We start from the raw sequence: 143,151 nt of genomic DNA on the forward strand, positions 1-143,151 counted from the left end.
TAAATACCCCTTACCTCACATTGACACTCTGGTGGATGCAGCAGCAGGTTCGGAGATGCTGAGTATGTTGGATTGCTTTTCGAGTTATCACCAGATTTTCATGAAAAAATCTAACAAAGAGAAGACTAGCTTCACTACACCCTTTAGCACATATTGTTACATCAGAATGCTAGAGGGACTTCGCAATGCGGGATGCACTTTTAACAGAACCATCGGGGCAGTTCTTGGGACTCAACTGGATAGAAACATTTCAGCATATGCCGCCGACGTCGTTGTGCGGAGTAAGAAGTGCGAAGATCACATCTCAGACCTCCGCGAGACCTTCGCCACCCTGCGCAAACATGGACTCAAACTGAACCCGGAGAAATGTGTCTTCGGTGTAAGGCATGGTAAGCTGCTGGGATGCATGATCATAGAAAGGGGCATCGAGGCCAACCCCGTAAAAATCGAAGTCATAAGAAGAATGTAGTCGCCAATGACGAAGAGGGGGGGGGGTCCAAAAGTTGACAGACCGGCTGGCTTCGCTGAACAGATTTATCTCACGATCAGCAGAGAAGTCGCTCCCTTTCTTCAAGGTACTCAATGTAGGAATATGGGGTAGCAAAAACAAAAATTTTCTACCGCATAAACCAGGAATACTATAGTTATAGATCACGGGGTTACTACTAGACGCGCGGTTGCGGAACTTCTGTAGCGCGTCGGTGTAGTGTAGATGGAAGCCGGCAGTGTAGTTGCGTGAACCTCCTCACGAATGGCTCGTTCTTGTGCAGCAAGTGCAGCACCTCCACGAAGTCCACACGTACGGGAAGAAGCTTCGCTCTCCGATTGCTAGATCCGCGAGAACGAACTAGAGCTTGATGCGCGGGAGGAGGAGCAGCAGAGAGAGAGGGAAGAGGGTGCCACCTAGAGGGGCGGCTAGGGCCGCTAGAGATGGAGGCGCCCGCTCCCCCCTCCCCTCCTTTTATAGCCCTAGTGGGCGCCCCTAGATGGGCCCTAGTGGGCCCCACCATGGGCGCCCCATTCAGGTGGGCTGCTCTAAACCCCCACCATGATTCCAACCCTATGGGCCTCTCAAGGCCCTTTAGTGCATCAAAACCCGGTTTAATTTGGATCTCATCCTTATTAGGCTTCTGGCCCTTAAGTGTGTGACCCTATGGGCTCACACGTGAATAGATATGGCCCTTAAGTATCTTAGCTTAATCCTATAAGCCTCTTTGATCTATCTCTATAGATTTTGATGCCCAGTATGTATGTTGCTTCTCCTAAATCCTTTATCAAAAAACTATTTTTCAGTGAAATCTTTACGGACTCAAGCATAGGAATATTATTTTCAATCAGTAGTATGTCATCTACATACAGGATTAGAAATGCAACAGAGCTCCCTCTTTCCTTCTTGTAAACACAAGCTTCTTCTTCGTTTTTAATGAAGCCGAAGAGGATTATCTGTAGTTGTGGGCCCGTCTGAGCTGTAGCGCACTGAGCTTGTATTAGGAAAATTATGTGTACGTCCAAGAATATTCCAAGAATATGGCCGTTGTAAGGGTGTAGAAGAGTAAATGTACGTGGGAGGTGTAACACCACCTATAAATACCCCATGTAATGTTCATTGATGGGACATTAAATAGAGAGAGAGAATATTTACTACTTGAATCGTGTGCTTGTCCCTTACTGTTGTAGTGTCCGTCCGTTCTGGAGACACTCTCCACCAACAATTTGGCGCCCACCCGTCGGTTCGATACACCACATGGCGGCGACGAAGAAGAAGGGAACCAACGGAGCCACTTCGGAGGACATGACGACGATGGCCACGGCAACACCTTCGCAGGGCGAAGCAGCGGCAACATAGGCAAATGGAACTAGCAGCGACGGCGTCTCCTTCGATTCTAAAGCAGGTAAGATTCACATTCTTACTAGTTACTATGTCGATTATGATATTACTTGTTGAACCAACTAATATAGTTGTCTTAAAATATTTTAGAAAGCAACTATAAATTAGAAACAAATATTCCAACTCCGAGATGCTTGCTTTAATCCATAAATAGATTTTTGAAGCTTGCATATCTTTCCAGCATTGGTCAGATCGACAAAACCCTCGGGCTGCATCATATACACGTCCTCGGTCAGATTTCCATTAAAGAACGCTGTTTTGACATCCATCTGCCATATTTCGTAATCGAAATTTGCAGCAATAGCTAGAATAATCCGAACAGATTTAAGCATCGCTACGGGCGAGAAAGTCTCGTCGTAGTCAACTCCTTGAACTTGTCAAAAACCTTTTGCGACAAGTCGAGCTTTATAGATGTGAACATTTCCATCCATATCTTTCTTCTTCTAATAGATCCATTTGCACTCTATGGTTCTCACACCATCAGGCGGGTCTATTAAGTTCCAAACTTGATTTTCCTTCATCGATTCTATTTCGGATTTCATGGCATCTTGCCATCTCTCGGAGTCAGGGTCTGCCATCGCCTCTGCATATGTCGCATGCTCATCATTGTCTAACAATAATAATTCCCGCGCTGCGCGGAACCTTGCTGACCTTCGTGGTTGCGGAGGTGCTTTTGTTGCCATAGACATCTCAACTTGTTCAGCTACATTAGCATCACTTGTAGAGTCTTGTCCTATTGGCTCATCTCGAAATTCTTCGAGTTGCATCGATCTTCCACTTTTCTCTCCTTTGAGAAACTCTTTCTCTAAGAAAACTCCGTTCCGAGTGACAAACACTTTGCCCTCAGATCGGTTGTAGAAGTAATACCCCAAGGTCTCCTTTGGGTATCCCACGAATATGCACTGGAGTTGTTTGACAAATGCTTCACAACCCCAAATTTTTTAGAAAAGACAAACTGGGAGTCTTGCCAGTCCATATCTCATATGGTGTCTTGTCTACGGAATTTGACGGCACCCTGTTCAGTGTGAAACCTGCTATTTCTAGAGCGTAACCCCACAATGACAATGGTAAGTCCGATTGGCTCATCATTGATTGAATCATGTCCAATAGAGTTCGATTATGTCGCTCGAAAACCCTGTTCCTTTGAGGCGTTCCAGGCGGCGTAAGTTGTTGAACAATTTCGCAACTCTTCAAATGATCGCTAAATTCGTGACTCAGATATTCGCCCCCACGATCAGATCGCAAAGGCTTTAATCTTCTTGCCACGATGATTTTCAACTTCATTCTGAAATTCCTTGAACTTTTCAAAGGTTTCAGACTTATGCCTCATCAAGTAGACATAGCTATATCTACTTAAGTCATCAATAAAAGTAATGAAGTATTGGAATCCTCCTCTAGCAGTCGAGCTCATTGGTCCATACACATCAGTATGTATGAGTCCCAGCAAATCCGATGCTCTCTCAGGAAAACATGTGAACGGCATCTTGGTCATCTTGCCCAGCAAACAAGCTTCACATGTCTCGTATGATTCAAAATCAAGCGAACTTAGAAGTCCATCCTCATGGAGCTTCTTCATGTGTTTCTCGCTTATATGACCGAGACGACAATGCCACATGTAGGTAGGATTCAAATTATCTAGCCGATGACTTTTAGCACTTATATTACAGACAGGAGAATCATCAAGATTTAAAATGAATAGCCCATTCTTAATGGACCCCAAAGCCACAAACATATTATTCTTAGAGATCACACAACCATTGTTTTCACTCGCAAAACAGTAACCATCCTTCATCAAACATGAAGGAGACACAATGTTTCGACTCAAACTAGGAACAAAATAACAATTATTAGGCTCCAAGACAAATCCTGATGGTAGGTGTAGTTGCATTGTCCCGACGGCCAAAGCAGCAACTCTTGCATTATTGCCGACGCGGAAGTCAACTTCTCCTCTTTCAACGCTTCTACTCTTTGTCATTCTCTGCATCGAATTACATATATGAGCAACCGATCCGGTATCTAATACCCAAGAATTAACATAAGAGTCAGCGAGAAATATTTCTATAATATGAACGATAAGCGTACCCGAGATGGAAGAACGATTCTTCTGTGTGGCTAGGTACAGCTTGCAGTTCCTCTTCCAGTGTCCAGGCTAGTGACAATGAAAGCACTCCTTGTCTGCGGCTGGTCCAGGTTTCGCCTTGTGTGTAGGGTTTGGTTTGGGGTTCACAACCTTAGCTTTGCCATTCTTCTTCTTCCAAGAAGAACCTTTCTTCTTGAAAGTAGGGTTATTTTGGACAGCCATCACATGGCCGCCACCTATGCTTTTCTTGATGTCACTCTCTGCCGTTTTGAGCATGCCACACAGCTCATTCGAGCCCTTCTCAGCCCCGTGCATGTGGTAGTTTGAAACAAAGTTTCCACAGCTCGGAGGTAAAGAGGCAAGAATGAAATCAGTGGCCAATTCTTGGCCAAGTGGGAAGCCCAGCTTCTCCAACCTCTATGTGTAACCAACCATCTTGATTACGTGCGGCCATACTGGTGCTCCTTCCTCTAGCTTAGTTTCAGCAAAGGCCTTGGACACATTGAACCTTTCAGTCCTGGCCTGAGTCTGGAACATGTCCCATAGCGCCATGATCATATTGTGCGCCGCATGGTTATTCTCAAACTGCATCTGCAGCTCAGGTTCCATGCAAGCTAGCATGAGACAGCTCACTTCACAGTCTTTATCAACCGCTCTCCTGTAAGCATTCCTCTCGGTAGCAGGGGCATCTGTAGCAGGCTCCTCTGGCAGTGGGTTATCTAGAACATCTTTCTTGTTAGCTGCCCTGAGAACAATTCTTAGGTTGCGGATCCAATCCGCGTAGTTTGTCTCATTCAATTTGTTGCTCTCAAGTACGGAACATAAAGCAAATGGTTGGTTTTGAGCCATTGATCTACAACAAAATGCAAAATACTATGATAAAAGTATTCATGATGGAGTAAATGACATTAAACAATTTAATAGAATGTACTCCCACTAAAATCAATATCCCTCTTTTGATTCCTAGTGATTCAAGACCCACAACTAACACGTCTACTAGTGAGCTTTTGCATCACCGCTAGAAGACGAGGTAGATCGGTAAGCAACTCTTGCTAATCATATCTCATATGACTCTTGTTGTTGGGTGACATCTCCATGTCTCGCTCCCAACCTTTATGCCCCAAGGTCCTTAATTGTTAAGATGACCTTGTCAAGCTAACCAACCCTTTATGCGTGCATGTATCCGATACAACCTGTCTAGTCAAGGAAAACCAGTGGCGCCCTAATTTCATAGACCCACCACCAATCGTACAAGATATGGGACAGTGCAAGGTTTAGATGGTAGGGCATGATAGCTCGAAATTTGTGAGGGATCATTCTACTTCTACTATGACGCACGTAGTAGTAAAACGTCAAGAACGGCAAGCACATAATTATGAATCAGTATGGCCCTTGTTCTCATGGTGATCTCCATCTCCATAGAACTTGTTCGCCATGTAGATCTCCATCTTCATGGAACTTGTTCACCATGTTGATCTCCATCTCCATGTTCATGTGCACCATCCTTCATGTGATGAAAACTCCAAGAACTAGAACTTGCTATTACACCTAATAGCTAGCAAATAAAATTACATTCAAACTTGGATCATCACAGGTTGCCACGCAGGCCCTTACATCAAATGCAATAATTCATATGGCTCCGGCCGAATTGTCATAATCACGACACATAGGTCATGAAACAATTACACACATGCATCACATATACATAGGGGCCATACCGATCACAAAACCTGCAAAACAGAGTTATGCGATTCCGACGTCCAAACTTAAATCGCCGAAAACTCTATCTTCTGGGCCGGCCGTCGAGCCTATTCTCGGCCATCCCATACGCCGCATTGAAGGCGAGCACATCCTCTCCACCCACCCGCGCCCACTCTCTCTCTCACTCTCTCTCTCTCTCTCGGTTCACTCCCCCTCCTTCCTGACGCCATGGGCGACGCCGGCCGAATCCGTGCGTTTCCCTCCATGGATTTCAAATCCACCGCACCCAAAGCTCAACCACCTCCCTAGCTACCTCCTCAACCCCTCAAACCACAGCCACAACCCCCACCACGCCGGGAATCCCGGATTCCCCGGCCGCCAGTTCGAGTTTCGCCCAAACTCGACCTCACCGTGGAACTCCATCGCCCGACCACCATTTCTTTTGTCCAAGAGTTCGAATCGACTGTAAGTAAGCCGCTAATGCTCGTGCTCTCCTCGTTCCTCCACGTTCTAGTTGTTTCCACGCACATTCTTGAAGAAGTCATTTTTACCGCCACGGGCCGCACGTCGCTGACTAGGTTAGGATTGATTTCTTCGCGTGCATCACCCATGCCCGTGTGCGTCTCGTCTAGTAGATGGTGTAGTGCTAGCCTCGTCGTTGGTTGGGTCACCGTCGGCGGGAACGGCGCATCGCGCTGCCGCGCCGACCTCACTGGTGGCGGCGCGCGGTGTTAAAAGACAGGAATCGCGGACGGTCCGCCTAGGAGGGCCGGACAGTCCGCAAGTCAGGTTAGACGTTGTCCGGAGAAGTTGTTGTCTCTGATGGTTTCACAGAGTTGAACTGCGGACGGTCTGCTATTGGAGAGCGGAATGTCCGCCGTAGAGTTCAAAATTTGTCTAGAGACGATGTTGTCTCTGGAGGGCTTCGCAGGGTTGAACTGCGGACGATCCGCTATTGGAGAGCGGACAGTCCGCCGTAGAGTCTAGAATTTTGTCCAGAGACGTTGTCGTCTCTGGTGGATTGGCAGACTGAACTGCGGACGGTCCGCAATGGGGGGGCCGGACGGTCCATCGGTAGGATTAGAAATTTGTCCAGAGACATCGTTGTCTCTGGTGGATTGGCGTAGGTGTATTGTAGACAGTCCGCTAAGGGTGAGCGGACAGTCCGCCAGCAGGTATAGAAATTCTCTAGAAACATTGGTGGTTCTGGTGGGTCTACCGAGTTGAACCGCGGACGGTCCGCCACTTGGGCGCGGACAGTCCGCTGTACATTTCATTTCGAAGTATAGTAGTTATATAGTTGGGTTGCACTCTATTATTTCATATGCATTCGTGTAGTATCCGCAGTTGAGAACGTTGTGTATGAGGTGATTACGGCACCACAGGAGTAGCCGGAGCAAGCCCAGGAGGAGAGGCGTGAGAAACCGGCCCAAGCCCCGTCTGACCCCAGCTCTGAGCAGTAGCCCGAAGGCAAGCCCCGGTGCATAACCCCTATTTCAAATTATGCAATATTAATTATAAATATATGTCTATTTATTGTGCATTAAAGTCATAGGAGTTGAATGGAATCTTAGATGCATAACCCTTAGTTACCATGAGTTCTATACTAGTATAGGTCCGACGATAGATGTGCTTTGCTAAATAGGATTCGGTAGAAGTCGAGTAAATTCAAGTTACTCGCGAGATATAGGTTATTTTATGTTTCCATATATGAGTAACTAATCTTGAAAGGAAAGGGAAAATGGAATTTGATACCGGACGGGGAAAAGTGTAGCTCCGTCTGTGTCGGTTAAGGACCATACCGTTGATGGCCCTGCTGATCATGTTCGAATTGTACTAACTGCATGCCGGGAGTAGGAGGTAGTCGAAACCGGTAAGCCTAGTACTGCCTCGTGTCGAAAGTACAGAACTTCATCACCACCCCTTAGGGCGAGTCGGGTAGTTGCGGAGAATTGGGTTGCATGTATTTACTTTTGGTGGTCTCTCGTTGAGCCCGGCTGACTATATGTAGGTGGGGCGGTTCTGTAGTTTGAGGCGGGGAGGGGAATGGTTGGCTCGTAACGTCCGACGGGGCTTTTGCGTGCCGTGTTGGTTAGGTCCACCTTGCAAGGTTAAATCGAATCGATTCGCCGTCAGTCGCTCTCGGACATGGGCACCTTGATCAACTGCGTCACATCGTAGAAATGAGATGAAATATGAATGATATATGGTTATGATTACTTGTAATGTTATTATATGCTTTACCATGTTTGCTCTAGGTATGCCAATATTAGATGATGGTTAAGATATATAGAATCATGAGCTAAAATATGGAAATAAGGATTCACTTTAGTCGCTTTTTCCCGCAAAATTAGCTACCAGCCAAAAAGGTTTGCATGTCTAGGTATGTGGGCTAAGTTATACCCACTGGTCGGGTAAGTCTTGCTGAGTGTTAGTTGCTTAGGGCTTTTGTTGAAATATTATTTTTCAGGGCACTCAGACATAGACTTCTATCCCTGCTGTGTCAAATTCATTCGACGGGACGCAGAGGGATGGGAGGTTGTGGACCCAGATGTTTAGATAGGGATATACCTGGTGTACACTTGTGGTAGTTGCCGGCCCTTTTCTCTACTCGAACCTTAGTTTCGGTAATGTAAGGTTTGTAAATTATGTATGTATTAAAACTTGGTTTGTAAAACTTATGGCAGAGTCATGTGTATACCGTTTCATTTTCAAGTATTTGTCGAGCTTGTACCATCTGCGCTCACATTCGCGTGAGACTATCGGTGTTGTTTCGATCGGGACGTGGGCTGAGAAAGAACTGTCAAATTAAACCATTAAGCTAATGCGCCCGATGTGTTCAAATGACGACCATTACGCTTAATTGAGAGTTTTAATTTGGCGGTTCTGTCACATGAACATCCTCACGAACGGCTCGTCCTTGTGCAATAAGTGCAGCACCTCCACGAAGTCCACACGTACAGGAAGAAGCTTCGCTCTCTGATTGCTAGATCCGTGAGAACGAACTAGAGCTTGATGCGCGGGAAGAGGAGCAGCAGAGAGAGAGGGAGGAGGGCGCCACCTGGAGGGGCAGCTAGGGCTACCAGAGATGGGGCGCCCCCTCCCCCTCCCCTCCTTTTATAGCCCTGGTGGGCGCCCCTAGATGGGCCCTAGTGGGCCCCACCTTGGGCGCCCCCTTCAGGTGGGCTGCTCTAAGCCCCCACCATGATTCCAACCCTATGGGCCTCTCAAGGCCCATTAGTGCATCAAAGCCCGGTCTAATTTAGATCTCATCCTCATTAGGCTTCTGGCCCTTTAGTGTGTGACCCTATGAGCTCACGCGTGAATAAACATGGCTCAGTACTCCTACTGGCCAATAGTTGATAGCGGTCTCTAGTAAGATGTGTCAACTCCTAAGCACGCGCGATTTATATCTGTCGAGCCGTCACAATCTTATACATATTGTTCCCTTTGCCTCACGATATTTGGTCTAGCATGAAGCCGACCACTCTTTCTCGATCCTGTGATTCAGAATTCTTGGTTAACTCTTAACCCTAGCATGGCCATGCATTTTCTGATCCGAATCACTCGAGGGGCCCAGAAATCTCTCTCTCTCTCTTGTAGAGAGGGGCAAATCCCATCTTGACCGACTATGTCTTACAGCATGCTTCTTGACAGACCCGAAAGCCACCTTTATGACTACCCTGTTACGGTGCAGCATTTGATGGCCCCTAAGTAAGTCGGTTCACATTTTGAGTACATACGACGATCTAAGGCCTTAGGACACAGCGTACATATTGTGTAATGAGAAGTCATTATCTCGTGTTGGGTAAGTTCTGTCTCATGTCTCACATGAACCCACATTATTAGTTTGCCATTCCCATGTCCATGACTTGTGAAACATAGTCAATCAAATAATACATGTGCTAGTCTAATATTCATGTGTGTCCTCACATTAACTCCGACTAGGAACATTTTAGAATATCCATACAAGTAAAGAGTTTCACAAATACTTCACATAAGTATTAATCAATACAAGTAGTCACCCATGATTATTCAAGGAACACTTTATAAATCATAAATACAATGAAATATGATTACCTCTAGGGCATATTTCCAACACTCAAGGGCTCCGAAAATTTTAATTGGGGGCCAGAGGAAGATAGAGTTTTCCAAGACCTTAAGCAATATTTGGAGAACCTCGCAGTCATGCCAAGCCCTTCGCCGGAGGCAGAGTTGTTGCTGCACATCACAACTTCGAACTCTACGGTGAGCGAAGCACTGGTGGAAGAGAGGCTGGCCAAAGGAACATTGAAGCAGTTCCCAATCTACTTCGTATCTGAAGCCCTCAGCGGGTCAAAGTTATTGTACTCAGAGATGGAGAAGTTGGCATACGCAGTGGTAATGGCGGCCCGCAAGCTCCGCCACTATTTCCAAAGCTTCAAGATTAAAGTCCCGACCTCGTACCCTCTTCGGAATATGTTCAAGAACAAGGAGGCCTCTGGAAGAATCGGGAAGTGGGCAACTCAACTGGCAGCACATACTATTGACTTCGTTCCACGCAGTGCCATCAAATCGCAGGTTCTAGCTGACTTCGTCGATGATTGGACACCAGCAGCACCTTCGCAAAACTCTCCGATGGTCGAAGCCATATGACAATTGGAATGTGATGGAGCATATTGCAAGAACGGCTCCAGAGCTTCGGCAGTTCTCACAGCACCTTTGGGCACTCAGCTCAAATATGCAACCAGGCTCGACTTCGCAGGATGCACAAACAATGTGGCCGAATACGAAGGCCTCTTATTAGGTCTTCGCAAAGCTCGCACACTTGGAGCAAGGAGGCTGTCCATCACATCCAATTCGGAGCTCATCACGAACCACATTGGCAAAACCTATCGAGCGCTTAAACCTGAGATCGCGAAGTATCTAGTAGCAGTCCGAAGCATGGAGAAATATTTTTTGGGTTTTAGCGTCCGAAGCTTCCCCATATTGCAAAACAAGCAGGCAGATGTACTAGCGAAGGCTGCAACAGATGTGTTCTTTGAAACACTCAGGCTCGGCTCAGCCAATTGTGCTGATGAGCCAGCGAAGTTCTTCAATGCCATCTTTAGCGAAGACTGGAGGTCCACCATAATGGCTTACCTTCGGGGACACTTCGTCCTAGAGGATGAAAAGGAGGAAAAGCAATTGTCCCTCTGGGCGCGCAACTACTCAATCATCTACGAAGTATTGTACCGAAGGAAGGCAGCTGCTACAGGAGATCGACGTAGGCATGTGCTCTTCGCACATCGACACAAGGGCCCTGGTAGGCAAAGCTTTTCGCGAAGGTTTTTACTGGCCTTCGGCGGTGGTAGACGCTCACGAAGTTGCTCGCACATGCTCTAATTGCGAAAACCATGCCCACTACAACAAGTTTCCCCCTGACGAAGTTCACCTCATACCTCCGGTGTGGCCCCTTGCCCGATGGGGTATCGACATCGTCGGTCCCTTGCCCACAGCTCCGAGCAACTACAAGTACGCAGCAGTAGCAGTGGAGTACTTCTCAAAATAGATCTAAGCCAAGGCACTTCGAGACATTACATCCGCATTGTATATTGTATGCCGATTCGGCGTCCCGAAGTAGATCACTATCATCAACAATGGCAAGCAGTTCGGCTGCTCCACATTCAGAGAATTCTGTTCTCAGCTGGGAAGCAAGCTGTGCTTCGCCTCGGTGTACCACTCGCAACCCAACGAAGCCGTGGAAAGGACCAATGGCATCATCTTCGCAGGAATCAAGAACAATATCACAGAACAACTGAAGGGCAAATAGGTGGATGAACTGCTGAAGGCATTTGGTCACATAATACAACAGAGTTAAGGGCAACAAAGTTTACACCCTTCAAACTCCTCTATGGCGAAGAGCGATGACCCCAGAAGACCTTCGGCATGGGTCCTACAAAACAGAGAATTTTGAGGAAGACATGAAGCCAACTATTAACACAATCGAAGCCGTCAAAACCCAAGCAGCCATTAACCTTGGCAGAAACCAGGAGGAGACCCGAAGGTGTCACAACAAGAAAGTAAGGCCGGGGGAGATCAAAGAGGGTGACCTCGTGCTTCGCTGCATCCCGAAGAGCAAGCTGAATGGGAAGATGCACAGCAAGTGGGAAATGCCATTCTTGGTCACTTCAATGGCAAGACCCAAAGCCTACAGGCTTCGCACCCTTGATGGGATCGAAGACCCGTACTCTTGGAACAAATATATGCTTCAACGTTATTATGTTTAGGTTTTTCTCATTTTTTGTAATAAATTATAAACTCTTCTTTCACAACAAGTTTGCATCATGTACCGAAGGGCTCGTATTCTTTTCCTCACAGGGGAAGCCTTCGCGCAATCTCTTTGGTTGCCGAAGGTGTGAGGTTTTTAACGAGGCAGCAACCCTGTGTAACCCCTTGTAAAATATAAACAAGGTGCGGTGCAAGTGATTAACACTTGAAGAAGTAAGCCCGGGGCTCGCGAGCTGAACGGCCCGCATCACCCCTTGGCTTTACTTCACAATTTTTTTGAATTATAAAAAGTCCTTTCGCGCCAAGGGCCGAAGGCATGGAAAGTCCTATTGAGCGAAAGCCGAAGGCTAGGGCCCACCTAAGTGCGCTAAAGAGCCGAAGGTCCCCCTAAAGGAAAGTCCTATCGCGCCAAGGGCCGAAGGCATGTAAAGTCCTATCGAGCGAAAGCTGAAGACTAGGGCCCACCTAAGCGTGCTAAAGAGCCGAAGGTCCCCTAAAGAAAAGTCCCTCTGAGCGAAAAGCCGAAAACGCATTACCTTTGTTTTGCCAAGACGACGGTTTTTGGTGCGCCCCACCCTCCAAGCACACAAAGCAGAGGGCGGGGGGGGGGGGGGGTGCTTCGTAAATATAAGCATTGCGTACTTGCAGAGTTGGGCACCGCCAAAACATCGGCAAACACAGGGTGTAAGGAAGGGGTGGCGCTTCGCAAACAACTCAAATGCACAGGCAAGTCGTCACACTTCGGAAATGAAAAACTCGATTACAAAGGGCTTTGCCCAGTTCGTGACGTACAAGACAAAAGTTTTAAATGACAAATACATCTTCGCCAAGGCTGGCGAAGTCACAATTATATAAGGGGCTTTGCCTGTCAATTCACTACTTTGTTACATCGAAAGCTTCTTCCTCGAACACTATGCAGTCCACATCTTCGATGACTTCGCGGACCGCGCGGTCTAGAATTTCTTTGGCCGTCCTTCGCAGATAACCTTCAAATGTTGGCCCTGCAACGAACGAAGCATGCCATCAGGCCCCTTCGGACATGGTGCCGCCTCAAAATCGGTCCGAGAAGTGCCCATTATTGGGAGCTTTGTCAATGGGCTCTAGCTTGGGTTCAAGAAGCCGCCGCAGTAGTATAAGGACGACCGCTGTCTAAAATGCGTTTAATTTTGTGTCGAAACGAGCGATCAGCAAAAATCTTCGCTTGTTTCTCTTTGTCATGGGAAAATTTGGCCCAGAAGCGTTTGGCCTTCACAATGCCCACTTCGTAATTTCGTTCCCTATGCTTCCACCAATTCTTGAAGGTACCCCACGGGTGCTCAATTGAATACTTCTCCCATAACCCACTGGCAACATAAAAAGTACCCCGATTCATCCACAATGGCAAAAATACCTTCGGTAATCCGCGCAGGTTCCAACGCAGGTTCCTGCGCAGACACCGAAGGTGTTAGTTTCTTACAAAATACTTGTCTTTTACAAAATGACGAGTAACTCTCAAAATCTTCACCCCTCGATATTTACACCTTCGTCGCCGTTGGCTCGAGGGCCTTCGGGACCACCTTCGCCGCTGGCAGGAGCCTCCCCTTCGCCCGCATCCGCGTCCTGGAGGTTCCTAGCGTTAGCAGGGCCAAGGAAGGTGCGCGCATAGGCCTCGGCGTTAGCTTGAAGCTGCAAGCAAACGAAGTTAGCATCCCAACCAAACAAAAATACTGTAGAGCCAAAACTACTAAGTACCTGCTTCTTCAGCCGCTCAGCTTTGGCCCGAACGAGGTCGCTGTGAAGTTCTTGGCAATATTCTTCGGCCGCAGAGGCAGAGCGTCGGGGCGGACCTCTTCTGGCGAAGGCCGATCGAACGTTGCATCGCGCATCAACCAAAGTTGGGCCTTCATGACGGCGGCATCAGCACCGCCACCAGCAGGAAGAAGCCTGCAGATGGCGGCGCTAAGGGAGCGGACTGCCACCGCAGCGCTCAGGTCACCCATCGCCTGGCTGTCGGAATCCGCCATGGCAACGCACGTCCAAAGCCACTGAAACAATTCGGAGATGGTGATGGTGGTGGCGTTCGGCAAGAGATCGGGGGCCTCCAAGCCAAGCTTCTATAGTAGCTCACCGACTTCTGTTTGGAGGGGTTCAGTGCTGGCACAAACGGCATTGCGGTATACGGAGATGGTCTGACGCGCTGCTTGATGCTTGGATTTGGTCTCCTCCAGTTCTTTCTTCTTCGCATCAACTTGGCGGCGAGCTTCAACCTTCTCCGCCTTCGCGACCTCCTTTTCCAGGCGAGTTGCCTTCTGTGCGGTCTCCGCGTCGGCCCGAGAGGTGGAGCGCATGGACTCCAGAGCAGTCTTCTCCCGCTCAAGCTGAGCAATCCTTTGCTCCAAGCCCGCGATTCACGAGGGTTCGCCGCGCTTGACGCCCAGCTGCCGACGGGCACATCGTGCCGCTACATACGACTTTAGGGTGAGGTCTTCCTCGCAGCGAAGGGCATGGCCTGCCCATGCCCTCATCAGCCTCTGCTCCATCAGAGGGAAGCAGAAGGAGTCGCCCGCCTCGGATAGAAAACCCCGTTCGTGCTCCCTGCTTTCAAAGCGAAGGCTACCGATGACTTGGCCGCCAATTAGCTTCGCGTTCGACACGTCGAGAGCTTCGGTGACATCAACGGGATTGGAGGGGCTCAGCACATATCCACTGCTCTCCGAGGAACTTCAGCTGCCGCTGCTTGTCCCACCGCTGGCTCCCTTCCCCTTTGTCGCGCCGCCCAAGAATGGGGCAAGCCCTGACTCTTCCTGGTCTTCGCCATCCTCTTCGCAAGGCAACGTCGCCATCTTCTCTGGCGCTTCCTCGCCGCTGCAGCTGATGCATATGCAGCATGGGGCTGCGGCCGCACCTCGTCGTCACTCTCCGGCTTGGGGTGTCTCAACTGTAGCGAGAAGGCAGGCTTCGCGTGTACTGCCATGGAGATGGGAGCAGCGAGGGTCTTCCCCGCCGCAACATTGTCCTCACTTGAGGCAACCTCCGCCTCGGAGTCCCCCTTACTGCGGAGTGGGGACTCCGAGAAGAGCGCATCCACTAGCCGGGAGCGCTTCGCCGGCCGTGCTCCGCCACCGCCGCCCCTTCGTTTCTTCTTCTCAAGGGCACCGGTGGTCTTGCCGCCTCGTGGAGCGGCAGCCTCCTTGGCGACCTTCTTGGCCTTGCCTCCAGCTTCCCCCGCGGCCTCAGCCTTAGCCTTCTTCTCATCGGCTTCGATGAGCCGAGCTTTGGCGACACGCGGGGGAACCTTGAATTCGAAAAAGGCGAACACCCGGTTGTTTCGAGTGCCGCCCAATTTGTCACTGAGCAGCTTGTGCTCTTTGTGTGCCTCGGCCCCGAGGACCTCTTCTGCCAGTACTTCGACCGCCACGAGATCCACATTTGCGAAGGCAGCGGCTAGTTAAAAAAAGTTGAGAAGTCTTGTGGGGCGAAGGAAAGAAAAACAGCCCACCATCCTTTGTGATACCAAAGGACGTCGAGAAGTTGGGCATCGGGAGGCCACCCACCCGTTTCTCCTCGGCCGCCCATGAGGAGATCGACCACCCCTTGCGGACCGAAGAGCATTTGCATGCCACATATTCTTCGATGATGTCTCGGGTCTCGAAGACCTTCGACACTTCACGAAGCATCGCGATGAGGGCCTGCTGCTCTGGCGTCCTCTCGTACACCTCCACCACCGGGGGCTCCCCGAGGGGGCCAATCTCCTTCACCACCAGAGGGTGGCTCTTCGTCGTGGCATCGAGGGTGACTTTGTGGTAGAACCACATCGAAGTCTAGTCCCCCAACTTGTTCCTGTAAGCGGTCAAGGGCTTGGCACCGTGCCCTTAAAGGTGAAGATGTAGACGCTGAACTGTGGCTCCGCCTTCGAACCTTCTCATCGCCGGCGTGCACGAGCACGGTCTTCGGCAGGAAGTGGCAACAGAAGACGTGAGCGAATCCATCGGCGCTTGGGGTCAGTCGGCATGTCTTCATCAACCACATGTACAAGTTGAGGCGGACGAAGGACGTTGGTGTCATTTGGTGCAGGAAGACTCTGGAGAGCTTGAACACCGCCACGATCGCTGGGTCGAGGGGGAGGCGAAGACCGGCAGCGAAGAAGTCGCGGAAGACAATCACTTCGTTCGGTTTAGGCTTCGCGGAGGTCTCATCGGACGGAGGAGCACGCGCGAGGCTAGCCTCCAGGACACCTCGCCTCTCTATCTCTCGGATCATGCCCGAGGTCACTCCACTCTTCCTGAGCTGCGTAGTAGGCGGATAGCGGGTTCGTTCCCGCGGAGCCATCTCTTCGGGAGAGGCCTTCGCAAAATCAGAAGGAAATGCTGCCGCCAGCGCGACGTTGACAACGGACGAAGCGACAAAGCAGGAGTGTTGGTGCGAAGGGAGCTAGGGGTTGAGGTGCTGAAAGCGTAAGGCCCTAGCGTCCCCCGGCCCCAGCTTATATAGTGCTGGCCGCCATACCTTCATGCCTCGAGACGCATGCCACTAGAAGTGCAAAGTCACTTTTGCCCCCACACGCACGAAGGAAGTCGAAGCGCTCCGGGGGCACCATTGTCTTTTTCAACAGGAAGTTTAATCGACTCGTCTTTAAATTATCTTTTTGTTTAAATCTTTAATCAAATTCTTTGGCCGAAATCCGAAGTATAACCCCGCCCACAGCGAAACTTGGGGTATCTCCTTTACTTTTGGCGTTGTAGGTGTTCCGGCCGCCCGCACACGCTCGCCCGCCCGGAGGGTAGCGCTTGAGGCGGCGTTTCACACGCTGGATTGTCGAGCCTCCGAATCCTCCGAGCAGCACCCGTAGCCTCGAGGGGCTACTGTTGGGGGATCCACCTTCGGCAAACGAGCGAAGGTGAGGCGCCTGAAGGTCCTAAGCCCGAAGTCCATGCGACCGCGCGGCGCCACGGCATGAAGGATGCGGAGCGAAGCCTCCTGGCGAAGCCAGCCACCTTCGGCAAACGAGCGAAGCTGCGGCGCACGAAGGTCCGGAGCCCGAAGTCTATACGACCGCGCGGTGCCGCGTTGTGTAGGTTGCGGGGCGAAGCCTCCTGGCGAAGCCCTCGAGTGAAGCCCCGGTGATCGGAAGGAGGAGCTTCCGCGGCGAAGGCCTGAGGGCGAAGGCGCAAGACCGAAGGGCGGACGGACGACGGAAGCACTAGCAACCGAGCCCTGGCACGAAGTCTAATAGTGAAGGTCGCAGGGATCCGCAGAGGGCCTACTTGCCAGTCCAGCTGTAATCCACTACCACAGTTGTTATTGTAAGGTTACCCAAATACCCGCAGAATATTCCCAAAATCTTGTAGTTAGGGGTATTACGGGAAATGTACATCGACGGGTAGTTGATCCGCTGGCTATAAATATCTGTGTAACTGTGGTTGATGGGACACATTGAATACTGAGAGTTATTACTCATGCTTTGATTTTCGTGCCACTGTCTCGGTCGCCGTTTTTCCTTGAGGCTTCACCCTCGTTTGTTTGAGCTGTTATGATACTCCTTTGCTCCGAAGGGTATTGTGAGGATCACTGGGGTGTCCGACCCTAGAGGGGGAGGGGGTGAATAGGGTCGCTAATCGCTTTTTAACCTAGGGCTCAATCTAATTGCATAAGATAAACCTAACACGTCCTACACATGCTAGTTATGACTAAGATTTATCTATGCTCCTCTCTACTTACCCCTAAAAGACTTGCAATCTAGCCAATCCTAACTAAACTAACTAGGAAAGTAAAGGAATGCAAGATAGAGTAAATGTGGGAATGTAATACGGTAAGTAAAGAGGTAAGTGCGAGAGGGATGCAAACTCCCGAGTAGACACGATCATGTAACGTGGTTCGGCACAAACGCCTACATCCACGGGACACCGAGGCTCTTCCGATCACCGTCTTGCACTACGCCACCAAGGCGATGCCGGCAAGCAAAGGCAAGTGCCCCTAAGACACTAAGTCTCGTGCACCGCCACCGTCTCTCTCGGTCACCCGGCCGAAAATCTACTACGGAGCTTCTCCACCAAGGAGGGGGTCTCCTCTTCCCCCGCACAAAGTGTCGTTGCCACTCCACACCAAGTCGGAGGGTCACACGACGGATCACAAGTTGCTTGCCGCAGCAAGGCTTTCTCTCAAGCTAGTTCTCTCAAGAACTAAGCCTAATCAAGCACTAAGCACTCTCACAAGTGTGCTTAAGCCTATATGATGTACAATGAAGCACTATGGTGGTTGGAGATGATCTTTGGCTCTTGTATGCTTCCTTGGTCTCCAGCACTCTCAAATGAGCCGTGGGGTGGCATATATATAGCCCCAACCCCTCAAACTAGCCGTTGGAAAAAAGGCTGACAAAAACCCTTAACACCGGTTAATCTGATGCTCTAGCTTTTGTCATCACCGGTTTAACCGGTGAGTGCATTCTCCAACTAGCCGTTATACTTCAACGGCTACCTGATCAATCGACCGACGCTCTCAAAACTGACGTCGGTTTAACCGGTGCATGTAATCTTCAATCGACCGACGCTCTCAAAACTAACGTCGGTTCAACCGGTGCAAGTAATCTCAGGAAACCCCAAAAATGGAGTCTCTGGACAATTGCACCGACGCTCTCAAAAACCAACGTCGGTTCAACTGGTGTACTCTGCTGATCTGTCTTCACTTCAAGTCATTGCACCGACGAGTTGTCTTCATGCATCATCGGTTCATCCGGCGCAAAACACCATTGCACCGATGAGTACAATTGACTCATCATCGGTTTAACCGGTGATAGCAAATTGTCTCTATCTTGTTTGCTTTGACTTGATTTCTTTACGGTCACTTCAATCTTCGAACCCCCGTAGGGGCGGCCCTTCGGGCCTAGCTACGCATATCTTCTCTTTGTCATCACTTGAACCTAAAAGCCTGGGAATATTCATCTTAACAATCGTATTAGTCCAAGTGTTGTGTGTGTCATCAATCGCCAAAACATTATTGTAACACCCCTGTGTTAATCGTCTCGCTAAGCATGAGTTAACTCGCTAATCGTGGACTCAAATTCGTCGTTAACGCTAATCGCGTTCGCGTATTAAACCTACTTAGCTGTGTTCGATCTCGTTTTTGTCCTTGTTCCGAGCTCCAAATCAACTTTCGCCCAAAACGAAAGTTGTAGATCTTCTTTTCCTCTACAACTTTTGTTTTGGCCAAATTTCATGTTCCCATATGAAATTTGGAGTTTCAACTGTTCAAATTCGAGCCAAAATCATTAAACGAAGAAACAGTGCAGCTCCAGTGCTCAGCACTGTGCACGCCGGCGAGCGTGTCCACGCGTCGGCAATCGCGCCCGACGCCGCTCTTCTCCTCTCACGGTCGCCTCGAAGCTTCCCGTGCCGTCCCAATCCTCCTTCCTCCTTCCTCTGAGCTAGGTCGAGCTCGAGCGAGCGAGCAGAACCGAGCGACATCGCCATCGTTCGTCGCTCCGGCCAACCCTCGCCGCCCCACCTCAATCCGTCGCACTCCGAGCTGCGCGACCCCGCCCCGAAGCTCCTCCATCCCTCCACGAGCGCGGCCGTGCCCTACCCCGGCCAAAGTCGAGCTCCAGACCGTGGCCACCATTGCCGTCGCCCCGAGCTTCGCCACCCCCACGTCGAGCACCACCTTCCGGCCATCCTCCGCCCCAAATCGACCCCCGGTGAGCTCAATCGCGCCCTCCTCTATCTTCCCGAGCTTTTCCCCATCCGAATCGGCGCCGCCGCCGTCGAATCGGAGCCGCGCCACCGCGGAACGCGCTGAGCGCCGCCCGCGCATGCCGCCGGGCCTCCCTGCCCCCGCCCGCGGGCCAATACCGCGCGCCCCGCCGCCGTTTGACCCCCCTGGTGCTCGCCCCGCCTCGCCTTGCCGCCGCTTGGCCCTGCCGCCGCCGGAACGCAGCCGCCGCCGCCGCCCGTGGCCATGCGCCGCCGTGAGCCGCCGGCACACGCCGCGGGGGCCCCCTGCGCACGCTCGCGCGGCGCCGCCGCGAGCCGCACGGCCGCCTGGGGCCACTGGCCCTCATCCGCCCCTCCCCGCGCGCCGCCTGGCCTTGCCCTGGCCGGCCCGGCCGCGCCGCCACCGCGCCGCCCCTACCGCCGCCGCTCCAAGCCGCGCGCCGCCCCTGCGCCCCACGCCTGTTCCGCGCCCCGCACTCCGGGCGCCCTGGCCTCGGTTCCGCCGAGCCACGCCGCCGGCAAGCCGCCGCCGGCGGGAGCCAGGGCCGCCGCGGGCCGCCTGCCCCTGGCCGTGCACCGGCCGGCCGGCCGCCCGTGCGGGCAAAACAGAGGAAGGAGGGGAGCAGGCCTGGGCTCCCTTGCATGTGGGGCCCGGCTGTCAGCCGCCCCCCCCCCTTTTTATTGTTTTCCATTTCTTAATTTAACTGAAACTTTAAAAATCCGTGTAAATTTGTAGAAAAAATCCAAAAATTGCAAACCTAATTTTGTTAGGTTTCTAAAATCACAAGCTTCTGAGGAAAAATACTTGTGCCTGTATTTTGTTACTTTTTCTCTGATGAAAAATTCAGTTTGCGTTAAACCTAGTTTAATTATTGTAGGTAGTTCCATGGCTCTAAAAATTATGAAAAATTTGCAGTAGCTTACTCTTGGTATGTGTTGTTCACTGAAAAAGTTTCAGGTGCTTGTTCTATATGCAAGTGTGTGGATCTAATTGTTGTTTAATTGCTTTTCTAGGGTTAAGACAAATGCTTTCGATCGTCGTTCATTGTCGGAAAAATTCCGTGGCATGCTTTACTGTCTTCGTGTTACGCTGTTTAATTGTGTTGCTAGATCATGTTTGCAAGTTAGGGTTTTGCTTGTAGTTTGCCCTCGCCATGCTCTTTTATTTATTTTAAAGTTAGTAGCTGTTTTGGGAAGAATCACTGCATGCTAAATGTTGAACTTTGGTTTCGCATCGTAAACACTTATGCATTGCTCTGTGTCCTATCTGTTGCATGACATATTTTATTCGTGTAGACGCCACGACCGACGCTGTCCACGAGCTAGTTGCTGAGCCGGTCCAGGAGCCACGAGCAGGAGCGCAGCAGGAGGACGCCGTTGAGCACGCCCCCGGAGACCTAGTTAACCCCGCTGACCTGCAAGGCAAGCCCCGGAGCATAACCATAATTTAAATTATTCAATGTTTATTTAAGTATTGTGCATTTATGTTCTAGGAGTTGAATGGAACCATAGCATGCATGTTCCCTAGGTACCGTGGGCCTATACTAGTATGCAGGTGTCGATAGAAATGCTTTGCTAAATAGGATTTCGGTAGAAGCCGAGTGATTGCTGTCACTCGCAAGTTTAGGATCTTGATCCCTTAGTTTTGGCTTGAAATGAATTGTGGAGTAAAGAGAAATGGAGACCGGGCGGAAATGAGTTGGTTTTGGAATGGATGGAAAGTTAGCTCCGCCTGTGTCGATTGAGGACCGTTCCGTTGTTGGCAGTGCTGATCGAGGATTGAACAGTACTAACCACATACCGGAAGTAGGAGGTAGTCGAAACCGGTAAGCTGTGTACCACCTTACAGCGGTGATTTGAATTTCGCCATGCTACGCTGGGCGTGGGAGTTGGTGGGTGTTGGATAGGATGCCGCCTCCGGGTTCTCCGGGAGTTCACTGCGAGGGGCCCATCACCTGGGTTTTAGCAGGCGTAGTTCAGATGCCGTGGTAATGTGGAAACAGTTGACGCGAGTGGCCCGACGGGGCTTACATGTGTCGTGTGAGTTAGGTCCACCTTGCAAGGTTAAATCGGATCGATTCGCCGTGACTCGCGGTTATGAGAGCCTTGATCTCTTTGTCACATCGTAGTAAGAAAGTGGAATGAAAATGGAATGGAAAAGACTGGTTTGGAAGTTACTAAAAGATAATCTGTTCCACCATGTGTGTTTTAGATGAATAGGCGAACTTAGTAATACTTGGTATACTAAATGGAGCTAAAATATTGAAAGTAAGGATTCACTTATAGCAGCTTTTCAGCAAAAGAACTCCAGAGCCAAAAAGCTTTGCATGTCTAGGTAATGGGCTAAGTATACCCAAGGTCGGGTAAGCCTTGCTGAGTATTAGTATACTCAGGGTTGTTGTTATACCCTTTTAAGCAGGTTGTGTCCCGGCGGACTTTGAGGAGATCTGTGCGTCCTGGATTGGACAGCCACTTCCTCCAGGTTGGACCGTCGAGTGGGCCCCGTCTTCCCCGTGAAGATTGGGCAGGGTGGCGTCACATCGGTGGGCAGGATGTGGAGCTCACCTTTTATCGTCGTCGTAGCTATCGTGTTGTTTTTCGAACTCAGTTTTAAACTTCCGCTGTGCGTTTGAACTCTGTTGTTTGTATTTAAGACTTTTATGTAAAACCGGTGTTGTAAATTAATTTGAAGATTTCTGTATGCTGGTAACACCTGTGCTCGTCTTCGTACGGGTCTAAGTGCAATTGTGATCCTGGAGTACAGTAGTTTAATCGGGATTTTACCCGACAGTCTGTCAGGTTACACCGTTTTAAGTGCACAGTAACTTGATTAAGTATTAAGATGATGGTTAGTGCATTTAAGCCGGTTTAATTTGGACGGTGCTGCTACAATTATATTGAAATATGGTATGAGAGGCCATTTTCGCTACAGGTATCCTACACCAACATGCAATAGTTGTGTAATTAATCTTCCATGACTCAACAAAGACCGGTCTCAGTGAGGAGTGTCATTCTCGTATCATGATTTGGCAACCGTGCCATGAGAGGGTCATGGTGATGACTCATGTCATCTCTCTCCTCTTAACTCTGTTGCCACATCAGCAATTGTACTAATGTGTCATAGTATGTAATACTTATGACACTTTTATGACACTAGCACTGAGACTGGCTTTTGTCTTCTTCTTTTTTGAACTCGACTAGCTTTTGTCTTGTTTGGAGATAGCCAAGAGTTATTTTGAGAGCAATTTTTAGTTCATGCAAATAGCTCTCCAATGAAATAACCCTTACTGTTTGGATCCCTAGCTATTTTAATTTTAATGCACTTTTCCAATTATTGGGATCCCCTACATCCGGATCTAGCAAAATATGCCTGCCATGACCTTGGTGTAGCCACCCTCCACGGAGAAGAAATCGAAAGGCTGGTCATGCTCCTTTCTATCCTCTTCCTTCCCCCATCTCTCACTCCTACCTAGTCTCCCGACACATCCAGCAGTCGACGCCCCTGCGCCCCAACCCGCCTACTGTAGCAGCCTCGACGACGCGCTCCCCGTAGCAGCGCCGGCTCCTGCGTGGTGCGGCACCAGCTGCTGTTGCTGCGTGGGGGCGGGGAGCGGGGGCGACAACGCCGTGGCACGATCGCGGGGGCGCGACACGCCCGACAACAACCGCGGCCAGGGACGGGGGCAGCGGGGACGGGCGGCGTCCAGGGGCTGGATCCATGGAGTGGCCGACCTCGCCGTTGCCGTCGCGTGCGAGGGCTCCGGCTGCTACGTTCTCGCGTTCCTCCGTCGTGCGTGCCGCGAGCACCGGTGCGGCCATACGCGCTGCTACAAGCACAAGGTCTCCACCGTGAGCGCTACTCCCCCATCCAAGAACACCATCATCAAGGACCTCCCGCCTACGAATCTGGCGTCCCTGGCGCCCCCGCCGCCATGTTCGATAGACTTCATAAATATATGCCAAAAAAGATTATGACGATTTTTGTGACATATATGCTAAAACATCATTGTTTTGCGGGTTGGATTGTGATGAAATTAATAAAATATTACTAAGTTTTGGACCTAGTATCTATACCTTTAAATCCATGTCGAAAATTAGAAATTTATCATGAACAATGTACGTTTGTGACTTTTTTCAAGTATCATACTAAATTCGTCATTAAATCACCATATTTCTTGCAGTGCCAACACAATGCAAGGTTGGTTTTAGACCGAGTTTGCGCCCATGACTACTAAGAATGTAAAAAGGATCACATACGTGCACACGTGTTCTCACAACACAAATAAAACTAAATAATTAGCAACCATTTATTCCTTAAATGCTTCTTTTTTGTGGGGGGGGGGGGCTGGGCTCGAGGCCCATCCTTTGTGGCCATGCAAGCCTAAGTTGAAATCTGGTAGTCCTTAGAATAGCCCACGTGTTTCATACGTGCGCGGGTCCCGTATGTTGAGCATACGAGGAGGTGATAAGGCTCAATTCAAATAAGCCTGTCGCTATCTGCCGCCTGATATGGAGTGCGGATTTCATGTCGTGTGATTGTGATCACGGCCATTTCGTAAGGCAATGTTACGAGATGTAAACCTGTCATGCGGTTGGCCATGACCGTGACCCTTGGGACACGTCTACCCTTGGATGTCCCGTAAGGCGAGTGTACGGGAAGTGAATACGTTGTTATGACGTATGCAGCGCTGCCCATTCAGCGTCGAACGTCTGGGTGCCATCTCTATAGTGGGTGGTAATGTATGTGTGAATATGTGGGAAACTACATATGCGTTACCCGTGTGGCGTAGGACACATGGGGGCCGTTCGTGTGTGCTGGCACGAAGGGTCCAGAAATGGATAGTTATATCTGTCTCTGTGTTCTTCTGCAGGAAACTAACTCCGTAAGCGCGTTAAAAAAAAAATCCTTGATCGTAGGAACGACTAGTCTATATATAGGGAGAGAACGTAATTGTGCCACCGATTGCTCTCGTATACCATATTTTGGTACTTGTTTGAGTGAGAAACGCTAGAACGTGGCATGCATCTTGCATCTTGCATTCCTGAGTTGTTGTTTATTTTTGGTTACCTTCGGTTGCGCTTCACAAAAATTTATTTGGATCACCATGTTTTTACTATGTGTTCTTAAAAATTTATTTGTGTTGCGTTGCCAAGTTTAAACCTGTTTCTTTTGAAAACTGTCACTTACGTCAGCGCTATGTGTTCTTACAGATGGCTAGCTTCACGCACGTTATCGTGGACGCTGAGGGTTGGGCGCACTCCAATGCCCTCCACACCGGCCACTTTCCTCGTCTGCTGTGGCAGATGCTCAGGGCGTTTGACTACACTGAGCCCCCACAGTACTCCGGACACAAGTCTAGCTTGCTGGGCACCGAGCGCTGTCAGATGATTGTGAAGATTCCTGCTTGCCCCGCTCGCTTGGATTGGGACTCGTGGCAGCTCACTGTTTATGGTAGGAAGCTGGCAGACTCCTGGGAGATTGCAGCTAGGAGGGCCATTGAGGAGTTCTCAGAGAAGCATAATGCAGAGGTGATAGATACTCCTTACAGTGTGTTTCCTCTGAAGGATGAGACCACTCAGGCCTATGCAGATCGGGTTAACCGCAACCTGAACATCATGATGCCTGACTACAGCGTCAGGACAGCACTCTCGTTCAGCTACTCCTCAGCTTTGAGCAACATGTATGAGCAGCTTCGTGAGGAGAATGCGATATGCAGGAGCAAGGCTCGAGAGGCTCACCTCCATGAGCAGCACATGATTGGTACCCAGGACAAGATCAAGACCCTGAAGGCCAAATCCAGAGCGAGGAAGATCAGGATTCAGGAGTTGCAGGAGGAGCTGGAGAACAGGACTCAGATGGTGCAGCACCTTGAGGGGCAGCTTCAGCAGGCCCAGGAGTGGATTGAGGACGCCCAGGCTCAGGTGCAGGCAGCAGCAGAGATGGAGGCTGATGCAGCAGAGGAGGAGCCAGAAGAAGAAGAAGAGGAAGAGGACCCTGAGGAGATCGAGGGAGTGTCTGGGGTCGAGTCGGGACCTGGGACTCCGTGAGGACGTGGATGGATAGTGTTGATTCTCCCCTTGCAGTGTAGCCTTACTGTAGGATAGTTGGGTAGGATGACCAACATAGAGCTTTAGGCTAACCTTGGTTTGAGAATTCTTTTGTGGCTCAGTAGTTCGAGTCATGTAGGATAACCCTCCTAGTGTGGTGTGTAGCCGGGTCGTGTAAGACCCCGTAGTGGTGTGTTGTAGGGTCGTTTGTGAACCCTTCTCCCATGTTAGTTTGTTGCCGTAGCACGGCTTGGGTTGTACTGAACCTTGTTCCAGCTTAAGCAGCGTGGCTGCTTAATGTAAATTTCACTACCATGATGATCTTTTCTGTCAGTGTGTGAAATTTCAGATTTGAGTTGTGTTTTGATCGTCTTCGAATCTGAAAGCTTTGTTGAGCGAGGTTCAGTTTTGCATACGTTAGAGCTACTCTGGACGAAAACTTGTTGTGTTGATACATTTTCAACCAAAGCAAGCTAGTTTATCTTCCCTCGGTGAACCATATCGTGAGGGGAAGGATTCATGCTGTGTGTTCATATTATATATGCACATTCTTTGTATTGCATGAATTAGTCCTGATAGCGAAATGGCTAACCAGGGGAATGATTATTTTGCAGATGGGTGATAATCATGACAATGACAATCACGAGGCACTGCCCCAGCAACCTCCCTCTTTGGCTCAAGCTGTTGCAGCTCTTATCGCCGACCGCAACGAGCAGACGGAGTTGATAAGGCAACTGGTCCAAGCCCAGGTCAATGCCGGCAGAGGTCGACATGCTCCCCCGCTAGCACCAGCAGAAACTGACTATGTCGGATTTCTGGCCACCCAGCCACCTCTGTTCCATAAGGCCGATGATCCCCTTGAGGCTGATGCCTGGATTCGCACCATTGAGGATAAGTTCAGCATCCTCAATTGCACAGAGATGGACAAAGCCGCCTTTGCAGCGCAACAGCTGCGAGGACCTGCGAAAATATGGTGGGTAAATCACAAGGCTCTACTTCCCGCTGGTACACGTCTCACCTGGGAGGAGTTTGTGGTAGCTTTTAAAGCACACCACATCCCTACCAGTTTGATGAGGAGAAAGATGGCAGAGTTCCTAGCTCTGAAGCAAGGGACTAACACCGTGCTGCAATATGCTCAAACCTTCAATCAGCTATCTCAGTACGGCGGTTTTCATGTGGATACTGATGAGAAGAAGCAGGATTGCTTCAGAAGGGGACTTAGTACAAAGCTCCAGGACAAACTGGCTCTCACTACTTGCAACAACTTTACTGATCTGGTTAATAAGGCCATCACGCAGGAAGATGCCACACTGGCACACAAAGCTGATAAGAAGAGAAAAGCACCTGCTGGATCCTCCAGCAATGCACCCCAGAGGTACAAGCTGGTTCAGACAGGGAATCAGCAGGCTTCAAACCGTCCTCCACAGCAGGGCCGTTGGGTCGCTAGGCCACCCCAGCAACAGCAGCCGTGGGTACCTCGTTTCCCGACACAGCAGCAGAGGCCGCTAATGCTACAAGCTCCACGCCCCAACAACTACCCTTGTTACAATTGTGGTAATCTGGGGCACTTTGCACGAGACTGCCGTCTGCCACCTCGGCAGAACATCTACAAGACTCCAGCACTGAGTCAAGGTTCCAGCCAGAAAGATCAGAAAAAGAAGGTTGTACCTGCCAAGACTGGTCGTGTGAACTACACCACTCTGGAGGAAGTTCCGGAGGGCGCCCAAGTGATGGCAGGTACGTTCTCCATTAATCACTGCCCTGTTATTGTGCTATTTGATTCTGGAGCATCTCATAACTTTATGAGTGAAGCATGTGTGGCACGACTTCACTTACAAGTAACATGCCTACAGAAACCCTACATTATTCAGACACCTGGCACCCGATTAAATGCTGGCCAAGTAGTTCGAAATATTTCCCTTACCTTGGGTGGGAAAAATTTTCCACTCACTCCCATTGTTCTTCCAAGTCAAGGGATAGATATCATACTTGGAATGAATTGGATGAAGAAGCATGGCGTTATCATCAATACCTCTTCTCGTATCCTTCAGTTCAACTCTTCCATGTATGGTTCTATGGAAATTCATCTTTCCCAGCATGCAATTCCAGCCACTGTCATATACCATTTTGAGGGGAAAATCCTAGAGGTAATTCCAGTGGTTTGTGAATACCCCGATGTGTTTCCGGAGGACTTGCCAGGTATGCCTCCCGATCGGGATATTGAGTTTGTCATTGAGCTACAGCCTGGCACAGCGCCCATATCTCGAAGGCCATATAGAATGACTCCCAGTGAGTTAGCTGAATTAAAAATCCAGTTACAAGAGTTGCTAGATAAAGGCTATATCCGACCGAGCACCTCACCTTGGGGTTGCCCGGCTCTGTTCGTAAAGAAGAAAGATCACGGGCTGAGGCTATGTGTGGATTACCGACCTCTGAATGCAGTCACCATCAAAAACAAATATCCACTTCCTCGTATCGATATTCTTTTTGATCAACTAGCCGGAGCTAAGGTATTCTCAAAAATAGATCTCCGATCTGGCTATCATCAGATAAAAATCAGACCGGTGGATATACCAAAAACAGCCTTCTCTACTCGTTATGGGTTATACGAGTATTTGGTGATGTCCTTTGGATTAACAAATGCTCCAGCCTATTTCATGTACCTCATGAATTCGGTATTCATGCCGGAGTTAGACAAGTTTATCGTGGTATTCATTGATGACATCTTGATCTATTCGAAGAATGAGGAAGAACATGCTCATCATCTTCGCATAGTACTTCAGCGTCTGAGAGAGCACCAGCTTTATGCCAAACTCAGCAAGTGTGACTTCTGGCTGAGGGAAGTGCCATTCCTCGGTCATGTCATATCTGTTGAAGGTATCTCTGTGGATCCCAGTAAAGTACAGGATGTACTCGATTGGGAAGCCCCCACTTCAGTTCCTGAAATCCGCAGTTTCTTGGGTTTAGCTGGGTATTATCGTCGGTTCATTCCAGAATTCTCCAGAATTGCGAAGCCAATGACTGAACTTCTGAAAAAGGGTGTTAAATTCTATTGGAGTATTCAATGTGAGGAAGCTTTCCAGAAATTGAAGACACTTCTCACTTCTGCTCCAATCTTGGCCCAACCAGACACTACAAAACCATTTGATGTGTACTGTGATGCCTCAGGCACAGGACTCGGCTGTGTCCTGATGCAAGAAAACAGAGTGATTGCTTATGCTTCTCGATCACTCAAGAGACATGAAGAAAATTATCCCACTCATGATCTTGAATTAGCAGCTGTGGTCCATTCACTGAAGATCTGGCGACACTATCTTTTAGGTTCATTGTGCAACATCTATACCGATCACAAGAGCCTCAAATATCTGTTCACTCAAGCTGATTTGAACATGCGTCAAAGAAGATGGCTTGAGTTGATTAAAGATTATGAGCTCGAAGTGCATTATCATCCTGGCAAGGCAAATGTAGTTGCCGATGCGCTGAGTCGCAAAGCTCACTGTCATTGCATCTCAGCTATACCATTAAGCGAATCTCTTTGCTTTGAAATGGAAAAGCTGAATTTGAGTATCGTACCACATGGCACATTGGCTCATCTAGAGCTTACTCCTACTCTTCGCGATCTCATCATAGTGGCACAAAAGCAAGATAAGGGGGTTAAGGAAATTCAGAGAAGACTATCAGAAGGAGACCCTAAAGTGAATTGCTTCCACCAGGATAATGAGAATGTATTATGGTTCAAGAACCGATTAGTGGTGCCTAAGAATTTTGGACTCAGAAAACAGATCCTTGATGAAGCTCATACGTCACGATTATCAATTCATCCGGGTAGCAACAAGATGTACCAAGACCTGAAGCAACGATTTTGGTGGACTCGGATGAAAAGGGAAATAGCCAAGTATGTGTCGGAGTGTGATATCTGTCGGAGGGTTAAAGCCAGTCATCTCAGACCAGCTGGGACTCTTCAACCCTTGAATATTCCAGAATGGAAATGGGAAGATATAAGTATGGATTTCATCGTCGGCTTACCTCGAACTCAAAAGGGTTACGACTCTATTTGGGTTATAGTGGATAGATTAACCAAGTCGGCACATTTCCTCCCAGTTAAGACGACGTACTTGACCAAACAATATGCGGAATTGTACATGGATCGCATACTATGTTCACATGGTGTGCCAAAGACTATCATTTCCGATCGAGGAACTCAGTTCGTTGCTCGTTTTTGGGAGCAATTACATGCTTGCTTGGGAACGCATCTTATTCGTAGCTCTGCATATCACCCTCAAACAGACGGCCAAACGGAGAGGATAAATCAAATTTTGGAGGATATGCTTCGTGCATGTGTTTTGACCTATCCATAGAAATGGGATCAATGTTTGCCGTTAGCTGAATTCTCTTATAACAATAGTTATCAAGAGAGCATCAAAATGGCACCATTCGAAGCCCTGTATGGTCGTCGATGCCGTACACCTCTCAATTGGTCTGAAACCGGAGAAAGAACAATCTTTGGGCCCGACATGGTTCAAGAGGCCGAAGAACAAGTCCGCCTTATCCAAGCCAACTTAAAGATTGCACAGTCCCGACAGAAGAGCTATGCGGATAAAAGAAGAGATCCACTCGTCTTTAAAGTCGGTGACTATGTCTATTTAAAAGTATCACCTTGGAAAGGCGTGCAAAGATTTGGAATAAAAGGGAAGTTAGCTCCCCGCTACATCGGTCCATATCCAATTGTGGAACGATGCGGTCCGGTGGCTTATCGGTTGGATCTTCCAGCAAATCTTTCTGCAGTTCATAACATCTTTCATGTATCGCAACTCAGAATGTGCCTTAGAATTCCGACTGAAGCTGTGGCAAGTGACTCGATTCAATTAGAGTCTGATCTCTCTTATCCTGAGCATCCTATCAAGATTATCGATCGCAAGGATCGAGTTACTCGTCGCACAACCAACCGATTCTACAAAGTTCAATGGAGTAATCACTCCGAAGATGAAGCGACTTGGGAGAAGGAGGAATTTCTGAAATCCAAGTATCCGGAATTTTTGAACACTCATCCAGGTACTACAACTTCGAACCCCTTCTGCCTGTCTTTATTCCTTTGTGCCTGAATCTCGGGACGAGATTCCTTTAAGGGGGGAAGGCTGTAACACCCCTGTGTTAATCGTCTCGCTAAGCATGAGTTAACTCGCTAATCGTGGACTCAAATTCGTCGTTAACGCTAATCGCGTTCGCGTATTAAACCTACTTAGCTGTGTTCGATCTCGTTTTTGTCCTTGTTCCGAGCTCCAAATCAACTTTCGCCCAAAACGAAAGTTGTAGATCTTCTTTTCCTCTACAACTTTTGTTTTGGCCAAATTTCATGTTCCCATATGAAATTTGGAGTTTCAACTGTTCAAATTCGAGCCAAAATCATTAAACGAAGAAACAGTGCAGCTCCAGTGCTCAGCACTGTGCACGCCCGCGCCCATACCGGCGACTGAACGCCGGCGAGCGCGTCCACGCGTCGGCAATCGCGCCCGACGCCGCTCTTCTCCTCTCACGGTCGCCTCGAAGCTTCCCGTGCCGTCCCAATCCTCCTTCCTCCTTCCTCTGAGCTAGGTCGAGCTCGAGCGAGCGAGCAGAACCGAGCGACATCGCCATCGTTCGTCGCTCCGGCCAACCCTCGCCGCCCCACCTCAATCCGTCGCACTCCGAGCTGCGCGACCCCGCCCCGAAGCTCCTCCATCCCTCCACGAGCGCGGCCGTGCCCTACCCCGGCCAAAGTCGAGCTCCAGACCGTGGCCACCATTGCCGTCGCCCCGAGCTTCGCCACCCCCACGTCGAGCACCACCTTCCGGCCATCCTCCGCCCCAAATCGACCCCCGGTGAGCTCAATCGCGCCCTCCTCTATCTTCCCGAGCTTTTCCCCATCCGAATCGGCGCCGCCGCCGTCGAATCGGAGCCGCGCCGCCGCGGAACGCGCTGAGCGCCGCCCGCGCATGCCGCCGGGCCTCCCTGCCCCCGCCCGCGGGCCAATACCGCGCGCCCCACCGCCGTTTGACCCCCCTGGTGCTCGCCCCGCCTCGCCTTGCCGCCGCTTGGCCCTGCCGCCGCCGGAACGCAGCCGCCGCCGCCGCCCGTGGCCATGCGCCGCCGTGAGCCGCCGGCACACGCCGCGGGGGCCCCCTGCGCACGCTCGCGCGGCGCCGCCGCGAGCCGCACGGCCGCCTGGGGCCACTGGCCCTCATCCGCCCCTCCCCGCGCGCCGCCTGGCCTTGCCCTGGCCGGCCCGGCCGCGCCGCCACCGCGCCGCCCCTACCGCCGCCGCTCCAAGCCGCGCGCCGCCCCTGCGCCCCACGCCTGTTCCGCGCCCCGCACTCCGGGCGCCCTGGCCTCGGTTCCGCCGAGCCACGCCGCCGGCAAGCCGCCGCCGGCGGGAGCCAGGGCCGCCGCGGGCCGCCTGCCCCTGGCCGTGCACCGGCCGGCCGGCCGCCCGTGCGGGCAAAACAGAGGAAGGGGGGGAGCAGGCCTGGGCTCCCTTGCATGTGGGGCCCGGCTGTCAGCCGCCCCCCCCCCCCTTTTTATTGTTTTCCATTTCTTAATTTAACTGAAACTTTAAAAATCCGTGTAAATTTGTAGAAAAAATCCAAAAATTGCAAACCTAATTTTGTTAGGTTTCTAAAATCACAAGCTTCTGAGGAAATATACTTGTGCCTGTATTTTGTTACTTTTTCTCTGATGAAAAATTCAGTTTGCGTTAAACCTAGTTTAATTATTGTAGGTAGCTCCATGGCTCTAAAAATTATGAAAAATTTGCAGTAGCTTACTCTTGGTATGTGTTGTTCACTGAAAAAGTTTCAGGTGCTTGTTCTATATGCAAGTGTGTGGATCTAATTGTTGTTTAATTGCTTTTCTAGGGTTAAGACAAATGCTTTCGATCGTCGTTCATTGTCGGAAAAATTCCGTGGCATGCTTTACTGTCTTCGTGTTACGCTGTTTAATTGTGTTGCTAGATCATGTTTGCAAGTTAGGGTTTTGCTTGTAGTTTGCCCTCGCCATGCTCTTTTATTTATTTTAAAGTTAGTAGCTGTTTTGGGAAGAATCACTGCATGCTAAATGTTGAACTTTGGTTTCGCATCGTAAACACTTATGCATTGCTCTGTGTCCTATCTGTTGCATGACATATTTTATTCGTGTAGACGCCACGACCGACGCTGTCCACGAGCTAGTTGCTGAGCCGGTCCAGGAGCCACGAGCAGGAGCGCAGCAGGAGGACGCCGTTGAGCACGCCCCCGGAGACCTAGTTAACCCCGCTGACCTGCAAGGCAAGCCCCGGAGCATAACCATAATTTAAATTATTCAATGTTTATTTAAGTATTGTGCATTTATGTTCTAGGAGTTGAATGGAACCATAGCATGCATGTTCCCTAGGTACCGTGGGCCTATACTAGTATGCAGGTGTCGATAGAAATGCTTTGCTAAATAGGATTTCGGTAGAAGCCGAGTGATTGCTGTCACTCGCAAGTTTAGGATCTTGATCCCTTAGTTTTGGCTTGAAATGAATTGTGGAGTAAAGAGAAATGGAGACCGGGCGGAAATGAGTTGGTTTTGGAATGGATGGAAAGTTAGCTCCGCCTGTGTCGATTGAGGACCGTTCCGTTGTTGGCAGTGCTGATCGAGGATTGAACAGTACTAACCACATACCGGAAGTAGGAGGTAGTCGAAACCGGTAAGCTGTGTACCACCTTACAGCGGTGATTTGAATTTCGCCATGCTACGCTGGGCGTGGGAGTTGGTGGGTGTTGGATAGGATGCCGCCTCCGGGTTCTCCGGGAGTTCACTGCGAGGGGCCCATCACCTGGGTTTTAGCAGGCGTAGTTCAGATGCCGTGGTAATGTGGAAACAGTTGACGCGAGTGGCCCGACGGGGCTTACATGTGTCGTGTGAGTTAGGTCCACCTTGCAAGGTTAAATCGGATCGATTCGCCGTGACTCGCGGTTATGAGAGCCTTGATCTCTTTGTCACATCGTAGTAAGAAAGTGGAATGAAAATGGAATGGAAAAGACTGGTTTGGAAGTTACTAAAAGATAATCTGTTCCACCATGTGTGTTTTAGATGAATAGGCGAACTTAGTAATACTTGGTATACTAAATGGAGCTAAAATATTGAAAGTAAGGATTCACTTATAGCAGCTTTTCAGCAAAAGAACTCCAGAGCCAAAAAGCTTTGCATGTCTAGGTAATGGGCTAAGTATACCCAAGGTCGGGTAAGCCTTGCTGAGTATTAGTATACTCAGGGTTGTTGTTATACCCTTTTAAGCAGGTTGTGTCCCGGCGGACTTCGAGGAGATCTGTGCGTCCTGGATTGGACAGCCACTTCCTCCAGGTTGGACCGTCGAGTGGGCCCCGTCTTCCCCGTGAAGATTGGGCAGGGTGGCGTCACATCGGTGGGCAGGATGTGGAGCTCACCTTTTATCGTCGTCGTAGCTATCGTGTTGTTTTTCGAACTCAGTTTTAAACTTCCGCTGTGCGTTTGAACTCTGTTGTTTGTATTTAAGACTTTTATGTAAAACCGGTGTTGTAAATTAATTTGAAGATTTCTGTATGCTGGTAACACCTGTGCTCGTCTTCGTACGGGTCTAAGTGCAATTGTGATCCTGGAGTACAGTAGTTTAATCGGGATTTTACCCGACAGTCTGTCAGGTTACACCGTTTTAAGTGCACAGTAACTTGATTAAGTATTAAGATGATGGTTAGTGCATTTAAGCCGGTTTAATTTGGACGGTGCTGCTACAATTATATTGAAATATGGTATGAGAGGCCATTTTCGCTACAGGTATCCTACACCAACATGCAATAGTTGTGTAATTAATCTTCCATGACTCAACAAAGACCGGTCTCAGTGAGGAGTGTCATTCTCGTATCATGATTTGGCAACCGTGCCATGAGAGGGTCATGGTGATGACTCATGTCATCTCTCTCCTCTTAACTCTGTTGCCACATCAGCAATTGTACTAATGTGTCATAGTATGTAATACTTATGACACTTTTATGACACTAGCACTGAGACTGGCTTTTGTCTTCTTCTTTTTTGAACTCGACTAGCTTTTGTCTTGTTTGGAGATAGCCAAGAGTTATTTTGAGAGCAATTTTTAGTTCATGCAAATAGCTCTCCAATGAAATAACCCTTACTGTTTGGATCCCTAGCTATTTTAATTTTAATGCACTTTTCCAATTATTGGGATCCCCTACATCCGGATCTAGCAAAATATGCCTGCCATGACCTTGGTGTAGCCACCCTCCACGGAGAAGAAATCGAAAGGCTGGTCATGCTCCTTTCTATCCTCTTCCTTCCCCCATCTCTCACTCCTACCTAGTCTCCCGACACATCCAGCAGTCGACGCCCCTGCGCCCCAACCCGCCTACTGTAGCAGCCTCGACGACGCGCTCCCCGTAGCAGCGCCGGCTCCTGCGTGGTGCGGCACCAGCTGCTGTTGCTGCGTGGGGGCGGGGAGCGGGGGCGACAACGCCGTGGCACGATCGCGGGGGCGCGACACGCCCGACAACAACCGCGGCCAGGGACGGGGGCAGCGGGGACGGGCGGCGTCCAGGGGCTGGATCCATGGAGTGGCCGACCTCGCCGTTGCCGTCGAGTGCGAGGGCTCCGGCTGCTACGTTCTCGCGTTCCTCCGTCGTGCGTGCCGCGAGCACCGGTGCGGCCATACGCGCTGCTACAAGCACAAGGTCTCCACCGTGAGCGCTACTCCCCCATCCAAGAACACCATCATCAAGGACCTCCCGCCTACGAATCTGGCGTCCCTGGCGCCCCCGCCGCCATGTTCGATAGACTTCATAAATATATGCCAAAAAAGATTATGACGATTTTTGTGACATATATGCTAAAACATCATTGTTTTGCGGGTTGGATTGTGATGAAATTAATAAAATATTACTAAGTTTTGGACCTAGTATCTATACCTTTAAATCCATGTCGAAAATTAGAAATTTATCATGAACAATGTACGTTTGTGACTTTTTTCAAGTATCATACTAAATTCGTCATTAAATCACCATATTTCTTGCAGTGCCAACACAATGCAAGGTTGGTTTTAGACCGAGTTTGCGCCCATGACTACTAAGAATGTAAAAAGGATCACATACGTGCACACGTGTTCTCACAACACAAATAAAACTAAATAATTAGCAACCATTTATTCCTTAAATGCTTCTTTTTTGTGGGGGGGGGGGGGGGGGCTGGGCTCGAGGCCCATCCTTTGTGGCCATGCAAGCCTAAGTTGAAATCTGGCGCTTTTTTCTTTTTTATATTAAAAAAAATCAAAATTTCAAAAATATATGTCCGTTTTGAAATATTTCAAAACTACCCTCGATCGCCCCCCATAAGGTGACATGCCCTAAGTATAATTTTTTTCTTCAAATTTGCAACGAGGTCCCTGGCCAAAAAAAATGCTAGGGGGCCTGTCGCCCCCCCAACGGGCGACAGAGGGCCTGTCGCCCCCCCCCCCCCCTCGGGCGACCACTGGGCCCCGCCCAGAGGCGCGGCAGGGGGGCCTGTCGCCCCCCCTCGGGCGACCGGGGTACCCTCCCCTATATAAGCATCCGACTCCCATTCCCTCCTCATTTGAGCCTGAAAATTTCACCAAAAATCTAGAAAAAAAGAGAGGGGTGAGGAGAAGGGAAGCGGCGAAGCCCTGCCGGATTCAACACTTGTGATCTGCAGGTTAGTACATTTAATTTATGTATGTTTCCATTGGTATTGTAGAGTAATTTAATTTAATTAGTGCTATAGTATAACTATTTAAGTAGGAGTTTAATGATACTTTAGTTTTTAGTTACGTAGTAGTAAATTAGTTTAGAAAATTAGTACTACGCATTTATTATTACAATTGCAGTACTATTAGAGACGTGTTTATAAATTAATTATGATTTAGAATAGAATTTGGCATATGCAGTATAGAATTTGAGTGTCATCACGTAGTTATGAATATTTATACGTTGTAGTTGAATTTCATACTTAGTTTTTACGGATTATTGAATAGGGTAGTGAAGTAAAGAGTATAACTCGATAAGTATTCTGTGATATACAGATATGTCGAGCAAGATGCAGTTTCAAGTATTTTATGGTGACTACAATGTTTTGTATGGGCCAAATGGAGTAGATCTTTCTACCTTTAAGTGCACATCTAGCGCCATAGATAAATCTCTGGAAAGGAGTTTTGGTTCCATATGTAAGTGGCTGCAGCGTGGGTTCCGTGTTGATCCGTTGACACATGTGATCACCGTCCAGTCTCTTGTTAATTGGGAGGTAGAAAGTGATTTATGGGAATTGATGATGATACACAGCACTGATAACTGGCAGAAGTACATGCAAGCAGCTCTAGAGCATGGGTGGCCTCTGACCATTCTTGTTCAAATCCGGGAGAAGACACAAAATGAAATCCAACATGGTGCAGATCAAGCAACTCCGAGTATTCGAAAAGAGACCAATTATGTTGAGCAAGATGAGTCAGAAGAGACAGAGAATCAAAACATGGGACCACAGGGCCTTGCTAATGAGGGAGAGAGGATACATAGCATTGTGGACGAGATGGAGGCAGAAGACCAAACCGCAATAGAGATGGAAGAATATGAGGGCTCATCTGATGACGAGCAGTACTCATTGCCAAAAGAGTGGAAGGAGCATGGTTTTGGCAGTTATGTCGCAGAAGACGTACGAAATCAGGAGTGGGAGTACAGAAGGAATGAGGTAGTGCAAGGTGCAACATATCCAAACATTGAAGCCGTAAAAGATGCTGTGAGACTATGGGCAATATCAATGAAACGAGAATTCAGAGTCATCAAGTCTGGCAGTAAAGAATATGAGGTGAAGTGTGTGAATGATGTATGTCCATGGCGAGTACATGCATTCAAGGGAAAATGGAAGTCAAACTGGAAATGTTCCATTGTGATAGAGCACACTTGTTTGCTATCAGAAGTTCTTCCCTCGCATCGCAATATATCATGCGACTTTGTTGCAAAGCAAATATATGGGTTGATTATGGACAATCTAAATTATGAGTCAAAAATGATTGTTCGACACATTGAGCAGACTTACCAATATACCATTAGTTATTTGAAGGCATGGCGGGCTAAACAAAGGGTGTTCGAGATGCGGTTCGGCACATACGAGGCATCATATGCCCAGGTTGCTGCTAGAAATCCTGGAAGCTTTTATGACACATACCTCGTACCAGCCATGACTAGGGGGCAAAGAATTATGCAACGAGCCTTCTTTTGCATAGATGCTTGTGTTAGAGCATTTCAGTGTTGTCTTCCGGTGATCTGCATTGATGGCACATTTCTGACTGGAAGGTATAAAGGTCAGATACTCACCGCAATCGGGGTAGATTGCAACAACCAAATAGTTCCGCTAGCATTTGTATTTGTTGAGAATGAGAACTTAGACAGTTGGTATTGGTTCCTTGAATGAGTGAAGGTTCATGTTGTTGCTGCATGTCCATATGTGTGCCTTATTAGTGATAGGCATGCAGGTCTACTGCAATCAATACTGAAATTGCAACGTGGAACTGCGACAACACCTCCATTGTGGCCCGATGTCCAAAACAGGTGGTGCATTAGGCATATGGGTGCAAACTTCTATGACCACTTCAAGAACAAGGATCTTAAGAACCTATTTAAGATGTTGTACACCCAAAATCAACAGAGAAAATTCAATGCATTATGGCAGATGCTTGATCAGTTGACTGCAGAGCTAGTGAAGGTAAGGGCATCAAGAACAGGCACGAGTCAGGCTGCAGAGGCTAGGGATTCAATGGAGAAGCCATTTTCACACTAGATTCGAGGTGCACCTAAGGAGAAATTGTCATTTCTTTATGATACCAACGGAATACGGTATGATATTCAGACAACGAACCATGCGTAGTATTTCAATATGGTTATGCGTTCTTGTCGTGCCTTTCCTCTTGTGGGAATTGTTGAGTTCATCATGTATGGGTGCATGAAGTATTTCAGAGAGCGTTACGTGGCTACAAGCATAAATATCAGCAACTCCCAAATTCAGTTTTGCACAAGAGTGACACAATATATGCAAGAGAAGATTGAAAAGGCCAAACTGCACCGTGTCATATCGACAGGTATAATGGAGTATAGATTTGAGGTTCTATGCAAGGATAGAACTGGTCGTGGTATCCGTAGAGATAGGGTGGTACAGGAGAGTTTGATTACAGTAGATGGCAAAGCCTTCTGCACCTGCATGAAGCCTAAGTTATTGCATTCGCCATGCTCGCATGTCATTGCGGCATGTGCAGAGTCTGGGTTCCAGCCAGGAGTATTTGTTTCACCTTACTTCAGCAAGGAAGCAGCTGTATCCACCTGGGGACATGAGGTATACGGGATTGGAATAGTGGGGCCTTTCATTCAGGACAATGAGAATAAGATGTTTATTCCTGATCCAGCCACTAAGAAAGGCAAAGGCCGCTGTCAAACACGTCGTATTCGGAATGGTATGGACGAGTCCGAAGCAAGCAAGGCACAAAAGCGTTGCAGCCAATGTGGAGCACTGGGTCACAACTACAAGAAGTGTCCTCAGAATGCACTTCACGATGCTGCTGACATCGGTCCTTCCGGAAATCCCAGAGATGGAGCACCTCCTACGTTCAGACGACCATCGGCGAGAATTGCTCGTGGAAGGTATTCGGTGTCATGATCCACAATTGTATCGAACATATTTGTAATATGTAGAAATCATGCGTCCAGTTTGTATGGAACATATCTGTAATGTATAAATATCATTGTCGGCGTCCCGACCCGGGGGCCTGGATCCCAACTAGTAAATGCTGCGTGTTTCTTCGTCCCAGATGATGATGCAAGAAGCAACACAGTAACGCACGGTTTATCCTGGTTCCGGCCGCGGGGCCGTACGTCCAGCAAAGGGGGTGTGCGAGGGCACTGTATTATCTTGCACCCGACGTGCTTGTAGTAGGGGATACAAGCGAGGCGAAAGAGGGAGGGAAGCTCCCAAGTCTCTGCTAGAAGAGGGGTTGAAGGTGGCGAACAGGGATGCCGGAGCGTAGGAGATGATGGATCTCGTCTGGGAGCGTCTCAGCGTCCCAGCGTCCGAGAGTCAGAGAGAGTCCCGTCTAAAGGTAGCCCGCCTCCTCCTTTTATAGTTACAAGGAGGGGCGGCGCACATGAGTGGGAGCGTGGAAGTTGTCGCTTTCCCCCGGATCGCGGGGGTACAGTGGCCGAATACTGTAGGAAGTACACTGCAGGGCATGGCGTCAGGCGCGACAGTCGTCCTGGGTATCGTCCTTGGTCTCGCGGAGATCACACCGGTCGTCTTGCCGGCCCCTCCTGGTGGCGTGGTCATCGCTGGTGTGTGGTCTTCTATATACGGCGCGGTGGCGTTTGGTGGGCCCTGCGGACTTGGTCCTGCATGCACCAGTGGTAGCGGGGCGCGCGACGCCCCGGACCCCCTGGTCGGAGTGCGGGCGTGTGCACTAGAAGGTCCGGAGGACACGTGGAGGTCCCGAACCCCTTGAGGGGGGAGGTCCGGGACTCCGCCCTTGTGTGCTGAGCGCCCCTCTCTGAAGGACACGTGACGTCGCCGGACCCCTTCCTCAGGGGGAGGCCGGTCCGGTTGGTCGGCGCAGGCAGAATAGTAACGGGAGCAGTGCAGAGCCTGTCTTGTCTCGTGTCGCAGGTTCAATAGTGCTGCTACAGCATCCGGGATGGCGGAGCGGTGACTGAAGTCGGCGGATGAGACCCCGGTCACATCTACTGTGGGAATGGCGGCCCGATGCCGCCCGTCCTGGGAGCCGTGGAGGAGTGGCTGGCTTTTAATGCCTCTGTACGGCGAGTGGTTGAGCGGCGGGGCCGTTTGTCCCTTATGCCGAGAGGTGGCCTCGAGCGAGGCGGAGATGAGTTACACCCTCGAGGGTAGGTTTGCTACCCTCGAGCGAGGCGGAGATGTTTTGCCCGCTCGAGGGTAGGTGCGTTACCCTCGAGCGAGGCGGAGATGCGGGGCGCAGTCGAGGGGTCTCGAGGGGGACCCTCGAGCGAGGCGGAGATCGTCCCGCGGGTTTGAGGGGGATGCGAATGGGCCGCATGCTGTGCTTCTTTGAGTCCTTTCCTTCGGATTGGAAGGAGGCCGTGGGCCTCCGTGGGCCCAGTTGCCTCAGCATGTGTTTGCGTTTTAAGGCCATCAGACTAGGGTGTCCCTAATCGTGGTACCCGACAATCGTGCGTGGAGTTTGTATCGAACCTATCTGTAATATATAGTAATCGTGCGTGGAGTTTGTATCGAACCTATCTGTAATGTATAAATATTACGCGTCCAGTTTGTATGAAACATATATGTACCTATGTGTTCTCATATATTTTTGAATGCAGGTATGGAGATGGACTCCTTGCTAGACCCAGTTATCGACTCGAGCCACAGGTCTTACTTTGCAGCAGTTGAGCACCGAGCCCTAGAGGTGCTACGTCCTCGTCCACCCGGGGAGGCGATCTCTATACACCACGATTGGTGTGACAGGTATGTAATGAAATATTATTGTTTATCACTTATGTATTCGACGGTATTCCTTTGTTTCGACAATTTTGTTTATTGCAGGTTACGTGAGGCCGGTCTACTGACTCTGAGCCGTCTTGTCGAGGGTGGGCCTATTCAGTTCGATCGATCCCTCCTGACGGCGCTCGTTGACAGATGGAGGCTGGAGACACACACGTTCCACCTCCCGTGTGGGGAGATGACTCCTACGCTGCAGGACGTGGCCTACCTCCTCGGCCTCCCTATCGTCGGGGAGGCTGTAGGTCCGCGTGTGGTGGCGGCCTCGTGGAAGGATGACCTGGAGGCCCGTTTTGCCCTGGTTGACAGCGTGGAAGAAGCAGGTCCGATCAACCCGCACCTGTGACCAGCAGGCCCTTCGAAGACCTAGTTCCTACAGTTTATAGTACGTATTCATTCCATATTTAAATTTAATTGTTACAATTCACATGTTCGATTGTCAGTTGAAACCATTAATCTTAATTGTTTATGCAGCCTGCCCTGTTGGCTGCAGATGCCGACGAGTACAGTGTGACCAGATCGCTGGAGGCGTACCTACTTTGGTTGTTTGATTACATCATGTTCAACAACACTCATGGCAACTTGGTCGATAGGATTCTCCTTCCGTATGCACGGGAGATTGCGGATGGGGACGAGGACGTACCGCCCTACAGCTGGGGTGAGGCGGTACTTGCAGCCACTTACCGTGGACTCTACGACGGTTGCATGAAGACACATGGGAACGCTATTCTCGCAGGGTGCCCACTACTGCTACAGCTTTGGTCGTACGAGAGGCTAGCCGTTGGTCGGCCCATGGTTAGCCACGAGCCTTACCACGGGGCCATGTACGGCGACGAGGAGGACGACAGGCCCACTATGGGAACAATCTGGATCTGGCGTCAGGTACGTTCGCAACAAATCTAATTTTGTTATTCATTGTTACATGATGCATTAGCGCACTTTTAATTTTACTTATTCAGAATGCAGAGGTCCTGGGCGCATGCGCAGGTTAGATGCGCATATCCTGAGTTTGTTTCGGAGCTCGACATGCTGACGCCCGAGGACGTTGTCTGGGAGCCTTACAGCCCAAAGGCTGTGGCTACCCGTGCACCAGCAGGCCTGTCTTCGCACTGCTCCGCGAATGCGAGCCTGTGGCTTAATACAGCCATCCTGGTTTATGACATTGCGGTTGAGATATATTGCCCCTGGAGAGTCAGGAGACAGTTCGGGCAGCGCCAGGAGTTTCTGGTGCCCACCGCGTTGGAGCGTGTCAGTCGCCAGGACCACACGTAATTATGAATGAACTTGGCTCATACATTCGGGTCGAATCTAACGATTCTTCGTGGTCCACTTTTGTAGGTTGTCAAGGAGTGGTTTTGCCGTGCTCTGATGATTGGCTCACCAAGATGCAGCCGTGGGTGGACCAATGGGAACAGGCAGACGAGCACTTGGTCCATCCAACAGGACCACACACACACAGCTCCTTTAGGGCTTACCTCACCTGGTACTTACTCCGGACTCGGTCTCGTCTGGTTTATGTTGACACTCACCCGCGGCCACACCAGGCGAGGCCTCAGGATGGCTATGCCCGGCACCACGTGGAGGCACTAGCTGGCGCGGTTAGTCTCTTGATCATATATATATATATATATATATATATATATAAGATAATTCATGTGTTTCTAACTGTTCCTTTACTGAATGGATGCAGTTTCGCCTTTGCAACATGATGGAGACGGACTGCTCGACTTACCTGACGAGGGTACGTGCCGGATCCCCAATGACCCAGTTAGAGCAGACAGAGGCATGGTCGAGGCAGCGTGACCAGTTGCATCAGGTAGTGCACAACTTGGGAAGCCGTGTGCAGTACGAAGACAGCCACGGGTCGTCCCAGGCCTCATCCTCGTTCCCGTGTCCGTCGACCGTGCACGGGCCGACGTCGCAGTTCTTCCCAAGTGCAGGTAACGTACATATCTCTTTAAAATTAGATCAAGTGTTCCGACATATTTACTAATATCACAAACAGGATACGATCCAGCTACTGCGTTCGGCCATACTGGAATGTTTAGAGGGACAACACCAGTTGGCGGACCGTATCCAGGGATGGTACGCTAACATCTGCATTTTATGCGTAGGATTCTACCCCGATGCGGGCGCCGGACCTTCTTCTTCCTCCTTTCAACCAGATAATGAGGGCTTCACCTTAGACGACCTCGATAGCTTGACTCCAGAAGAGCCTGCCGCGCAAGGTGACCCCGATGTCTTGGGGTATTCACAGCTAGGAGGAGCACCACTTGGGATCTCTCAGCAGCAGACACCACAGCCCCTTGCGCGTCCTGAGCGACAGGTGAGGTCTCCGGATGTTCTCACCTACTCCGAGGGCCATGTCCGTGCCCAGCAGAGGGCTAAGAGGGTCCGACGCCCTAGGGGTGGTTAGATATATCTGATGTTTGTATCTCTGATGTTTATTTGTAATGAGATAGCTGTGGACCGCTTATTTGTATCCGATGTTTATGATTGTGCTAGTTTACTTGTCATTTATTTCTATAGATACTATTGATGTGAACTTGTTATGTTTGTGGGTTCCATAATGCTCGTGAAATAAGGGAAGTTATGGCGAATTTTTTCCGTGAGTTAGCGGCCGAGATCCCGCCGACGATGATGACGACTACCGCATACAGTGTAAACTTCGTGACACGCTCAAATAGCTCAAAATAGGAACCATAGTGTATATAGCTGCGAGTACGAGATCACAGGTTGCCACTGCTCAGCACGGCGATCATGGGTTTCCCAAACGTCGCATTCTTTGCCCAGACATACGTGACAAAAGACGACAGCCCAATAGCAGTGCCCTTCCACCATTTCAAAAAGATGTGACAGCACGGCAACCACACCAGCTCACCTTCAAAGCAGTCTCTCTGGCGACAACGACGGACCTGTCATTCTACAGTGTCGATACCCTGCAACTGGGGTACCCACTCCTACTGTGCCAAGACTCGCGTAGTTATCCGTAACTACGCCTTAAGGAGCTGAGCAGCCCGACCCCTGGGGTCCGGCTCCATCTCACCGGACCAACGGTCCCGGACCCGCTTCCTGCTCGGGGACGGGTCCGGTGTCACCACGTGTCCTAGAGGTGGAAATGCTCAGTACCTGTGGCCGCGGACCCGGACCCCCGCAGGTGGGTCCGGGACCTCCACGTGCCATCCGGACTCCCGCAGATGGGTCCGGGACCTCCACGTACCTATCCGGACCCCCGTGAGCTCTCGGCTCAACTGGCTGATCGGGAGGGGTCCGGAGCCGCCACGTGTCACGCAGACGCGGGCGCGGGCGCAAGGCTTCCGCTGGAAGCTCCCTCACCCACCCGCATTAAGTGCGAGTGGTCGAGGCAGGCTCTGCTGCCTCTGGGCACGAGGCAGCTTTTATCAGTCCACACTGTGGATCACCAGTTACCGAGGCGGCTCGTCAGTTACCAAGACAAGCCATGCGCATGGGCGACGAGTCATGATGACCAGCTACTGACTGGAGCAACAGTGCATGCTGCTATAGTGGACTGAGTCAGTAGTTCGACGCTTCATCATGACCTCGACGCGCGGCTGCAGAGGCTAGACTCTACTCTGACAGGACAGCTCAAGACCATCTCTGGTCAGAAGCTACGCACAAAAGCCGACGACAAGATCTCTGGATCTGAGGCATTGAAGGCCAAAGTGTAGTTTATAATACATCGCCGGGTCCACATGTCGGGGCTCCGCTCAGTGTACGTGCTCCCCTTGGATATATAAAAGGGAGAGCACGCCCTCCTTCTAGGGGAGAGATCTCTCAGACAGACTCTAGGCAATCCAGAGGACACCCAAGCTCTCGCGAGCTCGCTCACTCTCGTGGGAAGGCAATACAACACACAGTGGACGTAGGGTATTACGCTCCGGTGGCCCGAACCACTCTAAATCTTGCTGTGTTCATCGTGTTCTTGAGTGAGATCCATCTGGGACTAGCTAACCCCCGAGTACACACCCTCTGGGCTAGAGCGGGTGCCTTCCACCACCCGGCCGTGGTTGCAGCACCACGACATACAGCGAAGGTCTGTGGCGTGTAGTGGGGAAGGCGGCATCTAGGCGCGATCGACCGAGCCGCAGCAATGCAGTGCTGTGAGTCTGCATGCACAGAGATGCATCGAGTAGTCATTTCGAGAATCGAATCTAGCCTTTTCAGTGTTAGGTCAGCTAGCCTCTTCATTGTGTTGTCATGTATGCTTTTTAGGTGCATTTACACTCCACACTCCGGGTACCAGACCTTTGTGCGCCTATAAATACTCCGAAGTTTGTGAACTCCCGGCAGCACTCAAACACCAAAGCTCATTGTATACCCAATGTCTAGAGGTGGGTCTAGCGGGAAGAATTACTACGGTTTTGGGAAAGGAAAAGGGGGAAGAAAGGGAGACCCCATAATATGGGAGGGGTCTCTTGGACCTGATTCCTTTCCGGAACCAGTGTTTGAGTTTCCGCCACAGCACAAGAGTGAATTTACCAATGAAAATCCTCTTCGATAATACGATAACCGTAGAGAACCGTGGCCAAAATGCAGACATGGTGAGGACTGCTTAGTGCAGATGTGCACCGACGGGATGGATGGTGATCGGCATTTCTTTAAATGTCCACACGCATGGGTAATACTCGGTTGTTTCATTTCTTTCTCTTCAATTAGACACCTTACATGAAATTTGTTTTGCAGTCTTCCGATGCTCCAGAAAACTGTGATTTTACTAGGTGGGTCGATCCTGCACCAATTGATTCTGTTCAGGAGTTCATCGAGTACCTCCACATAAAGATCTTTGATCTGGAATGCAAAGTGAACCATTATGAGGAAGTGAGCGAGGAAAACAAAGTCGACGAAGATGATGATACCAGCAATGTTGCCGGTTCACAGGATGAACCATACACTATTCCAAATGTTACTGTTTCAAACATATGGATTCCAAATGACGCATGGGATTAGAACTGAATGAGAGTTACCTTAATGTGCATCTCATATACTTCTGGCCGCATCCATATCTTACAAGAACTTTGTAAGAATCCAATGATATTAGGATAATTCGCTAGTTCACATACTCTCATGTATATCTTCCGACGTTCTAGCAGGTGTCCCTTCACATCTTGCGTTGTAATACCTCAAAATAATGTCAAATCTTTAAACTCTACTACTTTGGACAATACCATCTCTATCGTACCATCCGCTAACGGATCCAACTTCTTACTAATAACAAGATGTGTCATGATATCAAGTATTATACTAGATTTTTCTTCGGTCCATGAAAATCCTCCACAATTGGAGGCAGTCATTGCCTTATGCTGCAATATCAATAAGGTACTGTCATAATTCTATTCTAATTCATAATTAATTTAAAAACAAGTCGGTAATAGTACTGAAATTGTAATACTAAACGAGTGTTCTAAAGCACCAAATCTAATTCAGCTAATCCGCTAATTAAATTAAATTATTATACAATATCAATGGATTCATACGGAAGTTACCGGTAGATCACAAGTGCGGAATTCGGCAGAGCTTCGCCGCTTTTCTTCTCCTCACTCCTCTCTTTTTTCTGAATTTTTAGACTCAAATGACAAGGGAATGACAGCCAAGGGAATGACGACCAGAGCTTATATAGGGGGGAGGACCCTGCCGCCCCTGGGGTGGGCGACAGGCCCCTGTCGCCCGTTGGGGGGCGACAGGCCCCCTTGCATTTTTTTGGTCAGGGACCTCGTTGCAAATTTGAAAAAAATTACACTTAGGGTCTGTCGCCCTATGGGGGGCGATCGGGGGTAGTTTTGAAATATTTCAAAACGGACATATATTTTTGAAATTTTGAAAAGCGTTGAAATCTGACCCGCCCCAAACAAACATGGTATATTTTCTAGTGATTTCTTGCACAAACCCGGCCCAACAAACATGCAAGCCTAAGGAACCCACTACCCACACGGTTTCTTGTGATTTCTCTATCCAGAAGCATGATGACGTTTGGATTTAGAGCATTTTCAAGAATTTTTGTATCTTGTGTGAGTTAGCTCAAAAAAGAAAAGAAAGACAAAAAACTCCTATCCGACAGAAATTTTATCTACCTCGTCTTCTATCCTCATTTTCTATCCAAAGTGTGCCGCTGGGCATCTTTGCCTAGCGCTGAGCGCTAGCCATCCCTTTTTGGATTTTGGAGAAGCTATTGGATTTCATTCCTTTTTCGCTAGCTATTTCATTTTATATAATAGCTATATCAGAATTTTAACTATTCATAGATACAAAAGTTCTTGGAGATGCTCTTAGACATGAGCATGTGCAATACCATATTTTGCAAGCAAGGAACATAACAGAAAATGGAAAAAGAAAAGACTATAAATTTGGAGAGGAGGCACCCATCAGTCTCAGTCCATGTTAAGCCCTCACATGTGCCGCCATACACTACCTTTTTTTAAGAAAAAGAGATCTGATTAATTAATTAATTCAGCCCAGTTGCCAATTTGGCCTCACCAAACAGCAGAGGGATGAGAGAGACGGGGATGAGTGAGAAGCACAAGTACAAAAAGGCAAAAGGCAGATGAAATTTCCATGCCCCAATGATTTGATTGTGAAGTCACCAACAACTCAGGATTTCATTCTACTCCAATCAAACAAGATAAAGAAATCATTTTAAAAGCTGTGTTGTTTATGTCTTTGAGATGATGATGGCTCTACAGACTAACCAGACATTTAAGTCAGATGTAATTTTCCATCAGCAGTGTCAGAAAAGGACATTGCTCTGCACTAACAAGCATCATTACGTCAATAATGTAATGCGAGCCTTCCAGCCTTCAGCCTTCAGCCACCACCCACCAGAACTCACAATTCACGAGGGGGCAGAGAGCGGAGAGAGAGAGGAATCGCTGCCAGTGGAAAGTGGCAGTGGCTGCAGAGAAGCAAGAACTCGCAAGAAAGGGGAGAGAGAAAGCCGAGGGACTTTTTCCTTGGATCCTTTGCTTTTGGGGAGGAAGAAGGAGAAGAAGGCCCTGTCGCTCCTCTTTCTGTTGTTGAGGAGAGCAGCAGGAGGGACAGAGGAGGAGGAGATGTTCCCGCCTGGTCTGATCCACCACCGCCCAGACGGCCCCGCGCCCAGCGATGGGGCACCGCGCTCCGGCCCCGTCGGCGGCCCGGGCGGGCCGAGCCTGGTGTTGACGGCAGACCCCAAGCCGAGACTGCGCTGGACAGCCGACTTGCACGAGCGCTTCGTCGACGCCGTCGCCCAGCTCGGGGGGCCCGAGAGTGAGCCGTCCTCTTCCTCTTCCCTGTCTCTCCTTGGCATCGGCATTGGAAAGCAATGAGCAGCTATTTTTAGGTGCCGCCATGGGCGGGCTCTTTGACTTGGCGAGGTTCTTACTACTTTGGGAATGAGCACTTGGGAGGAACTGGGTCTCCTCGAGCTGAAATTATCGGAAAGATTTGATCTTTCCTTGATCAAGTTAGAAACAATGCGTCTGTGCTTTCATCTTCGGCTGTCAGATTTAGCGTGTGCGAGACTGCGAGGTAGGATTGCACCTTTTTGAGAAAGGTAGGATTGTATTGGGGGCGTGCATGAAGGAGTTTTAACTGCTTTCATGTTTGGGAACTGGGATGGAGTGGGCATCGGATATGTGATTTCTGCTGCATTTGGCGATGTTTTTGGGACCGGTTATTGTCCGAATTCGAAAGGCATTGTGGCGAAGTATGGTGACCTGTCCACATAAAGTTTTGATGGCAATGTCTTGAGGCTTGTGGTGTAGATTTGGAACTAAATGCTGCCACTGGAAGTTTATCTGTGGCGATAAGCAGAACACTGGTACATTTTCTCCAATTACTGTCTAGTAGGTGTAAGCTTGGCTCGTGCGTATTTGCGGCTGTAACAAGTTCCTTCTTATCAATATTTTAGGCCACAAGGAGTTGGATTCTGATTGTTTTGCTATGACTTTAATTGATTTTATGCACTTTAGTTAGTGTCCTTAGGTTGTATTTTCAGCTCCAGAGTCTAGATTTGAGCATCACATTGAAATTAGTAGTTTCCATTCATGCTTATCGATTGCAGCACATCTGCAGTTGACTGCACAGGCTGATCTGAAAAAAATTCCAAATGGTTCGAGTGAATCCGTGTATTTCCTGAGTACGTTTTGATTGAAAGGTCTCTGTTCCAAAAGCAACATCTAATTGGTTTAGTACTAATTCATGGTGTTTTTTTTTCTGTAGCAATATCTAACTGACATGTTGCCTTCAGGAAGTAGTGGCTGTCCTTTTATGTGGAAAAAAAAATGCTTCTTACATTTGATGTAACACTGGTCCATGTTTGTTTTAGGGAAGAAGTGTGCAAGCGAGTTCTACAATTTCGGTTTCTTGTATGCGACTATATTTTCCAAAACATGTGCAAACTAGAGTCTTTTCTTCTATGCTTTTTGGTTTCATTCAGTGTCAATTCTGGCACCAAATTGGCCAGTAAATTGAGCTACAGATGCCAAAGATTCAAAATCAAGTTTTGTCTTGTTGACAATAAAATGAAATGTGCATGACTGATTGTTGTCACTAGTATCGCCTACGCCAACTTTGTTGTTATCCATTTGCATGTTAAATTGTCATTCCCAGTTTTATCCAACAAACATCTCAGCACCTTACTAGATTGCCATATTGCTACTAGCTGATTGTTGTTACTGAACTATTAGAACACACTAATGCTTGTTGGAGTTTCCTTTTTTTAGTATATTTATGAGATGAGTTACTGATTTAGTAATCTTTCAGAAGCGACGCCGAAAACTATCTTGAGAACAATGGGTGTCAAGGGGCTTACGCTATTCCACCTAAAGAGTCATCTGCAGGTACTTTGGCATGCTTACTTGTTTCTGACCAAGTCTGAAATGAAACATGTTTTAAAAATTTGCTCATTTGTTGTTGTGATCAGAAATACAGATTAGGCAAACAATCTGGTAAAGAGGGGTCAGAGCAATCTAAAGATGGTAAGTTGTGTAAAGTAAACTATTTCTATTCCTCTCAATATGTACATTCCAGGTCATCCTTTGATGTCTTCAAATCTTTTACGTTACTGAGTTAATTCTGAAGTCAACGCAGCTTACTTTTAAAACTTTTGAACACCCGGTACACATGTTTATTATGGTTCTGTTTGGCTGATGGTCTTGCTGTGTTAGCTTCCTCATTATTACAATGAACTAATGTACCGTTTATTTGTGTATATACTTTATAGATTCTATGGATGTACTTTATTTATTACTCCCTCTGGAACATTTTATAAGGCGCACGGAGAACTCCACAGACCAAGAGGACTTCTTTGACATCTGCCTGACAATTCATTCCATTGCTGATTCCATCGCTCGCATGCCTCGTGTCATTAGTTTTGCATGCATGCATGCAGCAAAACACACTCGAGAAGAAAGAAGACGCTAGACGGACGGATGAAGTTACCAAACCATGAACCAATGCTTTGATAACCATCTCACGTGCATGCAAATCAGTACCTACGTGTGCCTAATATATCAGCCAAAACTAAAAACCCATGATACCCCTTATATAACGGTGCGGAGGGAGTATATGTTTGGTCAATCACTTATAGTAGAGCTACAATATGCCAGGGGCAAATTGCTACTGCTCACATTACAGCATTATGGGATTATGGGAAGCGAAAAGGAATCTCTTGTCTATGGGGAGGATTGTTTTATGGATAGTGGTTGAACATTTTCTAGTAAGTTACACATAATATAGAGAGAAAAAATGAAGAGAGACTATAGCAGAAAGTTTGGATTACTATTATAGTATTAATTATCCATTTAAACATATCAAGATCTGCCATGTTTCTTCTGATTTGATAGAGGCTTGGTGTTATGACCGGCCTCACGTACAAGAGGCGAGGCGCACAAGGTGGCTAGGCGGCTGGTGCGCCAAGGGGCCAAGGAGGCCATTTATCTTCAGATTATTATTATTAGGGGTTTTCTTGTTAATTAGCGTGAGACATATAAATATTTGTGTAAGACTCTTGGAGAAATCAAGCAGAAACATATTATTGTTTCCGGCTTCCTCAAGGGAGCCGGCCCTAGCCCTAGCGCCGCCCTCTTCTCCTCCTGCGCCGATCACGGCGCCCTCTCGCCGCCCTTCGCCTCGCTCGCTGCTCTCGCACCCCTACAACCTCCGTCCAATCCCCGGTAGGGCTAGGGTTCCTAATAGCCTGGTATCAGCTATGTCAGGTCCCCCTCCTACATCCACACTTCCACCGCCAGCGCCTGCGTCGACTGCCCCTCCATCGTCACCGGTCGACCCATCCACCATCTCCTCTGCGTCCAACTCAGGGGCGCCCCTCACCTTGGAGTCGTTGGCCGCCGTGGTCGACCGACTCGCCCGCAGCGTCAACTCGCTGCAGGACGCCTGGGCGGGACTGCTCCAGCCGCCGCCTCCTCCCAACCCCGTGCCAACCCCGCCACCACCGCCGGCACCCACAACGACGGCGCCCCAGCCGGCGGGATTTCCCTACGGGATGCCCCTATCGTCATCCGGCGGCGTCCCTCTCCACCTGCTGCGTTGGCCCTCATCGCCGTCCCCCATCCCGGCGTGGGCGACGGGATCGGCACCCGCACCGGTCTACACCTTCACTCCGCCGACCGGCCCTAGCGGGCTGGACGGAGCCTCCGACGACAACCAGTTGTGCGGTGCTCATGCTGGTTCTCCAACCCCACCGCGGTACTACAAGTTGGAGTTCCCGACGTTCGACGGCGGGGTGGATCCGCTGAATTGGCTCAACCAGTGCGAGCAGTTCTTCCATGGCCAACGCACCTTGGCCTCGGATCGCACCTGGCTGGCCTCGTACCATCTTCGCGGCGCTGCGCAGACGTGGTACTTTGCGTTGGAGCAAGACGAGGGCATGCCCTCCTGGGAGCGCTTCCGCAACCTGTGTGGTGACACCAGATTTTGGCACGTGTCAAGGAAGCGTGTTGGAAAGGAGAAAAAGTTCTGCGTTGTACGATCGGTGGATCCGGGAGGGTGATCGTGTGCCACGGTCAAAAATCTTGCTGACCGAAGAGGAGGAAGTTAACCAGATATTTTGGCTTCGGTTTGCCAAGAATTATCTTATTTTTAGAAGTAATTTTTATTCCCTAGAATAGATCATGTTTTGCCGTAATCGGCTAGGATTGTGTTAGCGTGGGGTATAAATATGAACCCCCGGCCATTGTAACAGATTGATACACATCCAACAAACAAAACTTTACTACTTGCAATTTACTTTCTCGTCGGCGACTTCGCCATCTTTTTTTTTCTTTCTGCGAGTTCTTTCAAGCTGATCAAGGACGTCTCACATTCGAGCAACTTGGTTTGCTGGTAAGTTTTCGTTTACCGAGTAAATCTGAGTTTTAGCTTCCGGGCGTATCGCTGTCGCTTTGTTCAGATCTATTCAAAATTTATCGAATTTATCTAAGTTTTGATCTCTGGGCGTATCATTGTTTTCTCGTTTAGATTAATTCACAAATTACCCGGCTTAGTGATCTGTTTAATCGGCTGTAAGCTCCTTGTTTATCACGATAAACCTTGTAAAGCCGATTAGATTGAATCATAAGCTTAGCTTTGTCCAGATCCATACATTCGTGGGTTTGTACATTGTTACCTGGCACGTGTGTCGGCTTTTAGATCTAGCCCTCTAGTCGCTCATCGGCATCGGCAGCTCATTGCTAATCCGTAGTAGATCGCTTTTATTACACGCTCATCTCACACGATCTTTTGTCGCCTTCTGTATCGGCAGAGCTTTGCCGATACCCTACGTAAGAGTGGTTCGGAAATCCAGCCGATACACTCTTAAATTTGACGGTTTATTGTTTCCTTGTCAATTTACAGGTCAAATTGACTGGCACGCTTGGTCTGCATTCTGAGGCTTGGCGAACGGTGCCTTCAGATTCCAGTGTGTTGATTTTGCGTCAACACTGTGCCACCTCCGCTTCGGGCCACCGACACAGGGCACACGGTTGGCTGAGCTCGCGCGGCTGCCCTTCTTCTCGTCGGTCCAAGACTACTCGGACCGCTTCAACGCCGTTCTCTGCAATGCACGCGACCTCAACCCGCTCCAGAAGGCCGAGCTGTTTGTGGGCGGCCTTCCCGACCACATCAAGGCGGACGTGGAGATGCGCAGCCCGCAGGATCTTCAGTCGGCGATGTACTATGCGCGCGCGTATGAACGCCTCGCGATCGCCCTCAGCGCGGCTACCGACCCCCGGCGGGGCGTTCGACATCGCCAGCTTCACCTCGGCCGCACTCTGCCGCATCCACTGTAGGGGTGGGCGCTCCAGCCCAGCCGTCGGCGCCCGCACTGTCGCGCTTCCACCGCCTCTCGCCGGCAGAACAGCAGGAACGTCGTCGCCAAGGCCTGTGCTTCAACTGTGACGAGCCGTACGTCCGCGACCATGTGTGTCAGCGCCTCTTCTACCTCGTCAACGACGATTACGTCGACGACGACGTTCCAGCCGAGGCCGCGGTGGCAGCCGTGTTCCAGGAGGAGCTCACGTCTGCCCCGACGTCCCTAGAGCCCACGTGCGACCCACCGTCCGCCGGAGATCCGCCCACGGTGTCCCTCAACGCCCTCGCCGGCGTCTGCACGGAAAACTCCATGCTGCTGCCCGTCACCGTACGGGGTCAGCGGTTGGTGGCCCTCCTCGACTCCGGCTCGACGACAAACTTCATCCACGCCGACCTCTTCAGTCGCCTGGGGCTCGCTGCTACTCCGCACCCATCGCTGCGTGTACTAGTGGCCAATGGGGACCGCGTGCCGTGCCACGGAGTCGCCCGTGACGTCGCGCTCGCCATCGGCTCGGAGGAGTTCGCCGTCACGTGCTTCGGCATCACCTTGGGCGAGTTCGACCTCATCTTAGGTGTTGAGTTCCTCCGGTCGCTCGGGCCCATCTTGTGGGACTTCGAGGGTCTCTGCATGACCTTCACACGTCGCGGCCGCCGTATCCAGTGGCGAGGGCTGGGCGCTCCACAGGTCGGCACCCAGGCGCCCAGCACTCGCGTCGTCGCCGCCTCGCCAGGGCAGCCCCTCCTCGACCGCCTGCTCCTTCAGTTCGCCGCGGCCTTCGACGAGCCTCGCGGGCTGCCGCCGGCGCGACCGTATGACCACAGGATCCACCTCCTACCAGGCACCGCTCCTGTCGCCGTCCGACCCTACCACTACCCGCAGCTACAGAAGGACGAGCTGGAGTGGCAGTGCTTGGCCATGTTGCAGCAGGGGATCATTCGGCCTAGCACCTCGCCGTTCTCCGCCCCAGTGCTCTTGGTCCTCAAGCCGGACAACACCTGGAGGTTCTGCATCGACTACCGCGCCCTCAACGCGAGGACCTCCAAGGACAAGTTCCCGATCCCGGTGGTGGACGAGCTCCTTGACGAGCTTCACGGTGCCATCTTCTTCACGAAGCTGGACTTGCGCTCCGGCTACCACCAGGTGCGCATGCACCCGGACGACATCGGCAAGACGGCGTTCCACACTCACGAGGGGCACTACGAGTTCTTGGTGATGCCCTTCGGCCTCTCCAACGCGCTAGCCACGTTCCAGGCGCTGATGAATGACGTCCTCCGCCCGTACCTTCGCAGGTTCGTGCGGGTGTTTTTCGATGACATCTTGATCTATAGCTCCTCTTGGGCGGAGCACCTGCAGCACGTCGCCATCGTCCTACGGGCGCTTCAGGATCACCACCTCCACCTCAAGCGCTCCAAGTGCTCGTTTGGGGCGTCTTCAGTGGCCTACCTCGGCCACGTGATCTCCGCCGGGGGGTGGCCATGGACGCGGATAAGGTGGAGGCCGTGGCTGCGTGGCTTGTCCCGCGCTCTGCCGAGTGCTGCGGGGCTTCCTGGGGCTGGCCGGCTACTACCGGAAATTCATCCGGGACTTCGGGATCATTGCCGCTCTGCTTACGCGTCTCTTGTGGCGCGACGCGTTCCCTTGGGACGAGGATGCCGAGACGGCGTTCCGGGCGCTTAAGAGCGCCCTCACCACCGGCCCCGTACTCCAGATGCCGGACTTCGACAAGGGCTTCGTGGTGGACAGCGACGCTTCGGGTGCGGGGTTTGGCGCCGTCCTCCACCAGGGCGCCGGACCCCTCGCCTTCTTCAGCCGACCATTTGCTGCTCGGCATCTCAAGCTCGCTGCGTATGAGCGCGAGCCCATTGGCTTGGTGCAGGCTGTTCGACACTGGAGGCCGTACTTGTGGGGGTGCCACTTTCTGATCCGGACGGACCACTACAGCCTCAAGTACCTGCTGGATCAGCGTCTCTCCACCGTTACTCAGCACCAGTGGGTCAGCAAGTTGTTCGGCTTCGACTTCGCCGTGGAGTACCGCTCGGGCCGCCTCAACATCGCTGCGGACGCCCTCTCCCGCCGGGACGAGGAGTCCTCTCCTTCCGCGGGTGGTCCGGCGGCCGTGGCGGCCCTCTCGAGGCCATCCTTCGCCTTCCTCGACGACGTCCGCCGCGCTACAGCCGCGGCGCCCGACGCTGCCCTTCTACTGGAGCGCTTCCGTGCAGGCGAGTTGACCGCAGCTTGGCGCGAGGATGCGGGGCTTTTGCTGCACGGCTCCCACATCTTCGGCCCCGATGTCGGCGACCTTCGTCAACAGGCCCTGCGACTGGCTCATGGTGCCGGTCATGAAGGGGTCCAGAAGACGCTGCACCGCCTCCGCTCGGATTTCTACATCCCGGACGATCGCTCACTGGTGCAGGACTGGGTGCGCACCTGCGACACGTGTCAGCGCAACAAGACCCAGACGCTACGGCCGGCTGGGTTGCTGCAACCCCTGGATGTCCCGTCTCAGGTGTGGGCGGACATCTCTATGGATTTCATCGAGGGGATTCCGAAGGTCGGCGGCAAATCAGTCATTCTCACCATCGTCGATCGCTTCTCCAAGTACGCACACTTCATCGCGCTCGGCCACCCCTACACTGCAGCGTCGGTCGCCCGCGCCTTCTTCGACGGCGTTGTACGTCTACACGGCTTTCCGACGTCCATCGTTAGCGACCGCGACCCGGTGTTCACCGGCAACGTCTGGCGCGATCTGTTCAAGATGGCGGGTGTCACATTTCGCATGAGCACGGCCTTCCACCCTCAGACGGACGGCCAGTCGGAGGTGGTCAACAAGGTAATCGCAATGTATTTGCGGTGTGTTACAAGAGATCGTCCGCGTGCATGGGTGGGTTGGCTGTCATGGGCGGAGTATTGTTATAATACGTCCTTCCATACCGCCCTTTGCGCCACACCGTTCGAGGTGGTGTACGGCCGTTCCCCGCCGGCCATTCTGCTGTACTGGCCGAGCACCGCGTGTACTGAGGCTGCGGATGCCCTTCTCCGCAGCAAGGATGAGATGCTAGCTGAGGTCCGTCAGCGCCTCATCCAGGCACAACAGCTGGCGAAGAAGTACTACGACGCCAACCACAGGGTTGTGGAGTTTGAGGTCGGCGCGTGGGTGTGGCTGCGCCTCCTTCACCGCACGACGCGGTCTCTCGACCCCCTGTGCGCGTCACAAGCTCGGGCCGAGATGGGCAGGGCCGTTCCGAGTGCCCGAGCGCATTGGTAGCGTGGCGTATCGTCTGCAGCTTCCGGAAGGCGCCCGCCTGCATGATGTCTTCCACGTCAGCCTCCTCAAGTAGCACCGCGGCGACCCTCCAGGAGCGTCGGGTTCCCTTCCTCCGACTCAGGATGGCCGCATTGTGCCGATCCCTGAGCGAGTCTTGAAGGCCCAGCAGCGTCGTGGTCAATGGCGCCTCTTGATCCAGTGGCGCGGCCTGCCGGAAGAAGAGGCGACGTGGGAGAGTCGCGAGGACTTCGTCACCGCTTATCCAGAGTTCCAGCTCGACGACGAGCTGTTTGCAAAGGCCGGGAGAGATGTTATGACCGGCCTCACGTACAAGAGGCGAGGCGCACAAGGTGGCTAGGCGGCTGGTGCGCCAAGGGGCCAAGGAGTCCATTTATCTTCAGATTATTATTATTAGGGGTTTTCTTGTTAATTAGCATGAGACATAAATATTTGTGTAAGACTCATGGAGAAATCAAGCAGAAACATATTATTGTTTCCGGCTTCCTCAAGGGAGCCGGCCCTAGCCCTAGCGCCGCCCTCTTCTCCTCCTGCGCCGATCACGGCGCCCTCTCGCCGCCCTCGCCGTCCTTCGCCTCACTCGCTGCTCTCGCACCCCTACAACCTCCGTCCAATCCCCGGTAGGGCTAGGGTTCCTAACACTTGGTCTCAAGAAAATAAAAGAGAGCTAAATTGTTATCTTTTGTATAAAATTCTGTGTGCATTTATTCTTCTGAAATAATCACAACGTTACAGACACGGATAGAGGCTTCCAATTGCTTCCACATACATGCAATGAACGAGTGGAACGAAAAACTATAGGCCATATCGTTCTTAGTTGGAACTAATACCTATGGTGTTTATATTATCACTCTCTGCAGTTTATTCCCACAGGTTTTGTGTGTGCTTGTGGTCCTGCATATTTCACCTGCAGTTATATTATGTTAGGATGGCTTGTAACTAATAAAATGGGGAATATCTAATGAAAAACACATGCATATCTTATGTGAAATAGAATGTAACTGCTTACCATATGTATTTGTGTTGTCTGTTTTTCTAAGTTGAAAAGTAAAGTAAGACTAGAAAGAGTCGGGCTGGTTCTTTTGCTAACTTCTGAGCTCTGTTTTGGCTTCTCCCCAAAATGCAGGATCCTATCTTCTAGATGCTCAAACTGGAATCAGTGTATCCCCTAGAGTTCCTGCCCAAGATGTGAAAGAGTACGCTTCGTCAGCTACTCCTATCTTCTAGATATCAAACTGTTTACTCTTTCCTTTTCTTTTTGGCATACTCTGAATACTTTTAGAATATTACCAGCGGTAGAGCCTACCGTCTGTAACCGGAAGGTCCCGGGTTCGAGCCCCAGCCTCTACACATTTGTGTGGGTAAGGCTTGGGGCTTAAAAACAACCCTTCCCCAGACCCCGCATAGTGTGGGAAGCCTACGGCACTGGGTACACCCTTTTTTTTTTTACTTTAGTTCTGCTATTTGAAAGAGTTAGCTGTCACAATTACTTGCTGCAGAAGTCAAGAAGTCAAAGAAGCGCTGAGAGCACAGATGGAAGTGCAACGGAGACTGCATGAGCAAGTGGAGGTAATTCTGACTGCTTGTTCTATATTGCTCTTGAGTTAACCCCTTGAATGTTGTAAGGCAACAAAATGCCACCTTTAATATTTTCTGCAATAGTTTTTGCTTTTCACAGTCTTTGATTTAAGAGAAAATTAGATTCATGCCACCACAACTCCGTGAAATTGGGTTTCACGTTGAAAATCATGCCACTCAATGGCATGGATTTCAACATGAAATCCAATTTCAAGAAGTTGTAGTGGCATGGATCCAACTGACCCGATTTAAGACATGCCTTTAGTAGTTTGTGCAATAGTTTTTTTTTAACAGTCATTGATTTAAGACATGAAGCTTGGACTAGGAATTTTATTTTTTGGTGTATTCTTTATGTGAATGATGTGGAATCCCGAGCACTGTTTTGTGTGTTTCATTCAATGTAAAAGGTGAGCTGCATTCTGCTCTTAATTTAGAGGAGATATTGAAATATTTGGGAATCTCCGAAAATACAACTGCATGCTCTGATAAGTGATAACCAATGATGAGCTTGGAAGCTGATCTTTACTGAAGGAGCATGTCCTTCAGAATTTCCGCTTTTAACAGCAAATTAGATGCATGTGTTTGTTAACCATTCCTGCAGTTGTGCTTGTTAAAATAAATTTGAAGGCATTTCAAGAATGTCAACTCAAACAGCATGAACTAATTTCCTTGTCGTAGACATCATATATTTAGAAATGGAGGGAATATCTGACTGGTTTTTCCTGTGGCCAGGTCCAGAAGCGTGTACAGATCAGAATGGAAGCGCTCCAGAAGTACATCGATAGTATTCTAGAGAGTGCATGTAAGATGGTTACCGAGCAGTTTGCCTCAAGTGGTTTCAGCATCTCCGACCCTGATCTCCCAGAGATATCCCCTGGTGGGGTTCTGTGTGGCCCCACGGACACATTGAGCTCCTCCGTCTTTAATCAGCTCTCTGTCAGCTCGATTGACTCGCACAGTCCAGGAGGCAGACCTTCTCCCTCGGGCATTGAAGGCCCACCAATGCTCCTCCAGAGGTCACCTGAGCTCAAACGGAGGTCCTCTTGAGCTGTTTAGACAAAATCTAAGGGTATTTCTGGCGTCCTTGGCTTTGGTAGTAATGTCAACAAGAACATCGTAGTGACATGGGAAATGATGGTCCAATCTTGTAGTAGCTGACTTGTTCTCTTGCTACTGCCTGCCAGGTAGCAGGGTCTGAACTTTCATTTGATCAATCAAAAGAAACCTATGTTATATGAACTGCCTGAAGTGCTAGAACGAGTGCCTTTCTTGATATCATAACTTCGTTTGAGATTATTATGGTTCTAGCATCCTTAGCGCACTTGAAAGGTTGACTCATGTCCTTGTGTTAGTACATGTTTCCAAAACGGTTTATCTTGGGACATGTTACCACTTATCGTCCAATGGTCGAATCTTCCTATTGTCTCAACTGTTTCAGAAGTGGTCCATGCAGGCTTCTTCCAGAAAGAGACTGCCACTTCATTCAATTTAACTTCCTTTTTCCTTGGAGTAATGATGTTAAAAACTGTTGCAACGAAAAATGAGTGTTGAGTTTGTAATCCACTATTTGTTAGTTGCGACTCTCAAGTTTCCAATCCATATCGAAGACTTTGTTCGCTTTCTAATAAGCAGGGTTGATCCTTTTTCAAATTTAAAGTTTCCAATCCATACATGAAACTTTTTACAAATTTTTAGTGAGCATGAGAGTTTTTAGATAAAGACGCGTTGAGAATTGGAGCTATTTTCTTTTCAGTAGAATTATAATCCACAATATTATGGAATAATTCCTATATTGATAACAAAACGGTGGGCTCTCCAAAGCTTTCAAATAAGGAAATCCATATATAAAATCTTTACCTTTTCTGACATTCCACATGAACTATTTCAACAGAGCTAAAATGGTGAAGTCCAGGTTTTCCCCTGAGAAAGGATTACTATCCAAGTCAACTGATTAGATGGATAGCTTGCAAATGCTTATGCGAAGTCACTGGCATATATATAACAGCGACGTAAAACACAAATCAAATTCAACAGTAAATTTTCCAAATTTACTGTAAAAACAACCTACTGCTCGATTAGTTTCATGCAAGCAACTTCCGAAAACCGATATATCGTGATGTCCTCGACCTGAATCTCATTCCTCTGCACAAATTTGCATGTCACCACTGGAAACTGAACTCAGATGACAACCTCTCTCTCTCTCTCTCTCTCTCTCTCTCTCTCTTGGCTGACAAATCACAAAAGTGGATGTCCCTTCTGTGTGCGGCGTCACTGTCCCAAGCAATGCTAACGTGTACTATCCAGTTTACTTTAATTTGTTACTAACAGTAACAGCCAATTAATTAACCCGGTCGTTCTCCTGTTCTCCACCACCACACAAACCAACATTGCTCGCCCGGCAGTGGCCTGTCCAACGGGCAGCAAGGGAATATTCGCGGCACCGTGCCAGAGATGCCCGCACCGGATGCCTCCAACTCCAAAATACAATAACCGTTGGGTTACTGTCGACAACGACCAGCTCGTCTCCAACTACCAGATCATATCAAAGTGGTAAGCAAGAGCTAGTAGCCTTATCATCTCAAGATGAAACCGAGGTGCCTTGTTCGCCTGCAAAAGATGTGATACATGCTGGTTTCCAATTCCAACTATAGGATGGTAATTCTAAGGAACCGCACTTAATTGGACGCACACGTCAGCTGTAACTTGAAGTATTCTCAAATGAGGCCGTTGTTGTCATGGGGCAAAGAAATCAAAAGGACACATTTTCGTCTCGAAAGTTTTGGTGAGCGTTGATATGATGAAAGATCTTGTGTTTAACGGTGTTTTCTTCAGCCTCGCTTTGATTGCAAAGGGAGCAAGGAGACAACATATACACCGGATATATGTAGGGTGCAGGTATATATATTTTAAAAGAAGGAAATTTGAATTGGTAAAAATTATATGAAATCTCCACATTTTCAATTCAAAATACCTGCAGATACATATAGTAAAAGTAATGACAGAATGAAACATGTATATGCACACATTGTTCTTTTTTTTGTTAAGAGTGCCACATACAGAATAACAGCACGGAATCCACATACCGTATAGAAAAAAAAACATTGTTTCCCCGAAATTTATCAGCAAAACTTGGATTGGATCGGATCAGCCTTCAGCAACTGCAATTTGTTCTTGGAAAGAAACAAGACGTACACGGCGGACAAAGGAGAGGAACACAGCAGATGCTATGCTATGCTAGCCAAGGCGCAGAAAGAGCCATCGCGCTTTGTGGCAGGAGGCTTTGGACTGATACGCTGCAGCCAATAAACATTTGCCAAGTGGACAGGGCACACACAGCTCGCATTTTCTGGTCCGACGTGTCATCCAGGGCTACTGCGGGGGTCCACGCCATTGGCCAAAAAAACCGACCCGATAGCTGTACTTGTCGCATGGCATAGCCTGCAGCAGCTGCCATAATCGCAATCGTGTGGTTAATCACGTCTAGCCGTCCAGGTTCATGATGGACAGCTCTAATCGCAGCTAACACATGTCCAGGTTCAAGGACGGCTCCTGTTTTTGCTTTCTGGGCGTGATGAGTAGCTGTATCTAGTGTTCTGGTGTTTGTTTACATTATCATTTGATTGTATTCTCACACTCTTGTAGTAACATACTCCCTCATATTGTAAAGAAAATCGTTTCGGATATCGACATAATCTCCAAAAACAACTTTGTCCACTATCTTATTGCTATAAATATAGTCAATACATAATTTTACGAATCTACATTTCAAGATGAATCTACTTACATCACTTTTATATTTTCAAACCCAATTTAAAAAAATTTATTTATAGTCAAAATTTAAAATATTTGTTGTTCTCTGGAGGCTGTGGATTTCCCGAAACAAACGTGCGATAGAAGGGATTTTCATAAGACGCCCTGTCGAGTTGATTTTCCAATGTATTGGTTTTTTACAGAGATGGAAGATACTTATGCGGACTGGTGAACAGGCAAAGCTCAACAGTTGGGGTGATCAAGTTGCGAAGTGGCTGGAAGAGTTCCAGAAACAGATTCAGCAGAATCCATCGACAGAAAACTTCATGTGAAGTTTGCCTTGTGTTTCCTTTTGCGGTATTAGGGTGGTGTCTCTTTTGTTGGTCTGTTTTGTCTTAGCGTGAGTCCGAGTTCCTGGTTGGAGGCTGTTTTCCTCCCGATGCTTCTCTTTTGTCAAACTGGTATCCCCAGTGTTTCCGTATGATGTACCCAAAAACCTTATAGGCTTTCTATAAAAGCTGGATTGTTCTGCTTCAAAAAAAAGAGTTTAAAATATTTGAATTAAAATAATCTCAAAATGACTTCCTTTACAATACAGGAGGGAGTATATATAAAAGTGTTTACAGGATTGAGGATTTTATATTGTCATTTTCATGTCTTTGTCTTGCATATCAAAGTCGAGTGCTGCTAGTAGGCCTAATGGGACTTCATGTTCCCTATAATTATTATAAATATAACAGTTCAGAATATTGGCATGGTCAATGAGACGTAACTTTGACCGGAGATTTCTGTAGAATATCATAGATTCACTTTTTATGACGAATCTAGTAGAATCAAATTTTTTTCTCAACAAAAAATAGCATCAAATTTATGTTGCAAAAGTGAACGTCCTTGTGGTTATGAAATATCAAGTTTAAATGATTCTAAACCTCCCCAAAATCACAAGCATAAAACATTTCCTCGTGTAATTTATACTGTGCGGCTGCAGCTAATACAATAACTTACAATCCATGTATACAACTACAGTATTATTTTTCATTTTCATAAATTAAGATAAAGATTGTGTTGTCTTAGCATTGCTCTAGTCAGAATTTGAAGGTACGGTCCTATTAATTGAAGCATGGGGTTTTTTTTTTGTCTGTCTTAGATTGCCAACTAAACTGGCGTTCATCAAATTTCCGTGTAAAAATCACCTATTTCTTACAGGAAGAGAAGTACCATCACGTCCCAAATCGCCAGAACGATGCTGAATAATCTTTTTTGACCGGAAGTGAACTTTTGGAGTAGCAGGTGGTGTAATCTTTTTTGTTTGGTCTCCCTCCCAACAGTGCCATCGCAGTGACGCCGTCTTTCTTCTCTGCTCTAATAAAAACCGATACGGATGGGGTGGATGGATGGATTCGCGAACAAACTCATTCCCCCGTCTCCACTGGAGACCCCCTTCTTCCTCCTCTCGCCTTTCCTCCTGCGGCTCCTCCCCCAAATCCGCCTCTCCCCTGCCTCGATTCCACCCCCACCTCGCTGTCGGCTGCATCCCCGCCGGCGACGCACGGGCCCCGCACCTAGCGAGGAGGCCCCAGACCTGATTCCCTCGTCGAGAGGAGTCGCCGTCCCCTCCTGGCTCTGCCGGCGGTGCCGGGCTGCCGCGGTCCGGAGGGGGGGGGGGGGGGGAGGGGGGGGGGGGGAGAACCGGAGATCCGTCCGCCCGTGCTTGGATTGGTGTCTTCTTTGGCTGGTAAGCTGCTTCGATTCCGCGGATTTCGTCGGTTGTTCGGCCAGTTGGCCCAACAAATCCAATCTGGATTTTTGTGCTTCTCTCGCTAGTCCGGATTCCGTTGCTGCGTGGCTCGCTCTTAATCTAGTCCATCCCAACATCCAAAACATGGCAGGATAGCTCCGGCCCCTATCACCCTCGGTCAGCAAGGGCAAGAGCGATTGGCCGAGATCTCAGCTCGCGCCGCACCATAGGACGTAGCATCAGCCCCAAATTCTGAGGTTCCAGTTTCATTCCCGATGTTTTTTTTTAAAAAAATTGGGCCTTCAACTGATGTGCGCCCCGTCTATTAGCACTGTTGCAAGGTGCATCCTTTTTCAGTTTTTTCCCCTTAGCATAGCTACCTATGTAAATGTGAATGGAGAACATAGCCGCTGATGGTTGCTGCTAGTGTTTGATTAATCTACTGTGTCTCCGAACTTAGTTAGTTTTAACGTGCGATTAGTTACCTCTGGGATACCTAGCTTCCCGTCAAAGTTGACTGTCCTTTACTCCTAGTTTGGTTCGTCGTGTCTTCATTTGGTGTTAAGTTAATTCACAAGGACCACATAAATCACTGCATCTGCTAATCTGTATCTATCTCAGAAATGGGTATACAAGTATAAAACAGTTGTTTTACTTTCGCTCTAAACGTTAGTTGGTTTATACCTGTGCTTGTCACTGGAAAAAAAAATTCTGTCATTACTGTGAGCAAAAGTATTCGTTTTCTTAAAATATTACTCCCTCCATTTCAACATATAAGAATCACTTTTACTTGGCATGGCCTACAAGCTAGACTTTGGCCAAAAACACTTGTATTATTAATGATTGCAGTAACCGAATTGTAACTGCAAGAAATCCCTTTCAAATGTGCATCCAATGATACCATTTTCATACGACAAAATTTATCATGTATGGCTATTCGTTCGTTGAATGTTATCAGGTTTGAGTCTTAAAATTACCTTATAAAATGGTGAAACAGAGGAAGTATCTAATATTTGGCTCTTAATCTGACATTTTTTTCCCCTGCAGAGGGTATGAGCAATGTACTCACCAAAACCGGAAGCTAGTTTTGGCTCAACTCATACCAACTCAGTTGCAAACCAGCAGCAAATGGATTTAGCTGGAAACAACATGGGTCCTAGTAACGGAGCAAATAACAATAACAACCTAGCTGCAAGGCAACGCTTACGGTGGACAAATGAACTGCATGAAAGATTTGTTGAGGCTGTTACTCAACTTGGTGGTCCTGACAGTATGTGTTCATGCAACTCTTATGCCACCATTTCTTCTTTTAATTTGGTTCTAGTAAATACATAAGCATGATATTGTTCACCTATAATCATGTAAAGAACCTGATAACTTCTTTATTAAGAATCTTACTGGTGTCCTAGGTATCATGAACTTTTGTTGCATCTATTGAACTTTCTTTTATACACTACAAAGCTATAAATGTTCTCATGGAAAAAGATGACAGTAACATGTAATTACAATAGCTTGCGATTAAAGACACAGAAATGTACTACAAAATAAGGCCCATTATTTTTTTCTCAAGCAAATTGGACGAGATGTAAAAGCTAACAATCAAATATGCTTTAACATGGGGATTTATGAGAGCCTGTTTTAAAGTTAGCAACAAGAATGAAGATTTAACTACTCCTATCACTTGGTGTTAAATTTCGTTCATCTGTTCTAGAGATGCAGTTTACCAAGTCCAGGTCCATCAATTCCAGATTTTCCTTTTGAATCCTAATCTAGCGAGAGTTATAATTCAAGGACTTTTTTCCTTGAATTAATGAAATTAGTTGATCCATGAACCAAGCAGAAGCAGCAGAATTTGTAACTTAGTTTTGCAGGAGTTTTGATGCCAAATAAAGGCAGCTGGACTTGTAATTTTCTGTTCGCTAACACTGGAATTCCTCAAATGGAACAGGAGCAACTCCTAAAGGAGTTCTGAGAATTATGGGTGTACCAGGATTAACAATATACCATGTGAAAAGTCACTTGCAGGTACATTTGTTCAGTGTTACACTTGCCCTTTAATATTGTTCTCTTATAATGTATCATTAACTCTCTTAATTCCAACCTTCCTGTTTCAGAAATACAGGCTAGCAAAGTACATTCCTGATGCTTCAGCTGATGGTAGGTGAACATACCCATGGCCACATATTTGGTACTCCAGTATTATTTTTGTTGATCCTAATTTCTATCTCATGAAGGTAACAAGGCTGATAACAAGGACCCAGGGGATTTGCTTGCGGGACTTGAGGGATCCTCGTATGAACACACAACTCAAGTTTTTTAATTCATTTAAGAAAGTCTATTTATTTTTTCCCTTATGAGCCAACCTTTGGTGTAGTTTTACTGGAATAGCGGCATGACATATGATAAAAATATGCAAATTTATAACACATTTTAATTTACTAAGAAAAAAACATGTAGCATATTGGATTCACTTTGACTTTATTATTACTCACTATGTGTGTGATGTTTGTAATAATAACACTGATAACTGTAATTATTTTTAAACATCAAGCAATAGTAGCAGGCCATGACTAGATCAAAACTGAAACCACCACTATACTGATTTCTGCAAAATGAATTTGCAGCCAGATGTTACTTTCTTCTCATCAGTTTTTGGGCTAAAACATCTTAAGGTACATAAATGTTAGAAAAAAAAGAGGTCCAATAATTTCGAAATAACCAATAGTGCATTATTTCTTATAGTGAAAACATATTTTTTGGTCCCTTTTAATATTCTTTCCTCAAGGGCATCTAATCATTAAAACTTTTGATTGTTAGTGGATTGCCAATATCTGAAGCCCTCAAGCTGCAGATGGAGGTCCAAAAGCGGCTGCATGAACAGTTAGAAGTAAGTCTTTCCTAGATGTTGATCCTTTTGTTATCTTATCAGAATGTATTTTGGGCCTAAGTAGGGATCTGGTAATATACAAGGATAAATAAATATATTTCTTCTGTATTCCATAATAAATTTTGTGTTTATTGTAAATATTTGTGATAAAACATTCTCTGTGTAGGCCATAGCTGAATACTCTAGTCATTTGAATGCTTGTGCAAGAACAGTTTTAACTATCCTCTTCCTCATTATCTTAGACTGCGCTATAATAAATTGGACATCTAATGTCTTTAATTTCTCATGTTGTTTATAATTGGCCTCTGTTGCTGTACATGCGATGTCATCTTGTCTACAAAAGGTGTGGGTAAAACGATCTACATCATCTTATTTGGCTAGAAACAAATGAAGTTGTTCTTTATATTTTTTGACTTAAATTGCATATATTGTTTGTGTTTTAATTTATATTTTCATCATTGTTACCAAATTTCCAAAGTAAATGGGATGATTATATTTATTGAATGTATTGGTAAATGGATAATGCTATTCAACAGATCAAATACTGAGATAGGTCTGGTTTCATATTTTCTTTAGGTACAAAGGCAGCTGCAATTGCGTATTGAGGCTCAGGGAAAGTACCTCCAGAAGATCATTGAAGAGCAGCAGCGCTTAACTGGCGTGAAATCTGAAACTCCTGCTGCAGGTGCTTCTGTCACAGTATCTAGTGATCAATTCCTTGACTCTGAGCGGACTGAGCCCTCGACTCCTGCGCCGACGTCTGAGTCTCCAACTCAAGTTGGCCCTTCCAATAGGGACAGTGGAGAACGAACTGAAGCAACCAAGAGCACCTGTCGTGGTGATTCCCTCTCCCGTCATGAGCCACTGACCCCTGATTCCAACTGCCAGAATGGCTCACCTCCGGCTAGTCCAAACCACGAGAGGGCAGCAAAGAGGCAACGAGGCAGTGGTAGTGAATTCTTAGATGCCGAGACTGATTTTTCCCTTCCACGCAACATCTTCGAGTCAAGCTCGGGCTCTGAGTTCCAGCCGTATTCAATGTCCTACTCAGGCAATTAGCTTCTGATGCTCCCGACATCGTTGGTAGCTTGTTGAGCACGATGCGCATGATCTGATCCATGTCTGTAGGTCTGGGTAGAATGATGCTATCTCAAGGATTGTATTGTTGGTAGACAAAGTTGTAGGGGGTTCAGTGATTGTTTAGATGATATACATGCCATCTATAAGTTCCTAGGTTTGTAACATGTATGTCCCATCTGTAGTTCAGTGGAGATGTGTTGGTGGAAGGCTAAGGCTGTCCGCACTGGGGGACGCTACCGCGTCCTTCAGTTCGGATTTAACAGAAAAAGTGCTGCAGCGGGGGCCTCTATCTCGTCCGCAACTGTTGCGGACGAGCAGCCTGTCCGCTATTCTGAGCGGAATGGAGGTCCGTAATCCGCATGCATGGCGCGGGCCCTGCTGGTCCCCAACCGCCTCGCGCCGTCCGCCGCAGGGTCTGCCGTCGTCCTCGACATACCGCGCGCGCTGCCGCTCTGCTCCGCCGCCGTGGACGCCCTGCCGCGGCTGCCGCTCAGGAGCAGGGGAGCAGGCGCCAGATCTGCCGCCGTCCGCCGGTCCGGGCGCGACCTCCCGCCGGATCTGGCGACGGAGGATGGCCGCGTGCCGCCATGGCCCTGGACGCGTACGCCGTCGCTGCTCCACCGTCGGGAAGCTCTCCATCATCTTGAATCGGCCGACGCGCACTGCGGATCGAGGACCCTGCGGAGGAGGAGGACCCTGCGGAGGAGGACGAGCGTCCTGAAATGGTCGACGAGGCCGTCGAGCCTACTGACGGCCCCCCGCACGGAGCCGGCCGAGCTCGAGCAGCGCCGTTGGCGCGCACTTCTCGGTGTCCTTCGCTGTAGCTCCGCACCCGACCCGGTGGCCCCCTGTTCGTCCTCCCTCCTCCGCGTGCGCCGTCACTGCCCCTTCCTAGCGCCCCTGCCCGCTGCTGCTCCGCCGCCGCTGCCCCGAACTCCGCCAGCCGCAGCTGCTCCTCTGCCGCCGCCCCGAGCTCGACGGCCGCCGCTGCAACGGGCTGCTCGCCGGCCACGTCTGCTGTCAGCCGTGCAGGCTGCGCCGCCGCCATGCAGGGAGCAGGGAGGGCCGCGGCTCGCCGGCCGGAGCAGGGGAGCCCGATCCGCACCGGGGAGGCCGGATGAGGCGGCAGCAGCGGAGGCCCGGCGGCGCCTAGATCCAGCGAGGGACGAGGGCGGGGGCGGAGGCACGGCGGCACCTGGATCCGGCGGAGGTGGAGTCCGGCGGCAGAACGTGGATGCGAGCGCCGGAGGAGGCGGCGGTGGAGTCCAGAGGAGGGGCGCGGGTTGCATGGAGAGAGGAGGGAGGGGGAGAGAGAGAACGGGGAAAGTAAAAAATAAATACTGACATGTGGGCCCAATTTATTGGTAGTTGATATAGAGGATGTATATAGAGTAGGAATGGGTGCAGGAAAACTGTATATAGATGAGAGAATTTTGATGACTAGACGGGAATATTCTTTATGATGATGGTTTTAGAGGATGACCGCTGCGAACAGCCTAAGGCTCTCCGCACTGGGGATCTGTATCCCGTCCTTGAGTATGGGATAGAGAAAATTTTTGCTGCAGCGGAGCTCTCTATCCCATCCGCAAGCGTTGCGGACGAGAGTCCCGTCCGCCATGCCCAGCGCAATACAGAAGCTGCGCTACCGGCCAGCGTGGCGCGGGCCCCGCACCATCCAACGGCCTCGCGCCGAGAGAGGGGGGAGAGGCGTCCGCCGCCGCCGCGAGGAGGAGGATGCGCAGGCGCAAGGGAGGAGGGGGCCTCGCCGTGGGGGTCCTCCACCTCCGGCGGCCACCGCGCATGCAGGGCGGGTCGAGTGCGGGCCGCCGCACTTGCCCCTTCCTTGCCGCGTCTGCCCGCCCACGGCAGCCCCGCCACACCGCGGCTGCCTCGCCGCTGCGCGTCCGCCCCGCCACGCTGTGGCCGCCGCCATGCTCCGCGCAGCGCCGCACCCCGCCCTCCTCCGCGATGCGCAGCGCCGCATCCCCGCCCTCCTCCGCTCCGCCCCGCCCCGCTGCGGGAGCAGGGGAAGGGGAAGGGGCCTCCGCCGCCACGCAAAGGGCTGCCTCCGCCGCCGTGCAGGCCGTAGTCCCGCCGCTCGGCCGCGCGGAGCTCGAGCCGTGGCAGCCATGGATGGAGATTGAAGAGAGAGGGAGAGGGGAAGAGGATGCCGCCCTCCCTGCGCCATGGCCGCCGCCGGCTCGGGGTGCAGCAGCGGCTCGCCGGCCGGCATGGACGCGCGTCACCATGGGAGGCCGCGAGCTCCATGGCTTGGGACAGAGCAGAGAGCTGAGGGGAGCTCGAGGACCGACCGTCGCGCCTCCGCCTCGCCACGCCACGCCACGGGCCGAGCCGCGCGTCCGCACCGAGCCGAGCTAACCACGCCGAGATGAGGAGGAGGCGGCCGCGAGGGGATGGGGATGGGGAGGCGCGAGCGGCCGCCGACGCCGGCGAGCTCCGCCGACGGGAGAGGGAGAGGCGCGGCGGCCGGTGCTCGGGCGGGCGGAGCTCGGGCGAGGAGCGTCGCGGGCTCCGCCATGGCCGCCGACCTGGGAGGGGAGGGAGAAGCGGGGAGGGGACGGGAGCGTGCGAGTTGAGGGAGCAGAAGGGGAGGCGGAGGCAAGACGGGAGCCCTGGCTCCGCCGCACCGCCGGAGGAGGTGGTGGCCGGCGGCGGTGGCCGGGGGAGGAGGGGCGTGGTGGCGTAGGGAGAGAGGAGGGATGGAGGGAGATAGAGAGAGAGGCCGGGGGAGAGGGGGTAGAAAAGAAAAAAAATTATGACACGTGGGCCCCACGCCTTGGTAGTTGGTATGGAGTAGAAATATAGAGAGTGAACGAGCGCGGAGAAACTGAATGTAGAGTAGAGAATCTCGATGACCAGGATGAAATATTCTTTTTAGAGAATGAATTTGGAGAGGGACGAGTGCGAAGAGCCTAAGGTTCCGTTGCTGTGTTACCTATACCATGTTGTCAGCTTTTATTCTCTTGGTAATCTGTGTCGACAAAGGCTTAACATGAAGTCCAGTTTGATTAACTTCTCTAGTCTGTAACGTTTGAGCTTGATCAGAAAATGAAGTTGGGAAGACACAGGACAGTGTTATGCTGATCCAACTGGATGCTTCTCTGTTGGTTCGGTTGTCTTCATGCTTGATCATGTACTACAGTCTGTATACTATATTACAATGATTATTTGCTGCATTTGGTAGCATATATGCCGTGCGACAAGGAGGCACAGCCGCACAGGCCCGTCCTTATCCCTCTCTGGGCGGGCTTGCCTAGGAGCTGCCACCGTGATCTTTGACCCGAGCTCGTTGCCGACATTCCTAGGCCAGAGCTCACCTTCCCCAGGCACGAGTTCGACTACTAGGCCGCGCCCATTGGTGCTGCCAAAAACTGCCAAGATAAAAACCACAATTCTCTTCTCTTCCAAAAGCTCCAAGGCATTAGTACGATTTACATAGACATCATCATTTCAGAGTTCGGTCTGTATCAATTCCTAATAAACCAGGATAGTCCCTTTCGAAATAAAATTATTTGGAAGCTCAAGATTCCACTAAAAAAATATTTTCATTTGGTACCTCTAGCGAGGTGTTAATATAATCTTTTTTTAGCAATTATTTGGTACCTCGGTTTTTATTGTCAACATGCTAAAATTATTTGGCGTATTGTTCATATAATGAAAACCCCACCTAAGTCAATATCTTATATGCCGACACTATTTTATTTAGATTACACAGTACAACTCAGACACTTACAACACACGTACACTCACACCCCTATGACGTACGCAAACTTTATTCTTATAAGCATATTCAAAGACTGAGCCGGCAAATCATCGAGATTGATAAAGTCACCATAGGCGCCTCGCTGTCGACGGGAACTTTGCCTACCACCGAATGCACAACGCCGTTAAAATCCCAGAATATTCACTCCCAAGGGGAGTCGAACTCAGGACCTGCTACCGAGGCTCTTGTAACCACTAGACTATAGGTCCTTTCGCATATACCGACACATTAACTGGCATAAGCCAGAAAGATAGATTATTGGTTTTTGTAGGGGCTAGTGCTCTTACATGGGCTATTTGGTGTACATGTAATGACTCGATTTTTTGAGAAAAAAATAGGTTAGCTCTTTTAGGCAAGCTATTTTCATGGGAGCATAATGGCTTCGGTTTTGGTCCCTATTGCAGCTTGAGAAATAAAGGGAGGCTGTCCTTTTGGCAAGCAAAGTGTTAGACGTGGCTTTGGATATCTTCGGCAACAATGGATGCAGAAGCAATAAGATATTTTGCTTTTAATTACATCCTTTAGTTGGTGTATACTTTTACTTATTATTTGTGATCAGCTTTGGAGCTGAGATTGCTATAAAAATTGGCTATGTGCGGTTGTAGAGTCTAGAAACTTTCACTTTTGTGAAAAAACACATTAGTATGCATGCCGATTTCTATGGACAATGGAAAATGTAATTGCCTTTCAAATAACAGGAGATTTTCATGTATACAGGAAAACCATATATAGACAAAAGAATTTCTTGTGCTTGGATTGTCATCAAATCTGATGCAATGCACATTGTAGCTCTCGTTTGCATGTCGTGTTAAGGAATGGCTTGTTCATACAGAAAGTAATCTCCCACCACCTTGCCTTGCGGCCTTGGCGGCAACTAAACAAAACACTAGGCCGGAAGGCGGAAAGGAAGCAGCAGCTTGGTGCCAAGCGCGGCAACGCGCGGAAAGATTTCGCGCGGGTTCTTCCTCCTCGTTTGCGCCTGCTTGTATTTGCAGTTCAGCATCCGCCAGAGAAGAATTTCGTGCAACGGATGATCATCAACGACTTGACGCCACCATGCCACCATGCCACCGGCAAGTATCGAATCAAGTTCAAAGCAGCCTGGCGGTCGGGCTTGGGAATCAATTCCTCGCTTTGCTTCACAATTCACGCTAGAACAAAAGATGGCGCCTGATTCGTAACCTTTCCTTTAACAAAAGACAGCGCTCTAGGTAGTGGCCGTCCATTTCGATCTTGTGCCTTTTTCTCACATCTGTGTCAGTGTTTGCTCCTCTGAGATCCCATTGCCGCCATCGCTCACTCGCTCCATCTACATACACAAGCAGTTCATCAGGGAAAGAAGAAGATCCAGATCACAAGCTTGCAACAGATCATTGCTATCGCCCGTTCAGTTCCATCAGCATCAAAGCCGACGGTTTCCTCGCTCTGCAGGTTTGAGCTCGATCATCTCTCGCAGTACTACATGGAGGTTCGTTCGACCATCAAAATGTAGAGTTTCAGAAGGCTTTATTGTTCTTCTCCATCGATCTGTTCCAGAGTCGGGTGCTGGCCAGTGGCTTGCCGTGCCAGCGGCCAGCCATGGAGGTGGGCATCGAGGCAGCGCGTTGGGTGGTCGGAAAGGCCCTGGGAGCCGCCTCGGGCGGGGTGCTGGAGGCCTGGGCGGCGAGCTCCGAGCTCGGCCCCAACATCCGGGCTCTCAGGATGGAGCTGCTCTACGCGCAGGGGATGCTCAACAACGCCCGCAGCCGCGGCTACGGCTACGGCCCGGAGATCCAGAACCCGGCCCTGGGCGAGCTGCTCCGGGAGCTCCGGGACCAGGCTTACCGGGCCGACGATGTGCTGGACGAGCTCGACTACTTCCGCATCCAGGACGAGCTCGACGGCACCTACCATGCGGCCGACGAGCATGCCGGGGGCTGCCTCCGCAACCACGCTCTGAATGCCCGCCACACCGCCAGAAACATCAGGAAGATGCTGGGCTTCTCCAAGTGCTCCAGCAGCTCTGCTGCTGACCACGATCAGCAAGATGAAGATAATACAAGTGGCCGAGGAGTCAAGTGTGGACACTGTGTTGGGCTTGCCCATGCCTTGGGCCCAAAACAGCTCCTGATGATGATGAGCAAGAAGAAGATGCAGGCCGCCGAGGAGCTCTATGTGGAGCTGTCTGGCCGTGTGGAAGGGCCACCCCAGCGCCGCCAAGGCCGCCGCCGACCAACCGGAACCAGAGCGACCAGGCGGTTCATGCCGGCTGCATGTCTAGGATTGCCTCCGCTGCCTCTGGCATCACCAACACTGTCGGTAAACACCTTCCATGCTACCCTGACAACTCCAATGCAGCATCACCTGGACGTCGATTCCTCTGTTGTGCCCGTCCCAACAAGGCACCACAGAGTGAACACGCCGTGCAGGCACCAGAACTCAAGTTCGATAGGGTTGAGATGTCTCAAAAGATGAAGGAGATTGTAGATCAGCTAAAGCCATTGTGTGCCAAGGTATCAGCAATTCTTAACATAGAATTGCTGGACTCCAGCCGTAGCATTGTCCAATGCATTGGTACCAGCCTCGACACATGGTTCTCAAAGGGACAGTGGCCCACACCCTCAAATAGAAATGCTATGATGAGCCGACCCATAACAACTCCAGAATTTATAGAGCCTAAACTTTATGGCAGGGAGGACGAGAAAACTGACATCATTTTTGACATCACCAAGGGAAAGTATTGTGAGAAGAACCTCACGGTACTTCCAATTGTTGGTCCGGGGGGCATAGGAAAGACAACTCTAACACAATACGTATATAATGATATTGAAGTTCAGAGCCATTTTGAACTAAAAATGTGGGTATGTGTATCTGTCAATTTCAGTGTGTATAGATTGACAGAAGAGATTGCAAATCAACTAAAAAAAACACAAAGGCTAATTCAGAGAAGGGGATTGAAGATCAAATAAAATCCAAAATGTTTTTGCTTGTCTTGGATGATATGTGGAATTGCAGTAATGTGGATGAGTGGAATAGGTTTCTAGTGCCGTTCACAAAAGGACAAACAAAAGGCAATGTAATTCTAGTCACAACTCGGTTTCCTGCATTAGCACAAATAGTTAAAACACCTGCTAGTGATTGGAAAGACCTAAAAGGTTTAGACCCTGAGTCATTTAAGGAGTTATTTAGGGCCTATGCTTTTGGTGACAACCATTCACGACAGGATCATAATGAATTACTAGATACTGGAGACGAGATTGTCAAAAAACTAAAAGGCTCCCCCCTGTTGGAAGATTATTGAGAAACAACCTTGAGTTGGGTCATTGGACTAGAGTTTTGGAAAGTAAAGAATGGGAATCACAGAATGATGATCATGATATCATGCCAGCGTTGAAGCTTAGCTTTGACTATCTCCCTTTCTATCTGCAACAATGTTTTACATATTGTGCACTATTTCCAGAAGATTATAGATTCAGTAGAGAAGAGCTAATTCACTTTTGGATAGGACAAGATGTCTTGCATTCACATGGTAAAAATAAGAGAATTGAAGATATAGGACTAGGCTATTTGACAGAATTGCTTGGTCATGGTTTTCTTATAAAGGAAGAAGATGAATATGGGTATACTCGATATGTCGTTCATGATCTGCTACATGAATTAGGGCTAAAGGTTTCAGCACATGAATGCCTTATCATATACAGTTCAAATTTGAGATCCATACAAATACCCATGTCAATACGACACTTGTCTATCATCATAGATGACTCAAGTGTTGAGGATAGGAAGACTTTTGATAGTTGTAAAGAAGATTTTAGTGTATTAGGAAAAAGATTGAAGGTTGAGAATCTACACTCTTTGATGTTATTCGGGAAGCACCAGGGTAGCTTTGTTAAGATTTTTCATGGTTTGTTCCAGAAAGCAAAAGCCCTTCGTGTTATTTTTATACCTGGAGGCAGATATAGGGTGGAAGATTTATTCCACAACTTCTTGAACCTGGTCCATCTTCGATACCTTTGGATACACAATAATTCATGGGCAAGGAATCCTCCACCACCTAAGAATATTTCAAGGTTTTACCACATGAGGGTCCTAGACCTACAAGGATGCCACAATTGTAGTGATTTATCAAGAGATATGAGAAACCTCTTAAAGTTGCGCCATTTCCTTGTTCCAAATGATAGAGAGCATGCAAGCATTTTTCAGGTGGGACAATTTAAATTATTACAAGAATTAAGAAGATTTGAGGTCAGAAAAGAAATTAAGGGTTTTGAATTGAGCCAGATAGGATATTTGCTAGAGCTTTGTGGATCATTGAGTATTGACCATCTTGAAAATGTTGAAGGAAGGGAAGAAGCAGATGAAGCAAAGCTAATGTACAAGAGACACCTGGAAGAGTTAGTATTGAACTGGCATGTTAATCTATCCACCAAGGATCCTGCACGTGAAGACCAAGTTCTTGAAGGCCTCAAGCCACATAGCAATCTTCTAAAGCTGGAGATTAGAGGGCATGGAGGTCCTACTTGCCCTTTCATGGCTAGGTCTGAACCTGTCGGTTATGAATCTGGAATCTCTTATTCTGGATGGTGTGTCTTGGTGGAAAATGTTTCCTCCTATAGGTGGGGTGTGGCTAGTTAATGAGGATGCTGAAGAAATTTCGAGTAATATCCCAGACCAACACTTCAAAAATTTGAAAAGGATAGAGCTTAGAAATTTATCAAGACTGAAAAGATGGGTCATCGGTGAATTGTTGTCCCACTTGGAAGTACTCATCATTGAAAATTGCCCAGAACTCGTGGAGGTATCCTTTTCAAATTTTAGTTGCAGTCCGAGAATACTGCAGGCGCTGATCATTGTGGAGTGTCCGAAACTGTTGTCCTTACCTCCTATTCCTTGGACCAGTGCTCTGTTTTCTTATCAGGAGTTGGTTTGGACTTGGCAGATCTCCAGTACATAAATGATGATCGTTTGTTATCTTTGCAAGGAAAGAGCGGTCAGGATATGACATCATCAATCTGGACAGCCTTGGACTTTGACAAATTAACCGGGCTAGAGAAATTGATGATGGATAGGTGCCCTCCCGTGCCGCTTGATGGCCTTGGAAAGCTGTCGTCAACTATAAAGTTCCTAGTGGGAAGGAGCTAACACAAATGCTCCGTTGCCTGCCGAAGCTCTGGGAATTGGGATTTAGTGGGTATGAGAAGATAACAGGGTTAGGTGTGGTGGAGCAGCCGAAGGAGGAAACAGTCCAAGGGTTGCTGCTCTTGCCTCTCCAACTGCAGAAGCTGAGTATTTCTTTCTGCTCAGAGCTTAGGCTTTCTCCAACCATTCCCCCATCCAACTCCCCCCCAAACGTACTATTTACTATATTTTACTATCTCCCTCCAAAAGATTCCTCCCCCTATAACTCATTCTCTCCAACCATTCTCCCCATATCTATTCCCTCTATATACTATCACTCATTAACTAACTATTTATTTATCGTTTTTGAATTTAAAAAAAATTATACATTATTTGTACTGTCATAATACACATTATCATCATGTTACGGGACTCAAACGAGATTAATATCATGAAGAAATGATATGATTAGAGTATAGGGGGAGATGTGATCTTCCTCCATATATGGGGGAGATTCATCTCTCCCCTACGTAGGGGGAGGTGTGGGGAGCTGTTTGAGCGCCCCCCCCCCCCAGCCCCCCCTACGTAGGGTGGGGGGCGTTTTAGGGGCTCCGTTGGAAGCTCGCCTTAGCCTCCGTGCCGATTCACCCTATGGCGAGAATGGAGGAGGCCTCCAAGCTCTGTCCTCTCTCCATTCCTTGACGATCACTAAAGGAATGCCCTAAGCTCCTCGCCTGCTATTTGCCGTCGTCCTCTTCTTCTGGTTTCCCCTTCCCATCCTCCCTACAATCCCTAACGCTACATGGCGTGGAGACACTGGCACCCCTCTCGAACCTCACCTCTCTCATTGAACTGGAAATACATGATTGCGGGGGCTCCCAAGGCGCGGGCTTGCGGCGTCTCCTCGCCCACGGCTGTCTCCGCGAGTTATCCGTCTCCGAAACCCCCAATTTCTTCTCCACTGAATGCTGTTCAGACTTCAGAGGACACCCTCGAACCCTCGTCCCCTTCCTCCAAACAGCAGTCGCTGTTCACGGATGACGTCGCAGGACTCCTTGCGGCACCCATCTGCACGCTCCTCTCTTCCTCCCTCACCAATTTATACCTTGGGGAGAATCAGATGGAGCGCTTCACAGAGGAGAAGGACGAGGCCCTTGAGCTCCTCACCTCCCTTGAGCTCCTTCACGGATGATCCTTTTCCCTTTTTTCTGCAGAGGGATCTTCTTGGAACTGTACATTCTTATAGGCTTATAGGAACCTTTCTATATTCAAGGAAAATTCCCTGTTATCAGCTATGAATACCTCAACATGTATCTCCCGCCATGTAGATAAAACTGGTTAGTACATTTGAACTCTACCATGCAATCTCGTGTGACATTTAGCACATCCTTCTCCTTGCTAGTTGCTACTATTGATAGATAGAGACCATTGCAGTATCATGCTATGTGATTGTAGAAGTTTTATAGCCCCCCCCCCCCCCCCCCCCTCACTTGTGAACCTGCAGAAATAAGCTTCATCCTCTGGACTTTCTGTTTCAGTATTTTCATTCCTAATTTACTTGTTGTGGAGATCTATGAATTAAGCCAGTTTAAGAGAACACATCTCCGCTTGTACCATTCTTCTTCAAACACTTGCCTGTTACCTTGGGTACTCCTGCATGATATAATTTGCATCCTCACATTTTTTTAACTCTGAAACTACTGTATAGTTCTGAATTGATACTCCCATTTATTTTCTTGACATAGGAACAATTTGACCTTCATACATCATAATTCATATTCTGCCTTTCAGTCAATATGGCTAACATTGAATATCTTTAACTACTATTTGTTCTCTAGGTAAGCTCCATTGGGTTCTCTTGACATAACAGAACTTTGCTTCAATTTGACTGTACTAGTACAAAGTGATTGCCCTTTCCACTATCCTATCACTGGTTGCCGTTACTTTCCTAACATTGTCACCGTCAAGGGTCATAATATTATCTTATTTTGACCTGTTCTGCAGTGTTCTTCAAATTTTACATCTTCTAGCCTCATATTATTCTGGACATACTCACGCACTGTTTTATGTCTCCAAGTTGGAGACTCAACTGTGGTATTCTCAACATGTAACTTCCATCCTGTACACAAGGTTGGCTAGTATATGCAAAATCACCCATACTTCAGTCAATAATTGTTTCACTGCCGTTTGATGCTCTGGTTTTTTTAAGCATCCTGGAAAATTACTTTCTGCCTTTGTAATGCCTCAATAAATGGTTATTCCTTTTCATGCACTCTGAGAATTACTTGTTAATTCTGAACTCTGAGATTCTAATTTCTGTGCGCAGCATATGACTAGCTTGTTGTTTGCATATGGTGCTTATATGCTACTTAGCTGCTCTTCTTATTGTCGATCATGGTTCTTTGGCAGATGTGGGATACATACTCTTTGGACAGGCTAGTACCTGTCAATTTTCATCGCTAATTTGGTATGTAGTGGACCTTAAGTCGGTATGTGTTCATTTGTAATTGTAGCCAATTATATTTTGAGTACACAGAGGCAGGAGGAGGAGGTAGCACCAAGTGTCGCAATGATACTATACTGATTTTTACAGATAATCTTCTGTAGAGCAGCAATAAGTACACAGAGACAGGAGCTAGCACGACACTGAAAGATTCTTAACTACCTTTTCCCATCTGTGTTGAAGAAAACCCATTTTTTTCATATTTGTACAGATCTGCGCCAACAACACAAGATGCATGTAAGCATATCAGCATTCAAAGTTCAACCCTGATGTTCATGCTTAGTATGTCTAGTACAAGATAACTAACAAGGAGTAATATTTTTCTAATCAGAATCATCCAGCATGATATCTGAAAGTCATGTCAGCTAATCATTTGTATGCTTCTCAATTGCACATCTGCTAATATGGGCATTTGGCTAGTTTATGATCCAACTGTAAGTGCCTCTGTTATGAATATTCTATACTTCAGAGGGACACTATAGGGATCCTCTATAAGTCATCTTTACATCGGTTTTTGTAGATCATCTCCTTCATAGCTTCATGCGACTGTGGAAGATATGTGGGCAAAAAGTTGTGGCTTGCTCATGTAAGAAATAGCTCTTGAATAAGAATAATTATTCTTTCTCATGTCAAAAGCTAATACAGTAAATTCTTGCGAGCTTTATTTTCTGTTGTAGTTTACTTCAATAATGGAAACTTACATCTTTATCATGATATTTTTGCTGCCATGAAAAATTTTAGGAGATACTGCGAAGTGTGCTCTGATTGTTTCAGATCATATTGAATAAGCGTTCAGAATTTCGGCTGGAATTCACCAGTTTTCGGCAAATATCGGTCCTACTGGTTGTGGCCATTTAATGACCTTACTGGTAAGGCAGATTATTTTTTGTCTATAATTCTCTCAGCGTTTCAAATTTCAATGAAGCTTTGGTCAAATCTCAAAAATTTAGGTCGAAAACCAGCCTACTAGGTCTTACTGGCCCCCTCCGGTATTCTTTCTTAATCAGGTATCTGGAACACTGCATTGAATCAGTTCTTCTTTAGACATCTTGAATCGAGCAATAAACATTCATGTCCCCTGCACCTTGACGATGCCAATGTAGGTCACAGACTCATACTGCTTCTCAGTAAGTTACTGAAATGCTCTGAACTTTTCATAGTATACAGCAACATTTGCAATCTTGCTAAACTATGGTAGTTTGATAAAAATAAATTAGATGTTATCTATGACTTGTTCTCGATAGTAAATAAGGTTGGTAGATAGCTGGAGACAACCAAAACAACTATGCATGCACACAGCACTTGCTACTACACCTTGTCTTGGAGAAAATTTAGAGTTCAGGTAATGAACTGGGAATTAGGTTGCCGATAAATAAGCTTTCAAATTGATTAAAATTGGAAAACTTTCTAGCATAAAAATAAGGAGCCTAGAGTAGCTGAGTTCAGCTAGTTGAGGTGTGGATATACGCCCGGAACATCCCATCCAAGTTGAGGCCTTGTCAAGACAAATATGGATATTTATTCTTAATACAAAGCCAGTTGGTCCCGCATAGTTTTGTCGATTTCTTTTTTTTCATGTTACTATAACATGCCTAGTATACGAAATTCTTTAATAACTTTGTCATAATGTGGATAGAAATTCCTTCACGATTTTTTAGATATCCTTTCCTCAATGCAGTAAATGCTGGTGGTATAAAAGATCAATATATATAGTTTATTTTCCCTAACTGAGAATATGAAGCATTATGCTGTGTGCATCTAGACTTCAGATTGTTTCCAACCCACAAGCTCCTTAGGTGAAATTACGAATGTCATTGCATTTTCCATAGTTTCATTGTGGTATTTATGCATACTCCTTGTTTAGAGATTGTAGCTATTTTGAAAAATTGTAAACAGAATTTATTAGTTTGGATTTTCCATAACAAACAGTCAATTTTTGTTTTCATCAGCCAACACAAATTACATGTTGCTGAACCACAGAAGTGATGCCTTGCTAACTAGTAGCTACTTATAATAACACAAGCATTGTTATTCTTTTCGACTAACTTACACAGTTATGCAGCTAATGTGAAATTTTGTGATGTTCCGTTAGTTTTGCAGCTCATCTCTTGGAAGATTTGTGTGCAAGCAGAGCATATATAAGTTGGCAAAATGCTGTCCTTTGTTCCTGCTTCCTGCTTCCCAATGACTTGGTTGTATCATTGGCAATCAGGCCTTAGTCATCCTATGATCTACCTGCTGAGCATAAGATGTTGTCCATTTGCACAAGTCTCCATCCTAAGCAACTTTGAACTGAATGCTCCTTCAGAGTGCCCTCTTCTAGTTCATCGGAGTGGGCACACATGCATCTGCTGATTGTCACGCTTTTAGACACTCATGACATGGATATGAGGTGAGTGCAGCATTTTGCTCTGCTTCTGTTTTGATGCTGGTAGTGTTTTGCAAATATTATTTTCTCCACAGAGGTATCGATCAAATTTTTGTACAGCTCTGTTGGCAGTCTGGCTATTAGGAATTTATGCCGATGCTTCTCGCGAAGATCACAATCATCATCACAAGAAATGACTTGTGCTCATCTGAATTGATGCTGAACATGTTTTCTTGCATCTCTCTGGTTCTTCAAGGATGCATGGACCAAATCAGGTTCAAGCATAGAAATTTCCAGAGAAATCTGGCTCCTATTAAGATACTGACAGTCAAATAGGTACTAGTCAGCTTCCTAGCCCTTTCTTAATTAAGTGGACTATTTGAAACTACAATTTTTAAAAAAAAACTGTGGTCGGTCTTAACAATTTGCTGCTTTTCAATTTTGTAGGCCAATGCTTGGTTTAATAGTTCTAATGACAAATTTATCAAGCACAAGAAGTACTACAAATTTTGGGGGCGATGTTACTGATGTGTAGAATAGCAACACCCCATTTGAATGTTGAAGAGAGTAACCTTCTTTAAGTCATTGGCGCCATCCATCTTTAAATCATCAATCAGCCATTTCAACGGCTCCTGGTGTTGAGCAGTTAAAGCGCATGTAAATTGGTATGTCCAATGATCAAACTATGGATGAGGCATCAAAGACGTAAAGGAGAGACGGGATTGTGCACGCATGTAGGAGACATAAGAGCTCAACAAGTCAACAATACGCTTCTGATGTGCAAGCAAGAAGCAAGGAAACCGATTGGGAGAGAGCGTGCCATAGCAAAACGCAAGAAGCCGGAGGCGCAGGATGTTGTTGGGGGTACCATGAGGTCGCCGGGATGAAGGTGAAGCTCAAGAAGCCCCTGCTAGTTCTCAGGAAGAAGGTGAGCGATGGTGCTGGGGATCAAGAGCCACCGGCAGCGGAGGTGGAGCTGGAGGTGATTGGCATCATCCGGCACAAATCCTCTTCAAGGACCGGCCCAAAGCTCTGAATGTGCGATTGGTCTAGTAAAGATTGCTTCTCCCGTGAAAATCGATCACGTGTTCTGTGTGGTTGATTGATGCCTTGTATGGACTTCCATCGCCATACAGTTTAAGGATACACGCTTGTGCTCTATGTTGCTTTCTTGGTGGTTAAGAGTCTGTAATTGTGATTCCATTCAAATTCAGACCGTATATACATGGCAAGCACTGCACACCCCAGCTGCTTCCTGACACTGACAAGGTAAAATGGCATCATATTTCAAGACTCCAAAGGGCTCGATACAAATGCAGTCACAAATGAAATTGAACAGAAATGGGTCTGCAACTAAGAAAAATGAAACGAATCTTGCAGAATGCAAAATAAGCATCAATCAATAAATAAATGTCATGACAGCGCCTGTTGTCTTGCTCCCATGCATCAACATCATATCGGGAATAAATGTGTGGGATCTAATGCATACAGAAGGATTTTATTGATTCTGCATTCTGCCTCACAAACCTGAATTTGTACATGCCATACATATGGTGTCATACCATGCAACTTAACTTGAGCCAGAATATTCTATTTTTGTGAGCCTCACAATATTCTATTTGGGCCAGAACATTTAATCCTCAGTCATTAGAAATCTGAACAGAAGTCCTGCATAATTCTTCATATTCAAAACTTCCAACTCACAGCAATGATCATTCCACCCTTTCAAGTGCAGAATCATAACAGGACAGCAATCATAACGTCTATAGAGCCATCCTTCTAGGACAGTAATCATAACTTCCCCCTGTCCGAGTTCTTTGGCAACATGACGAGTCTCGAGAAGGTCCAAAAGCATTATATTTCCTCAGTTTTATGTGTCAAGGCTTCAACACTGGTTGCAGATCACCATGACATCCTTTTCAGAAGTCTCCGTACCACCATGAGCTGGTAAGTTACAAGTTTGGATTTCCTGGATAAAGAAATAATAGTCAAATATCAATCAATTACAAAAACATGAGGAAGCAAACAGATCGTCTTTCAGGAAGAGTTATAAATATCGCGAAAATAACTTAAGTTATCATAGGATGCCAGCGCGCACTGTTGTGGTAAATGTTGTCTGATGATGATTACATGGTATGGAAAAAAACTTGACGTGATCACACCTGCATGTGAAGTTGAGTGTAAATTTGGTACTGCAGCTTTGCATGGTTACAGGATGGAACAGAGTAAAATGTTCTGCATATCAGGAATAGAATAATTGTTAGGCCACACTAGTCTAATAACCACATAATAAGCCGTCAATAGTTAATTAACTAATGGAGAGGGCAATAGAGGAGACTTTGCATAAACTTTATAAGCAACTTGGGTCAATTGCCTCATCTATTTTCATGTAATTAATTAAAAGTATGTTGCCTTTAATATGCTGAAATATTCACAACTTTTAATCCGGCTGGTGAAACCAATGTACTGAAAAAATAAGATATCATTCATATCACCTCAATAATATTATTTTATTCTTGGGGTCTAAAATGTCATGTTGGAATGGCAATAGGCAACAGATGTAATTTACATTGGCTTAACATGGAATTATGGACACAGACCCTGCAGTTATTGTAACACAAGGCCATTGTTTCAGACCCAATCCATCAAGCAAAAGACCAACAAATTAGTGGTATGATGCAAGCCAGAAATAAACACTTTTGTTTCCTTGTCAACAATAATTATTAAGGCTCATATGAATAACACCAGAATAAAATGGATGATTATAAGATATAGATAAACACATAAAAAATATCAAATCCACCAGCCACTCTAGAATAAAACTCACTAGAGCTGAAAAGAAGAATTCCATATTGTAGACAACAAATCAACAGGATGAAAACAAATTTTATATGTGTCAATAAAGAAGCAAAATTCAACAGGTAAGCATTATGGAAATGGAATGACTATTCACAATAAAAATGGGAATTACATTATGCAGTATGCTGCAGTACAAAACGAATGCAAAAGAAAAGAAAAGATAATGTTGCTGCCTTGCCAGAAGTCAGACCTGGGTGTCCTGGGGGAGAACCCAGGAACAAGTATCCTAACCACCTACACTGCAACAGACACTCTCTAGCAAAGCATTGCACAACTAACTTTATCAAAAACACCCTGTTATCACCCATCATGTTCTACACAGCACTGCACATAACTCAGACTAAGATTGACTGACTGGCCATTTGTTGTTGCACACAGAGGTTTTGATTGTTAAAATATATTAGTACAAAATATATATGGATGTCAACGGTCATCAATAAAAAGTAAACAGAGAAAACCAAAACCTTCCAAAATGCTCACACACAGGTGCTTTACTTACATGTTACAACAAGGATCTTTGACCAGACAGTTGTGTGAGTGGCACTTGACATTTCCTATAGAGTGCCTCCGCTTCATATGCAGTTGAACATGGCAAAGCCATGATCTTTTGAATTTATATAGTGTTCAAGCTTAGCATGATATGCTCAGGATCATCCCAATCCAGCCCATCAATCAATGTATCATACTTGTGATCCATATGGGACTGCAAGCAATCAAGTATGGCCAGAACATCGTTGACCTGGCTCTTTGATCTGTTTTCTGCTGTAAAAGTATAAACTTTATTGCCAACTTCTATCCAACTGCACCCAATGTTCGTCTTCAGCCCTCTCTCCTTCATCACCTTCCTCACTCTTGCCACATCACTCCAGCAGCCAATGCTTGCATACAAATTCGCTAGCTGCACATGAGTTGCAGCACAACCTGGTTCAAGCTTGAGACGGTGCTCTGCAGCCTGTATGCCAATCAAAACGCTTCCGTGCAGCCTACAAGAAGCTAGCAGGGAGCCCCATATGACACCATTTGGAGGCATGGACATCGTCTGGATCAGATCCCAAGCTTCATCCAGCAGCCCTGCACGGCCAAGGAGATCAACCATACATGAGTAATGATCCAGCTCTGGTTTTATTCCATGTTCAATCATTGCCCTGAAGCAGCGTCGGCCTTCCGTTACAAGGCATGCATGCCGGCATGACGAAAGCACACCTAGGAAGGATATCGCATCCAGCATTATGTGCCCTTCCATTTCTTTCAGCAAGTCTAGGCAATGCTCAGCAAGGCCATGCTGTGAATATCCAAAAATCATGGAGTTCCAAGAGACAACATCTTTGCAGGCAATGCTCTCAAATATGGCTCGAGCTTCAACAATACTCCCACACTTCGCATACATTGATATCAATGCATTGGACACATGCACATAAGAGTCGAAACCCATTTTCATTTGTAGGCCTTGAACACTTTTACCTAGTCCAAGAAATGCATGGTTAGTGCACACTCTGAATATAGTTACAAATGTGACGTCATTTGGCTTGCACACTGACTGCCTCATCAGTGCAAATAAATGGAGACATGGCTCCACCTGATTATCCTGGGCATAACCAGAAATAAGTGCTGTCCATGACACAGTATTTTTTGCTGCCATGCCCTGGAAAACCCGGTGAGCATTTTCCAACTGGCCACATCTTGAATAAAAGCTGACCAGTGAGCTGCCAACAAGGACAGAGGAGTCATATCCTACTTTCACTAGTAAAGCCTGAAGCTGTGCACCTCCAGTAAGAGTTTTCCTATCAGAACAGGCACTCAGCGCAGATGCCAAAATAGATGCATCTGAACTGATGCCCCCTCTCCTATGCAGCTCCACTATCTGCATAAGCATGTCCTTTGTGGGTCTAGTCATGGAAGGGCAAACTGAGACACTACTTGAGACAACATTACTGCCTTTAGGCCGTGATTGATTTGAGCTTGAGTTAACAAAGTCTTCTTTTCTCTTATGCACAACATTCCATTTTGATCGAACTCCCAGGATGTCAGACATACAATTATTGATAAGGCGGTGATGGGATGGAACTTCGTCTTCACCATAATGTTGCTTGGTTGGTATAAGATCCAAGACCTTCAATGCATTGTGAATGTTGCCACGCCCTTGCTTTCCTGATCTCTCAAGTGCTGAGGATGTACCAAATTTTGCAACGACTAGATGAATTGCCGCCAACGCTGGTTGAACAGCCCGGTTGATGAAATAGGAGATGAGATGATTGGGCATGGCAGCAAAGGTGGCAGATCACGAAAAAATCCCATGGGCGTGCACATTCCACAGCCGTGAACAAGTTCGGTTTATAGTACGGCTGCACCATATATTAAAAGAATTAAGTCCAAGATCAAGTCAACTGCAATACTAAGCATCGAGCGGCCTTACAGGTATAAAAGATTTCGAGTTATCGAAAGAAAATTATGGCATCTTTCGAAGTGATTTGGTTACACTAACAGAATATTATAAACTATTCTAGTACTAGCTGAATGCCCGTGCGTTGCTACGGGTGGCAAAACAATTTCATGAGAATTCAAAATAATTCAATGTGAACTAAAAGACACAATAGATAACATTATTCCAAAGTATTGTAATCCACCAATTATGCATGTTAATAAACATGTACCCTTTCATCTCGTAACATTTCAAAGTCATTGATTCCAAAAAGAATTAGACATGTGAGCAAACATCCCAAACAACAAATTGCTTTTGCTATAATTAATCATCTGTTTTTCTAAGCACATATGCATCTGAAATGCATCCTATCGTATTGTAACTAAAAAACTTATCCATCTCAAAAGTTTTGCTTTCTGCATTTTTCATTCTAGACAACTACAGTATATACGGATGAACCTGAGAAGGTCCAAAAAATTAAGGTTATTGACTTTTAGAGAATTTTTGAAATGTTGGATCAAACTTTATACTGAAAACAGCCTCCAGTTATTTGAGAATTTGTATGGTGGTGATGCATTAATGTTGGGATATATAGTTATACTGAAAGCTTATTTTTCATAAGGCAATGTATGTTATGCAAACCACCTTCGTATGCAAACTATGGAAACTCCAATCTGGGCCATTGGATCAATATCCAAGGGGCATGGGGATGGGATAATTATACAATCTGGACCCGCTCTTGGATTGGGTAATCACACTTTTGCAAATCCCCCCTTCCACGCCCTTGCGCCCCTTCCCTTGGATGTTGATTCAATGGCCCAGATTGGAGTTTCTATAGTTTGCATACGAAGGTAGTTTGCATAACATACATTGCCTTTTCATAAATATTAACAATAAGAGATAGTTCTAACATTGCAATTATTCAGAAAAAATATTCTAACCTGTAAATAGAACATCCTAACTCTGCAAGCAACGTTGTAGCATTTCTATTTAACATAAAAATTTGAGATGAGGATGGTCTTTGTTTCTTCAGTTCATTCAGTTTTGTTTCTCTTTAGTTCAGCCAGGTTGGTCTGCTAGTCTGGTAGCTCAGTCAGGTTCAGTGAGCCGGCCGAATCAGTCAAGGTTGTTAGGATGTCCTAATCTTTAGGGTAGAATCAATAGCTCTCCACTGGACGTGTCCAGGTTGTTTTGGCCACTATGGCCAGTAGTTTCGGCCATTGATGCTATGTAAATCACTTCTACAAATAAGGAGGTAATGCAATGTGTAGAGGCTGCTTCAGCAGCACTTACTACTCTAAATTACTTAGGCTGACAAATTAAGACATATGCTTAGAAAGATAATTCAAATAAATTTAGATGAAGTCACATTAATATATAAAACAGATACGGCATTTGTGGCTAGGTTGAAATATTGACCTTAAGGGCCAATAATTAACTGCAAGTTCATTTTCCTAGAAATAAATTATATGTGATCACATGATCTCATTGCAGCTGAGCTTTAAGATTATTATGATAACCAGTTACACTTTTCAACAATTTGGGAGTGAAGTGTGTATATAATATTATAACACCTTATTAACAAAGACCATGCGCACTTCTCATTCTTTTTAATCAAAAAGATTTATGCAGACTTATTGATGATGAAGTCACCAATCTAAAAGATTTATGCAGACTTATTGCAGGTTTAAATTGCTATCTTTAAAAAAAATCACAGTATTATGTCATTTTACGCCTCTTGTTTCATGCATTTGTCCAATTTCTTTTATGATGGTTGTACCAATGTTTGTGCATTTGGAAATTAAGAGATCAATTGCAAAAACAGTAGATTCAGAGCTCACACAGCGGAAACAGTAGAAATAGCGCAGCAATAAAAGTTAAATACTACACTAATACATGATATTTGCTTCAACCGATGAACAAAAAAACAGCATCAGCACAAGACCACTTGCCCAGAAAGCTAATGTCATCAGGAATACAGCATATGTAAGAACAGTATAACCTATATCAGCAGTTCAGGAAAAATCCCACCCTAGCTGTATAGCTCCTTTTAATTTTGCATGAAAAGTCTAGTATAGCAGTGTATAATAGAGCACCTGGTTCTCGAAAGAAGGAGAGCATGTAATGAAAAAAATTGAGAACTGAATTTATTAGGTCAGTCAAGTCGTAGTATAGCAGTGTATAATAGAAAACCTGGTTCTCGAAAGGAGAGCATGTAATGAAAAAAATTGAGAACTGAATTTATTAGGTCAGTCAAGTCGTAGTATAGCAGTGTATAATAGAAAACCTGGTTCTCGAAAGAAGGAGAGCATGTAATTGAAAAAAATTGAGAACTGAATTTATTAGGTCAGTCAAGTCCTAAATTTAGTAGGAAGTGTCATGAAAAGGACATAGTGATCCACAAGCTGCTGAATTTGGTGGAAATACGTTACAGAATGGCAGAAATTCTGAAATTTCATCGGGTGTCAGTTCTGCTGTTTTCTGCTTGGATAAACTGTTCAGGAAACTAACTCTTTTATCCAAGTCCACTGAAGACAATTTTGCTGAGAGAGATGTTTAATTAGAAGAGATTGGGTGTCTAATGATGCCTCTACATCAGACACCCGTATAAGCCAAAAGAGATTGAACTAAATTCTTTAAATAATGAGTTATAAATCAATGCTCGCAACAATCTGGCGTTGGTTGAGCAGCAGCGAGATAAGCTAGGGAGAAGACGCAATCACTAATGCTCGAAATTGAGACCTTAGATGCTCAAATAGAGTGATGCTGCGTAGCTCAGATTTGGTGTAAGCAACGGCCAGCAGAACAATCTACCTGGCAAAACTCGGCGTGAAATGCGGTGACCTTCGGTGTAGGTAGATGTCGGCAGGGCCTCCATGGTCGAGATAGAGGTGTGCCCGTCCTCTACAAGCCGCGGGCGCCGCTGGGGACCTGCTTCCTCGCGCTGGCGGATGGAGACCCCCTCGCGGCGGCGAACAGGGGCACCCCTCACCGTGGAGGGCGGCGGCGGACGGGTGGACGTTGTTGGCGCTTGTTGACGGCTGCAGGAACTCCTTGCTCAGGTTGAAGGTGTGCCCGTCTCCCTCGCCTCCCGACGGATCGGAGGAGGATGCGACGGCGAGGGCGGGGGGATCGTAGGACGGGCGAGGGAGATCGCAGGGCTGAGGTTGAGTGCGACGGCGAGTCGTCGGTGACCGCGCGCGGGGCCCCGGTGCGCGGAGGAGGGGCGCGCGGGCCGGCGGAGAGAGTGGAGCTACGGGGAGGCGCAGGAGGGACGCACGGGGCGGCGGCGGAGAGGCGTGGAGGAGCAACCGTCGAGCGAAGACGTGGGCCGAGCGGGCAATGGAAGGAGAGCGGGCATCCGAGTGGTAAACGTCTACTGTTCTTATTAGTTGTACTCCACAAATTTTTAGTTCCTTTTGCATGTAAACGTAAAAAAATTTTGCGTGGGAATTTTGCCAATTTGAAGTACTAAATGAAATCTATTTACAAAACTTTTTGCACAAATGGGTTGTAAATCGCGAGACGAATCTAATGATGCTAATTAATCTATGATTAATAAATAATTAGCGGACGGTTACTGTAGCATCACTGTTGCAAATCATGGATTAGGTAGTCTCGTTAGATTCGTCTCGCGATTTACAGCTCATTCATGCAAAAATTTTTATAAATAGACTTCATTTAGTACTTCAAATTATCAAGATTCCTTCGCAAAATTTTATGTTTACGATTTTTTTACATTTAAGGGGTGGGAACTAAACAGGGCCAACAGGGCCTCAGTGGATCATTCATAAAGCAAATAAAAGACGAACATCCGTACTCGCTAATCCCCAAATCAGAAGATAAATCAAGCCTTGATTATTCAAGGAGAGGAAGGGGGAGGCTTCCTGGCCGCGACTGCGAAAAAAAAAAAGCGCTGCGGGACCGGGCGACCAGCGAGGACCGGAGGACGCACGGCCGAGGCGCCTGGGGGCTGCTGGACTGCGGCGGCGGGCCTGCGCTCAAGTGGGGAAGAACTGAAGAAGATCACGAGGGGTGCAACTGGGCCGGTGGGTAGGGAAGAGTCGGACCTGTCGGGCCGTGGGCTGTTTAAGCGTGGGATACACCTTCGGATAATATAATATTACACCCTCAGAAAAAAACCGTCTAGATTAGACTCATCAGATTCGTCTCGTAATTTACAAGCAAACTATGCAATTATTTTTTTATTTCGTCTAGATTTAATACTCCATGCATGTTCGATGTGATAGTTTTGAAATTTTGAATTTTGCATCAAAACAAAGAGTTAGGACATGATCATGGGTTGCGTTGGGTCGGGGTAAAGAAAAACCCGGTATCTTTTTCTTAGAGCCCGACCCCACATGTGGTCGGGTCAAGTTAAACTTGAATTTTTGTGTATAAATTTAGGGTCAGATCCATATGAATTGGGTTTCGGGTAAAAAATCAGCACATGCCCGACTTGATATGTGTTGGGGATTGAAATTTTCAGCCCGAGCCCAGTTCACATATTAATCGCATCATGTCGGATTTGTTTGGTTGGATCAGGTTCGTCACGTTGCCGGCCCGTGATCAGGCCTAGGATGGATTAGAGATGCTATTGGACGAGATAATAGGTAGTACACACTAACTCGTTCTAGTTTGTTCTGCTACAAGTCCAGGTAAGAAAATGAAGTAATAACCTGATGAGCGTACTTTTATGACTTGTTGGCTTATATGGGATTTACTCCGAGTTGGAAACTAAATGAAAGAAAACAGACTCACGATAGCTAAAACAAGTCTACCTATTATGAGTCTATTTTGTTACAATTAGTTTTTGATCCGGAATAAATTTCATATAACCGAATAAGGCCGACCGTAGTTGGATAGAATTGAGTAGCTTATGTATCTACTTGTTCTCAAACGTGCCCCTTATTCTTTAGCTGTAGCAAGAGTTTTTTTTTTGGCAAGGAAGCTGTAGGCAGAGCTGAGGTAGCAGTGACAGCAATTCAACCATACTGATGCTGCCTCCGTTGGGTGCGTGTCGCTTATAAACTTGCCCCCGTGCTTTAGAGAATTAGAGGCGATGCATCAATCTCGCAGTTACCAAAAGACGAAAATTATTAGAAAAAGAAAGAAGAAAATTGGAAGTTCCCTTCATGTGTACACATCCTAGGTAATCTGAGCAATAGTGTTGCTGTCCTTGTACAGTTGCAATGCATACAGGCTTCAAGGGTCTACCTGTACACATGTGGACTGTGGTGTGTGCTGCTTTCGTCGAGGCCAGTGCCTGTATCATTGGCTCATAACGATTGCAACGCCACTGTGTCTAGCCAGGAAGACGTTTCGGCATCTCTTAAACAGCGCCACCGAACAGATAAAATTTCGTGACTGCGGCCGGTGTTGCCTTGCTAGCATGAATCACGGAACGTCCTCGTTACATCATGAATAAAATTTGTGGTATCCAACGTAGACATGTAACCAAAAAGGAGCTGTCGAATCTGCCTCACCAACCTCTCAGCTACAAGGATCACCACAGGGTCCACATCTGACTGAACTCATTCCATCTAGCTCAATTGTGGCCAGATATATCTTCTTTTTTTTGCAAGTCCAGAAATGCTCGATAAGAAATGCCTAATCCCCCGCTCACTTATATGTGATAATAAAAGAATCTGAATAGACCACCCTGTATAATTGTTCATATTTACAACCACCTCCTATTCACACTAATGATCTTCCCACCACTTGTAGCTAGAATCATATCTGGAGAGCAACTGCAACTTCTACCTTCAATGGATTCAGGCCACTCCATTCGTTGCAGGAGAATGCATGATTCTAGCCTTGCATAGTTCCAGGCCCCTAAAATTCTAATTTTGCTCTACGGTTTTTGTGCATACCAAGATATGTGTTATGACTTCTTCCCCTTTTTCTTGTCTCTGGGTTCTGCGACCAAGTGATGGCTCTCCAGAAGATCCGAGAGCGTAATCTTGCCACAGTTTCCGGTGTCTAGCCTTTGGAATTGATCGCAGACCATCATGATATCTTTCTCAGAAATCTTGCCCATCTCCTTGAGCTTGTAAACCGCGAATTCTGATTTCCTGAATAACACAAGTAATGATCAACAACTGTCCAATGCAAAAAAAAAAAACTATTTAGCCCCCAAGCAAGGTGGGGGGGTACCCTTTTTTAATGTGACGATTACAATTTAAAGAATCAAGCTGTACTAGGCAGAAGTAAATAGATCATCTTCCAGGAAGAGATTGCAAACAATCCTTGCTATTATAGCATGATTGCCATTATGCTAACCTTTTGTTTTCCTTTTTTTTTGAGAAAACCTTTTGTTTTCCTTGTCATGACGAATACCTATAGGCTATAGCTAACATGTGTATGGTTAAAAAATACAGAAAAGAATGAAACATTCTGTGTCCAGGTTCTCTTGTGTTTTTTGTATTCCCATATCTGATAGCATATAACTAGAACAGAAGGGTGGAAGCATATATCCAGGATATTCCTCTTGTACTGTGACCAAATCACAAGGACAGGATGTAAATTGTTTATATCAAATGGAAGCAGAAACTTGAAAATTTGGAAGACTACTGTACAAGCTGGCAAAATCAGTGGAATCCGCTGATGTATAGGTCTCAGTCTCACAGGCTAATGGTACTGTTTTACTACTGGAGTTCACATATCCTGAATGAAAATTGATATATCTGAGTGCAGTTTCCAACTATTCAGTGTGGCTATGGTATATGGTGCTTGATTGCTGCTAGTGCAAATGGCGCGCCTATGTCCTCCATGCATCAATTTGCCACATCAAACACCAAGTTAAGCACGATGTTCAAATCAATGAGCCAGCAATGGATGAAAAAACAATTCATATTCATATTTCAAAAATCAACATTACTAAAGGGGTGGCAGCATAGTTTAAAAATACAAGTCAAAGATCATGAATATTTTCTTTTCTGGTACTGAAGAAACCGTGAAGTGTGTTCTTGAGAATTCAAGGAAGAAGTCATCATGTAAACACTACAAAAAGTGGGTGGACTATAAAAGAGTAGATAAAACAAGAACTCAAAGTATAAACTAATTCCAACATAAAACCTACTTGAGCTAAGAAGAAGCAATTTGATATTGTGGAGAATTCACAACTGAGTGATAATACTTTCTATATGTTGGTAAAAGATGAAAAGGTATGTTCAGCTTATCATATGCTTCCTGTGTTTCGCGACATTCAATATTAGTCCATAACTATATCCTGGCCTAAAACTAACAACATATACAATCATGAGAATTATGGCTAGATGTCAGGACGAGTCCACCTTTATTAATTGAGGTACATGTACTACTTGGTTATTACATCTTGAAAGTAGGGTAGCAAATGAAGATTGCACCAAGTACAGTAATGCACTGTTGATCTCATCCATGAACCAGCATTGTTGAACAATTAAATAAAATGGGCATAAATTCTAATTGGACGAAATCTGTATGAATCATCTACAAATTTTGAATATTCAAAGTTTCAAAACTACCATACATATTTTTTAGAATAGCTGCACAGGAATAAGCAATCTATGTATATTTGTCAATAACTGAATGAACACATAAATGAGCAAAACTGCACTACATAAGCCATTCATTCAACCGATACTTGCAATAGCACTGTCATACCACCAGTTTAAAGAATTTAGAATTCAGCAATCATTGATGAACATAAAAGGACAGTTCTATGGGTCTTCCAAAGATGACACATTGTAGAAATACAAAACATCATCGAACATTTATTATTGTTTGAAACCAGGACAATGTCAACATAAATCAATATTTTTACTTAAAAAAATCCTCCCTTCAAATGGTTATTTGTTTGCTCTTAATTTATTCAGTCACCCTAAATAGTTGACAAACTGTCAAGCTCATTCCATTTGTTTTATATGTCGTATTATTAACAGCCATAATGCCATACTATATTATTTTCAGTCACGAACTATTCTTCTACAGCAATTGCAAGACAATAACAGTTCATTCAGCGAACATGACTGCAAGATGAATTTGTTAATTGCATTCAACTGTTTTTTGTCAACAGAAAAGAAGTTTCTTGGCAAAAAGTTTGGCCCAATCTATGCATCATGAATTGTATATATCATTCTCCATTCCTCCACAACCAATGTATCAAAATACTTCTTTTTCAGGTTTGTATTTTGGTATATTCTGGCAGTGTGACAGACTGGTATAGGAATAATACTTAACAAGTCTCCTAACAGAACAGTCTTCATCCCTTTTAATAGGGTGTATGATTGAAACCATACGGGAATAAGTAAGCGAAGTTCTTTCTCCATTTTGATTTATTCTTCTATGCTGAATTTTCAAGAACAAGTCTCTTGAATGCCCCAAGGTGATGAATAAGCACACACAAGCCCATGAACTTTCCAAAGCTAATTAAGATGTCCGATGCTCAGTCTTTTTTTCAATTTTTGAACAGATGCCAGATCCCATTTAGCACAGGAACATCAGCAGAACTAGACAGCAGCAATCAGAATAGTAGAGTAATAGAGAACCAAGTGAACAACCAAATGTTAATGATACATTATTGCTGGCTAGTGCCTATCTGGCAAGTTCATCCTTAACTGAGGCTTTTGAATATTTACTATGCCCAATTGGCGATGGGTTGATAGTTCCATAATGCTTAAGCAGTGACCTCCAATTATAAAACTACATGTGTTTTATTTGTGGATCTATAACCAATAAGCCTCTCTGGAGGATAATCAATTTTGTACCACCTATTTGCATGGTTAATGGTGGATCAATGATATTTCTTTAGCCAAAACGTAAGAAATAATCTGAATGTAATCATCTGCTTAGTATTACAATGCAAGAGGTGAAATAAGGCCCCATGTACTTACGTGACATATCCATTGTTGTCAATATCAGCAGCAAGAAATTCAGACAGTCATATCTCTCGACAGCACCCAGTTGGCCATTGCACGGTGCCTCTTGTCAATCCTCATCTCCGCCAAGTAGAGGAACGCCCTCGCCACAGCCAGGGTGGACACGAGCAGCCAAGCAGATGCAAAAAGCCGCCCGGCTAGTGTTCGGAACGCATGGTCCCCGTAACCAACTGTGGTCACTGACATCACCGAGAGATAGACCGAGTCAAGCCACCCTAGGCTCTCCACCTTCCTAAAAACTGCAGCTCCGACACCCACGCAGATGGCGACGACGCCCAGTGCGAGCGCCACCTTCATACGAATGCGCATCCTGCCCTTCTTGACGTCAAAGAAGTAGTTGTGGCGGTGCTTGCGCGCGGAGCTTGGGTTCTTGAGCGCGGTGATGAGGAGGTGCTCCTGCAGGTCGAGCACATAGGAGACCATCCCGGAGAGGAGGATGTCAACGAAGCCGAATCCGACGAGGACGAAGGAGATGGAGAAGAGCTTGGCGGCGGGGGTCGCCGGCGTGATGTCCCCGTACCCGATGGTGCAGAGCGTGACGATGCAGAAGTAGAGGGCGTCTGCGACGGGGTGCGTGGGCCCCGCCGAGGAGGTGAAGTTGGCCGGCGTGGCGGCGTAGAAGGTGACGCCGAGGGCGAGGTAGGCGAGCAGGAAGAGGAAAGCGTGCAGCACGATGGCCGGGCGCTTGGGCGGCGCCGGCGGCTGGTCCCCGGCGCCGGCGACGGCCGCGAATGCCGCGGCGCTGAGCGGCGCCATGGCCGGCGCGGTGCGGGAGCGGTGTAGGTTGGTGCGGCCGCCGGTGGCGACGGCGATGAAGTCGAAGAGCGAGGGCGAGGCGGCAGAGGCGGAGGAGGGGTCCTCCGGGTCCGGCGGCGGCGAGGGCGGGGCCGAAGAGCAGGACGGCAGGTCGAGGTCGCGGAGCCCGTCGATGGAGCCGCGGCGGTAGTGGGCGCCGTGCGGCGGGGGCGGGGGCGGGGGCGGAGGGGGCGGCGGCGGGTGGGCGCCGAAGATGATGCGCTCCTTGTAGGAGGACGCCGGGGAGGAGGGTGGGGCGGAGAAGTGGGAGACCTCCGAGTGCTCCGGCAACGGGCGGAGCATTTGCGCCGGCAGCAGCCGCTCCGTGTCCATGCCACCGCGCGGGGGGTAGCGTTCCTGCCTTCCTGGGATTCAGGTTCAGCAGAGCCAGAGGTGGGACGGGGGTCGGATGCCACCGATTCCTGGGTCCAGTCCGCCGGGACGCGGCGGGGTGGACGGATTGAGGAGGAGAGACCACAGGATGAGCAGGGAGACGATGGCCCCCGCGCGGCGGCGGTGGGGGAGGAGAAGACGGCGCGGCGGAAGCAGGTGGAAGGAAGGCTGATGTGGTTGTCTTGTAGTCCGAATCCCCTTCTTTTTTTTTTCCCTCCTTTTGTTTTCCTTTTTTAACTTAATTATTTTTAGTTCTCTAAAAAATAAGAGTTATTAACTATTGGGATTAGAGGAGCTCAGATCTGATCATCCTCGGCTGGGTGCCACAAAACGTTCCAAATGCAAATGACAAGATTTCTGCGCAACTGTACCGATTTCTTATAAAATTCTTGAAATCTAAAGTAGTGATTTGTCCTAGGTACATTGACATCCCCCTTCACTTATCCCACCAATCTATTAGGTTTGACGCAGAAAAATGTGTTATCGTAAAACTTTCGTGATATAGATTCACAAATACTGTATGCTCCGTATGATGATTAAGATTCACTGTAATTATTTATGCCATACGCAAAGTTCGTGATGTTTCATATAATTGTTGTTTTGAAAACAATACGGATGATATCTTTTCTTCTATACCAACTATATGTACTCTTTTTTCGATAAGACCAACTATATATACTCTAGATACATAAGAACACCAAACATTGATTAGCGTTTCTCTCTTACGGCACAATATGTGAACCAAGGTTCCACTTCTAAACTCAATATGGCACTACTAAAATATATCTAATTTTAGCATTCCAATTGTCATAGATTTATTCGAGAAATGAGCTATACTTCAGCCATGCTAAAATATATCTAATTTTAGCATTCCAATTGTCTCAAAATACAGAGTATATAATTTGATTAAATGCAAATACATTTGACGATGACCTTTAATTGCACATGTGCGAGATAAACTAGGCAATTTAAACCTTCATCACTCTTCTCAATCTGTCTACAAAAATTTATAACTAGCCATATGTTGGTGCTTTTATATATCACAAATAAATTTGTAATTATACAGATATTATTGTAGCTTTCACCGAGAGTATTACAGAGTATTTTTGAACGAACAAGCACAGACTGTGCTTATTTCTATTAATAAAGAAGGGAGTACATGCGAGAAACCACGGAAGGTTCCTTTACAAAAAAAAAAGTAACAAGAGACTGTACATAGGGCGGTTCAGGCCGGCCGCTAGTCACCAACGAAGCTCGCCAGGTGTCTGGCTCCCGCGATTCCCCACGTCCTTGCCTCCTCCTTGATTTTCCCCAGCAAAGTTATAGTCGAAGCCTCGCGACGGTCAAAAGTTCTTGAGTTCCTTTCCTTCCAAATCTCCCAGTTTACCAGTAGTAGGAGTGATTTAATAGCCCTCTTCGGAACGTTCCGAAGCTTTCCCATAAAATGCCACCACTCATTGACCGAGTACGTGCTGTCCCACCCACTTGGGTGCAGTTGCTGGCAGTTTATCCAATCAGTGATTAGCCTCCACATTCGTTTTGTATAGCGGCACGTGACAAGTAGGTGATGTGCCGATTCTGGTTCAGTGCGGCAGAGGGGACACACATCGCTTCTCGGGCAGCCCCTGATTGCCAGCCGGTCGGACGTCCAAACTCTATTCTTGATAATGAGCCATGCAAAAAATTTGCACTTTGGTGGCGCCCATGGTTTCCAAATGAGTAGATGCATATCCGTTTTGACTGACCCCAGAAATTGTGCCCGATATGCTGAGGCTGTAGTGTAGTCCCCGTTGGCCGTCCACTTCCACTTGATTGTGTCCTCCGCGTCCGGATTAATGCTAGTGTCCCTGACGGCGAACCAGAGCTCAACGAGTTGTTTTAGGTGATGCAGGCTGCAGTTTGGGCCAACCGTGAGATCCCGGATCCACCGGTTGTCTGTCAAGGCTTCGTGCAACTTGCTATTCTTCCTTTTGCATATGGAGTAGAGATCTGGCGCAATGTCCCTTGGCCGACGGCCGGCCACCCATGCTAATTCCCAGAAACAAACTTTCCGGCCGTCTCCAATCCTAATCTCAGTGGAGGCTGCGAAGAGTAATTTATCAGTCTCACTGCACGGTGTGCCCATGCCCACCCAAGGCTTCTCCGGCATCGTCCACTCCTGCCATAACCAACGTAGACGCAGCATCGCTCTAGGTCTAGTATGCCAGCCCCTCCCAAATCAGTTGGTCTTGCCACCATGGGCCAATTGATCTTGCATTTCCCCCGGTGAGGTTTTCATCCCCCGCCCAAAGAAACTTCTTGCGAAGCTTGTCGACGGATTCCAGGACCTCCTTCGTGCTGTTTAAGGCCGTCAGAAGGTAGACGGGTTGCGAAGAGAGCACCGATTTCGTCAGAGCCGCACGACCCGCTTGTGAAATGTTATGACCCCGCCACCCAGACAGCCGGCTTGCAGCTTTATCGATCAGCTGTTGGAAGTCAACTTTCCGCAGGCGCCTAACAGACAGCGGTAGCCCCAAGTACTTGATGGGGAAACTCGCTCGAGCTGCTGCGAAGTCCGCAAGGATGTCGTCAAGGTTGATTTCCTCGCATCGAATTGCGGCGATCGAGGACTTGTGGATGTTGGTGTGTAGCCCTGTAACTTGCCCAAAAAGGTTCAGCAGATGGCTCAGGACTCGCACTTCATGCTTGATTGGTCGTAGAAAAATGACGGCGGCGTCCGCATATAAGGACACCCGTAGTCTTGCGCGGTTCCTTGCAACCCTTGTTAGGATCCCAGCCTCAGTTGCTAGACTGAGGAGACGCTGCAAGGGGTCAATTGCCAGAATGAATAGCAGGGGTGATAGTGGATCCCCCTGGCGCAGGCTTCTGCCGTGAGCAACATGCTGTCCAGGAATGCCATTAAGCAGGACCTGCGATGATGCCGTTGAGAAAATGGCTGCGATCCAGTTCCTCCATCTAGCCGGGAAACCCATATGCTGCATCAGGGAAAGAATGTATTCCCAGCGTACCGAGTCGAAGGCCTTCGAGATGTCGAGCTTTAGAAGTAGCATTGGTGTCTTGCTTTTGTGGAATCGTCTCGCCATATTCCTCACATACATGAAATTATCATGGATACTTCGTCCTTTTATGTAGGTGCACTGGCTCTTGGAGATGATTTCCTGCATTGCCGGAGCTAACCTTAGTGCCAAGATCTTTGCCAGCAGCTTCGCGATGTTATGAATGAGGCTGATTGGCCTATAATCTCCGATTTGTTCTGCCCCTTCTTTTTTCGGAAGTAGCACAATATTCGCCGTGTTGAGAAGGTCAAAGTTCAAGTAACGAAGGCCATGGAAGGTATTAAGCGCTGTTATAAGATCGCCGCTAATGATGGCCCGGCAGGATTTGAAGAAGTTCGCGGTGAACCCGTCTGGCCCAGACGCCTTTCCAGAGGGTGTGAGGGAAACGGCCTTCAAAATCTCGTCCTCGCTGAATGGGGCTGCTAGGATTTCGAGATCAAAGCGCTGAGTGTTTAGGATTTCCCAGTTGAAGTCCATAACTTGTGGTGATGGCGGCCCCATTACCGACGCAAAGTAGTCATGTATTATCGCCGCCTTGTCCTCATGTGTGGTGGCCCATCCACCTTGGTGTTGCAGACGTTGAATGTTGTTTTTCCTACGGCGGGCATTCACCTTCTGGTGAAAGAACTTTGTATTGGCATCCCCCTCCTTAAGGTTTGTGATTCTTGATACTTGTTTTTTCCTAGCTCTTTGAATCACCGAGAGTCCCACCACCCGTCGTTTGAGTCCCCGTCTAAGAGTTAGCTCATCATCAGAAAGGGTCCTGCTTTCTTGAGCAATTTCAAGTCTCTTGATTACTTCTAATGCCATGAACAATTTCTTTTTTGCGTCGGACAGTATGGATTGGCTCCATCTACGCAGGTGCCACGCTGTACAAGAAAGCTTATAGTGGAGGATTCAGATCGGTTGCGAGTGTGGTGACGGCCTTTGCCAGTCCTTTCGCACCTCGTCAAGAAACCCGGGGATTCTTGTCCAGTAATTCTCAAACCGGAAAGGTCTCGGCCTTCTAGGCCCCGCAAGGCTGGAGAGGATTAAAGGGCAGTGGTCGGAGAGGGCCGTGGCCAGTGCCTGTAAGCTGTGTTGCTCGAAAGCGAGGTCCCAACGCTCGTTGCAGAACACCCGGTCAAGTCTTACCAAGGTGGGCCGCCTCCTTTCGTTACTCCACGTGTACTTCCGGTTTTGGAGGTGAAATTCTCTCAGCTCGCAGAAGGAAAGTGCTGCACGAAATTGTCGCATTCTACGCAAATTTAAGATCCGATTGTTTTTGTCTCTGGCTTGGTAGATGAGGTTGAAGTCACCCAAAACAAGCCACCCGACATCCCCGGCCGGTTTGGAGTTTCGCAGCTCCCGCAGAAACACCTATTTGCGATTATCCCGTGCCGGGCCGTAGACTACCATGATGGAGAAGGTAGTCCCACACTCGATGATGGAGACAGTGGCTGTTACGGAGAATCGCCTGATCACAATATCACGTAGGTCTAAAAGGTTGTCATTCCAGAGCAGTAGAATGCCGCCTCTAGTGCCATGTGCCGGCTTATGCACGTAACTGTTGTGTTTGTAGCCGCTAATAAAAGCCGCGAAGGCCCCATCAACGGACACTAGCTTTGTTTCCTGGAAACAAGCAAGATGGTAGTGTGTCGCTGCCATGAGGTCGTGGACGGTGATGCAGCGTGCAGTGGAGTTCAAACCTCGCACATTCCAACATAGCACATCCAAGTTTGGCGCTGTCATGTTGTATCAGTGTCACTCATGCAGGCCGCTGCAATGAAGCGAGGTGGAGTTGAGCAGTACAACAGAACATAGCACTTGAATTTTAGAAGTACGACGATGCAAATGGCGATAGCGCTGGATGAAAGGTTCAGACACACATAGTTCATGACAGGGATGAAGCATAGCCGAAACACGTAGTCCAAAAGCACAATCTTGGAGCTTTCCGGTGGAGACGATTCCCGGCGAGCCCCCAGTTGCCGCACAGGCGCGCGATCATTCATCAGCATCATTGGTCACCTCCTGGACATCGTCGATGCCAACGCCCGCCAGCCCCATCATTGATTCGTCCAGCTGAATCGCGAACTCATCGTGGATGCCAAAGAAGGTGCACAGTGTTGCCACAACATCCTGTGGCAGCAGCCCCTTGTACATGTTGATGTAGTCGATCAGAGCCTTCTCGATCGGTGCACGTTCATCATCTATGAGTCCAAGCTGGTGGCACAGATTGATCTGTGCCTTCTTCAGCGCTGGCATTGCTGGCTTGGCGGCCAGCCGCACACTCCGACGCACCTTGGACATGTCGTAAGTCCTGCGACGTCGAACTTGGACCTGACGCAGTACCTCTGGCCCCGGCCTGATTGCGGGCGGCGGCGGCGTGGTGAAGAAGACGTCGAGGCCCGAGTTGTCATTGTCGTTGCCATTGGCGTTGGCGTGGGTGACTTCCGCCAGCTGCCTCTCCCCTTCCCCCGTGGGGCTAGGAGGAACAGACGCCGGCGAGGCTGGCTGCCCCACGGCGTTGCAGGTGAGCTGTAGGTCCGCAGACGCCTGGGCCGCCGCAGCCTGCATCCTATCCAGTGCTCCAGCCACCATCTCCTTGGTGATGCCCTAGGGAGTACCGTCTTCAACAGCCTGCAAGTACTGTTTGAGCCTCTGGAAGGCTGCCACCACCAGGACGTCGTACTGTGCCAGCTCCAGGGGAGACCCAGCGGCCTCGCCGCTCCCCGGAGCCGCCACCACCGCGTTGCCGCTGGACAAGGTTTCATTCCCTGTAACAAAAACAGGAGCTGGGATGGGCTCGTCATCGATTCCCAGCTTGTCAGCAAGCCATAGTGCCTTGGTGATGTAGTTGTTCATGGCCGGGATGACTAAGTCGTGATTCAGCCTCACGGAGTGATTGTTGATCAGATTGTTTGTCACGTCCTGCATCGACGCCGCCTGCGCCCTGAAGAGGAACCTAAGCCTGGCGTCGTTCACCGTGCGTAAGTCGCGGACGGTGACGAGTTTGTCGACCGGGGCCGGCGGGGAAGCGTCGCGGCGCCTACCGTCGTGGCCGGAGCCCTAGTTGCGCCTTGGTGGGGAGCGGTCCCTCACCATGAACACCGGCTCCTGGCCCACGTTCCCGGCACCGCGGATAGAACGGCTGCGGGAGCCATGGGCGCCGGGGTTGCCGTCGTCGCCGTGCTCGTCGTGGCGCTGATGGCGTTCCCAGGCGTGCCTGGGGTGGTCGTTGTTGTACCGCGGCTGCTGGCGAGCGCGGTCATCCTTGGCGGCGTCGCTCCGCCTGCTGTTGCCTCCCTGACGCACACGCCGGAGCTCCTCCTCCCGCCGGTCCTAGCACACCGTCCAGACTGGGGGCGGAACGTTGAAGGGGGGGAACTCTGCCTGCGGGGCTGGTTCGCCGTCCACGGCTCCACGAAGCCAGGGTAGCCTCCGCCGCTCAGGTTCCGCCGCAGCTAGTCCGCCCTCCCCGAAGTGATCGGTGGAGGAGGAAGTGTAGTCGTGGATCCACTCCATATGGATCAGCACCCGGAACTGAGCGCCCTTCATCCATGGCGCCGGCAGTTTCTTGGTGATTGTGACCGACGACGACGCATCCCCGCGACCAGTGACGACCATCCACAGGCACTTGGGGATCTTGCTTGGATTGGGCGTCCACGCCCAGACATCGATAGTCTTGGTGTCGTCCGGATGCAGCAGGTTGGTGTCGATGCACTCGAGCGCACAGGACCGGCCAATCAGCCGTTCCACGATTTCCGGGTTCCAGGCGTGTATCGGAATGCCCTCAAGGCAGAGGCGAACCCGGAAGAACATGGCTGCCCCCAGCGCAGCCTCCAGGCTTCGCCACGGCCGAACGTTGAGGATGATGCCATGGTACCTGATGCAGCGCATCTCGGCGGCCTCCTGCGTGCGGCGGTGGCTGGCAAACTTGAGGAGGAAGGGCTGCGGCTGGTGCCGGGAGACAACCACATCGCCCTTGTGCAGGCGCATCTCATCGAGGATGACGTCTTCCACCTCGCGTACCCCCGTCGAGGCCGGCGCGCTCATAGCCATGACAACGAGCGCGGTGCCCTCCCACTCCTTGATTTCCTGCTCAAGGTCGAAGGAGGAGGGGACGAAGAAGTATTCCTCATCCGGCCTGGTAAAGGGGTCCCCCAGGCGTGACATCCTGGATGCCGTGGTACGAGGCGACGGTGGAGGGAGGGTGCGTGGACGACGCGTCGGCGGTGGGGAGCTCTGCACCTTCAAGCACGGATGCGGTGGACTGGCCGTACGAAGGCGGGGTCGGAGATGTGGAGTACCGACAGTGGGGTGGCGTGGTTTGGGGGTCGAAGCAGCCGGACGATGTGGGCGGCGGGGTGTCTGTCACACGCGGCGCTCCGGGCAGCGGGCCTCTTTGTGCCCCGAGCGACGGTAGCAGAAGCACTTGATGGGGTCACGACAGTAGGCAGCCCGGTGGTCAGTTGCTAGGCAGATGAAGCAACGCCCCGCCGTTCGCTCCTTGAATGTCCGCAGCGCCGCGGAGATTGGGCGCGGAGGAGGTGGCTTCGGCGCGCCAGACCGCCATGAATGCGCCGCTCGACGTGTCGTTGTGTTGCTGGCGCGGTTGTCATGTCGGCTGCGAGCCAGCAGCGGCGAGGCGTGTGAATGCCCCCGCCTGCGCAGCACGCGAGTCCACCCAGGCTCCGGCGATTGATGGATTGGACACGGCCCGGCTGGCGCGGCGGAGCGAGGGGAGCGCAGGGGAGGCGTGGGAGCAGGCCTCCTCTGCCAACCAGCGTTACTCTGCATTGGAGTAATGGCGGACGGACGGGGTTGGTGCGCACGACGTGAAGGCGGGCTGAGTGCGCCTGACCACATCCACGAACGAGGGTGTCGGGGCGCTGCTCGGGCTCGGCGATGGCGTGGCCGGCATGAACTCCACCGAGTCGCGCAGGGGATGACCAGATCTGGGCGGAGACGGTGGTGAATCTGGCCATAGCTCGACCAGATCCGCCCAGTGCAGGGCCTTACCTGTTGCAGGGGTAGGGGAGACGAGGGCAAGGGCGCGGTGCGGGAGCGTGGACGGCCCGGCCGGGGCTGGTCGGGTCGGCGGGGGCGGGGGCGGCGGCGGCGGCAGGGGTGGTGGCAGCATCGCCCCCCTCAGTATAGAAAAATGGTACCGTATTACAGAGTATTGTATTCCACTGAAAATGTGAATGTTTTATCTAAGGTTCGTATTCGTCCAAAGGCACTACACGAGAGGTCGAGAGTAGAGGTAAAGGAGTAAAGAGGATTTCTACTAACTAAGAGTCTAAAGGTAAGAAAGAACTAGTCCTAATTACTTACTTTGGGCTATTGGCTTCTTCATGGTAAAATCTGGCTCCTTCAGTACTTCGGTGTGATGATATACCCAGACGAGGAGGATTATACATATAGGGTATTACCATCTACCGCCTACCTCTATAAATAGTACACAGCAATCAAATGCAATTTCTAGTCTAGACACCACATTGACACTATCGATTACTACTCTAGTATTGGCCAAGAACATCCATCTCTCTCACAAGTTATACTAGGACATCCACAAAATCAGTGAACGATGATCTTATAAGCAACTAAGAGATAGAACTAACTTAACTTCAAAACTTAAAGCCCATAAGAAACTACAAACACTTACTTTGATTGATATGCATCCATCCAAATACAAACTAGAGGATAGTGGCGATAGACCTGGCACTTCCCCAAACAACCCCCACCCCTACTCTTCCTATTTTCTAAGCACTACAAGAGCAGCAGTAAGCCTCTATGATGGAGCTTTGAGCTGAAATGTAAGTGTTAACGTGTGAAGTCCCGACGAGGTGTCTTGAAAGTGAGCCTCTTCTCCTTGTATTTATAGCCTTGTTGAGGTCGGTTCTGGCTGGTAATTCAGCTGGGGGCACATGTAACCGACTTCAGGATAACACTAGCAAATCGACACGATTGAAGCTGGACATGAGTGGGCCTAGGGCCGGTTCGGCCAAACTGGTGGTCTGGATGACTGCCCTATGGGCCTTTTATGGTGGTTACGGGTGTTTCATGCAGAATTAAGTTTTGTAAGTCTTTGAATCCTCATGCTTGCTCCCGATTCACAAAAGGTGTGCTTTTTTTTTTGAATTTGAGTTGTGTTTCTCCTCATTTGTGCCTAAATGCACTTGCATACATTTTTAGACCAGTACTCATGAAAAACGTTAGATATAAACCCTATAGCTAAAGTTACTAAGGTTGGCGTTTCATGTTTCATACTTTTTATGCAGGTTTTGACGGTCGAAATTGGTAGTTAACAACAATTAACATCATTTTATGGAACAGATCAGCGAGTAAGATGGGACCATCCATTTTGAGATCGAGGGAGTCACCATAAGCTTACTATTGACTCAAATGTCATCTAGCACTAGAAAATAACAAACTTATAGAATATAAAGACGTACTGAACCTAAGTAGAGGAGAAAGTATACTCTATTACAATAAACCTTTACCAGAAGCCACCATCACTTCGGGAAAAGGAAGTATAGTTTTAGCCATATATAAACTGTTACTTTTTGTAAAATTCACTCCAGCAGCCATATAAGCCGTTATTGGCATATTTAACAGATATTTGTAATCTTCATTAGGGCATCCTCAACCCTCCACGTAAGATGGTTTCCATAGTATTAAATATACTGCTACATAGGGTTTTTAGCTTACGTGGTACCATAATAAATGGGAGAGAGACTGGAGAGAGGAAGAAACTATGACCATGTTTGATTTCTAAAAGTCCCTGGACTCATTTAAGTCTCTTGGCTAAAACTTTTAGACCCATCCTGTTTGATTTCAGAGACAAGAGGGACTAAAGATCATTAAATGAAGCTGTCAAAGTACAAAACTGCCCCTCTTGTATGCATCCATGGCGACCGACGAAGCTTGGGCGAATCCATCCATGGCGGCCGACCGGTGGATCATCCTCGTTGCCAGCCATGGCGGCCGCTCGGTACGCGGAGCTGGGACGCGTGCGGGGGGCCGGGACGTGCCCGCGCCGCCGGGTTGTGCCGTGGTGTAGGAATATGGGGTAGCAAAAACAAAAATTTTCTACCGCGTAAACCAGTATTACTGCAGTTATAGATCACGGGATTACCACTTGACGTGCGGTTGCGGAACTTCTGTAGCGCGTCGGTGTAGTGCAGATGGAAGCCGGCAGTGCAGTTGCGTGAACCACCTCACGAGCGGCTCGTCCTTGTGCAGCAAGCGTAGCACCTCCACGAAGTCCACATGTACGAGAAGAAGCGTCGCACTCCGGATTGCTAGATCTGCGAGAACAACTAGGGCTTGATGCACGGGAGAGAGGGCGGCGGCCAACAAAGGGGGCTAGGCTTGAGGTGTGGCCCCCCTTTCCCTTGCTTATATAGCCCTGGGGGCGCCCCCCTAGGTGGGCCTTAATGGGCCCCACCTGGGCACATGGGTGGGCTGCCCTGGCTCCCACCTTGGGTGCCCCCTAGGTGGGCTACCTTGGGCCCCACCAAGGGTCCAACCCTATGGGCCTCTCGAGGCCCATTAGTGCATCAAAGCCCAGTCTAATTTGGATCTCATTCTCATTGGTCTTTTGGCCCTTAAGTGTGTGACCCTATGGGCTCACGCGTGAATAGACATTGTCGAGTACTCCTACTCGCCAATAGTTGATAGCGGTCTCTAGCAAGACGTGTCAGCTCCTATGCAAGCGCGAATCATATCTATCGAGCCGTCACAATCTTATAAATGCAGTTCCCTTTGCCTCACAATATTTGGTCTAGCTTGAAGCCGACCACCCTTTCTCGATCTTGTGATTCAGAATCCTTGGTTAACTCTTAGTATGGCCATTGACGGAGGTAGATCTATATACCTCTGTTGTCGGTCGAAACCCACCGGCGAGCAGCGACGGGCAACACGAAGAGCCGGGAGGTTGCTGGGGCGCTGGCAGGCACTGCTCCCTCGTCGACGGCCCGCAATTCCGTCACGCGCCCGGAGGTTTTGTGGAAAACCGGGCGTCCCACCTGACCTATACCCGATCAGGAGGGTGCAGACGTGCTCCGAACAGTTTCCTGCATACAAAGACACGTGTAATCGTAAGTCCGAGCTGTGGTCGGCTCTCTGGGACGACTCTTGCATCGGCTTTAAAGAGCCGATCGAGTCTCGGTGTCAGATCGGATCTGTAACCATCCAGATTTCGACGAAATAAGCGAATAACTGTAAAGCTGCTTCAATTAAATCTAACTAATCTAATCCACGATGGTAAAAGCTTCACTGCTAGATCGAAACATCCTACACGTGACTAGGCCTAATGAACGTAACAAATAACTGAACCGTAACCCAAAACAGAGGCCTAAGAACTAGCAAGAGCCGATTCCCGGAACAATCCCTATCAAGGCTAAGATAAAGCATCTACTACGCCATCGGATCATCCAATCCGTTTGCAAGGCCTAACCTAGCAGATATTACGCAAACTCTTAAGAAAAGAGCAAACCAGAACAGATCAGATCTACTAGATATAAAAGAAGCAGGGTGTTGCCTCTGTGCGACTAATTCTATGCGACAAGAACTAGCATGAGATTGAAACGTGACTGCACAGAGACAACGTGATATTCGTAGATGATAAGCAACAAAGCATGATAGATCTACTAAAAGCCATGCTACGAACATCAAGATAACTAGCATTACTCGCCATCAAAAACGCTTCAGTACGAGTAATACCAAGGTAAAGGCAAGAACAATGCTGCCCTAATCGCAAGAAGCGATCAGGGCAGCATGGCGCTTACTTGGATGAAAACCCTAGGATTAGGGGTGGCGATGCGCCGAGAGTTGTTGTTTGCGAGTCGTGATGACGCTCCTTTTTTACGAATAACATAGGGTACATATTTATAGTCCGGAGACTTGGGAAACAATCTAAACTAATCTTGTCCCGATCGGACTCTATCTCTAATCTTATACTAAATCTAAGGATACACGGCCCATGTGGCCCAGATGCTCATGCAGGAGCCGATTTACAAGTCTTCTTGATCTTCTGCCTTAAGCCCATCTTGCTTTCGGCCCATAAATTATCCCTGTTAATTTATGGCGATAACACATGCCCCCTGGTTTTGGCAATGATAGTTCCAAAACCAATCCGTCGCTTCATCTTCCCGTTAATGCTCATTAAACATACTGCAACCACCAAGGAAGACGCAACGTCTCTGCAACTGGCTCCTCGTAGAATGTGAAACTGCCGATCCGTCTTCCATCTTTTCACTATTTAATCTCACTCGAATCGGCTCTTGTCCACAGCAAAACTCCTTCTTCCTCCCATAGCCAGCAGCGCAAAAACCCCAACTCTTCACCAGCCATGGCCATCTCTTCTTCCTCCGGCTCCAACTCTTTTGGAGATTCCTCTTCTTCCTCCTCATCTCCCCCTTCTTTTTCTTCCCTCTCGGCCTCCTCCATCGACTCTATCCCAGAGAGCCGAGAGCCGACCCCCGAGTGGGACCCGATAGCAGCCTACGAGGCGCTGGCTCCTCTGCACTGGGATGCAGAGGAGTTCGACTTCGGGGCCGCCTCCGAGGAGGACGAGCCCATGACCGAAGGAGAGGAAGACCTCCAGTCCCTATTCCAGGAGGAACTGGAGAGCGATGAAGACGATGGCTTTTCCTGGGAAGGAGCCGACTCCTCCGAAGAGATCGGCTCTTCCTCCAGTGACGACACGATGGCGGGAGGAAACCCCCACCAATTCCTCAAGGCCCCCTCGGAGGGGAGCGAAGAAGGAAGCAGCAGCAGCAGCGGCGGGCGAAGCAGCAGCAGCGCTGAGGACGATGGCAGCAGTAGTGGCAACGATGGCAATGATGACGACGACGATGGTGGAGACGCACCATCACGAAGCCCGAAGCGCCGCAGGTGTTCAGACACCTACGACTGGTAGATATAGGTAGCATCATAATTATAGGACCTCAAAGCCGAAGGATTGATTCCTTTGTAAAATCGGCTTTCCTTGTAATGAACCTTCCTTTTAAATGAAATCGAGTTTCCCCAATTTCGCATGTCTTCATTTACTTCCCAAAAAGCCGATGGCAACGCATCAGGCTTCCATAAATATCCAAGAGCTGACAAAATTCAAACTAGGAGCAACCCGCACAAGAGTAGAATATCGCTTCCAGCTTGAACCGAACTCGACGAACTCTCAAATTCAAGTGTAATTCGATAACCAAACTCTACAAATCCAAGCAAGAACTCTTCAAGCAGCCGGAATTCGAATCAAAACTCATAGCAATCCAACCCTAAGTCAACAGATCTGAACCATGGCGGATTCTGCAGTTCAGACAACAAGTTCTGATATCCATGATACGGCAATCCACGGCCTGAAGGTAATATCCGGCCTAATCTTTTAGTTTTCTTCAACTTACTAAGCTTCTGAAACATGACACCGTACGCATATTTCTGAATTTCTGAACTTCATTTGTCAGACATCCTTTTGCCGCATCCTTCCAATCCAAAATCTTTCTGTCTTGGCCCACAAACCCATGAAAATCCCATAGATTTGATCTCTTGTGAAGCAAATAGGATCCCTTTTGTAAGCCAAAACATTGATTTGAACCTCTGGGCCGACTGCTTAAGAGCCTGGCCTAATCCTCCTGAGAGCTGGATTACATGGTACAACAGAGTAGCAAAAGCTCACATGCCCTTGTAGCAAGATTTAAACATAGCCGATGCACTTAGTTTATCACTATCACCTCTTGATAAAAATGAAAATCTTCTGAAAACCATCGGCTATTTCTGGTCTGATGCCCTGAATTGTTTCCTCTTTGGTCATGGACCCATGACTCCTACTCTGCTGGATGTTACCATGATCACTGGACTAGACATTAGCTCTCCCAATCCTGCTGCCCACAAAATGGCAGAAGTCCCCTTTAAACTTTCTTCCAAAGTCAACTGCACAAACTGGGGTACTTACATGAGTCAACACATGAAAACAAAAGGTCCAGTGATTGAGAAGGAACACACAGCCTTCTTAAATCTTTGGTTAGAGCACTTCATCTTCTGTGGTCCTTCTTTAGCTCCCACTAAGAACTATCTTCCCTTGGCCTATCACCTAGCCCATGGTAATCACACCGGCCTAGGCAAACTCTTCCTTGGAGAAACCTTCAGATATCTCCATTTGATGACATCTAACTTACTTAACAAAAAGAAACTGAGAACTGGAGGCCCTTGGTGGTTCATTTAGTTGTGGGCACAACTATACTTTCAGCACCATATTCCCAACTTCCAAGGCCTGACCAAGAACTCTTTCCCTGATGAGAGTGGCAAACCAATTAGATGTACTAGCTACGGCCAAGCTTTGTTCAGTCTCCCTGGCAGTAAACTGAATTCAACAGATGCAGCAAACTGGTTTAGAGTCTTCTACAAAGGACTAGACAATCCTCTCTACTTCCCATTTACTGAATCTGAATCCTTTGAGAACCCAACTGCCTTCAGATTAGATAACTTTGCCGATGACGACAGCACTCGGCATCTATATTCTCTGATGATTCGACCTGGCTTCCTCCCCGTTGGCATTAGCACTTCTAACAGAATTATCAAGCCAGGTTATGAATCTTACCAACCAGTTATAGCAGCTCGGCAACTTGGCCTAGGACAGGTCCCTCCCCACTTCCATATTCACCACTTGGTGGAGAGCAGAGCCGATCTGCCTGACGGTCTTACTAGTTCAAGATGCTACAGCATGTTTGATGACCTCCACATTCCAATACCAGCCGATTTGTCTTTCACTTCTTCATCAATCGGCTTTGATACCTGGTGGAAGATGTGGAAAACTCATGTCTTCAGAAAAGCTCTAGGTCCTCGACTGCAGCAAATTGATCCTGAATATGTAATCCCCGAGGAAGAGGTACTGATTCTACGCATTTATCCTTTTAAATCCTCTATTCCCTTCTCTTGGCTTAAACTGCTCATCCTGTCAGCAGCAACAAGATGGTCCAGAACCCATGACCAGTACTGGGGAGCCATTTCACTTTCTTCCAACTGCTCCTGATGTACTCTTCTGCAAAGGATCACCACCAATGAAGAAAGTGATAATGACTGTTCAGCCAGACTTACTCCAGTCGGCTTCCAAACGAAGACAAACTTCAGCAAGCGTTGCCCCCCGAGTCTTGACCAAGAAAAGGAAGATGATCACAAGGCGAGTGATCAAGAAACCAGTACCAACTACTCCGAGTCCATCAGAGTCTAATATCAACCAGGTAACTCATCATTCAAAACCTCCTTCTTTATTCCATACATATATGCTATGGTTGACTGTAATTCTATTTCCAGGATGCAGCCGAAAACATCTCCAATGCAGAAAGCCCGGAACAACACGAGATGGCTGCAACTCCTGATGCTCTGATGAATACAAGCGAGGAACAAGCCGATGCAGCAGATGCTCTTGACGTCAACACCAGCTTTGATAGGATGATTGCTCCTGAACCGTCCAACACTTCTTCTTCAGAACAGGTAACATTACAAAAACCAATTTTGAACCAGCCGATAACTCCATAAATGCATCTTGCACTAACTCCAGATGTGCCCATAGAGTTTTGATATTTCAGGTTTGCTTTCCTTTGACCCTGCATCAATGGGCCTAACTGTCCCTGGAACAGAAACACCTTCCTTACAGCAATCGGCTAACTTGGCACATCAGCTTCAACTCATCAAAGACCACCTATTTGCTCCGATCAATGCTCTAGTTGATGATTCCAGCAAGATAAAGAACATCTTCGAGCAAATAGAATCCCAACTCCCGGAGCCGTTGCAAATCAAACTCTGGTCAGCCAGCAACCTTCCATTCTTTCGGATAGAAGTCAGTAAAGCGCAAGAAAGGATGAAAGCACGTCGCTCTCAAGCTCTTCTGAAGGCTGATATTACCCAAAAGTGCAAAGCTCTTAACCAGAAGAAGGCAACTCTAGATATTAAAGCTGACGTGTCTGCCAACACGAATCAACTCGACCTCCTGAAGAAAGAACCGGCGGAACTCGAAGAAAAGGTCCGCATTACCAAAGAACTCATCCAGGCCGAGGAAGCTTCCATTGCAAACTCCAAACAAGAAACCCAGGAAATATCCAAGCAGATACAAGCAGAGTTTGCAGAGATCAGCACCTTGAGTCGGCAGATAGTTACAGGCGATGACAAGGATGACGAAGCGATTGTAGCACGAGCAGACGCCGTCCGTACTGAAGCCATCCATGCCATAGAAAAATTCCTGAACCAGTAGATAGGCTCAAGAGACAATCAGTACTGCCTGTTAACCTGAAATTTGTACTTGTTTAAAAACATCTTAAGTCGATGGTTAAACATCGGCTATCTTTCTTTACCGGCCAACTCAACGTGTTGGCCTATCATCATCATTTTTTTTCTTTTTTTTTACCGGCCAACTCACCGTGTTGGCCTATCATCATATTTTTTTTTTGCGGCCAACTCAACGTGTTGGCCCATTACACTGCAGCCAGATGGATCTCATCGGCTTTTCTTTACTCGCCTTCCCATATGCTCGGGAAATACTTCTTCAGATGCTGTCCATTGATAGCAATAGGAAACTTGACGCCGTCTAATTCCTCGAGCATGTATGCATTCCCAGGAAAAACCTGATCAACCTTGTACGGACCATGCCAAGTTGGAGACCATTTACCAAACTTTTTATCTTTAGTTCCCAACGGCAAAACTGCCTCCCAAACCAAATCTCCGACCTGGAAATCCTTAGGCTTGACCTTTTTGTTGTATGCACGAGCAACTTTGGCTTTGTTCTCTTTGATTTTTTCCAGCGACCAAAGTCTTAGCTCTGTTAGGTCCTCCACATTATCATTCATCAAGGCTACATACTGTTCAGCAGATAGATCATTCTGAAACTCAACGCACCTTGATCCAGCCGTGATTTCCCATGGTAGCATAGCGTCCTGGCCGTAGACTAAATGGTACGGCGACGTCTTGATGGACCCATGACACGAAATACGATATGCCCACAAAGCTTCTGACAACACCTCATGCCAGCGCCTAGGATATTCATCGATCTTTCTTTTAATGAGCTTGATAAGGCTCTGGTTGGACGCTTCAGCCTGTTCATTAGCTTGGGCATAATATGGAGATGATCTGATCAGCTTAATCCCCATGTCATCGGCAAACTTTCTGAATTCCTCCGATATAAAGACCGATCCTCCATCGGTCGTAATGGTCTGAGGGATCCCAAATCTGTGAATGATGTGTTCTTTGACAAAGCTGATCACATCTCTTGACGCCACTGACCTCATGGGCACTGCCTCTACCCATTTTGTGAAATAATCTGTGGCAGCTAAGACCCATTGGTGACCCTTGCTGGACGACGGGTTGATCTGTCCAATCATGTCCATGCCCCAACCTCTGAATGGCCAGGGTTTGATGATAGGATTCATCACTGATGCTGGCACTATCTGAATTCTACCAAACCTCTGACATGCTTGACATCCCTTGTAATATTTGAAACAATCTTCAAGCATAGTGGGCCAGTAATAACCCGATCGCCTAATCAGCCACTTCATCTTATGAGCCGATTGGTGAGTACCGCAGGCTCCTTCATGAACCTCATGCAAGAGCCGATTTGACTCTGAAGGTCCCAGACATTTGAGCAGTAGTCCATCCAAGGTCCTGTAGAACATGTCATCCCCCATCAGAACGTACTTCATGGCCTTGAGTCTTTTCCTTTTGGGTGCCCCCCCGAGCCGAATCCTTCAAATAATTGAAGATATCGGCTCTCCAGTCTCCATGTTCAAGAAACTGAACCTCCACGTCGACTCCATCGGCTGTCTCCTTGTAGCCAGAAGCCATCTGTGCCAAATCATTGGCTTCATTGTTCAGAGTCCTGCGTATCCAGTGGAAATTGATGTACCTGAATCGTGACATCAACTCACGGCACTGCATCCATATCGGGAAAAGAGCCTCGCTCTCACACCTATATTCCTCCGTGAGCTGAGAAATCACCAGCTTCGAATCTCCAAAAATTTCCACCGCTTCTGCACCGGCTTTAAGAAGCAATTCCATCCCTTTGCGAACGGCTTCATACTCCACCAAATTATTGGTGCACGGAGTAGTCATTCTGATTAAGAAGGAGTAAGTCGCCCCGCGAGGCGACACCAATAGAATCCCCACACCGCACCCGTCATCACAAGCCGATCCATCAAAGAACATAGCCCAAGCACGAATAAATAATGCAGCAATATCAGTACTGATCCTGTCCGCAACAAGATCCGCCAGTGCTTGTCCTTTGACTGCTTTTGCAGGCTGGTACCGGATATCAAATTCTGACAATGCAAACATCCATTTTCCGAGTCGGCCTTTAAGGATAGGGGCCGACAGCATATGTTTTATGACATCCGATTTGCATATGACAATTGTTTCCGCCGAAAGCAAAATATGGCGAAGCTTTGTAGATGTAAAGTATAAGCAAAGACAAAGCTTCTCGATTTCAGGATACCTGGTCTCGGCGTCTAACATGCGTCTGCTGAGGTAGAAAACCACCCTCTCTTGGCCATCATGCTTCTGGACTAGCACCGAAGCAATGGAAGTGTCACCCACGGATAGGTACACATAAAACGGCCTATCATGCTGAGGAGGAACCAACACTGGAGGCTTTGACAAATACTTTTTGATTTCATCGAAAGCTTGCTGCTGTTCTGCCCCCAGCGAAACTCATCATCGGATTTGATCTTCACTAAACCCATAAACGGCTCAATGCACCCAGACAGATTAGAAATAAATCGCCTGACAAAGTTAATTTTACCGATGAGTTTCTGTAACTCCTTTTTTATAGTAGGCGGCTTCATCGTCTTCACAGCTTCTTGACTCTTTAGGCCGATCTCGATTCCCCGTTCATGCACCAGGAATCCCAGAAATTGACCGGCCGATACACCGAAGGCACACTTCTTTGGGTTCATTTTGAGCCCAAACCTTCGAGTCCGTTCTGAAACTTGGCGCAGATCTTCTAGATGCCCCGCAGCTGATTTGGACTTGACCACGATGTCATCAATATAAATCTCTACCAGCTTGCTGATGAGATCATGAAAAATGTAATTCATAGCACGTTGGTACGTAGCACCGGCATTTTTCAGTCCAAGGGTCATAACCAAGTACTCGAACAAGCCAACTGCGCCTGGCACCCTGAACGCGGTCTTGTTCACGTCTTCCGGAGCCATGAAGATCTGGTTGTAACCGGCATTACCGTCCATGAAACTCATCATTTCGTGGCCAGCAGCGGCGTTGATCAGTGTCTCTGCAACAGGCATTGGGTATTCATCCTTCGGAGTTGCTCTGTTGAGATCTCTAAAATCGACGCAGACACGCCATCGGCCATCTTTCTTTTGTACCGGCACCACACTGGAGATCCATTCTGCATACCGGCACGGCCTGATGAACCCAGCATCCATCATCTTCTCCACCTCTTTCTTAACTTCTTCTAAGACTTCGGCCTTCATCTGACGTGCTCGTTGCTGAAACGGCCGAAACCCTTTCTTGAGCGGGAGCCGATGCTCGACTATGCTTCTATCCAGTCCGGGCATCTCGGTGTAGTCCCATGCAAAGCAATCCCGGTATTCTTTTAGCAGTGCAATCATCTCCTCTCGCAAAGCCGGATCCAACTTCTTGCTGATAAATGTCGGCCGTGGCTTATCCCCAGGACCGATGTCAATCTCTTCCAAATCATCAGCTGATGTGAACCCGTATCCGAGTTTGCCGTCGTCTGAAAAATCAGCTGCGAACGCAAGCGAGTTTTCATCATCCACAGAATCAGCGGCAAACACAGGGAGATGACAAGAAAAATTATTTGGCCAACCGCGTGGGCTGGCCGCTTCTATACTTCGATTATCATTCAAAACCAAATAGTCGATGAGTGGCCAACTGCCAGAGCAGGCCATCGTGTGTACATGATGTAACAATCTTTATTACACCAGGGTGCATCTACTCTGTGAGGCCAGTGGATAAGACCAGCCTCAGTCTGTTTTTTGTCGCCTCGATCCGATCACAGTCTTCAAGGGCAATTCCTGAGATCGGCTCTTGTCCTTCTGCATCCCAAGCGTGCATATCCGCGACGGAGACCTCGCTGGAATCGTCTGCAGGGACCACTTCTACTTCATCGCCGTCCCATTGGACAAGGTACTGATGCATTGTGGAGGGGATACAACAGTTGGCATGAATCCAGTCCCTTCCAAGCAGCACCGTGTATGTACTCTTGCTGTTAATGATGAAGAACGATGTTGGTACAGCCTTGCGGCCCACTGTCAGTTCCACATTAAGAACCCCCATCACCTCCGATGGCTGTCCATTGAAGTCATTAAGCATCACATTGGTCTTGATTAGATCAGCAGAAGAACGACCCAATCGGCGCAGCACAGAGTATGGCATCAGGTTGACCGCGGCACCAGTGTCGACCAACATACTGTTCACAGGCTTGCCATCGATGAAACCCTTGAGATATAACCCCTTCAAGTGTTTGTAGCTCTTCTTCTTGGGCTTCTCAAAAATGATTGGCCGTGGGCCGAGATCCAGCTGCGCGATGGCCAATTCCTCCGGTTGGGGTGCTCGAAACTCCGACGGGAGCACGAACACCATGTTCACATCAGCCGATGGCTTCTCATCGGCTTTTGTCTGCTTGGGGAGCCACTCCTTCCTTGGGGGGTGCCTCTCTTCCCTCTGCGGTCGCCTGACTTGCTCCGCGAGATCCGGACGTGCTGTCCTCAGCACGTCAAGATACTTTGCTTCTGCCTCTTCCAGATTGCGCAAGCACTGTACTCTGCGCTTCTGCGACCAGTTGAGCCCGTCAGGACACCACCGTGGGCGATGGTACCTGTCTTCTTCCTCTAGCTCTGAATCACCCCTGGATGGGCGCCCCACGTGGTCATCCTGACGCGTCCCGGGCCCCAAGTGCCGGAACACTGATGTCTTTTCCTGCTGGTGTCCTCGAGGCCTGCACTCCAAGCAATCATCTATAGTAGGTAATCAGCTCATGCCGGAATTCCAACAGTACCTGAAGAACGGGCAATGCCAGTGGTCGCGTATAGCCTAGCATCTCCCCAATGTCCTTCCTGAGCGGTGCTCGTACTCGTCTTCTTCCGATTCATATCAGTGGCGTAGCTGGTACTGGTACTGGTATTTTTCCAGAAGCCGATTGGAAGCTGGAAGCTGATTGCGGATGTGGCACACCTGCTCTTCAGTCATATGCCGCTGTTCCAGCTCACGTTCGTCTTGCGGCCGTTTGCCAGAAACGGCCTCTCTCCTCTGCTTGTCATGGCGGCGCATGGGTCCCACCATGTTGATCTGGAATGCCAAGTCCTGGCCCTCGGATCCGAAAGCTGACAGCTCCACCACGTTGGCTTGCGGGAAGGGCTTGGTGTCAACCTTCATCGTGTGTTGAGCCAGGATTAATCGGCCTTGCTCGATAGCCGATTGTATCTGACGACGTAGCTCCTTGCACTCACCCGTGGAATGAGTGAACGAGTGGTGCCATTTGCAGTACAGTCTTCCCTGCAGCTCTTGGGCCGTTGGCGACTTGTGATTCTCTGGAAGCTTCAGCTATTTTTCTTTGAGGAGCAGATCAAATATCTGCTCCGTCTTGGTCACGTCAAAGTCGAAGCCCTTCACAAGTCCCTGCTGTTTAACCCACTTACACGGGACAGGGTTTGCCCCCCGGGTCCACTCTGCCACGGCTACTTCTTGCTCCTCGCCAGAGTCGTCAGATTCTTCAGCTTGTGCCATGTTTACATGGTGCTTGAACTTGTCCTGGTATAGCTCAGGATGGTAATGCTCGTATGTAGTAAGCTTCTTCACCAGGTGCGCCAGAGACGTGAACTCCAACTGAAAAGCCGCATCCTTGATCGGCTTAGCGAGTCCCAGGACAGCCAGATCGACTGCCTCCTTCTCTGTGATGCGCGACGAGTAGCATCGGTTCTTGACCTCCCTGAAGCGCTGTATGTACTCTGACACAGTCTCTCCCCGCTTCTGCCTGACTTGGGCGAGGTCGGCAATTCCAGCTTCTGCAGCTTCCGAGTGGTACTGGGTATGGAATTGATCTTCAAGCTGCCTCTAAGTCCGAATTGAATCCGGAGCTAGTGACGCATACCATCCAAAAGCTGGGCATGTAAGGGATTGGCCGAAGAACCGGACCCTCAATAGATCCGACACTGAGATCATCCCAAGCTGCGTTAAGTATCGGCTCACATGCTCGATGGAGCTGGCTCCTTCTGACCCGTTGAACTTGGTGAACTCAGGAAGCCGATACTTGGGTGGTAGTGGGATCAAGTCATAGTCGCTTGGATACGGCTTGGAATAGCCGATCGCTTTCCTCTTAGGCAGGATGCCGAACTGGTCTCTTAGTATTGCACTGACCTGCTCCACACTAAGAACTCCTGGGGCCGATGGCTCAGCACTCGGCCCAGTAGCGTACTTTGCCAGCCACGCTTGTTTTTCTGCGTCTACTCCAGAAGCTCCTGGGTTCACCACCTGCACCGAGCGTGCTGGACTGACGCTGTCAGGGATGTAGGCGCACGTGTAGCCATGCGGAATCTCCTTAGGTGGCTCGGTGAGGAATTGGCCTTCTCCGGGATCACTGCCGATCTTGTGGACGACGTAGATCGGCGAGCTCTGTGGTCTAGGAGCTGCAAATGAGAATGGCAATTGCGACCTAGAATGCAGTGCAGCTTCCTCTATGTGACTACCCAGGATTGGTCCCGATGGAGAGTACTGGTTCTTGATTATCTCCTGGATGACGCGATGCGCCATGCGTTCAAGCTCATTCATCAGGCTATGAGAATGCCGATGAAGCGAATGGGCCACCATGTTGTTCATCTCCTGACGCAGGGCCCTGGTGCGCTCCTCTGATGGTACAGACAGGTCCACATTGTCGAGAGCGCCTTCAGGCGAGAACCCCTTCCACCTGATGCCATGGTTGCGGGTCCTCTCAAAAGAGCCGATGAGACCGGCTTCCAGCAGAGCTTTGACCTCATCATACTTCTTCTTGTGTTCAGGAGGAAGCTCTTCATACGTGACGGGTTTGAGAGCGGGTTCTTGATCTTGAGCTCCAGTCATTGTTGCAGTAGATGTTGTTGCCGAGAAGAGTCCCACCAGGCGTGCCAAAATGTGTTGTCGGTCGAAACCCACCGGCGAGCAGCGACGGGCAACACAAAGAGCCGGGAGGTTGCTGGGGCGCTGGCAGGCACTGCTCCCTCGTCGACGGCCCGCAATTCCGTTACGCGCCCGGAGGTTTTGTGGAAAACCGGGCATGCCACCTGACCTATACCCGATCAGGAGGGTGCAGACGTGCTCCGAACAGTTTCCTGCATACAAAGACACGTGTAATCGTAAGTCCGAGCCGTGGTCGGCTCCCCGGGACGACTCTTGCATCGGCTTTAAAGAGCCGATCGAGTCCCGGTGTTAGATCGGATCTGTAACCATCCAGATTTCGACGAAATAAGCGAATAACTGTAAAGCTGCATCAATTAAATCTAACTAATATAATCCACGATGGTAAAAGCTTCACTGCTAGATCGGAACATCCTACACGTGACTAGGCCTAATGAACGTAACAAATAACTGAACCGTAACCCAAAACAGAGGCCTAAGAACTAGCAAGAGCCGATTCCCGGAACAATCCCTATCAAGGCTAAGATAAAGCATCTACTACGCCATCGGATCATCCAATCCGTTTGCAAGGCCTAACCTAGTAGATATTACGCAAACTCTTAAGAAAAGAGCAAACCAGAACAGATCAGATCTACTAGATATAAAAGAAGCAGGGTGTTGCCTCTGTGCGACTAATTCTATGCGACAAGAACTAGCATGAGATTGAAACGTGACTGCACAGAGACAACATGATATTCGTAGATGATAAACAACAAAGCATGATAGATCTACTAAAAGCCATGCTACGAACATCAAGATAACTAGCATTACTCGCCATCAAAAACGCTTCAGTACGAGTAATACCAAGGTAAAGGCAAGAACAATGCTGCCCTGATCGCAAGAAGCGATCAGGGCAGCATGGCGCTTACTTGGATGAAAACCCTAGGATTAGGGGTGGCGATGCGCTGAGAGTTGTTGTTTGCGAGTCGTGATGACGCTCCTTTTTTACGAATAACATAGGGTACATATTTATAGTCCGGAGACTTGGGAAACAATCTAAACTAATCTTGTCCCGATCGGACTCTATCTCTAATCTTATACTAAATCTAAGGATACACGGCCCATGTGGCCCAGATGCTCACGCAGGAGCCGATTTACAAGTCTTCTTGATCTTCTGCCTTAAGCCCATCTTGCTTTCGGCCCATAAATTATCCCTGTTAATTTATGGCGATAACAACCTCCCTGCCGAGTGGGGTCCCCGAACCTGGGAGACCACCCTGCTCGGTGACTCGGCTACAACTACTCGGCGTGCGGGACTCGGCCGCGCGCATAAAGGATCCTCAGAAGATCACGACGAGAGGCTCTAACTAGAGACCCGGATATCTAGGAATCTTAACCGACCTCCTTCCTTGTAAAACAACCCGAGTATATCATTCCTTGTACCCCTACGCCTCCTGGTCTATATAAAGGATATATAAAGGAGACGTAGGCCGACCCATAGACTCTCTCCGCTTTTTGCAGCATTCTGCAAACCCTAATACAACCCCGAACATAGGACGTAGGGTATTATGCTCATCGCGGCCCGAACCTGTCTAAGTCCCTGCGACTTCGTGTTACCATCAAGCTCTTGGTCCTGAGATCCCCATCCTGAAACTCTACCGCCGGGTACACCCCTGGTGGACTGGCTGGAATAACAATCCGATAGTTGGCGCGCCAGGTAGGGGACTCAGGGCTCACACGTCGAGTTCAATGGCAGCCAACACCGGCGTCGTCTTCTCCGCCAGCGTCACCTCCCAGATGGAGGCGACAGTCGGCTTCTCCTTCACCTTCGGAAGCTTCCCGGAGGTCGCGGTTTCCAGGAACCCCGCTTCTGGCTCTCCTGCCACCGGAGGCAATGTCGTCGCCGGGGTTAGATCCAATCTAACCCCCCAAGCACCTACAGCCTCTCGGATTCCCGAATCTGGGAGCTATGACGTGGTGGCCATGCCAAACAGGGTGACCCGTCGCCCTGACGAATCTGCTGATGACCTGATCTTCCAGATAGATCGCGTCAGTAGGTCCATCGCCAAGTGCATTTGACTCGACGAATTTACGCTTCGCCATCGGGACAACCTCGACCGTGTTCTCCGCGAACTCGGCAACGCTCCTACCAGGACCAGATCCGATCTGGTCACTCCGAGATCTACCTCGCTTAGGGTTCCCGAACTCGAGGCGGACTCCGCCACGATCACTTCTTCCAGGACGACCCGTCGTCCAGCCAGATCAGCTAACGATCTCTTCTCTCAGATAGAACGAGTCGGCAGATCCATTGCCGACTGCATCAGGCTAGGCGAGGATGCACTCCATCACCACGATGACTCGGATAGGATCCCCTTCGGGCTCCGCAATGACGCCACAACATACTCGGATCAGTTCCGAGTGCGACTACCTGACCCGGCAACCCTCGGTCAGATCCGATCTGACCCGACTTCGAGAGAGGAACTTGGCTTCCAACACGCCTCGTTCACCCTCCCATCCAACCGCTCTTCTGCGACGGAGCATCGCCGAATCTTCATCATCTCCGACGACTCCGACACTCGTGAAAACGAGACCGACGAGGAGAAGGCCCAATGACTCCGCCGCAACGAGGTCCGCGCCGACATGAGGCGCAACAACGAGGCCATTGATCGGGCCAACCGCGACCTACAGAACGCCGAACACCGCAACCCCAGGAATCGGCGCTCACCGATCCGGCCCCGCAACCTCGACGCCGACTTCGTCCTCAACTACAACGGCCAAGACGTCTTCGCTACGCCATCGGCCAACCTCACTGCAATGTTCCAAGTGCTCGAGGGTCTTCACGAGACCCCCGAGATCGTCAAGGCCCGCGCTCGCCTGCACGTGGCCGCCACGCAAGCTCAGCAGCTGTGCGAGGATAACTCGGCCTACCGCGCCCAGTCAAGTCACCACTCGACACGACCCCACGGCGACGATGGAGAGGTCAACCACGGCGACCTCCGCCTCCAACTCAACCAGCAAGACCTGCATCAGCGCATCAACAACCATCACCGCCAACGCGATGCCGCCGAGCGAGGATGACATCGCCAGTACGACGAGGAACACGACGACTCTGACATCGACTACCAGAACCGCAGCCACCGGGGCGACAACCGCCCACGACGTCTCTGCCGCGACGACGACCCCGGCAACGACCTCGACGGCTTCTCCGCCTTCTCTCGCCGGCTCCGGGCCATCCAGTGGCCCGCCACCTTCAAGCCTACCGGGATCGAGAAGTACGACGGCGAGTCGGATCCCAAGACGTGGCTGCGCACCTACTCCATCGCCGTCCGAGCTGCTTGCGGCGACAACGACATCATGGCCACCTACTTCCTGGTCATGATGGGTCCCCAAGCTCTCAACTGGCTCGAAGTGCTTCCCGCTGGCTCCATCAACAGTTGGCAGGATCTCTGTAATGCATTCGTCTAGTACTACCAGGCATCTTGCCCGGGTCCCAAGACCAGTTGTGATCTGGCCAGTGTCGTGCAGCAACCGGACGAGTCCCTCCGCGACTACATCAAGAGGTACTTTGCTAACCGTAATACCATTACGGAAGTTGATGACAGGGACATCATCCACTACTTCAACGAAGGCCTCCACAATATCGAATTGTGGAGGAAGATGTTCTAGACCTACCCCAAGACCGTGGGCGACATGATGACGGTCGTCAACAAGCACGCTGACATGGAGGAAGCTGAGCGGGCTCGCCGCCGGCACAAGAACGACTACTCCGAGCATCCCCCTCAGCGGGAAAACCGCTCGGAACGCCGCCGCGACGACCACCCACCTTGCCACTTGAAGAAACATGACCGCGCCGAGTCCTCCAAGAACCGGGACCGCAAGCGTGGCCCCGAGAACACCGTCGCCGTCGCCGAAAGATCCCAGTTCCGCTCCACCCTCAACCAAGCGGACCTAGATCGACTCCTGGATGGCAAGTGTCCTTGGCACAAGGACGCAAACCACACTGCCCGGGAGTGCCGAGCACTCTCCAATGGTGTTATCAAGGATGATGACCCCAAGCGACCCTGCCGCGACGACCGCGACAGGCCGGGTGGTTCCAGGACCACCCGGGCGCGCCCACGAAGGCGCAGCTCGCCCAGGCGAGATGACGACGAGCAGAGGGAAGATTCCCCAGGCAACTTCCGTGAAGAAGATAGGGCTATCAACTTCATATATGGAGGCCCTAGCAAGCCAGCATGCCGACGCAAGCTCAAGCTGGACGACCGAGAAGTCAACCTGGTGTTCAAACACCCGGTTGAACCCCTCCGGTGGTCGGAGACGCCGATCACCTTCGACCGCCGCGACCACTGGGTCCACCTACCCAGGCCAGGTGCCTACCCCTCGTGGTCAGCCCGGTGGTAAGCCAGGTCCGCCTGGCCAAAGTACTCGTCGACGGTGGCAGCGCCCTCGACATCATCTTCGCCAGCACGCTGCAGAGCATAGGCTACGACATGGCATCCCTGGTCCCATCTGACCAGGCCTTGTACGACATCATCCCTGGAGCCGGGTCGACCCCGGTCGGCCGGGCCACCCTGCCGGTCACCTTCGGCACCCGCAACAACTACCGCACCGAGTACGTCAACTTCTAGGTCGTCGAGTTCGAGACCTCCTATCACGCCATCCTGGGAAGACCCTCCCTCGCCAAGTTCATGGCGATACCCAACCACACGTATCTTCTCCTGAAGATGCCAGCTCGAAAGGGGGTCCTTTCAGTCTATGGAGACTTGCAGACCTCCTATGCGTGCGAGGCCAAGAACATCGAGCTCTCCGACACCCTGGAACGATCCAGGAACTCAGTTCTTGTTGTCCAGGCAGCAAAGAACCTCCCAGCGGACCAGCAGATCATCCCCGCCAAGGAGTCGACTTCTGAGTCGCAACTCACTCCAGCCGTGGCGACCAAGACCATCATCCTCCGGGACGATGAACCGCACAAGACCGCCGTGATCGGGGCCAGCCTCGATTCGGTGTAGGAAGGTGCGCTCACCTCCTTCCTCCGAGAGAATTGGGGCATCTTCGCATGGAAGCCATCTGACATGCCCAGAGTCCCAAGGGTGGAGGCTGAGCACTCCTTAGATCTGGACAAGAAGGCAAAGCCCATCAAGCAACGGCTTCGTCGCTTCGCGTAGGATCGAAAGGATGCTATTAGGGTAGAAGTAACCTGGCTCCTAGCTGCTGGTTTCATCAGAGAAGTTGCATACCCAGATTGGCTGGCAAACCCAGTCATTGTAAAAAAGAAAAATGGTGAATGGAGAATGTGTGTTGACTATACCGACCTCAACAAGCACTGCCCTAAGGACCCCTTTCCACTACCACGCATCGACCAGGTCGTCGACTCGACAGCCGAGTGCGTTCTCCTTTCTTTTCTTGACTGTTACTCAGGGTACCACCAAATAGCCCTCAAGGAGTCAGATCAAGAGAAGACGTCATTCATCACCCCCTTCGGGGCCTACTGCTACAACACCATGACGTTCGGCCTCAAGAATGTCGGCGCAACCTACTAGAAGGCCATTCAGAGATGCCTCTAGGGGCAAATCGGGCACAACGCCGAGGCCTATGTCGATGATGTCGTCGTCAACACAAAATGTAATGACCAGTTCATTATAGACCTCTCCGAGACATTTGAAAATCTCAGAAAATTCAAATGGAAGTTCAACCCGACCAAGTGTGTGTTCGGTGTCCAATCCGGAAAACTACTCGGCTTCATAGTCAGTAGCCGGGGCATCGAAGCCAATCCCACCAAGGTCAATGCCATCAGGTTCATGAAGCCTCCCAGGAGCAAAAAGGACCTGATTAGGCTTATAGGGTGCATGGCTGCCTTGAGTTGGTTCATAAGCTGACTCGGCGATAGAGGCCTACCCTTCTTCAAACTTCTCCGGAAGTCTAACAAGTTCGAGTGGAACGATGATGCTTCCAAAGCATTCCAAGAGCTCAAGGATTTTCTCACCACGCCACCCGTCCTAACCGCACCTGAAGACGGGGAGGTCCTCCTCTTGTACATCGCAGCCACTACCTGTGTGATGAGTACTGTCCTGGTTGTCGAGCACGACGAGCTGGGTCACATCTACAAAGTGCAGCTACCCGTCTACTTCATCAGTGAAGTACTCGGCGAATCGAAGGCATGCTACCCTCAAGTGCAGAAGCTGTTGTACGCCATCCTCATCACGTCAAGGAAGCTCCGGCATTACTTCCAGGCTCACAAGATCAAGGTGGCCTCATCATATCCACTCGGCGACGTCCTCCACAACAAGGACGCCAACGGCTGAGTCATCAAATGGTCAGTAGAGCTCAGCGCATTTTCGATCGAATTCATGCCATGCTCCACCATCACGTCCCAGGCGCTCGCCGACTTCGTTGCCGAGTGAACCGAGATACAAGACCCTCCACCCGATACCAGATCCGAGCACTGGATCATGTACTTCGACGGAGCCCTCAACCGCGATGGAGCCGGCGCTGGAGTCCTCTTCATCTCCCCGAAAGGTGAACAACTCAAGTATGTCCTCCAGCTACTCTTCAAGGCTACCAACAATGCTGCCGAGTATGAAGCTCTTATACACGGTCTCCAGATCGCTGTCACGCTCGGCATCAAGCGTCTGTTGGCATACGGCGACTCCAAAGTCGTCATACAGCAAGTCAACAAGGATTGGGAGTGCACCAAGGAAAAGATGGATGCCTACTGCAGGGAGATCAGGAAGCTAGAAACCAAGTTTTAAGGCCTGGAGTTCCACCACATCCCCAGAGACGACAACGTGGCGGCCGACGCCCTATCCAAGCTCGGATCCAAGCGGTCCATCGTACCACCTGGCATGTTTGTTCAAGCACTCAACAGCCCTACGGTCAAGGTGGAAGAGGAACCCCCCACAAAGCCTGACTTGGTCCCGGCCATAGGGCAGGAGGTCCTAACACTCGACACCGACTGGCGTTCCCTAATCATCGACTTCATCAAGAACAACAAAAGCTACCCAAAGGGAAAGGAACACGAGAAGCTTGCTCACCGGTCAAGCAACTACGTCTTCATAGGAACCGAGTTGTTCAGGCACTCGGCTTCCTCAGGAACCGTGTGTAAATGCATCACAAAGGACGAAGGAGCCCAGCTCCTTAGCGATATCCACTCGGGTATTTGCGGCAACCACGCAGGCGCTTCCACCCTTGTGGGAAAAGCCTTCCGATCAGGCTTCTACTGGCCCACGGCTCTGGCCGATGCCCGGAACATCGTCAGGCGATGTCCTGGGTGCCAGTTCTTCTCCAAGCAGCAACATGTCCCGGCCCAGGCCTTACGGACCATACCGCCTTTCTGGCCCTTCGCCTGCTGGGGACTCGACTCGGTGGGACCCCTGAAGACGGCCGTTGGTGGATATAGTCATATATTCTTGGCTATCGACAAATTCACAAAATGGATTGAAGTCAAGCCAGTGACAGCCACTACAGCAGCCAAGGCAGCCGAGTTCATTGAGGAGATATCACATCGATTCAGGGTGCCTAACCGGATCATCACAGATCTGGGTACTTCATTCACAGGCCGAGTTCTGGGACTACTGCCAAGAAAGCTGCATCGATGTCTACTATGCCTCCGTGGCGCACCCCAGGTGTAATAGCCAAGTTGATAGGGCCAACGGCTTGATCCTTCAGGGGTTCAAAGCCAGAATTTTCGACCCGATTGAAAAATACGGTGCAAAATGGCTCCAAGAACTACCCAGAGTAGTTTGGAGACTCCGCACACAAAGAAGCCGGGCTACCGGCTACTCACCATTCTTCATTGTGTACGGTTCTGAAGCAGTCTTGCCATCGGACATAGCTTTTGGTGCTCCGTGCATCCAGAACTACGACGAGAACGAAGCCGAAGCGACTCGATGCACGGACATCAACTCGGCAGAGGAGCACTGCCTGACAGCCTCCATCCAACACGCGAGATATGAGCAGCAGCTCTGGCGCTATCATGATCGCAATGTCCACGAGCGCAATTTCAATGTCGGCGACCTGGTTCTACGAGGAATCCAGTCGACCACCGGTGCTCACAAGCTGTCTTTCCCATGGGAAGGCCCCTTTGTAGTCAGTGGGATAGTGGTTCCTGGAACCTACCACCTACAGAGGCCAGACAGTATAGATGTGGGCAGCCCATGGAATATCGAACACCTGCGTCGCTTCTATCCGTAGAAGCGTAGGAAATGCAAAGCTATGTACCCAATAAAGTTTGTTATATTTTAAATATTGCACACTACTTGCTCTTTGTTCTTTCAACACGCTCGGGGGCTGTGTCTCGGCCATCTAGCCAGTCCCCACTCGGAGTCCGACCAGTCGGACAAGAACAACCCGGTTCGTCTTTTCTGATCACAGCCGAGTACGTCCAGGAACCACTCTGTGTCACCCTGACCAAACACGCACATTGATGATTCGCTCTCAAGCGCCAATCAAAGGGCTCAGAGTTCGCTTTCCACCTACTCGGCAAATTTAGAAAAGAACTCGGACTGTGGGCATAACATTAACTTTAAACTAAAAACATTATTTACATAAATATCGTTCTTAGTCGGTCCTCTCTGACCAACTTTCTTTGCAGCAAAAGAAATAAAACAAACTCCTGGAGTCTGGCAGCCTACAGCTCGGCCATGACGCGCTCGGCGATCTCCAGGACGGCGGCGTGGTTGGCCTCCCACTCAGCGTCCGAGCAGTCTTCGGGGACGCCGTCTCCTACCGGGTCCAGATCCACTTCAGGGAGATGGGTCTTCACAAGACCCTGGGTGTGCTGCACAACATCCTTGGCAGCTCCCCAGATGCAGGCCTCCAGTCGGCCGTGGGACGCCTCTAGCCTCTCAGCCAGGCTCTCGGCAGCCGCCACGCCCTCGGGCTCGAAAGCCCCGAGCAGCGCCTCCAGTGGCATGCTCAGGCGATCCAGTGTTGCCCGCCCCTGCGCCACCTGCTCCTCCGCTTCTGCAAAAAGCACCCGGCTAGGTCAGCCCAAGCCGAAGAACATGACAAAAAGAACATAGCATATGATCTCCGGCTCAAACCTCGGCGAGCCTCCCGCTCCAAGCGAAGCTTCTCCTTGATGGCGGCCTCCCGCGTTTCGGCCACCTTCCGGAGCTTCTGCAGCTCCTCGTTGGCCTTGGTGCAGGCCTCCAGCTCTAAAACAAAAGCACATCAGAGACTAAACAGCGCACAAAGAACTCGACAGACATGACTCCGATTACATACTGCGCTTCTCATTGCGCAGAGCATCCTCGGCCTTGAACTTGTCGGCCTCCAGATGGCGGCTCCGTGCCTCCAGCTCGGCCACCCTGGCCTTGCGCTCCGCTACCCGACCGAGGGCGGCGCTCCCCCTGGCCTGCTCCTGGGCGGCCTGCTCTGACATATCCACAAGATCCTGACGAAGACATACGCGTTACAAGACAGCATCTCCAAGAACAAGTCGGCTTCAAAAAAGGAGGGAGGCAGGGGACTTACCTCGACAAGCCCCTGGGCGATCTTGACAGACTCCACGAGCTTAACGGAGACCGTGCCATCCCCCTTCTCGTCTTCGACCTCCTTGGCCTCCTCCTTCGCCGGCGGTGGCCTCACCCCCTCGGTTGGCTCGGCTCGGGTCCTCTCTGCCTCGATGGCCAGGACCTCGACGGTCCTGACCACCTCGAGGCCCTCATTGGACGACTCCTCCGCCTTCCTCTTGGCGCCGCTGAGCGTCGCCCTCCTACAGCAACAACAAGGGCACTAAGAAGGACTCCAAGAAGCAAAAATCAAGACATAATGGCATCAAGATAGAAGAACTTACCCACCGCTATGACGCAGTGGGAACCTCAGCCTCAGCGACGTGGCCGGCGGAGTCCCAGAGCCGGCGCACAGGTACGCCACTTCCCCGTGCAGTTGGTCCAGCGACTGGGCCGCCTCCTCCTCGACTCGGGTGCCAGCCAACGCCAACCCCACCTCAGCGGTGGCCGGGGGCGCCGATGCCCCCCAGACTTTGCTCGCCCCCTTGCGGGTCGAGCTCTTCAGCACTTGCTGCGCCGCCGCCAACCTAGTTTTGATAGCTGGATCTTCTTGATGGCGTGGCGCGTCTTCCTCCCTAGGGTGGTCGACGGCGGAGCCCCTCAGGCTCCAGTGATCTCCACCTCTGGCTCGCTCCCCACGGAGGAGTCGGAGGAGAACTCGGCCTCCTTCTCCACTGGCAAGACTTTGGCCTGCAAGAGAGCCGAGTTGTTATACATCCCAACGGGTGCACTCAGAAAAGCAGAGCAAAAACAGAGGAAACAACCTGGAATGAATAAAACAACTCGGCAAAGTTCAAGAAGACTTACGGCGTTGGTTGGCCGCTTCAGGCAGTGGGCTTTGGGGCAGCCCTTGTCCCGGATTTGCCCCGCCATGATGCGGGCGACCCGGTTCGCGATTTCGTCCCGGGGAACCTTGCGTTCATGTCCCCGGGTGGGGTCCCGATGACCCCAATACTCGAAGGCCGGGTAGACCCTCTCCTGGATCGGCTGCGTGAGCCGCTTGTAGAAGGAGATGGCCACCGCGACCCCCGTCAGGCCCTGCGCCGACAAGTCGGCGATCTCTTTGAGGAGGCGCTCCACTTGTGCCATCTCCTCAGTCGTTGGCGGCTCCTCCCAGCATGCCTTGTACTCCGGCACATGGCCGGTGCGCGCCGGGGGGCAGGGTGCCGGGTTCGCCACTACGAACCATTCCCGCGCCCACCCCTTGTTGGTGTCGCAGAGCTCGAAGTTGGGGTAGACGCTCCCCTGGCGCAGCGAGAAGGCGGCCCCGCCCACAACGTTCCGGCGAGCGTTGGGCGGGTGCCCCTTGAGGCGGTACAGAGCCCGCCTCAGGTTGAAGTGGGGAGCGATCCCCAAGTACCCCTCGCAGAGGTGGATGAAGATGGCAATTTGAGCAATCGAATTGGGCTTGAGATGAGTTACCTCGAGCCCGTAGAAATGGAGAAGCCCGCGGAAAAATGCCCCCGCGGGCACCACGAAGCCATTCTCGTAGAAGGACTTGAACATGACCGCTTGGTTCGTGTCCTCAGACGGGAATTCCTCCCCATAGCAGCACCGCCACCCGGAGATCTGCTTCTTCGGTAGGAGGCCACGCTCAATGAGGTCTTGGATGTCGTTCTCCTGGAGTGAGCACTTCTGCCAGGACAACAATGGTGGCGGGGCCTCTTTGGAGCTCCCCGAAGTCGAAGACCCGGATGCAGCAGGCGAGGCAGCCATGGCGATGGTGGTGGAGCGCAGGCGAGAAGAGGAAATCACAAGGAAGAAGAAGGCCGAGAGCTCTGGAGACTCGCCGAGTTGGCTAAGGCGGCGGAATGCTCTGGAGTGGTCGGGAACGGGGTTTTTACTCCGCGCCGCCTCCCCCATTCAAATACCAAAGGCCCTACAATGGGCAGATCCGAAATTAACGGCTGGATTTCATCGGGCCGGCGATCTCGCTGCGGAGAAGGCGGGATAAACGGTAACTTCCTTTTTTACCGTTGCCTCTGACAACCCCGCTCCACTGTCAGCCGCGACAGATCCGCGCGGTGAATAATGGTTGGATTTTAACTCCGACTCGAATATGCTTCGAATATTCCTGGAAAGACCCGGCGTGTCTCTGTTACTCCGCCAGCGACCCTGCTCAGGGGCTGGGCACCGCAAACGACCCGGCGTGTCTCCGTGACCCAGCCAGGGCCTCAGGGCCCAGACGCCGTGACAACCCGGCGCGTCTCCGTGACTCCGCCAGCGACCCTGCTCGGGTGCTGGGCGCCGCAAACGACCCGGCGTGTCTCCGTGACCTAGCCAGGGCCTCAGGGCCCGGACGCCGTGATGACCCAGTGCGTCTCCGTGACTCCGCCAGCGACCCTGCTCGGGGGCTGGGCGCCGCAAATGACCCGGCGTGTCTCCGTGACCCAGCCAGGGCCTCAGGGCCCAGATGCCGTGACAACCCGGCGCGTCTCCGTGACTTCGCCAGCAACCCTGCTTGGGGGCTGGGCGCTGCAAACGAGTCGGCGTGTCTCCGTGACCCAGCCAGGGCCTCATGGCTCGGACTCTGTGACAATCCGGCGCGTCTCCGTGACTTCGCCAACGACCCTGCTCGGGGGCTGGGCGCCGCAAACGACTCGGCATGTCTCCTTGACCCGGCCAGGGCCTCAGGGCCCGGACACCGTGACAACTCGGCGCATCTCCATGACTCCGCCAGCGACCCTCCACCGGGGGCTGGGCGCCGCTAATGACTTGGTGAGTGCCCGTGATGTAGCTAAGGCTTCAGGGCCTGTATGTTTGGACAAGTTGGGAAGTCCCAGTGACTTAATCTATGGCCTCTGGGTCAGGATTACCAAGTCGGGTCCGATCACTGCGGCAGCCTCAGGGTGGCCGAATAACCTCAGAGGGACAGTATGGCAAAAACATTGATTGGATATCCAGGTATCCAGGCAGACGAGTTAAAGATCATTTCTTTGACCCTCGAAAAGCTTCTCCAAAACCTTCCGAGGCTCGGGGGCTACACCCAACGGGTGCGCCCAGGGGCGCATCCCGGTTTGTACCAGCAAAACACGATGGGTAACCATCATGAGCACCGAAGGACTTCGTTCAAGTACCACAAAGTTCGACTCGGCCCTCCGGCGCTCGGGGGCTTGACGGAGGTAGATCTTGTTATCGCCATAAATTAACAGGATTAATTTATGGGTCGAAAGCAAGATGGGCTTGAAGCAGAAGATTAAGAAGACTTGTAAATTGGCTCCTGCGTGAGCATCTGGGCCACATGGGCCATGTATCCTTAGATTTAGTTTAAGATTAGAGATAGAGTCCGATCGGGACAAGATTAGTTTAGATTGTTTCCCAAGTCTCCGGACTATAAATATGTATCCTTTGTTATTCGTAAAGGAGAGCATCATCACGTCTCGCAAACAACAACTCTCGGCGCATCGCCACCCCTAATCCTAGGGTTTCATCCATGTAAGCGCCATGCTGCCCTGATCGCTTCTCGCGATCAGGGCAGTGTTGTTCTTGCTTTTACCTTGGTATTACTCGTACTGAAGTGTTTTTGATGGCGAGTAATTCTAGTTATTTTGATGTTCGTAGCATGGCTTTTAGTAGATCTATCGTGCCTTGTTGTTTATCATCTACGAATATCATGTTGTCTCTGTGCAGTCACGTTTCAATCTTATGCTAGTTCTTGTCATATAGGATTAGTTGCACAGAGACGACACCCTGCTTCTTTCATGTTTAGTAGATCTGATCTGTTACGGTTTGCTCTTGTTCTTAAGAGTTGGCGTAATATCTGCTAGGTTAGGCCTTGCAAACGGGTTGGATGATCCGGTGGCGTCTTAGATGCTTTGCTTTAGTCTTAACAGGGAATTGATCTGGGAATCAGCTCTTGCTAGTTCTTAGGCCTCTGTTTTGGTTATGGTTTAGTTATCTGTTACATTTATTAGGCCCAGTCACATGTAGGATGTTCCGATCTAGCAGTGAAGCCTTTACCGTTGTTCATCAATATCCGGATAAATACAGATCCAATCTGACACCGGGACCCGATCGGCTCTTTAAAGCCGATGCAAGAGTCGTCCCGAGGAGCCGACCATGGCTCGGACTTATATTTCCACGTGTTTGTGTATGCAGGAAAACCATTGCAAGCACGTCTGCACGTTCCTGATCGGGTATAGGTCAGGTGGCATGCCCTGCGTCTTCACAAGCCGCGGCGCGTTGCTGGAATTGCGGGCCGTCGACGAGGGAGCAGTGCCTGCCAGCGCCCCGGCAACCTCCCGGCTCTTCGTGTTTCCTGTCGCTGCTCGCCGGTGGGTTTCGACCGACAACACATTCTGGCATGCCCGGTGGGACCCTTCTCGGCAATAACGTCCACTGCAACAATGACTGGAGCTCAAGATCAAGAACCCGCTCCCAAGCCCATCATGTATGAAGAGCTCTCTCCTGAACACAAGAAGAAGTATGATGAGATCAAAGCTCTGCTGGAAGCCGATCTCATCAGCTCTTTTGAGAGGACCCGCAACCATGGCATCAGGTGGAAAGGGTTCTCACCAGAAGGAGCTCTCGACAATGTAGATCTGTCTGTGCCATCAGAAGAGCGCACCAGAGCCCTGCGTCAGGAGATGAACTACATGGTGGCCCATGCGCTTCATTGGCACTCTCAGAGCCTGATGAACGAACTCGAGCGCATGGCGCATCGCGTCATCCAGGAGATAATCAAGAACCAGTACTCTCCATCGGGGCCAACCCTTGGGAGTCACACAGAGGAAGCTGCACTGCATTCTAGACCGGTATTACCGTTCTCATTTGCGGCTCCAAAACCACAAAATTCGCCGATCTACGTCATCCACAAGATTGGCGGCGATCCTGGAGAAGGCCAATTCCTCACCGAGCCACCCAATGAAATTCCGCACGGCTACACGTGCGCCTACATCCCTGACAGCGTCAATCCAACACGCTCGGTGCAGATGGTAAACCCAGGAGCTTCTGGAGCAGACGCGGAGAAACAAGCGTGGCTGGCAAAGTACGCTACTGGGCCGAGTGCTGAGCCATCGGCCCCAGGAGTTCTTAGTGTGGAGCAGGTCAGTGCAATACTGAGAGACCAGTTCGGCATCCTGCCCAAGAGGAAAGCGATCGGCTATTCCAAGCCGTATCCAAGTGACTATGACTTGATCCCACTGCCACCCAAGTATCGGCTTCCTAAGTTCACCAAGTTCAACGGGTCAGAAGGAGCCAGCTCCATCGAGCACGTGAGCTTGGGATGATCTCAGTGTCGGATCTGTTGAGGGTCCGGTTCTTCGGCCAATCTCTTACAGGCCCAGCTTTTGGATGGTATGCATCGCTGGCTCCGGATTCGATTCGAACTTGGAGGCAGCTTGAAGATCAATTCCATACCCAGTACCACTCGGAGGCTGCTGAAGCTGGAATTGCCGACCTCGCCCAAGTTAGGCAGAAGCGAGGAGAGACTGTGTCGGAATACATACAGCGCTTCAGGGAGGCCAAGAACTGATGCTACTCGTCGCGCATCATAGAAAAGGAGGCAGTTGATCTGGCTATCCTAGGGCTTTCTAAGCCGATCAAGGATGCGGCTTTTCAGTTGGAGTTCACATCTTTGGCGCACCTGGTGCAGAAGCTTACAGCATACGAACATTACCATCCTGAGCTGTACCAGGACAAGTTCAAGCGCCATGTAAACATGGCCCAGGCGGAAGAATCTGATGACTCTGGTGAGGAACAAGAATTAGCCGTGGCAGAGTGGACTCGGGGAGCAAACCCTGTCCCGTGCAAGTGGGTCAAACAGTAGGGGCTTGTGAAGGGCTTCGACTTCGACGTGACCAAGGCAGAACATATATTTGATCTGCTCCTCAAAGAAAAACAGCTGAAGCTCCCAGAGAATCACAAGTTACCGATGGCACAAGAGCTACAGGGAAGACTGTACTGCAAATGGCACCACTCGTTCACTCATTCCACGTGTGAATGCAAGGAGCTACGTCGTCAGATACAATCGGCTATCGAGCAAGGCCGATTAATCCTGGCTCAACACACGATGAAGGTTGACACCAAGCCCTTCCCACAAGCTAACGTGGTGAAGCTGTCAGATTTCGGATCCAAGGGCCAGGATTTGGCGTTTCAGGTCAACATGGTGGGACCCATGCGCCGCCATGACAAGCAGAGGAGAGAGGCCGCTTCTGGCAAATGGCCGCAGGATGAACGTGAGCTGGAACAGCGGCATGTGACTGAAGAGCAGGTGCCTCACATCCGCAATCAGCTTCCAGCTTCTAATCGGCTTCTGGAAAAGTACCAGTACCAGTACAAGTTGCGCCGCCGATATGAATCGGAAGAAGACGAGTACGAGCACCGCTCAGGAAGGACACTGGGGAGACGTCAGGCTATACGCGACCACTGACATTGCCCGTTCTTCAGGTACTGTTGGAATTCCGGCATGAGCCGATTGCCTACTATAGATGATTGCTTGGAGTGCAGGCCTCAAGGACACCAGCAGGACAAGACATCAGTGTTCCGGCGCTTAGGGCCCGGAACACGTCATGATGACCATGTGAGGAGGCCAACCAGGGGTGATGCCGAGCAAGAAGAAGAAGAAGACAGGTACCATCGTCCACGGTGGTGTCCTGACGGGCTTAATCGCTCGCAGAAGCGCAGAGTACAGCGCTTGCGCAATCTGGAAGAGGCAGAAGCAAAGTACCTCGACGTGCTGAGGAAAGCGCGTCCGGATCTCGCGGAGCAAGTCAGGCAACCGCGAAGGGAGGAAAGGTGCCCTCCGAGAAAAGAGTGGTGCCCCAAGAAGACAAAAGCCGATGAGAAGCCATCGGCTGATGTGAACATGGTGTTCGTGCTCCCATCGGAGTTTCGGGCACCCCAACCGGAAGAATCGGCTATCGCACAGCTGATCTGGGCCCACAGCCAATCGTCTTCGAGAAGCCCAAGGAGAAAAGCTACAAGCACCTAAAGGGATTGTATCTCAAGGGCTTCATCAATGGCAAGCCTATGAACAGGATGTTGGTCGACAATGGTGCCGCAGTCAACCTGATGCCATATTCTGTGCTGCGCCGATTGTGTCGTTCTTCTGCCGATCTGATCAAGACCAATGTGATGCTCAATGACTTCAACGGACAACCATCAGAGGCAATGGGGGTCCTTAATGTGGAATTGACAGTGGGCCGCAAGACGATCCCAACTTCGTTCTTCATCGTCAACAGCAAAAGTACATACACGGTATTGCTTGGGAGGGATTGGATTCACGCCAACTGTTGTATCCCTTCTACAATGCATCAGTATCTCGTCCAATGGGATGGCAATGAAGTGGAGGTGGTCCGTGCAGATGACTCTAGCGAGGTCTCGCTCGCAGACATGAACGCCTGGGATGCAGAAGGACAAGAGCCAATCTCAGGGATCGCCCTGGAAGACTGTGATCGGATCGAGGCAACAAAAAACGGACTGAGGCTGGTCTTATCCATTGGCCTCACAGAATAGATGCATCCTGGCATGCCACGGGATGTAATAGAAATAGAGAGGCCGGTCCCAGCGATCGGCCCCAAAAAATAGAAAAATCCTGTTTTGGTTCGGAGTTGTTACATCATGTACACACGATGGCCTGCTCTGGCAGTTGGCCACTCATCGACTATTTGGTTTCGAATGATAATGGAATTATAGAGGCGGCCAACCCGTGCGGTTGGCCAAATAATTTTTCTTGTCATCTCCCTGTGTTTGCCGCAGATCTTGTGGATAACGAAGACTCGCTTGCGTTCGCAGCTGGTTTTTTATATGACGGCAAACTCGGATACGGGTTCACATCGGTCCTGGGGATAAGCCACGGCCGACATTTATCAGCAAGAAGTTGGATCCAGCCTTGCGAGAGGAGATGATTGCACTACTGAAAGAGTACCGGGACTGTTTTGCATGGGACTACACCGAGATGCCCGGTCTGGATAGAAGCATCGTCGAGCATCGGCTCCCGCTTAAGAAAGGGTTTCGGCCGTTTCAGCAACGAGTACGTCAGATGAAGGCCGAAGTCCTAGAAGAAGTCAAGAAAGAGGTGGAGAAGATGCTGGATGCTGGGTTCATCAGGCCATGCCGGTATGCAGAATGGATCTCTAGTGTGGTACCGGTGCAAAAGAAAGATGGCCGATGGCGTGTTTGCGTTGATTTTAGAGATCTCAACAGAGCGACGCCAAAGGACGAGTATCCGATGCCTGTTGCGGAGACATTGATCAACGCAGCTGCCGGCCACAAGATGATGAGTTTTATGTACGGTAATGCTGGTTACAACCAGATCTTCGTGGCCCTAGAAGACATGAACAAGACTGCGTTCAGAGTACCAGGCGCAGTCGGCTTGTTCGAATATTTGGTTATGACCTTTGGACTGAAAAATGCCGGTGCAACGTACCAACGTGCCATGAATTATATTTTTCATGATCTCATCGGCAAACTGGTAGAGATTTATATTTATGATGTTGTGGTCAAGTCCAAGTCAGCTGGGGGGCATCTAGAAGATCTGCGCCAAGTTTTGGAACGGACTCGAATGTTTGGGCTCAAAATGAACCCAAAGAAGTGTGCCTTTGGCGTGTCGGCCGGTCAATTTTTGGGATTCCTGGTGCATGAACGGGGAATTGAGATCGGCCTGAAGAGTCAAGAAGCTGTGAAGACGATGAAGCCACCAACTACGAAGAAAGAGTTGCAGAAGCTCATCGGTAAAATTAACTTTGTCAGGCGATTTATTTCTAATCTGTCTGGGCGCATTGAACCGTTCATGGGTTTAGTAAAGATCAAATCCGATGACAAGTTTCGCTGGGGGGCAGAACAGCAGCAAGCTTTCGATGAAATCAAGGAATATTTGTCAAAGCCTCCAGTGTTGGTTCCTCTTCAGCAAGATAGGCCGTTCTACGTGTACCTATCCGTGGGTGACACTTCCATTGCTTCGGTGTTAGTCCAGAAGCACGACGGCCAGGAGAGGGTGGTTTTCTACCTCAGCAGGCGCATGTTAGACGCCGAGACCAGGTATCCTGAAATCGAGAAGCTTTGTCTTTGCTTATACTTTACATGTACAAAGCTTTGCCATATCTTGCTCTCAGCGGAAACAATTGTCATATGCAAATCGGATGTCATATAACACATGTTGTCGGCTCCTGTCCTGAAAGGCCGACTGGGAAAATGGATGTTTGCATTATCAGATTTCGATATTCGGTATCAGCCTGCGAAAGCGGTCAAAGGATAAGCACTAGCGGATCTTGTTGCAGACAGGATCAGCACTGATATTGCTGCATTATTTATTCGTGCTTGTCTATGTTTTCCGATGGATCGGCTTGTGATGATGGGTGCGGTGTGGGAATTCTGTTGGTCTCGCCGCGTGGGGCGACTTACTCCTTCTCCATCAGAATGACTGCCCCATGCACCAATAATTTGGTGGAATATGAAGCCGTTCGCAAAGGGATGGAACTGCTCCTCGAAGCTGGTGCAGAGGCGGTGGAAATTTTTGGAGATTCAAAGTTGGTGATTACCCAGCTCACAGAGGAATATAGATGTGAGAGCGAGGCTCTATTTCCGATATGGATGCAGTGCCGTGAGTTGATGTCACAATTCAGGTACATCAATTTCCACTGGATACGCAGAACTCTGAACAATGAAGCCAATGATTTGGCACAGATGGCTTCCGGGTACAGGGAAGCAGCCGATGGAGTTGATGTGGAGGTTCAGTTTCTAGAACCCGGAGACTGGAGAGCTGATATCTTCAATTACTTGAAGGATTCGGCTCAGGGGGGCACCCAGAAGGATAAGACTCAAGGCCATGAAGTATGTTCTGATAGGGGATGACATGTTCTACAGGACCTTGGAAGGACTACTACTTAAATGTCTGGGACCTTCAGAGTCAAATCGGCTCTTGCATGAGGTTCATGAAGGTGCTTGCGGTACTTATCAATCGGCTCATAAGATGAAGTGGCTGATTAGGCGATCGGGTTATTACTGGCCCACTATGCTTGAAGATTGCTTCAAGAATTACAAAGGATGTCAGGCATGTCAGAGGTTTGGCAAGATTCAGATAGTGCCAGCATCAGTGATGAATCCTATCATCAAACCGTGGCCATTCAGAGGTTGGGCCATGGACATGATTGGTCAGATCAACCCGCCATCTAGCAAGGGACACCAATGGGTTCTAGCTGCTACAGATTATTTCACAAAGTGGGTAGAGGCAGTGCCCATGAGATCAGTAGCGTCAAGAGATGTGATCAGCTTTGTCAAAGAGCACATCATCCACAGATTTGGAATTCCTCAAACTATTATGACTGATGGAGGATCGGTCTTCATATCGGAGGAGTTCAGAAAGTTTGCCGATGACATGGGGATTAAGCTGATCAGATCATCTCCATATTATGCCCAAGCTAATGGACAGGCTGAAGCATCCAACCAGAGCCTCATTAAGCTCATAAAGAGAAAGATCGATGAATATCCTAGGCGCTGGCATGAGGTGTTATCAGAAGCTTTGTGGGCATATCGTATTTCATGTCATGGGTTCACCAAGACGTCGTCGTACCATCTAGTCTACGGCCAAGATGCTGTGTTACCATGGGAGATCACGGCCGGATCAAGGCGTGTCGAATTTCAGAATGATCTATCCGCTGAACAGTATGCAGCCTTGATGAACGATAATGTGGAGGACCTGACAGAACTAAGGCTTTGGTCACTGGAGAAGATCAAAGAAAATAAGGCTAAAGTTGCTCGTGCGTACAACAAGAAGGTCAGGCCTAAGGATTTCCAGGTTGGAGACTTGGTTTGGGAGGCAGTATTTCCATTGGGAGCTAAAGATAAAAAGTTTGGTAAATGGCTCCAACTTGGCATGGGCCGTACAAGGTTGATCAGGTCTTGCCTGGGAATGCATACATGCTCGAGGAATTGGACGGCGTCAAGTTTCCTGTTGCTGTCAGTGGCCAACATCTCAAGAAGTTTTTCCCGAGCATGTGGGAACGCAAGCAACGAAAAGCCGATGAGATCCATCTGGCTGCAGTGTAATAGGCCAACACGTTGAGTTGGCCGCAAAAAAAAAGAAAATGACAGGCCAACACGTTGAGTTGGCCAGTAAAAAAAAAGAAAAGAGATAGGCCAACACGTTGAGTTGGCCGGTAAAAAAAAACATGATAGGCCAACACGTTGAGTTGGCCAGTAAAAAAAATGATGACAGGCCAACACGTTGAGTTGGCCAGTAAAAAAAGAAAAAGAAAAAAAGAAAGTAACAGCCGGTGTTTAACCATCGACTTAAGATGTTTTTAAAACAGTTACAAGTTTCAGGTTAACAGGCAGTACTAATTGTATCTTGAGCCTATCTACTGGTTCAGGAATTCTTCTATGACATGGATGCCTTCTGTACGGACGGTGTCTGCTCGTGCTATGATTGCTTCGTCATCCATGTCATCGCCTGTTACTATCTGCCGACTCAAGGTGCTTATCTCTGCAAACTCTGCTTGTATCTACTCGGTTATTTCCTGGGTCTCTTGTTCGGAGTTTGCGATGGAAGTTTCTTTGGCCTGGATGAGCTTCTTGGTGGTACAGACCTTTTCTTTGAGTTCTGCCAGTTCTTTCTTCAGGAGGTCGAGTCGCTTCTTGTTGGCAGACACATCAGCTTTGGTATCTAGAGTTGCCTTCTTCTGGTTGAGGGCCTTGCACTTTTGGGTAATGTCAGCTTTCAGAGAAGCTTGAGAGCGACGTGCTTCCATCCGTTGTTGTGCTTTATTCACTTCTATCCAGAAGAATGGAAGGTTGCTGGCTGGCCAGAGCTTGATTTGCAACGACTCCGGGAGTTGGGTTTCTATTTGCTCGAAGATGTTCTTTATCTTGCTAGAATCATCAACCAGAGCAGTGATCGGAGCGGATAGTAGATCCTTGATGAGTTAAAGCTGATGTGCCAAGTTAGCAGATTGCTGCAAAGATGATGTCTCTGCTCCAAGGAGAGTCAGAGCCATTGATGCCGGGTCAAAGGAAAGTAAACCTGAAATGTCAAAATCCTATGGACATATCTGGAGTTAGAGCAGGATGCATCTATGGAGCTATCGGCTGATTCAGAATTGGTTTTGTAATGTTACCTGTTCTAAAGAAGTGTTGGGCGGTTCAGAAGCAACCGTCCTATTAGAGCTGGTGTTGACATCAAGAACATTGACTGTATCTTCATTGTTGGTGATCCCTTGCAGAAGAGTACATCAGGGGTAGTTGGAAGAAAGTGGAATGGCTCCCCGTTGCTAGTCATAGGTTCTGGACCATCTTGTTGCTGCAAGCAGAGTGAGTTAGAATTAGACAAATGGAAGGATGGATGATCTGGAAAGAGCAAAATGTATAAATTCAATACCTCTTCTTCGGGGATTGCATATTGTAACACCCTAATTCAAATTTCAGTATTTAATAATAAATTTAATTGGCTTTATTTAATTTTCTAGGATTTAATTTGCTTAGCCTTGCATTTATAAATTATTTTTGCTTCATAAAGTAATTAAAATTTATCTTAGGTTCAACTTGTTTGTGCATTCATGCTGGTGCATGGTTTTCATTTTGTTTGAGTGCTAGGGTTTTGAATTCAAATCTGAATTTGAATTCAAATAGTTTAGAGTTGAGAGGAAAAAGAAAAGAAATAGAAAAGGAGAAATAGAAAGAAAACCCAAAACAAAACTCAAACCCAAAACCCACACCAGCCCAGCCCGCAAACCCTTTTCCCTTCCCCTGCGGCCCAGCTCACTCCTCTCTCTCGGGCCCGATTCCACCCGCGCGGCCCAACCCTTTTTCCCCTCACCCCGGGCCCAAACCACTTCCTCTCTTTCCCACGCGGGCCCAGCCAGCGCTTCCCTCTTCCGCACGAGCAGCCCAGCCCGGTCCGCTCCCTCTCCCCGCGCGACGCGTTCCCCGCTCCAGCCCAGCTCGACCGCGTCCTTCAGCCCGCCCGCTCGCACATCGCCCCGGCCTGCCCCGCCTCAGCCAGCAGCATCGCGCGCCTTCCCTCACTGCCACGCCGGGCCCACGCGCCAGCCCCCACCCGCTCGCGCCTGGGCGTCGATCGCGTCGCCCGCGAGCCGCTGACGTCGTGGCCCCACTAGTCAGCTCCGTCTCCCCCGCCTTCCCCGCGCTACAACGGCCGCGCCGCAATCCCCGCCGGGATCACGACGGGCGCCCCCCCCCCAAGATCCCCGGCGCCTTCTTTAAACCCCCGCGGACCCCCTGCGCCCTCCTCCCATCCGCAGCGCCGCCAGCAAACCCTAGCAGCCGCCTCCACCAGCTCTGCCCCGCGCCGCTCCTCTGCGCCGCCGCGGCCACGCCGCCCTGTTGCACCAGAGTCCCGGCCAACCCGCGCAGGAGCACCGCCACGACGCCAGCAACCCTCCTGAAACCTCTGCCTCGGCCCTAGCCCCGTGCTGCGCCGAAATTTCACCGGACATCTCTCCGGTGAGTTTTCCTCGCCCGCTTGATTTCCCGCCGCCGGTGGGTTCCCAACCTCACTGACCCCTCCACCGGCCTCGCAGGCACACCCCGCATCGATCCGCGCCGCCCAGACGTCCGGAGGCCCCTTGCTTC

The 143,151-nt window shown here is 49.2% G+C and overlaps 4 protein-coding genes and 1 pseudogene across 42 annotated transcripts; 3 read left to right on the top strand and 2 right to left on the bottom strand.

The window, feature by feature from the left end:
• Positions 1–47,880: 47,880 nt before the first annotated feature.
• Positions 47,881–59,652, top strand: LOC120660288 (myb family transcription factor MOF1-like). The gene is made up of 6 exons (XM_039938723.1): positions 47,881–48,469; positions 49,967–50,043; positions 50,127–50,181; positions 57,923–57,992; positions 58,296–58,365; positions 59,107–59,652. The coding sequence occupies exons 1-6, from the start codon at positions 47,890–47,892 to the stop codon at positions 59,419–59,421; spliced, it is 1,167 nt and encodes a 388-aa protein (XP_039794657.1). The 5' UTR covers positions 47,881–47,889; the 3' UTR covers positions 59,422–59,652.
• A 3,862-nt stretch (positions 59,653–63,514) lies between these two features.
• LOC120660289 (myb family transcription factor PHL7-like) lies at positions 63,515–68,022 on the top strand. Of its 2 annotated transcripts, none has more exons than XM_039938724.1 (7): positions 63,515–63,859; positions 64,910–65,132; positions 65,811–65,887; positions 65,977–66,019; positions 66,097–66,154; positions 66,680–66,749; positions 67,326–68,022. In XM_039938724.1, the coding sequence occupies exons 2-7, from the start codon at positions 64,922–64,924 to the stop codon at positions 67,806–67,808; spliced, it is 942 nt and encodes a 313-aa protein (XP_039794658.1). In that variant the 5' UTR covers positions 63,515–63,859; positions 64,910–64,921; the 3' UTR covers positions 67,809–68,022. The 2 variants fall into 2 exon arrangements, with proteins under 2 accessions (XP_039794658.1, XP_039794659.1); XM_039938725.1 differs by lacking the exon at positions 63,515–63,859 and adding an exon at positions 64,008–64,119.
• A 4,452-nt stretch (positions 68,023–72,474) lies between these two features.
• Positions 72,475–82,877, top strand: LOC120660292. Of its 36 annotated transcripts, none has more exons than XM_039938737.1 (12): positions 72,477–73,044; positions 73,150–73,911; positions 78,715–78,840; positions 79,037–79,177; positions 79,318–79,450; positions 79,545–79,647; positions 79,734–79,799; positions 79,955–80,082; positions 80,221–80,340; positions 81,306–81,605; positions 81,702–81,917; positions 82,029–82,842. In XM_039938737.1, exons 2-4 carry the CDS (start codon positions 73,192–73,194, stop codon positions 79,148–79,150), a joined length of 960 nt encoding a protein of 319 aa, XP_039794671.1. In that variant the 5' UTR covers positions 72,477–73,044; positions 73,150–73,191; the 3' UTR covers positions 79,151–79,177; positions 79,318–79,450; positions 79,545–79,647; positions 79,734–79,799; positions 79,955–80,082; positions 80,221–80,340; positions 81,306–81,605; positions 81,702–81,917; positions 82,029–82,842. The 36 variants fall into 36 exon arrangements, 21 of the variants coding, with proteins under 21 accessions (XP_039794685.1, XP_039794684.1, XP_039794683.1 ...); XM_039938736.1 differs by having other exon boundaries at positions 72,479–73,044; positions 79,037–79,199; XM_039938731.1 differs by having other exon boundaries at positions 72,479–73,044; positions 79,304–79,450.
• A 78-nt stretch (positions 82,878–82,955) lies between these two features.
• LOC120660290 (pentatricopeptide repeat-containing protein At2g37320-like) lies at positions 82,956–90,231 on the bottom strand. 3 transcript variants are annotated; one of them, XM_039938726.1, is made up of 4 exons: positions 89,674–90,230; positions 84,940–86,782; positions 83,744–83,816; positions 82,956–83,550 (listed from the first exon to the last, which is right to left on the bottom strand). In XM_039938726.1, exon 2 carries the CDS (start codon positions 86,698–86,700, stop codon positions 85,054–85,056), a length of 1,647 nt encoding a protein of 548 aa, XP_039794660.1. In that variant the 5' UTR covers positions 86,701–86,782; positions 89,674–90,230; the 3' UTR covers positions 82,956–83,550; positions 83,744–83,816; positions 84,940–85,053. The 3 variants fall into 3 exon arrangements, with proteins under 3 accessions (XP_039794660.1, XP_039794661.1, XP_039794662.1); XM_039938727.1 differs by lacking the exon at positions 83,744–83,816 and having other exon boundaries at positions 83,054–83,550; positions 89,674–90,231; XM_039938728.1 differs by lacking the exons at positions 82,956–83,550; positions 83,744–83,816 and adding an exon at positions 83,557–83,743 and having other exon boundaries at positions 89,674–90,231.
• A 2,025-nt stretch (positions 90,232–92,256) lies between these two features.
• On the bottom strand, positions 92,257–97,149 carry LOC120660293 (annotated as a pseudogene).
• Positions 97,150–143,151: the final 46,002 nt, after the last annotated feature.

The sequence above is a fragment of the Panicum virgatum genome, chromosome 2N, assembly GCF_016808335.1.
Source record: "Panicum virgatum strain AP13 chromosome 2N, P.virgatum_v5, whole genome shotgun sequence".
Taxonomy (NCBI): Eukaryota; Viridiplantae; Streptophyta; class Magnoliopsida; order Poales; family Poaceae; genus Panicum; species Panicum virgatum.

Bases quoted from the DNA above. Each gene is read 5' to 3' on its own strand.
- LOC120660288 (XM_039938723.1), top strand. From the start codon at position 47,890: ATGATGATGGCTCTACAGACTAACCAGACATTTAAGTCAGATGTAATT. The intron at 48,470-49,966 runs GTGAGCCGTCCT...GTAATCTTTCAG, and splicing joins CCAGCTCGGGGGGCCCGAGA to AAGCGACGCCGAAAACTATC. The intron at 50,044-50,126 runs GTACTTTGGCAT...TGTTGTGATCAG, and splicing joins ACCTAAAGAGTCATCTGCAG to AAATACAGATTAGGCAAACA.
- LOC120660289 (XM_039938724.1), top strand. From the start codon at position 64,922: ATGTACTCACCAAAACCGGAAGCTAGTTTTGGCTCAACTCATACCAAC. The intron at 65,888-65,976 runs GTACATTTGTTC...TTCCTGTTTCAG, and splicing joins ATGTGAAAAGTCACTTGCAG to AAATACAGGCTAGCAAAGTA. The intron at 66,155-66,679 runs GTATGAACACAC...TTTGATTGTTAG, and splicing joins GCGGGACTTGAGGGATCCTC to TGGATTGCCAATATCTGAAG.
- LOC120660292 (XM_039938737.1), top strand. From the start codon at position 73,192: ATGGAGGTGGGCATCGAGGCAGCGCGTTGGGTGGTCGGAAAGGCCCTG. The intron at 73,912-78,714 runs GTAAACACCTTC...CCTGTTCTGCAG, and splicing joins TGGCATCACCAACACTGTCG to TGTTCTTCAAATTTTACATC. The intron at 78,841-79,036 runs GTTGGCTAGTAT...TTCTGTGCGCAG, and splicing joins ACTTCCATCCTGTACACAAG to CATATGACTAGCTTGTTGTT.
- LOC120660290 (XM_039938726.1), bottom strand. From the start codon at position 86,700: ATGCCCAATCATCTCATCTCCTATTTCATCAACCGGGCTGTTCAACCA.